The sequence below is a fragment of the Euprymna scolopes genome, chromosome 36, assembly GCF_053919585.1.
Source record: "Euprymna scolopes isolate OS-2025 chromosome 36, ASM5391958v1, whole genome shotgun sequence".
NCBI lineage: Eukaryota > Metazoa > Mollusca > Cephalopoda > Sepiida > Sepiolidae > Euprymna > Euprymna scolopes.
Genome location: NC_136517.1, coordinates 60,903,317 through 61,047,495, shown reverse-complemented (window position 1 = coordinate 61,047,495; position 144,179 = coordinate 60,903,317). Strand labels below are relative to the sequence as shown.

Sequence of the window (144,179 nt, the reverse complement as noted above, 5' to 3'; positions counted from 1 at the left end):
GTGAATGCTCCAACGAACTGCAAGCACTTGTACCCCTCGACGTAAATACCCCCGACAAACCCGACAAGCAGCTAAATCCCACCCCTTCACAGTAGAGATCCCTAGATGTAAGAGAGCTTTCTACTCCAGTAGTTTCTTCGCCAGAACCGCTAGACTTTGGAATTCCCTTCCGGGTTCCTGCTTCCCCAACTGTACTGTCATGCAGAAGTACAAGTGTAACGTGAACCGACATCTTGCTGCCCAACTCCCCACATAGTACCCCTGTAGCTTATGTCCCTGATAGTAGCCCCCTACATCAAAGTGGCAACAATGTGCCTTGTTTGGGGTGAAAATGTAATAAATTTTTTGTTTGTTTGTTTAAATCCGCCAGTTGGAAGCTAACAATCATTTCTTCCCTAGAACTTCCCACAAACTGGAATAAACTGTATCAAGCAATATTTAAGAAGAAAAAAAAACAGAACGACACCTGTATTTTTAAATTATGAGGACAAATATATTTGTTTATCGGTTGTGAACGAATGGTAAAATAGTTTTGATGGATAACGTCTGATAGAATCTAAGGGATATCACTCTGAAGCCAACTAAGGGAGATAACTCAATTGTACTTATTCGATTTACGATTGTCAGACTTCATTAAGAATTAAAAAATAAATTTATAATAAATGTTAATTTATTTTTTGAAAATTCAAATTAAATTTTGCTCATAAAGATTTTCCTGAAAAATTCTCACATTTATTTTATTTTATTTATTTTATAATTATATTTATTTTATAATTATATTTTATAATTATATTTATTTTATAATTATATTTATTTTATAATTATATTTTATAATTATATTTTATAATCATATTTTATAATTATATTTTATAATTATATTTATTTTATAATTATATTTTATAATTATATTTTACAATTATATTTTATAATTATATTTTATAATTATATTTTATAATCATATTTTATAATTATATTTTATAATTATATTTTATAATTATATTTTATAATCATATTTTATAATTATATTTTATAATTATATTTTATAATTATATTTATTTTATAATTATATTTTATAATTATATTTTACAATTATATTTTATAATTATATTTTATAATTATATTTTATAATTATATTTATTTTATAATTATATTTTATAATTATATTTTATAATTATATTTTACAATTATATTTTATAATCATATTTTATAATTATATTTTATAATTATATTTATTTTATAATTATATTTTATAATTATATTTTATAATTATATTTTATAATTATATTTTATAATTATATTTTATAATCATATTTTATAATTATATTTTATAATTATATTTATTTTATAATTATATTTTATAATTATATTTTATAATTATATTTTATAATCATATTTTATAATTATATTTTATAATTATATTTTATAATTATATTTATTTTATAATTATATTTTATAATTATATTTTACAATTATATTTTATAATTATATTTTATAATTATATTTTATAATTATATTTATTTTATAATTATATTTTATAATTATATTTTACAATTATATTTTATAATTATATTTTATAATTATATTTTATAATTATATTTTATAATTATATTTATTTTATAATTAGAACGACTAGTCAGCATTGTTTCAAGATTTTTAAGATGAGGATTGATAATTTACATGATTTCGATTATTCGGACTGCTATTCTCATCTTTAATTTTCACGATGTTTTGGCCAATCTTGAGCCTTCTTCAGCTGCATATTTTCAAACTCGGGAATCTTTAGGAATAAGATATTTTTTACTGAATCATTTTTTTAAATTCGCGGGGGTAAATTGTTTCATTCCATCAACCATGACCACATAGAAATCTGAAGTAAGTATTATTTGTCTTATTCTTAGTTAGTATCGTTTGTAGGGAGAATTGAGCCTTTGGATGAACACATAGCACAACGGATAAAAGTGTTGACTAACAATCAGTTTGAAGTGACATCCTTCTGGCGGTTTATGAATAAAACATGAGAAAGTATGATGCTGTTGAGCACATAAGTTGTTGGCGTTTGTTTTTATTACATAATATGACACAAGTTCATACAAATATTTGTGTATTACCATTGTTGTTTGATTTCATAGTTCATATATAAACTATACATATATTCAAAACATTCTTTAGAACAAAAAAAAACAAGACGATTAAAACATTTCTTACAATTATGTAATACAAGCAACTTGTCTTGCACAAAAGAATAAAAAGAAATTTAATTTTTACTTTATCTTCAAAATACCAAGGAGACCTATATTCTTCATTCTCTGTGAACCTCACAGGAGAGGTCTGACATTGGTTAATTCTTTGTATTCTCTGGTCCCTTTCAGGAACAATCAAGGAAAAACAATAAGTGATACTCAGAACCGATGTGCCACCAGAATCAGTTGCCACAATTGTATATGCTTTTGAAAATTGTCTAAACACGTTTGTTTGCTTTTTTATGGGAAAATGTAACTCGAGAGAAGTACTTTGTTGTAGATCATCCCTTACAGTTATGTAGCTTTAGGAAAGTTGAATGAACACATTTTAATTAGGAAAGTTGAATGAACACATTTTAATTAGGAAAGTTGAATGAACACATTTTAATTAGGAAAGTTGAATGAACACATTTTAATTAGGAAAGTTGAATGAACACATTTTAATTAGGAAAGTTGAATGAACACATTTTAATTAGGAAAGTTGAATGAACACATTTTAATTAGGAAAGTTGAATGAACACATTTTAATTAGGAAAGTTGAATGAACACATTTTAATTAGGAAAGTTGAATGAACACATTTTAATTAGGAAAGTTGAATGAACACATTCTAATTAGGAAAGTTGAATGAACACATTCTAATTAGGAAAGTTGAATGAACACATTCTAATTAGGAAAGTTGAATGAACACATTTTAATTAGGAAAGTTGAATGAACACATTTTAATTAGGAAAGTTGAATGAACACATTTTAATTAGGAAAGTTGAATGAACACATTTTAATTAGGAAAGTTGAATGAACACATTTTAATTAGGAAAGTTGAATGAACACATTCTAATTAGGAAAGTTGAATGAACACATTTTAATTAGGAAAGTTGAATGAACACATTTTAATTAGGAAAGTTGAATGAACACATTTTAATTAGGAAAGTTGAATGAACACATTTTAATTAGGCAGATGAACAAAAAATTATTTTGCCTACAAATAATTTAACATATCTGCTAATCAAGTGTATTTTTATATGAAACATGATGTACACATAGAAATGTAGAAATGTTTTCTTGTATGAATAACATAAGCAGCAGCTAGTGTATTATTGGATGGCGAAGAAATGCCTCCATTTTAATAGTATTCCTAGCCAGAATAGTTAGCATACATGTTTCATAGTATTTCATATAGTAAACGTATATTCCATACATATCCATCATTAAAGTGAAAGGGTAAAATCAACAATATGATTAACATGTTTATTATATTTGTTAATTATGAAAGACAAGCAACATAAATTATACAAAATAATAAGATATTGTGTTCTTATTTTACCTTTAAGATAACTAAGGATACCTAGATTCTCCATCTTATGGGAGCTCCACAAGAGAGATTGGACAACTGTGGTGTTCTTAATCTTTTTTCTTCCTTTTAGGCACAATCAAGGGGAAACAATCAGCAGTGCTCAGAATCGGTGCCCTGTGCGACATTTGTTTTTTACTCGTTGATGTGGATCAACTTTTTTTTCTTTTTTTTTTTGCAGACGAACACAATTAAACTTTACAGTTGCTATTGATTTCACTGCGTCAAATGGCAACCCAACCAACCCAACATCTCTTCATTACTACAACCCTTACCAAATGAATCAGTATGCTGCAGCGATCCATGCAGTTGGAGAAATCATCCAAGATTACGATAGGTAAAAAAAAAATGCTATTTCAAACATAAATATGACAGACCAAAAGAAATATTATTTCAAACATAAATGTGACAGATCAAAAAAAATACCATTTCAAACATAAATGTGACAGACCCCAAAAAATGCCATTTCAAACATAAATGTGACAGACAAAAAAAATGCCATTTCAAACAGTGACAGACCCAAAAAATGCCATTTCAAACATAAATATGACAGACAAAAAAAAATGCCATTTCAAACATCGATGTGACAGACCAAAAAAAAATGCCATTTCAAACATTGATGTGACAGACCAAAAAAAAATGCCATTTCAAACATAAGTATTGGATAAATTATCCGGCATTATAACAATCTTTGATTCCTTCTTGTAAGACATTCTCAGCAAGAACTCGCCTTACTACAACAATGGAAAAATTTTCCGAATGCTTAGTATCCAACAAACTTTCCATAGACAAAGTTTCTTTTCAAGGGTTTCCGACTATGGAATACATTACCTAGGAAATGCTTCCCTGTTGACTACAATTTGATCTTCTTAAAATTTTAAATCAACAAATTCTTGTCATAATGTTAAGAAAATTAATTTAAATTTTCATAATGCTTCAATTATGCAGAAATTACAAAACAAGTGTAAGTTTGTATGATTTACTTCTTAACAATTGTGTATAAAAGTATCAAACATGTCTTATGAATTCAGTTGTGCTTAGAAAGAGAAACAAAAATGATCTCGGCATATAATATATCGAAAATCTATCTTGCCCTCATTCACTCAAACTTTTTTGTTAATAAATTCAATATTTAATACAGTTGAAGAAGTGTCTCCTGATATGGTGAAAGGTCACTTCCTTTTCTATTTTTCTTTTCTCTTTTGAATTTTGATCTTTAACTCTCAGTATCTTCCTCGTTCATCTGGGCTGTTACCACTGATATAAACAGTTTTTTTTTTTTTTTTTGTATTTCGAATGAAGAAGATACACAATGTCTTGCAGCATCATATGAACTTAAGCAAAATCGATTTCACACAAATTTTTAAATTCATTAATTTTTGTTATACTATCTGATATTTGTCTCGCTTTTCTGTTCATATATATTTATATGCATTTATTTATTTATTATATTTATGTATATTTTTTTTATAATATGTTATATCTTGTAGTGATAAAATGTTTCCAACTCTTGGATTTGGTGCACGATTACCAGATGGCAGTGTTTCACATGAATTTGCATTGGTTAGTGACATCATCTTTTTTTCTTTTTAAATATTCTATATATGTATGGATACGTGCATAAACATTGTTGCAGAGGGTCGAAAGGAGGAAAGTACCAATTGCCTGTACAGCTAGTAAAATAGAGCCAAGGCAAAGTGGGATGACAAACAAAAGTGATCGGTTAAAGACGATAGATGTTATGCAAAAGGAAACGGTAAATCATATCGCAATGGAGATAGAGTATCAGGATGGATATTTTTTTTCTTACCTCTTTGAGGTAGGATGATGTGTTTTAGGTTGGTCTAAATCATACAGACAAGACAGGGCATCGATGTAGTACTGGACGTTGACGGGCACTGAAACTGGTAGCTTGACGTCAGTGGGCAGTAGAACTGGTGGCTGGAACTGTAGAAGTGAGTTGGAGCTGCTGAAGTTGTTGGAGTGAGCTGCGGTCGCTAAAGTCGCTGGAAGCTGCTGGAGTCAAAGCAGGTGCCAGAATTAAAGTGCCAGAATTGGAGTGACATGCTGAAGGTGGGGGGGGGGAGGTCCAAGGGACAGGCAATAGTAGAGAATGGAGTGTGCATTGCATTCTCATAGTTTGTGAGTTGTCCTCAATAATTACTTTCAGGTAAAAATGTTTGTGGTGTTTATTACTTGTATATATCTTAATCTTGGTCCACAAATAAAAGTTTATTGTTTTTATCTTGTGTTTATTTTTTCTTTAAAACTTGAAAAAGGTCGTTGCTATTTTAGCATGCATGGTCGTGCTGTATTTCAAGGAGTGTCAGCCTCTACCGACAGTGTATTCGAGTTTGTAAATAAAGTGGGAACAGTAATTAAACACCACAATAATACACACACACACACATACACACACACACACACACACATATATATATATATATATATATAGTTGTGGAAATTTTTTAACCTTGAAAACTATGTAAAAGATAATTTTTTTTTAATTTTAATTTTTTGTCAGTAATCCCAAATCTAATCTCAGCAATTGCTGAATCAACTTGCTTTCTCGAATAAAATGCATTTGGACATGATTAAAAAAATCCGAAAATTTTATTTCCTTTTGGTGGCTTGATTGTTGCTGTTTCTTCTGATTAGTTAAGAGCAAAAGATTCACTACAATAGTTAAGTGATTGATTTTGTATTACGAAACAGATACTGTGAAGAATTGCAAGTGTCAACTGAATTAAAGGAATAAATTGTAAGATGGTCAACATCGTGAAATTTGGAATATAGACTTTTGTAATTCATTCATTATATATATATATATATATATATATACATATATATATATATATATATATATATATATATATATATATATATATATATATATAATTATATATATATATAAATATTAAGACAGCCTATGTGAGTTAACTGGCATTTTAAGTGCATGGTATATATGTTCAGAGATGACCATTAGGATTTTCGCAGTAGAAAGTGCTTGCCTAAATTCATACTGATGGCCAAAAAGAAGTTTAGCATTAACTAGATTATGGACTAATGCTAAATTGATCAATGAAAGATTATTATATTTTGGAAAAGTGTACCAATGTTCTTGTTCTTAGTATAAGCATTGATTCATGCATAAGTATCCTCACATTTTTTATGGGTAGTATTCTAGTTGTATTATAGTTTCTATTATTTGATTTTCAGAATTGTAATGCAGTTAATCCCTACTGTAATGGCATCCAAGGTATTCTGCAGGCCTACTATGACTCACTGCAACGGGTGCAACTGTACGGACCGACAAACTTCTCCCCTGTCATCAACCACGTGGCTAAGTAAACCTTTATTTTCTTATTATCTTCTAAATATGAAGAAACATTTGATCAAATTTTGAGTACATTAGTAAGGGATTACTTAGGACCATTTTTTTTTACTTTAGAGTGTCAAATTATTATATCTTAACTTATTTTAGAATGCTAAAACCCATTTCAGTCAAAATAATACATCTAACAAAGAAAGGAATTAATCAATAAAAAATTGAAATCATCCATATTTTTTATGTAAAAAAAATTAACTTTTAAGAAATAGAAAACCTATAACGATAAGATAAATGTTGCATGAAAAATATTTATCAATTAATGTTAACCATATTTTTATTTTTAATCCTAGACCAAGTGATGAGGTCATAAAACCACTTGTAATTGGCCAAAACAATGAGTGGTTTTACGACCTTGTCACCTAGACTTGGAGTTAGTGTCAAAAGAAATTCGGTTAACATTACAAGATCATAGTGTAGTATTTGTTCTGATGCTACATTTCATCTTTTCTGTTCTCGGTCAGTAAAGGAGAAATCCTTCATGACTGAGACAATTTTTATTTTTCTCCTATCCAGAGTGCCCTTTTGGAGGGGTGCTAGATTTTCTCCACATTAAAAACCGACCTTGTGTCTAACTCTGTCCTCGTGGGGAAGAAAGTGAATCGGAATATTAATTGATTCACATATTTTTCAGTTGAAATAATTATCTCCCTTGAGCTGACAATTTGTCATCCTAAAGTAAAAAATGCCTTACTTAATATTTGTTGGAGTTTTCCCTCTTTCCTTTTTCTCTGTTAACCCTGATGCAATAGAAATTCGAATTCACACTGAGAAATATTGTCTTCATTGATTGTTCGTTAGAATCTGTAATAATGATATTTTTTTGGATCAGAAGTTAAATGGATATCCTGTATTGATGGCTTGGATAAACTTTGGATTTTTCTCTTTCAGATTTGCTTCCAGCGTTCAAGATGGCTCCCACTATTTTGTTTTACTGATTATCACAGATGGTGTCATAACGGACATGAACCAAACGATTCGTTCAATTGTTCAGGTCAGCAGGATTCTTGTTTGCCCAACACATAACTTACAAAAAAGAAGAAACAAAAAAAAAACTATTCATTTTACATTACGTAATCATTTGTAACTTACATACATAAAAACTGTCTATATTATTTTTCTCTTTGTTTGTCTGTCCGTTACACGTTTTCTCAGAAACTACTAGTTCAATTTGGCTGAAATTTTTATGGACCTTTACTAAGGTGCAGCAAACTAAGTATTATGGTATCAGTTCGATACACAGTTAGGGATTAATAAAGATTAGTCATCTTTTACATGGTGACAGTCATTCCAGATGAGAGATTAATTAATGACCAATTTTAGTTTAATATCTGCTAAAACGTAATGTTGGCTTACATTTTCTGTTTTAAATATTCCGGTATTGATAACATGAATCAAATAATTTGACTAAAACGAACTCTTTTTTTGTCTCTTTTTTCTAGGCATCATATTTACCAATGTCAATCATTATTGTCGGAGTTGGTAGTGCAGATTTTGAGGGTAAGTTATTCAAGCAACACTTTTAGTAGTAATTGACAATATTTCTTAACAAGAAAAAATATGTTTATAAAATAAAGATAAAAATTGGATTATAAAAGAAGTATTTTTTTATCAAACTCCGTCACAATATGGCAGGACTGATGTTTCCCAGGAAAATTAAGGAATCCAAACTGTTATTAATTTTAAATCTTTCTAGAAAATATTGAAATTTAAATTGTGCAAATTTATTCTTTTTAACTTTCAAAATAATGTCCCTACTATGCGTTGCTCAGAAGTCATTGATTTAATTTTTTGAAGCTAAATTATTGTTATGAAGACGTCGGCCAATTAGAAAGTAATTTATACCGTTAATTAAACCTTGAAGAAATCAGTTGTTATGGGCGGCTAACTCTGTCCTAATTCTGTTAATATGACCCCAAACAACTTTGTTTGAAAAAAAATCAATTCTCCAAAGTGTGAAAAAATATCAAGTAAAAAGTATGTGTACTGAAATCTGAATCCTTTCTATAAATGTAAAGTATGGAAGCACATACATGTAAAAATAGCAGCAATGGTTTTATGTGTTCATCATGTCTAAAGGTGATGTGTGCCGTGAATTTTAATAAAGTTAAATAATGAAAAAGAAGTAGAAGTAATAAATCATCAGTATTTGCCCTAAATGAAATAATTAGGTGTGAACCTTTTAATTATATGGAAGGACACTCTAGTGATCGTCAGTAGGAAGTGCAATCCTGAATAGACTTTGCATTCACTGAACTTGAACTAATCAGATTTTTATCTGTGGCCTTATCTTATATATCTATAAAGCTCCACACAATTCTATTGGCTGTGAAGAGCAAGCGACCTGCTACAGTTTGAAGTGTTCGATCACTAGTATTCATGCCGCATACTTTGTGATTGCTAATAACAGTTCGTCTGAAATGTCGTTCATTCTTGCTGCAATATATCGTCTCCGCAGCAAGTTTATCTCTCTTGAGATGTCTTTGCTGGTTTGGTCTCATCTTTCATCATCATCTAGATGATTTTATTCATAAAGCCATTGAGTCAGCCTCTCCTCAAGGTTGAGAAAACGGTATAGAGTTTAGCTGAAAACGTGGCTTATAACAGTGACACATGTTACCGAGCTCATCCAACATTCTCGTCTTTATGGGATTTACTACTGGAACCGTGATTTGCTAACTCATGTAGTTGTTGCTGCGATGAACCATCATGCCTGGTCAGTATTCAGGACATGACAAATTCTCTGGATGGAGCCATACCAACTGCCACAATAACAAGTAAAAGTATGTAGGTCTGGTTACTTTTAAGGTGTGTGAGCCTTTTCTAGTCTCGCACACAAAAACACGTTCACATTTCAAGCTATATTACTTGTCGCGTACATACGCGCCCACGTCCACACACGTACATATATTCACACAAGGACAACGTCACTTCCCCTTCCAAAGGAAATCCACACATGCGCAAAAGACCACCGGAAACAAGTATAAAAGGAAGAGACAAGCTGTTTCTAACCCTTTTCGGCCCAGCTTTCGAGCCGGTCGATCTACAGACCGACAGCGCGTACCTCACACCACTTTCTACTATGTGGGGCAAAAAGCTAACAGACCGTATGTACACATTCTCACTCTTTCTCTCTCTATCTACTACTGGTCCCTGAGAACACGTCAATCCTCTATCCTTTTCTTTGTCTACACGATGGACTGCTATTTCTCGTTCTATTACATTACTCACTTCTCTTCCCACACGCAAACAAATGATAGTGACCCGAACTTGAGATGAACACACATTTCCTTTTCTTTCTACAACACCAGTCTCGCAACGAACGATGGTTACATGAACACATGTTATATCTAAAACATTTGTTCTTTCAACAGTAAATAAACGACACGTTTATCTTATCCATCAATTGAGTCTTTGTTTCCATTCAATTCCATTCGTTTCATTATTTTTTCTTGTAGCGAGTTAGGGTATTTTATATCCTGGTCTGCAACAAATGCATCTAAAACCAAGCTCCTATCTTTACATCATCAACGTTCTGATCCCCATCTGGCATCAATTGAAATGGATGGCTCTCGACTAGGGGAAGCTCCATGTTTTGATAAGCTTCTGGGTTTGACCTTTACTCCTGATCTGAAATGGAACACGTACATCAAGTCTGTTGCCAAGGTCGCTGGGAAAACGTAGATTCCATGAACAAAGCTTCTTTCTTAGAAGTTCACGCCTGTGGAACTCTCTTGCATTTGCCTGTTTCCCACCAGACTACAACTTAGATTTCTTCAAGTCCAACATAAACAAATTCCTGTTAACCGCCTCCTTAAGTAAGACACTTTATCAAATCTCCATTACTAACGATTACTACGATATTATCCCATTGATTACTGTACATGCAATAACCCTTATCCCCGAGCCAGGCCTTGATAAGTGGTGACCTCCATGTAAAAACAAAAAGGGTGACGCAAAGATATTATCTGTCAAATCAACCCAAGATGGTTCCTAAACTGATTGACATTCACGATTCAAAGTTGGATAATTCAAGCATAGACTGAAGTTTATAAAAATAATTGCTGAAAGTATTGTGAATTTTGTCAACGATTCTATGGGTGGCATGTCTTTATTGCAGAGGAGGAGGTGTTATCTTATGTTTTATTATTGGGGCTAGAAGAACAGCATATTCTTTTCCTTGTTTTGATTCTCAGGTAGATATCCATTGATATCTTATATGTTTTTATGTAGAGTGATGTGATCCTCGGTTGATTAATTGTGTATAACTGCGTTAAGACAATGAAAAGAATAGTCTGTTATCATAGCATTACTTATTATTATAAACCTGTCCTAGAACAAATATTTTACCTAGTTGTCTTGTATTATATGCTATTGTATATTGGATATTTGTTTTTTATGCTGTTGTATATAAGATATTTGTTTTTTATGCTATTGTATATTAGATATTTGTTTTTTTATGCTATTGTATATTAGTTATTTGTTTTTTTATGCTATTGTATATTAGATATTTGTTATTTTTTGCTATTTTATATTAGATATTTGTTTTCTATGTTATTGTATATTAGATATTTGTTTTAATGCTATTGTCTATTAGATATTTGTTTTTTATGCTATTTTATATTAGATATTTGTTTTGTTTTTGCTATTGCATATTATATATTTGTTTTTTTTTGCTATTGTGTATTATATATTTGTTTTTTTTATGCTATTGTATATTATATATTGGTTTTTTATTTTGCTATTTTATATTGGATATTTGTTTTTTATGCTATTGCATATTAGATATTTTTTTTTTATGCTATTTTATATTGGATATTAGTTTTTTCATGCTATTGTATATTGGATATTTGTTTTTTATGCTATTGTATATTATATATTTGTTTTTATGCTATTGTATATTGGATATTTGTTTTTTATGCTATTGTATATAAGATATTTGCTTTTTATGCTATTGTATATTAGATATTGGGTTTTTTATGCTATTGTATATTAGATATTGGTTTTTTATGCTATTGTATATTAGATATTTGTTTTTTATGCTATTTTATATTAGTTATTTGTTTTTTTATGCTATTTTATATTATATATATTTTTTTATTCTATTGTCTATTAGATATGTGTTTTTAATGCTATTATATATTAGATATTTGTTTTTTATGCTATTTTATATTATATATTTTTTTTATTCTATTGTCTATTGGATATGTGTTTGTAATGCTTTTATATATTAGATATTTGTTTTTCATGCTATTTTATATTAGATATATTTGTTTATGCTATTGTATATTGGATATTTGTTTTTTATGCTATTGTATATTAGATATTTTTTATGCTATTGTATATTAGATATTTGTTTTTATGCTATTGTATATTATATATTTGTTTTTATGCTATTGTATATTATATATTTGCTTTTTATGCTATTGTATATTATATATTTGTTTTTATGCTATTGTATATTATATATTTGTTTTTTATGCTATTGTATATTATATATTTGTTTTTTATGCTATTGTATATTATATATTTGTTTTTTATTCTATTGTATATTATATATTTGTTTTTTATTCTATTGTATATTATATATTTGTTTTTTATTCTATTGTATATTAGATATTTGTTTTTTATGCTATTGTATATTAGATATTTGTTTTTATGCTATTGTATATTACATATTTGTTTTTTATGCTATTGTATATTATATATTTGTTTTTTATGCTATTGTATATTAGATATTTGTTTTTTATGCTATTTTATATTAGATATTTTTTTTATGCTATTGTATATTATATATTTGTTTTTTATGCTATTGTATATTATATATTTGTTTTTATGCTATTGTATATTAGATATTTGTTTTTATATGCTATTGTATATTAGATATTTGTTTTTTCATGCTATTGTATATTAGATATTTGTTTTTTTATGCTATTGTATATTAGATATTTGTTTTTTATTCTTTTTTATATTAGATATTTGTTTTTTATGCTATTGTATATTAGATATTTGTTTTTTATTCTATTGTATATTATATATTTGTTTTTATGTTATTGTATATTAGATATTTGTTTTTTATGCTATTGTGTATTAGATATTTGTTTTTTTATTCTATTGTATATTAGATATTTGTTTTTTATTCTATTGTATATTAGATATTTGTTTTTTTATGCTATTGTATATTAGATATTTGTTTTTTTATGCTATTGTATATTATATATTTGTTTTTTGTGCTATTGTATATTATATATTTGTTTTTATGCTATTGTATATTAGATATTTGTGTTTTTATGCTATTGTATATTATATATTTGTTTTTATGCTATTGTATATTAGATATTTGTTTTTTATGCTATTGTATATTAGATATTTGTTTTTATGCTATTGTATATTATATATTTGTTTTTTATGCTATTGTATATTGGATATTTGTTTTTTATTCTATTGTATATTAGATATTTTTTTTATGCTATTGTATATTAGATATTTGTTTTTATGCTATTGTATATTAGATATGTTTTCTATGCTATTGTATATTAGATATTTGTTTTTTATTCTATTGTATATTAGATATTTGTTTTTTATGCTATTGTATATTAGATATTTGTTTTTATTCTATTGTATATTAGATATTTGTTTTTTATGCTATTGTATATTAGATATGTTTTCTATGCTGTTGTATATTAGATATTTGTTTTTTATGCTATTGTATATTAGATATTTGTTTTTATGCTATTATATATTAGATATGTTTTCTATGCTATTGTATATTAGATATTTTTTTTTAAACAAAATATAAATAATAAACAAAATAATGAGCACATGTTATAAAATATAATTTGAAGCTTTTTACTAATCATCTATTTAATAGCCATGAATATCCTGGATTCAGATGATGGATTACTGCGTTCTGGACAACAAGTTGCCCAGAGAGATATCGTCCAAGTAAGTAAAAAAGTCAAACGATTCCATTGTTTGGTAACGATTAGAAGTATCAATTCACAACTCCAACAAATCATTCATTATAATCTGCACCGACAAGACACTAGCTGACGATGATAGATTTGAAATTTCAGAATTATTTTTATATTTTTTTATAAATGACAAAAAAGACTTATTTTATGTGTTAATTTAGATTAGAGTCTTTCTGTCTCGGTGAACAATAGACACCGTTTGTATTTGCGTCTGCAAAAGGTAGCATTTATAGGAAACCAAACGTTGCACAATCTTAGACTCACATTCTAGAGTATGGATGAAGATGAAGGCAGTATGACAAGGACCTAAAAATTTAGACAAAAATGACCGTCCTTTATTTCTAAAATTTTAACTGAAGAAAAGACTGTTTTGCATCATCATCATCATCATCATCATCATCATCATCATCATCGTCGTCGTCGTCGTCGTCATCATCATCATCATCATCAAAATAATAAGAATAATGATAATTATAATAATAATAACAACAACAATAATAAAATAATAAGAAGAAAACAGTGAGACAGATGACAAAATGAGAAAAGAAAAATGGGAAGAGAAACAACTACACGGAAGATTCATAAGAATGATAAAAGATGAGAATAACGAAAATACTTGAACATGGATGCGAAAAGGACATGTAAACTGAGAAACGGAATCCCTAATAACTGCAGCACAAGATAACTCGATAAGAACCAACCATATCAAAGCAAGGATAGATAAAACACAAGAAAACAGCAAATGCAGACTCTGTAGACAAAGAAACGAAACGATAAACCATATAGTAAGTGAATGCAGCAAACTCGAATAAAAATATATATAAAGGAATACAAAAACAGGCACGACCAAGTTGAAAGGGCAGTACACTGGAAATTATGCAAACAACTGTATTTTGAACGCACAGACAAATGGTACAAGCATAAGACCACAACAGTACTCGAAAACGAGAACCACAAAATCCTATGGGACATAGACATACAAACGGATAAACCTATCCAAACAAAGCAGAGAGCTGAAAGAGATTTGGATGATGAAGAAAATCAAAATAATACCTATAATAGTAGGAGTACTAGGAACGATTCTGAAAAACTTTGAAAAAAGATGGGAGAAATTGGAATCAGAGGAATGACTGCAAAGATACAACGACTAACAATAATGAAAACGGCTGAAATATTAAGGAAAACCCTTGAATGCAGAGACTAATACACATGAACCACATGCATGAGCCAGACAAACTGCTGCAGAAGCAAAGCATGAAGAAGTGGTACAGGAAAGGAAGAACACTGAAGCTGCATATCTACAAGTTCTACATCCCCATCACCCATCCCCTCCCATTGTCCCATCACTCAATGATACTGACATCAATGTCAGCGATGACACATGATAGTCACATTGTAGAGAGAATTCAGTTTTCCTCTTTTAATCACGACCTGGAAATGGCAAGAGAAAACGAACTCCAAAGCTGGGTTGAAAATAAAGTGTACACCCAAGTGCCTGACCAGGGCCAACCCAAAATATCCACAAGATGGGTTTACACAAATAAAAATGTCAATGGCAAAAAGGTCTATAAAGCTAGGCTTGTGGCGAGAGGCTTTCAGGAAAGGGATGCAAGCAACATAAGAAATGATTCTCCAACTTGCTCTAAAGAAAGTTTACGCATAGCTTTGGCTATAATGTCATCTAACCATTGGGTGTGTAAGTCAGTGGACATAAAAACAGCATTTTTACAGAGCAAAGAGTTAGACCGATTGATCTATTTGCATCCTCCCAAAGAAGCCAATATACTTCCAAGATATATTTGGAAACTCTCCAAATGTGTTGATATGGATTGACTGATGCATCAAGGTTCTGGTACCTGACACTCAAAGAAGAATTATTGAAATCAGGAGCAGTGGTTTCAAAATATGATCAAGCCATATTCACATGGAACTTTGGAAACAAGCTGCATGGTATTATGGCTACTCATGTTGATGATTTTTGCTTCACAGGCTCAGAAATTTTTCAGGGCAGAGTTATAGACCGGATTCGTCACTTGTTTAAGATCAAATCTGAGGAAGTTGCTGAGTTCCAGTATATAAGATTAAGTATAAAGAAAAACGGGAATGCTGTTTAACTTGAACAGGACGAATATGTCAAAAAGCTAAAGTGTATCCCACTAGAAGCAGGCAGAAATTTGAAAGATGCAATATCGTCAACAGAGGTTACTGAAACTAGACAATTGATCGGTCAACTTAATTGGTTAGTCATCCAAACCAGACCTGATCTTAGTTATGATGTTAGCGAGTTAAGTTCAATGCTAAAACAAGAAGATGTAGAATGCTTAAAACAGGCTAACAAGGTGGTAAAAAAGGCAAAAAAAGAGAAATGTCATATAGATATTCCAGACTTGGGGAACCTTGAACACCTAAAAATTGTTGCATACAGTGATGCTTCTTTTGGCAATTTAACAGATGGAGGTTCACAAGGAGGCTATATACTTTTTTAGTTGGAAGCAATGATAAGTATATGCCCATTGCCTGGCAGTCTAAACGTATTAGAAAAGTTGTCAAAAGTACTTAAACTGCTGAAACTTTAGCCATGGTTGACATGGCAGAAGCCTGCATTTTTTATCGAAAACTTTTGTTAGAAGGACTACAACTGAAAGATAATACCAACAACATTAAGATCTTCTGTAAAACAGACAATTCCTGCCTCTATGATTCTGTACATTCCTTAATGCAAATTTTGGATAAGAGACTTCGCATAGAGATGGCTATTTTAAGAGAAATGATTGACAGAAAAGAAATTGAAGAGATCTCTTGGATATCAACTTACAAATTGCTGACTCTTTGACAAAGAAAGGAGTTCCATCATTCAAGATTCTTGGGTTCATATCCGAACCAAAGGAATCCTCTGTATAATGTAAATACCCTGACTCCTTTTTTCTTTTGCAGATTAGATGATGCCCAACTGCAAAGAAGAGAAAAGAGGGGAACTCGTATAGCAGCCATTATTATATACATTCGGTAGTTAGTAAGGAGTCGAATAAAATATTCTCTCTGTATCTGTATCATTTATGTTTATATTTTTCTTTATACATATTAATAGTCCTGTATTTATCTACTAAAAATAATAACTAGCGGGACCTGTGAAAATTCGACAGCGGCATCTTTCATATGTAATATATTGCTGCTGGGTGTTCTGTGTGCGTTCAGCATGAATAAAGGCACAATCCCTCCTTATTAAAATAATAATTTTGATATATTGCCTGGGTTGATTATTTCATTATAAACACAGCAATCAATGAACTCACATTTCATCATTTTTCATAATTCTTGGATATCTTACTAATTTCAACAATCATTTTTCATAATTTTAACCCACATTATCGCCTCATCCTTACTAAAATAATAACTTTGATATATTGCCTTGGCTTATTATTTTATTACCAGCACATCAATCAATTCCAGGTATTCTCATAGTATATATGTTCCACCTATCTTATCCAATCCCAGGTGACACCATGTATTCTGCTAGTATATATCTTCCACCTATATCATTCGATCCCAGGCGATGCTGGGTATTCTGCTACTATATGTTTCCAACCTATCTCATTTTATCCTGGGCGACGTTGAGTATTCTGCTAGTATATATTTGCACTTATCTCATCCAATCCTGGGACTGACTTCATGTCCACCTCCCCACTGTTAAAAATATACATGTAATAAAGTAATGTTTAAATCGTAAACTGTTTCAGCCATTTCCGGGGCTGACTTCTTATCCCCTACCCCACTGTGTATATTAATACACATTAAATAAAGTAATGTCTAAAACGTAAATGGTTGCAGCCATTTCCGGGGCTGCCTTCATATCCCTCATACAATGGTTAAAAATATACATGAAATAAAGTAATGTTTAAATCATAAACAGTTTCAGCCATTTCCATCCCGGAAATGGCTGAAACTGTTTATGATTTAAACATTACCCTGGCTTCATATACCCCACCCCACTGTTAAATATATACTTGAAATAAAGTAATGTTTAAATCATAAACTGTTTCAGCAGCTTTTTGAAATTAATACATAAAAACATTAACACGGTTAGAGATTAGGCAACCGTTACTTCAACATGAATTTCTGAGTGTAGTATCAGTCTCAGCATTCCAGTGACATAAATCTCCCAGCTCCTTAAGAAAAGTTTTTGCAATTACTGCCATGAGGACATTAAGGATGAAAATATGAACTCAGAATTACTTGATATATTTACGTGATTTTTGAAATGTTACAAATAAGCCCCTAGCGTGCATTGATCCATTTACCTGATTTTTGGAATTAGCAGTACATCCATATGATTTTTGGAATATGACATCTTATGTCTTAAATATATTATATGCATCTTTTTTAACAGAGGATAATAACGTCATCACCGGAAATAAACACGTCAAACTATCATCCGCCTACTCAAAAAAAAGGAGGAGATTATGCCTGGAATCTCATTAAATACTCACCAAATTCATTAACTCACATTTAGTATAATTTATATATTAATATGATAGCGGGTGTGCTCTTAAATCTGAACCAATGAAATTTGCCAAAAAGCGTGACATATAAAAGAACACATACGCTATCATATTAATATATAATAATAATAATAATAATAATAATAATAATAATAATAATAACCTTAACCCTAAGCATTATATAGCTTTCAAACTTTTCCTTATTATTCCTCTAAGTTTTTTTCCTAATAAGCAGACCTTCCATTGTTTTTCATCAACATAAACAACTTTTTCTGTGCAGTCTATACGAAAATCCTTCGACAATATTGCTAAGACACAAATAAGAAAAACAGATCAATGATGTACTTTCACTCGAACGTTAAAGCTGTCTCTATTCTATTTTTTGTTAATTTAAAAAAAAATATTCTGCATTCATTTAATTTATGATTTTCATTAATTTTATCTTTTAATTTCTCTCCTGTTTTTTTAGTTTGTTCCATTTCGGGAGTTCATTGGTGGCCAGTACAGTAACAACATGCAAGTTAGTCAAGCATATTTGGCTAAGGAGGTTCTTGCAGAAATCCCAGAACAATTCTTGTCTTACATGAAGGCACATCGGATTGAACCAAAACCTCTGACAGAAAATTGAATTGCACGCTTTTTTTTTTTTTTTTTTGCACAGCAACAGAGCAAAATCAAAGAACAAATCATTAGAACATTTTTTTTCTTTATTCATTTTTGTTCATATCATTTTCATGTCAAATTTTATTTGACCTTCTTTCATTTTGATATTTCTTATAATTATTTCTTATGGTACTTATGTCTAGAACCTGACTCAAGTTTTTGTCATCATATTCCAGCAGGTTACAGTAAGCAGTCAGAAGATGCAGACACGATTAGCCAATCAGTTGTCAGCAGACAAGTTTTAATAGAATCAGGAAAGTCATTGCAACAATAAAAAAAAAAATTTTAATCGCAAATGAAGGCGTGCTTCGTGCAGTTAAAAAAAAAAAGCACTCTTCCATAAAGATTTAGCAACGGAAAAAACTCCCCCTAATCCCCAACAAAAAGAACTCAAAAGATTTAGCATCAACAAAAATGTTAAAACACATAACTTTCTTTGGAAAAGAAAAATTCATTGTTTATAATTATTTTCGGTTGTAAAAAGACATTTATTTGTAAGTTTTTTCTCTTAAGTAAAAAAAAAAACAACAAAAAGCAAAATGTTTACTTTTCTTGGAAAATTGTTTTTCATATAATTACATTTACATTTACAATAACTATTTTCTTGTTTTACAATTTTGCTTTGTCGTCTCTGGAAATCATGTAAGCTTTTCCAATTGCTTATATAATCATGCCAAAAGATGCCGACATGAAGTTTTGTTAGGTTCTGGATAAGTACCTTTGACAGAAAATTGAATCGCATGCTATTGCACAGCAACAGAGCAAATCATTAGAAATATTTTTCCCCTGTTCATTTTTGTTCATATCATTTTCATTTCATTTTTAATTTATATTTTTTACATGGCGGCCATTATTTAACTTTCCTCCATTTTGCTATTTCTGCTATCTTGCAGAGGGTAAAAGTAATTAACATCCTGAAGATGTGGACGAAAAATGTTTAAGACGGTTCTCAACAGAAAATTATACTAAAAACTCGAAAGTTTAGATGGGAAAGAAAAATGTAATATCTTAAAATTATTACAAATTATTACGAATTAATACGAATTTAAAAAATAATTTGTTTTTAAACAAAATATTTTACACCTGATCCAAAAAATTCACCAAAATCAGAGAATTATTGTATGTTAATGAAATTTTTAAATATTTATTAATTAATAGATGCTAACATGAAATATTTATTTTATTAAAAAAACTTTTTACAGTCGTTTAATTTAATTTACTCAAAGATAAAAATAAATATCCTGATTAAAAAAACAGCTACAAAAATCAGGGTGTAATCTCTTTGTAAAAGTGGTTACAGAGTTTCAACTATGGACATAATGAAATGTATTTGTCGGTAACTTAATTTATTACAAGAATGCAATCGCAGTATAATGGGTTTTTTTATTATTATTTGTTTCTTACTGGGGTGGAGGTTACCGCTTATCAAGGCCCAGTGAACATTGAAGGATTAAAGTTAATGAGCGTCAGGCAGTCCGCGAGACAGCACCGTGATTATCCGTAATGGTGGAACTTAGGCGGTGTTTGTTTATTAAGAGAACGGCTCAATGGGAACTTGTTTACATTAGACTTGAAAACGGCCATGTTATAGTCAGTTGGAAATAGCCCTGCAGTATTGTGTTCTCAGATGGGCATTTCTAAAAAAGACACTTTGATAATGGAATTTATGTTTAGTTTTAGGCATAGGAAATTGTTAGTTAGATGAGTACCTGCTGTGAATGTTCGAGGGGGGGGCATAGCTAAAAGCTCATTTGAGCAGCTGCCATTAAAATGATGATAGAGCAACGATATATTCGCTATAAGTCTCTTCTGTGAGAAACGGGAAGTAGGTGGAGAAGAGAACTTTGCCGACTAGATTTCAAAGCTGGTTTTGAACCTTTGTCCAGGTAGGAAAGAGAACACTTAGAAGCTTCTCCCCAGATGTGGGAACAGTACTCCATCTTGGAACGTATTTGACTCTTATACAGGTAAGAGATTGCATTGGTAATGAGATATTTTCTGCGGTGTTAAAATGATTCAACCGTCAAGGTGTAGATTTCCAGCCAAACTAATAAGTTTTAACAAAATTTAATTTATTTTCCAGACTATCTTAGTTGAAACGTCTAGGACCCTGATACTCAATGATTTCTCTGAAACATTGGATAAGCCATTTGTTGGAATGAGCTCTGAGAGACTATTTGGATATTGCAGCACATCTCTGTAGGTGCCATTAGGTATCATCTGTGACAACACTATTAACTATTTATGATGTCATCTTCCAACATGTTGTGATGAAGAAAATAAAAATAGTTTAGTTGATAAAACAATGGAAAGCAAACCAGAATTATGGAGTTTTAGTATAGAACCTAGCAGTGTTGCCCAGTGGAAGCATGCCCCCACCCCACACAAAAATGCAAGTACGGCTGCTGCTGTTGTTGTTGTTGTTGTTGTTGTTGTTGTTGCCCAACTCTCAAGCTCCTCATGTTAAGAATGGCTTTCGGAATGGATGCCGCAAACCTCCCTATGTTAAGAATGGCTTTCAGAATAGACACCTCATTTTGTGAGTTTGGGCGAAGTTGTAAAAAAAATTACCTGAAATGTAACCTTAAAAGTCACTGTCAGGATTCCCATGTGCAAATACTCCAACTCAACAAAAGTTTGATGGTTTCAGTGTCGGTCGGCCCATGCGTATTAATCTGGTGGCCAGTTATTAAAAGGGCGTAATACAGGGCATTTTATCTCGGAAAGTATTTGTATCCGCCACGTGAATGTGTGTGTACGTGCGCACGTATGTTTGCGTGCGCATATGTGTATGACAAGAAAAATGGCTTGAGATGTGAACGCATGTTTTTGTGCGAGACTAGAAAGGGCTCGTACAAGGGTATGTTTATTTTTGGTGGGAGTGGGGGAGTAACTGCATGAAGACGGCATTATATGTTGTAAAGTACTTGTATCCACCAAATATAATTAAGATTTTCTGAATCAGCATGGAAGGAAACCATATAAAATTCGTCATTAATAATGAAAGTTTGAAGTTAGAGTTAAGGTACAAAATTATCTTTTCTTCAAAGAAAAAAAAAGTACAACTCATGTAAAAGCAAACATACAAAGGAGGGTTAAAGTTCGTAGAATAAGTAAGTATATAGCATATATGCAGCAAATATGGGGTACAGGGTATGGTCTTTGTTGTTTTTCTAGGGGAGAGATAGACGTAAAATTGTTTGGTGTTACCAAAAAAAACTTATAATTAAAAATGTAACAGCCCGTTATTAAGCAAAGTCGAAAGACAGCATTGTCACTCGGAAATCATAAAAGGTAAACAAAGAACAGTTTGCGTTTCTAGAATAAGTAAGTATATAGCGTGCATGCAGAAAATAAAATTTTGGTTTTATTTTTGGTGGCGGATGTGTAGAACTGTTTAGTGTTATGTAAAAAAACTGTTTAGTGTTATGTAAAAAAACTGTTTAGTGTTATATAAAAAAACTGTTTAGTGTTATATAAAAAAACTGTTTAGTGTTATGTAAAAAACTGTTTAGTGTTATGTAAAAAAAAACTGTTTAGTGTTATGTAAAAAAAACAAAAAAATAAAAATATGTAAAAAAATAAAAATGGAACAGCCTGTAATAAAACACAGTAGAAGGAAAACATTGCAGCTTGGAAAGCGTATACGGTAAACACGGTTAAATGTAAATGCAATGTATTTTGTTTTCGGGGTAATTTTTGTGGGGGTGTGTATGTTTTGAATAGTTAATGTGTGCATATGTAAGCACTAAAATTTCTGATAACGAGAGTTTAATATGGTTGTATTTGAATTAATTTATTTTTTAATGGTTGTATCATGTAGAGGGAGTAGCCATATTAAATATCAAGTGTGTTCGTATATGTAATAAGAGTGTAATCCGGAATAATCATTTTGTAAGGTCCCACCCAATGGGAAATGAAGGAATTATTGAAGGGAGAAATTGTTATTTTTGCTATGGGAAATGGAAAAGTAATAGTATGTATATGAGGTTTTGATCCAATTACGAAGGGTGCAAGGTCAATATAGTAATAATGTGTGTACTTCTTCCTGGTGATGACAGGGTGCAGTGGGAGAACTTAATTAGAGGGAAAAATACAAACTACTTCTTTTAAAGATATTGGCGATCGTGGTGATGTTTCTCCTGGGATGTAATGTAGGATTTTATTATAACAAATAAATGTGTCTAAAACGACATTCTAAAGTTACATAAGATGGTGGATAATAGTTTGGACATAATAAATTTGTAGGTAGCATCTGTTATTGCAAATCTACGGTAATTTGGTCCAGAGGAGAATTTCTGCAATCATTTTACATATATATATATATATATATATATATATATATATATATATATATATAATTCTAAAACTCTGTAGACCTTGCTTGCTTGCATCTTGTCTTTGACTATTGGGTGGTTCCATCTTTTAAAAAAAAAGCTCTCTTCAGTCTTGATATGGGCATCTAAAACGGCCCCTAATTATCAGTTTTGAAACCGACAGTATCGATGACTTATCTCACCTAAACTGTAAATAAAACAAATAATATCCCATTAAGATTTTTCCTAGTGCCAAAAACTTTTGAGATTGTAAGTACGTAATTGAGGAGTGAAAATCTACTACTAGTGTAATCATTTTTTTAGTTTGGCTTTGATAATTTTAGTTTTTCGTGATTTTTACGAAAACTTGCACGACACTACTTTTCAGACATGAAAAAAAAACCTATTTTATTAAGAGCTATGCTCATGTATGTATTCAAAAGAAGTTTGTTTGGCATGGAAGAAGCGATAAAATGGCCTCAGCATCAGAAGGATCGCCATGGATTTGAAGCTGTCAAAATCAACGATTGAATACATACTGAGGACAAACTCCATGCGGAAAAAGAAGAGAGGACTAAAAGATAAATTGGCAAGAGGACTGACAGGAGAATGAAGAGGACTGTGACACGGCTTTTGACATCTGGAGAAAAAGTTGCAGCAAGAAAAGTGAAGGAGAAATGTGAATTGGATGTAAACGTCCGAACATTACAAAGAACAGGATTGGTTTGAAGTATGCAAAAATTACAATGTAAAAGCTAAGAAAAAAATTACACTAACAAAGAAACACAAAGGAGCAAGACTGGAGAGTGCTAAAAGATGGTTAACAAAGCATGTTGACTTTAAGAAGGTTATATTTACTGATGAGAAGCGTTTCAAGTTTGATGGGCCCGATGGATGGTGTACTTGGTCGAGAAGGGGTGAGCCTGTTGTACTGAACAAACGACAAATGGGAGGAAGAGGATTTATGGTTTGAGGTATGATCTTTGCTAATGGAAATATATGGTTGGAGTGACTGAAAGGATGACAGGACAGTGAAAGCTACAAACTGTTGCTGGGTGAGAAAGCCCTACCAAGGATAAGAAGAGAGATGGGGAATGATTTCGTTCTACAGCAAGACAATTGCAGCATCCATGTGTCAAAACTAAAGTGAATATGACTACTTTGGAATGGCCTTCAAAAAACCCAGATCTAAATTTAATGGAAAATGTTTGGGAAATGTTTGCGCAACTTGTCTATGATGGACCTGAAATAACAAAAAAGGTTTAACTATAAGAACGAATACTAGATGCTAAAAAACAACTAATAGAAACAGGAGATGTTATTGAGCATATATTTGATCATTATGAAGAGAGATTGATAAAAGTTATTGAGAAGAAAAGTGATATTACAGACTTTTAACAGTTTTTCAATGATGTCTGAAAAATAATGTTGTGTGTGTTTTGTAAAAAATTATGAAAATTAAATATTTTTCCTTATCTAATCGATTTTGTTCCATTTTTTATTACAGGTATTGTCTTTATATGTTTATGCTATTCTATTGAAGGAATTTTGCCACTCTATGGTACTCGGAAAGTCGAATACTAAAGTGTCCGAAAAATATTGTTGGGCTCCTGTAATAGAGCACTCTGCTGGAATCCTTCATATATATATATTATATATATATATATATATATATATATATATATATATATATATATATATATATATATACATACATACATACATACATATATATATACAAGGTGAAGATATGTATGTTTTGGTTTCAATTCTAGCTGATGACACCCAAGTCATATATATATTTTTAGTTTTGATCTCATTACTATATATTAGGTTTAATATAATAATCGATAGAGAATTGTCTCTATAAATACATAATTTGCATGAATTAAAATATCATATATATGTGATATATATATGATATATATATATATATATATATATATATACATATGATATGATATATATATATGATAAAATATCTATCTATCTATCTATCTATCTCTCTCTCTCTCTCTCTCTCTATATATATATATATATATATATATATATAAAGTACCAGTAAATAAATTATGCACTTACATTTTTTACCTTATTTTCATTATATTCATCTGATTATCAGGGATCCTTGATCCTGGTACTTCATTCATATGAGATATTGAACCACTGAAAGGACGATGAAAACTTGATTAATGATAATTTTGTAGGGAAATCCTCACCATTAAATAAAGACGCGTTACACAAAACCGTTTGAAATTACTTCATAAACACAATCAAAACGTCTAACTGATCAAAAAATGCACATGGATCAAATAAAAACGGCACATAACTGTCACCATCAGAGTTATCTCCCTTTGATCTTTAAGTATGCTCATAAAATATTAGGTAAAAAAAAAAATCTTTCAAAAAATAAATGATAAATAGGATTTTAAATATCCAAAAATAAATATTAGCATCGGCTGAAGAGTGCACGAAAAATATTTTAAAAAGTTTTAAATTCTCTGGATTTATGATTATCAAAAGCAGCAACTCACAAGCTAAAATGATGAGCCGTCATTGGTGAAAAGTATTTTTGGTTCAAGTTAAGATGCATTATTTGGTGCTTGTTCAGATTAGTGATGTTTTAAACGAACGTATTTCAGGTGAAAATATTGTTACGTATTTACGTGTTATGTCGAAATTAGTATTAATTCAAAAAATTAAGAAAAAATAATCCAGTCGCACTTGATGTATTTTTAACAAAAAATCAACCACAATTATGTTCTGACATTTTGTGTTTAAAAATGGCGGACTCTTGATTAAAATCAAGAAAAATAAGTTAGTTTGTCATACAGAAGTAGCCGCACAACTCTTTCTTATGATAAAACTCGATAATTTGATAAATTATATTTTTACTTGTAATTATTTTTCTACTGGAATTTATATTAATTTCAACATGACACATAAATACGTAATAATGTTTTCACCTGAAATGTGTTGATTTAAAACATCACTAATCTGCACAAATACCCAATATTTACTAAATAAAAAATAATTTATACACTTATCAATCAAACTGCTGATCATTTCAATTTGAATTATTTTTGTATTTTACTTTTTTTTTGTTTTGTTTTTATTGTTTTTTTTTTCATCATATTTTGCTACTGTTGACTGTCAAAAACCATCCCATGATTTTTTCTTTCATTTCATTTCTTAAAAATAATTTTGCTCATGTGGGAAGCCATTACTTATTTTTTCATCGTACTGAGAACAAGAAAATTGTTATTATTGGAAATTGATGCAAAAACCATGCAAGAAAGTTTTATTAAAGATAACTTTTAGGAAAAATCCTTTAAAAAATCTTTAAAAAAAAAAACATAAAAATATGATGAATAGGAAATTCTAATTTACTGATTAAAAAAAGAAAAACATCTTTATAATTATGAAATTTAAATATGTAACTATGTAAGTTTTTATGATTTCCAACTAGAATAATCACAAATGGACGAATTAGGAAAATACTGACATGGACGAATTCATTCAGAACCTTTATTTAGTTATGTTCTCTCATAGTATTATTTAGACATCATTGGAAATTATTTAAAAGTTATTTTAACCGTCGTCGTCGTCGTCGCCGTCATCATCATCATCATCATCATCATCATCATCATCATCATCATCATTTTAACACCCTTTTTACATGCTAGCATTTGTTGGATGGCTTTTAGGAATAGATTTCAAAACTAACCTATCTCTGGCCAAGTTTTTATTAATCCCTCTTTCTCTCTATTCTTATTATTTCCTATCATGTTTTCTTTCGACTTCCCCTAACAAATAAACCTTCTACCGCAGCTGCACTACATTTACTAAGAAATCTCTTCCATTCTTTATATTCCCCAAATGTAACAATCCTCTGAGATCATCAAATCGAATCCTGTCGTTAAGACTCACATTGCACATCCATCGTATAACTCCTATGTTCTCAACCCTCACTGGCCAGGTTTCACTTCCATACATGATCACATTGCATACGCACGTCTGACAGATTCTTTCCTTGGTCGACAATGGTAATGCTCTGCTGGTTAGTGATAGTGTAACGTACTGCAGGTGTGCATATGCAAATGCATGCAAAATGATGTCACAAGTAGGAAAAAATAATGACTTTAAAAAGGAGATCACGTTAGAGACAAGGGTATCATTTGAGATCACGTTTGAGACATGAGTAAAGTCACAACTATAAGAATGAAGAAATAAATGTTATTGATATAAAGAAAAAAGCTAATTGAAGTTCTTTTTTTATTCTTAGTCTCCTTTGCGACTGAGATTACAACATGTTGGTTCATGGACAACATTACAATAGCAGAAGTTTCCTGAACTTATTTCATCTATTACTAACTCTTACAATTACACCTACTCCACCCTGTGCTCCAATGGTATCAGCAAAGTAACAAAGCGTCTCAACAACCTCAATAGCTTCGCCATCCAGATATACTTTCTCCACATCTAAGTTCTCATCCATTTCCATTGTCTTATAATTCTTGCACATGATTGATCATCCTCTCTCAGCCTATCACTGCATTTCTTGTGTACCCAATGTATGCAAGTAGCACAAAATAATTAAGTTAAACCCACAAATTTAATAAGGGAACTTTCTTCTTCTATGAAGCTTTCCAACCATTGATCATTATTTTGGTTTTGGTAACATTCACTTTCAAACTTTTACTTTCCATGGCATTCCTTCAAGTCATCAGCAGATGAGAGTAGTAATTCACAGAATACAATTAATCTCAAAAATTCTCAAACAAATTTATATTCATGAGTTTTACGTTTTTAGCAGTTATTACATTCGGGCAAATATAGTTGAAATTGTCTTTAATTTATGTTTGCAATATTTCATTATTTTTAAGAAATTTGGATATAAAAACACTGTACATTTGTTTTTTTTTTAATTAAAATTTTGTTATTTTCAAATACAAAGATTCAAAACAAAACAATATTTTGGGACTGATTAATGTCAAAACACAACCTTAATATCTGTTCTCTCAATCTTCATTATGAGAATTTATCTTATTGAAATATTTTCCTGATTCGTCTTGTGATTTAACTTATTTATCATCATGTTGTTTATTTGTCCCCTCCACCTTTAATCTACTTATGAATTTCTTTGCAATGGTTGCCACGTAGTTGGTGTCAGGCGGCAGCAATGTTTTTTTTGTTTTGTTTTTTTTTTGTATTTTTTAAACTAATTGCTGCAAACTTTCCAATTAAGTGAAAAAAATGATTATTTGATATTTTTATATTCATGCAAAAAAGACTTCATTCTACGAGAGGATGACATTATTATATTTATATTTACTAGCGGGACCCATGGAAATTCCACGGTTGTATTCTTAATCTGTTGTATATTGCTGCCATGCTTAAAAGGAGTTTGTGACATATTTGCATTTATGTACACCCCACGATATTGATGTGGAATTTGTGATCCAACTGAAACATGCTTATCTAAGTATTCTGGTTAATGGAATTTCAGAATATGTTGTTTTTTTTTTGGGGGGGGGGGGGTCTACCTTCAAAACCTATGAGGAGTTTGTGAAATACTTTCACATTTACGAGCACAGACCTCACCATATTATTGTATCATCTTTGGACAGAACAGTTACTAAATTTTGATCATATCCCTCATCTGTTGTACATTGGTGCTGTGCTTAACAACATTTCCATTCTATGAATATCCAGGGCAAACGCAGACCCCACAATATTTATTGCATTACTTTTGTTCAAACTGAAACATCTAAATACTCTCATGAATATAGTTTCAGAACATATCTCCATATATGGGGCTCTGTATCCAAAACCCTTGCAAGATTTTCCAACATATTTCCACTGTATGTCTGTTCAGACTCTACAATATTATTACATCATCTTTAGAAAGAACAGATGTTACACGTTGATTTTAATTCAAAGGCTAAGAAAGTTTTAGTTTAAATTTTATACTCGACATAACAGGTGAAATGTAAAAAATATTTTTTTCCGCTTTTCATCTTCAGTGATTGGACGATCCCATCTTTTAAAAAGGGGGGGTAGGGTGATAACATACATACGAATGTGAAATTGCTTTAACATGTTATTACATAGATCTCTGAGAATTCCAGAAAACCTATTTGAATGGTGTCCTCATTATCTAACGAATACTTTCAAGAACCCATTTTATTCAAGTAATGTGACAACTGATATAATCACAAGAAAATAATCACAGAAAAAAAAAATCTCAATTTTAACTAAGAAAAAATGGTAAATTTATACAAACACCGTGACAGCGAATTAACCCTAACCCTAACCCTAACCCTAAACCCTAACCCTAACCCTAACCCTAACCCTAAACCCTAACCCTAACCCTAACCCTAACCCTAACGCTGTCACGGTGTTTGTATAATAATACCGAAAAAATTACAGTTTTGGTTAAGAGAGAGATTGTTTGCCATAACCAATTAATTTAATAAAACACAATATTCTCAGTAGACAATCAAATAAAAAAAAATATTTAAATCCGGCCGGTTAATACTTTAATTAACCTTCCAAAAAAGTAAAAATTCGACATTGTATTAAAGAAAAATGCAAAACCATTGCTAAGATAGTTTGATTCGCCTTTTTCGTGTTTTTTTCTTATGAGTTTTTTTTTTCCTGTAAAATTTCTATCTGGATTTTTAAATAATGCATTGATTCTAATAAGAAGGTTCTATTAATGAATTATTTGGATGATAGCATAGCGTTCTATACTTACAGGTCATTTCATTTTTGTTGCTGTAACGGATGAATCAAACAAAATAAAGAAGAAATTAAGATTCTGCTAAAAATATGAACTACATCTGTGTTCTCATTTATTCATTTTCTAACACACTTTTTTATTATTTTCAAATAAAGTGAACTTAATTTACTGCAATAGTCTTTGAAAATCAAACATTTATCAATAGATCTACTGTAGTATTTCTCAGCTACACCATGAAATGACCTGTAGTATAAAACGACATTAATGATACCCAATTTATGGACATTTTTAGCGCTTTAATTATAGTTTTTAAGAAATGTAAGAGATATCTTGATTCGATTTTTTAACAATTTTAAGAAGGCTTTATCGTAATAATTGGAAGAAGTTTTTATTAAATTGATGAAATCTTTGTCAACATTTTAAGAAGGCCTTTTTTTAATGATCATTTTTATTTTAATAATTATTAAAATAATATTTTAATGATCATTTTAATGATTATTTTAATGATATTTTAATAAGATTTAATGATTATTTTAATGATATTTTAATGATCATTTTAAATAATATTTTAATGATCATTAAAAATATTTTAATGATTATTATAATGATTGCTTAATAATATTTTTATGATCATTTAATGATTATTTTAATATTTTAATGATCATTATAATGATTATTTAAATGACTGTTAAAATAATATTTTAATGATTATTTAATGATTATTATTTTAATGATAATTTTAATGATTACTGATATAATATTTTGATTATAATTTAATGATTATTTTAATAATATTATTTTAAGGATTACTTTTATGATTTTTTGTGGAAGATTGTTTTATTTTAATAATGACTAATTCGTTTCTGTTACAAGTTTACAAAAAAATATTAGTATAAGAATCTAAATAACACTGTTTAACTGATGCCCTGAATTCTTTGATGTGTCAATTTTTAGAAAGGCTTTATTCACATGATGCACTGATTGTTCATGCATTTTCTTTAAGATAGCTTTGTTCAAATGATGCCCTGAGTCTATCTGAACTTTTCCACCAATCAAAGTCATTACTTATAAAGGACAAAAGCTATGCGAGAATAAGGGTTAATAAGATGGGGGTGTCTGTTGAATGATGAAAAATAATATGAGAGCATTGAAAATGATGACTAAAATGAACAACATTTGTTTATGAGGACGGTTTAACAAATTAATTCAAAGAAGAATGCCACAAAACTAGGAGCATTGGATACGAATAATGTACCCCAGAGCTTTAATAATAAAGTTCAAAATTTAATAATAAAGTTCAAAATTTAATGGTAGTTTCTGAAGAAGGTCAAAAAGCAAAACGGTTGAAATGTAATAAAAACCAACATCGGGAATCAGTCTGAAGATTAAAAAAACCCACAAAAATGACTCATCCCAAAAATACAGGTGTTATTTATCATTTATGTTGTATTAAAATGTTGCTCTGATTGATAAGGTTATAATTTTGATAATGTAGAAATATATTCTTGCATTTTTACCTGATAATTTTATATTCTTATCTGCTTATGGTATATTTTATTCCGTCTTTCTTTATTTCCTTTATTGCCATTTTTACCATCGGTTCCCACTCCATTAACTTTTTTTTCTTCTAAAGGAAAGTTTACATAAAAAATGGCAATATTTTTAAATTATTCACAAACTTCTGAAACGTTTCCTTTATTAGATTCTTTCTGGATTCATTTTACTTCAGTCGAAGTTCTCAGAAATCAAAGACCACATTTCCTGGGACTAACACTTGATCCCTATATGAGACGCATAGATATGAGACGCATAGATATTCGAATATTCCATTTAAAGTTCTCCTTTACCTCTCAAATACTGAGTTAGTAAAAAAGTTGAGCCCATAATCTTTTTCATCTCCCCAAGTTAAATATGTTATCGTATACCTTTCTTGTGGTCTCTTGATTCCAGGACAAGAATTCCTCTTCTCTGGTGGAGTATCCAGCTTTGTGTGGTTAATTAAGGTAAAATCACTAGCAGAAAGTGCACCATTCCTTGTAAAAGCCATTGTGGGTTAGCCATTCCGAGGAGATCTTATTTGGGCCACGAATACTATGTGATTTTGAATATTTAGTCAGGGTTTATTTGTAGCAAAAAGTATACTCATGCCAGGTTGTCCTAACAAACCCCTGTACAGAGAGACATTAGACACTGGAGGAGAGTATCTAGAAAACATTCATGTTCTGTCCGGTAGACAGCCCTGATTGGAAAAGAACATGTCTGCTGATGAGTTAAATGAAAAAAAAATAGAAATATGCAAATATGGGGCAATGAATAAATGAAGTTTATATGCAAGATGTGATTAAAAAAAACGGAATTTCCTTTTTCTTCGAATTTATTTTAATACTTTTTACGTTTCATCACTATTTACTTTATTTCAAATTTAATAATTAATTCAACTTTATTATTATACTGAATGACATTATTATTCTTTCTTTTTAAATCTTAATTCTCCAAATCTATTTTAAAGGTAGTATTGATGTTCCTCGCTGGTCCCAGGACCGAAGACTCAACTTTTTGCTGGGTATTATACATACATACATACATACATACGTACATACATACATACATACATACATACACATATAAAAAAAAAAAATTTAATACTTTCTGTTGATCTGAAAATCTTCACTCATTGTAATTTTTATTTCTTAATTTTACTCCTATAATTTTACTCCTATAATTTTACTCCTATAATTTTACTCCTATGATGTTACTCCTATGTTGTTACTGTCATAATGTTACTTCTTTAATTTTACCTTTATAGTTTTACTCCTGCATTATAACTCTTATTCAGGCTTCAAATCAATTGTCGAGCACTTTGAGAGATATATGAAAATTTCTAATTAAGCAATGCTGCAAAATTTCTCCCCTTTTGTAGCTTCTCTGAGACTTGCTATGTTTGTAAATTGCTATAAAGTTTATTTCTCTCATATTTAAGATGGTAGTCATGGTGGCCGAATGGTTAAGGATGTTGTATTGGAGTTACTCGGGCCAAAGGTTCGTTTGACAGGTAGTACAGCAGTTATGTATAGCCACACTGATGATTGTTAGTGAATATGAAACATATATCTGAGAAGAAAGATATATAATACTTTGAAAAAGAGTTAATAACATATTTAATTTGAAAAGGAAACACTAACTGAGTGGATAGTCCTTAATCTGAGGAGTTTCAAAGAAATACTTTCCTTCTCATCAGAGGGTATGTATCTATATATATATATATATATATATAGATATATATATATATATATATATATATATATATATATATATATATATATATATATATATATATATATATATATATATATATATATACTCTTTCTTCTCAACAACAGTAGTAGCTTGGAATTTTCAAATATATATGAAACGTTTTGGAATTTCTAAATATATAATTATATATATATGTCAGATGCTGATTCAATGCATCGCAAACTGTCAATACAAACATAAAAATTATATATAATATATATAAAATATGTGTACTGTATTGAGGTTTTAATGAATAATATGGTACACCTTTGCAAACAAATGTTTACTTAGTGAGGCGGGGTCGTATTATACACACGGATTTGATTGATTGTTATTCGTTAGCATCAAAAACAAAAGAATATTAAGCCATATCATCCACAAGGAAATATGGTATACATTTTCTTTGCTTGTTTTCAAATGTAAAAATTTTAAATATTAAAACTACTTTCTTATGCATGTTATTTTTCTTGTGCTATTTTAATCGTCATTACTTTTTGTTTAATGGCCATCATTTTGTTGTTTAATGGCCATCATTTTTTATTTAATGGTAATCACTTCTCTATTTAATGGTAATTACTTTTTTTAATGGCCATCACTTTTTTATTTAATGGTCATCATTTTTATTTAATGGTCATCACTTTTCCGTTTAATGACCATCACTTTTTTTTAAATCAAGTATTTGTCATTTCAAAACCTCTTTTGCCTAAAGATCGTTATTTACAGAGAAGGTAACTCTCTCACAAAGTTCAAATGCCAAGATATATTTCATTTACTTCTATTTTTCACATATATATATATATAATCCAAACAAAGTTATTAGACTATATATATATATATATATATATATATATATATATATATATATATATATATATATATATATATATAATCCAAACAAAGGGAATCTATAATTGGTTTCCTTTATAAAACTCTACAATAACAAATGGAAATTATCGAGTCACAATCAAAGTTAGATAATGTCAGCTTAATTGCTATTCGTGTCTAACTTTTTGTATATAATTAAATTATGCAAATCTGTGGTGGTAACATTTCTTGCACTGACAGTGAGATTCAAACACTCTTTCAACTTCATGCAACCGAAATAGTCTACTTTTTTATATATACTAGTTATGCATATTGCATAACTAGTATATATAAAAAAATATATGTGATTAACAAATTTGCATACTGATTTGCAAAAGGACTTTAATTAACTTTTTTTTTTTGATGACTTTTTGGATTCTAATGTGACACATATTTCTGTTTAGTAATAGTTTCATTTTGTGGATAAATACATTGAACATCTGAATATTTGATCAAAAATTAATTTCAGCCCCTTTGTTGTATTGCAGTTGTGATTCAATTTCTTTTAGAAAATTGGAACTATCAGTTGATCCCCACCCGCCATAAAAAAATATATTCATACAATATAATTTGATAATTACATGTTCAAATTTTATTAATTCCTGGTCAAAAGATTCCCTGTCAACAGGCAACACCGGTTAGGGAGACCTAGTATATATATATATATATATATATATATATATATATATATATATGTGTGTGTGTGTGTGTGTGTGTGTGTGTGTGTGTGTGTGGTGTGTGTGTGTGAGAGAGCAAACAGTTAATAAAATATGTTAAAAATGTCCGTAGGTAACATATGTTACGTTTGAAATAATATTCCTTGAAGCAATTAATAAAAAAATACTCTTTTTGAAAATATTCTTTTTTTAAGATGGGACAAAAAAATGTGCCAAAATAATAACAATCGAAATTATTAAATTTACAATTCTGGTATTAGTGGATATTTTCTTTTGTCTTATAATAATCGAATAATATCCCACGACATTCAACATCAGCTTTTGAAAACTCATTAACAAAATTAGAAAATTTCATAAAACGGTTCCTGAATTTTTTTTTTACTGACATCATCATCATCATCATCATCATCATCATCATTTAATCGGTTTGACGTATTTTTTACATGCTGGCATATATTGGATGCTTTTAGAAACTGACTTCCAAATTAACCCATTTCTGATCAATTTTTTATTTACCTCTTCTTTCTATCAAAACCATCCTCATCACTTCTTCACATGTTTTCCTTTGCTAACCTCAAATGTTCTACATCTACCCATTCATGCATATTTTCATCATGAAATTTGGCTTAACATCTGTTTTACATGCTGGCATGTGTTGGATGGCTTTAGAAACTGATTTCCAAACTAAGCTATCTCTGCCCGGGTCTTTATTTCAAATCCATCCTCATCACTTCCTCCCATGTCTTCCTTTGCCTTCCCTTGACAACCGACCCTACTACCTCAACAGTTATGCAATCTATTAACCCAAGCACTCTCACTCATGCCTTCTATGTGACCAAACCAACAAAGTCTCCTGCTCTGCACACCCCCGTTTATATTGTGAAGATGTTATCTTTCTCTGAGATCACCAGATCTGAGCGTTTCTTTAAGACTCATATGACATATTTATCATATTCTCCCCATGCAACGTATATCCTCAACCCTTACTGGCCACGTTGAATCTGCCTGTTCTGTTTTCAAAGTCTAACATATGATGTTTAATTTGAATCCAGTTTTTTTTTAAATTCTTGTTTTCTTTGATGAGATCAAGTTTACCAAAAATTCCAACATTCCAATAAATCTGTAAGCAAATACGCAGATTAATCACGTTCACACACGGGTTCTAGTTAGATCACTGAAGTTATACTGGGAATACTGGGCGCTGTATGTTGGAGGACCTCAGCAATTCCGGTAGCTCCTGCATTCCACCTGGCCTCTAGCTATCTCAACCCTGTCCTGCCACTTGATCAGACTGGTTGAGACAAGAGAGTAAGGCTGGCTCTGTGCAAATCAGTTTCGCTTTAAAAAAACTCTTAGCACATGTCATCCATCATCCGTCGTAGAATGATCAGCCGGTCTTTGTCGTTCTGACGACGAACGAATATTCTAATCGAATGAAACACACGGTAGTAAATTTTGGATTGATATATTCACAGCTTCCAGAATAGTTCTAATAAACACACACACACACACACACACACACACACACACACACACACACACACACACACACACACACACACACACACACACACACACAACATAAATTATTAATGGATGTTTGACGCAAAAGAAGCATGGTATTCTTTCTTCACAAAATCTGTGATTTTTGCTTTTAAGTTTGGAACTGTAACGTGCACCTACCTGGCATAAGTCCTTGAGGTTTTAAATTTTTATTTCTTTACTTATTTTGAAATTTAATGTAGATAACTCCTATAATATTCTTCAATCTAATGAGTTATCTCCCTTGTTGATTTTTATTTTTAGGCGTTTATTAAAAAGGTCTCATATTAGCAATCATAAGTAATTTTTACAAATAATTTGTAACTAATTACAAAGTAAGTGTATTGCTCATAACTCAGTACAATAACAGATAAAAATTAGCTAGTCAGAAGCAAAGTTTGATTTATTAGCTTAAATGCTATTTAGGTCTGACTGCGAAATTCTAACGAGTTAACTTTATATGTTAGATTCGTTCCAAAATATACTATTAAAAAAATTGTTTGATAGAGTGCTGGAACACCTTAATAGAAAAATCGTTATGGTGCTTATGTGTTGTCTAAAACTCGAAAGTTAGGCTGGCATATCAATTCTAATGCATTTAATCCTCACTGGGTGCCTCTAATTACTGGTCTGGTTTGGTTTGGTTAATTTGTTTTACGGCATATCAACACTTTCCTAGTTATTTAATATCAAATTCAGTCATTTTGGTAGAAGCTTTTATGCTTCAAATTCTTTATATCTTTAAATATTTATTTGTAGTGTTTGGTTTGATTTGGTTGTTTCATGGAGAAAAATTATTGTCTTTGTTTTTGACTTTCCAGAATATGACTGAGTTTTGCAAAGGTAAAGGAAAAAAAAAACATTGCATCGATGCTAGGATGTCAATATCTTCAGACCGCCTGATTTGGTAGCACCAGGCACTGGTCTTGTGTCATGTCTTAGATAGCAAATATACCAAAAGTACTGGAAACAATGTTCAAATATTTAAAGACTAGATCCATCAACTAATTAATTATAAGTGCATTGTTCATGAAAAGAAAGAACAGCCAAAGCCTTCAATAGCTAAAGCGTTTAGCATTTACTATTATATAGTTTAGCATTTACTGTTATATAGTTTAGCATTTACTGTTATATAGTTTAGCATTTACTATTATATAGTTTAGCATTTAATATTATATAGTTTAGCATTTACTGTTATATAGTTTAGCATTTACTATTATATAGTTTAGCATTTACTATTATATAGTTTAGCATTTAATATTATATAGCTTAGCAGCTTATACAGAAATAACACTATGTATGCTTAAGCGTTTTGATAGGAATACAACTGGAAAGTTTCATATGAATCCAGAATTAAAGTTACAATTTAAAAAAACACAGAAATATCTTTATGATGTACATATCTGTTTTCAATCGAAAAGCTCATATTCTGAAAATCATGGAAAATTGATCAAATAGTTTGTTTTTATATAGAAAATCATTTTTTACGATTTTTAGTGATTAATATTAAATCGTAGTCATTACAAGGTTGATTTTGATCTTGGTAGTTCGAATTGAATTGTCTCTCTTTATTTATTAAAGACTGAGACACATCATCATCGCTTCCTCAAAAAAATGTATTTTCTTAGTAAAAAAACTACTTGATCAATTTACGTGATTTTCGAAATATCACACTGAATAATGATAAATAGCTCAGAAAATACTGACTAATGCTCAAAATTTATTTATAGCGATGGATCTAATTTATGGCGATCGATCTAATTTTGTTTAATTGCTTATAAACAGAAATTATTTTTTATAAGGAGTTTACTTTTAACATTATCCTATGTTTGTTATGATAATCCAAGTGATATATTACTTGAACCAGCATGCTTTAAATGTGAACAGTTATATTTTTTTATTATTTGAATCCCTTTGCATTCAATATAATCATTAAAATGGCACACCATTTGACCCACCTACATCAAATTATAATGTAATGCAGTTGTGCACCTCATTTGAGCTCCCCTGCATCACACGTGATTATCCATCTTGCATTGCATGAAACATGATTACTTATATGACCCATTATTTGAACCACCCTGCAGTACACATGATTATTCTCCTGATACATCATTTGAACGATTTTACATTAAATGTGATTGTTAAGTTTGTACATCATTAAACACCATGCATTACAAATGATCAATCAAATGATCTTTAAACATGATCATTCAAGTTGCACATCATACACTATATACATATAATCAAGTGATGTATTGTTTGAACCACTCTTTATCAAACATGATCACTCAAGATCTTCATATTTTGAACCATCATGAATTAATTATGTTCAATGCATAAATTACATCACTATGATTGTTTAAGTGTTCTATAATTTGAACAACCCTCTTTTCGATTTGATCATTCAGGTGATGAACAAGCCTCATGACATATGATCAATCAAGTAATATATAATTTGGACCATCCTGTGTTTAATATGATCATCAAAGTGGTATATTTAAAAAAAAAGCTTCACCAAATATGATGGTTCAAATGGTATATTATTTGAATCACCCTGCATTTAATATAATGAATTTGAACCACTGTGAATTACATGTGATCATTTAAGTAGAATATCATTTGAATCATATTGCTTTAAATCTGATGATTTATAGAAATACGAGGTGTCCTTGATTAATAAACAGTCGTCTTACTTAGCTGGCTGGGTGTCACTGTCAATGCCAGAAATGGTGATAAGAGAAACTATCTAACTATACCAGAAGATTAGCAGAAACCATTTCTCCATAACTTTGCCAGGTCTTCATGACAAAGCATGAAAAATTTATTTTTAAAAAATTTATAAAAAAAAAAGAAAAATGTTACCATACATAAACACAGAAAACAAAGATAAACGACATTTTGCCGGTAGAGGTGGCGCACTGAGCTAAAAAAAAAAAAAAAATAAATAAAGGGACCTTTTTCTAATAAAGAAATCTAAAAGAAAAGGGATCTTTTTCTAACAAAATCTTAGAAATCTTTTTCTTCCAAAGATTTCTTATTTCCCCAGAGTTCCAGTTTGAATTTTACATTTAAAATCTCGGTTCTTCTTCATTAATGTAGTGAAATTCAAATATTGAAATATTGAATTTAAAATGAAATCAATATTATTAAACTGAATTGTAATATCGCAGTAATGTTATCCAAAAATTACGAAAACGATAAGGTAGAACATTAATTATTAGTGAATTATTAGTGAAAATTGAGTTTTTTTACAAAAAAAGAAACCAGAAAGTTTTTATGAAAACTTAAAATCTTTGGCCAATTTAGCAAAACTTAATTTTCACTAATTGTCTTCAAAAACTGTTTTCATTAATAAATAATTTTCTACGTTATCGTTTTTCATAATTTTTGGATATTTTCAATACTGTGACATACCAATTCAGTAGATACCATTTGTTTCACTCGAAATTCAATATTTCAATTTTCAAATTTCGCTACAATAATGAAGAAGAACCAAAAAATCTGTTGCCTCCATTTTTTTTTTATGAACTCATCTTTCTCTTTCTGCACAAACGAATTCACATCTTTTTTCTCCACATGTTTTGATGAATTAAAAACGTTTTTTTCTTGATTTTTTTTTGTTTCTTTTACCAAATGATTAAAATGTAAATAAATAATTCCACTAAAGTTTCAATGTATATTTTTTGAGTGTATTTTCTTCCACAAGTCTCGTCTTTCAGATTTACTAAGTGGTGCGATTGGTGTTCAAATGTCGACCATTACATTTTTGCCATGTAAGAAAAAAATTTTAAAAATAAATTTAAGATAAAAAAAAAAACAAGAAAAAACTATTGAAATAAAATTTTATCGTATCTGAAATATTATTTCTCTTCTTTTTCATTTTCAGTTTTCCATTTTTTTTTTTTTTTTGCTAGATTATTTTAATCTTTTTTTATAATTTGAATTAAAAATTAAAAGATTAATAGTAAAGGTGAGAATACTGTTCTATTAATAATGGCTCATCGCTTATCAAGGTTCGAAAGCCACTCAAGAAAAACGAGGTGCCTTAAATAAGTTTCCAGACTTTTTTGTACAGGCATTTAAAATTGTCATAGACACTTGAAAATTTAATATGTTATTTCTGTATATCTTATGAGATGACTGACCAATTCTTATGATTTCAGGGTCAAATGAACAGCTACAGCAAGAATTGGAATACATCCTACCAAAGTCTGATTGTCACAGCTGGTGAATTTCAAAAATGCAATCTGGACTTTAGAAGAACGATATGCAATAAAATTCTGTTTTAAACTTATCAAAAATGCCACAGAAACATATGGAATGCTTCAGACTGCTTTTGGACCATCTTGGTGCATGAATTGAGCATCAGTTTTTGAGTGGCATAAGAGATTCAAGGAAAGCAAGGAATCTGTGAGGGATGATGAGAGGTGTGGGAGGAGTAAGGAAGTCAGAACAGCCAAATAAAGAATTTCATGGATAAAGACCGTCATGTGTATACAGATACAATAAGTGCACAGTGGAAACGGCACACTTCAAACCAACTATAGCTGTTCTGTAGCCATAAAAAAAAGAGTTGTGCATGCTTTGGAAATCTGTTTACAATCGGATAGTCAGTAAGTCAGACTCAAAGATGCCCCTTCAACAATGCGGCAATGCACATTAGATCGTACGTGGTCTATAAGATCGGATACAACATTGGTGGTAGCTGTTACAGTGAAAGCATAGTTCAAAATCTCCAGTAATCTGCAGTGATCTGTCCAGTGATCTGCAGTGATCTATCCATTCATCTGCAGTGATCTGCAGTGATCTGTCCATTCATCTGCAGTCATCTGTCCAGTGATCTGCAGTGATCTGTCCATTCATCTGCAGTGATCTGCAGTGATCTGTCCATTCATCTGCAGTCATCTGTCCAGTGATCTGCAGTGATCTGTCCATTCATTGCTTTGCTTGAACAGTATTTTACTCATGAAAGCAATTTAGTCCCATGTGGAGAAAAATTGTCCTACAGTTGGAACAAGGTCTCCCACATCCAAGACAGATGTAGTAAATAAGGGAATTCCAAACGATCATCAACACAAATAACTCTCCGTCTTTTCCGTATTCAGTATTTTTCAAACATAACTAAGCAAACATCATCTTTTAGGCATAATTTATTGGCGTACTTTGATAATGATTTCAACATTTTTCTAACAGTTTTATGCCATTTTTGTAGATCGATTTGTCTTTGGCCTAAAATATGCATCCGTTTCCGATATTACCTACTAGCAAGTTATCGCTTATTAAGTCCTAAAGACTTTCTATTCTTTTTTTCTTTTTATCTCTATCAGCCCTAATGAGTTTGTTTGGAAAATTAGTAACAATGGTTGGGACAGAGCAGAGTTTGATTATTTCGGAGGATGGCTTAACAAAAATTTTGGACTTAAAAACAACCATATTGTAGTCAACTGAGAAGCAGTCCTATGGTATTTTGTTCCACAGAAGAGCAGTCTTGGAAAGAAACTGTGTTCACGGAAGTTCTGTTTATTTTTAAATACATCGAAATAAAAATAAAAATTATTTACCGTGGTGTAGCTAGATGAGATTTTGCTGTGAATGTTTTATGGGTTTTTGGCTATTGTCAGTTGGTGATAAAAAAAAACTTGTGAGAATTGGAAACGATCGGTGAAAAGATCAGAATTTGATTATCTAAATAGACAACTCAACAAGAATTTGTTAACATTGGACTTGAAAATGGCCATGTTGTAGTGAACTGGGAAGCAACACCATGGTATTATATTCATTGAAACCAAATCTCTTTCCCTGGAGCATTCTTTTGTGGTTCGTATACAACCAGCAATCGCCATGGCCAGATCTGGATAATAGGATGAATGCAAAAACAATGCAAAAACAATGCAAAGCTCAATTCATGTAGTTTTACCATTGTTTCGATCAACTTGTGACATCAGGGTATTATCTTTGTGAAATAGCACTTTTTTCTTCTTCATTTGTGGTCTTTTTTCTTTTTTTTCTTTTATTTTTGCAATTTCTTCAAATGCACTGATAATTATATATTATTTTCTATTAATGGTTCTTCTTTTCTCAAGCTAATTAATTATACCTTTCGCATCCCAAAAATAGGAGGCCAAAACCTTGCTTGCTGATGTTTGCATCTTTGGTTACTTTGGATGACTTTCATCTGCTGCTGTCTACTCAGCTGACTGTCAATTTAACTTCGGACTAAAATGATGCTGTATAACAGTTGTTTCACTTAGGGATGTTAGTAACCTTCACGTGATCCCTCATGATTAGTACTCGATATCTTTCTAGAAAAAACTCTTAATAGAAGGATAGAGGTATAGATTGTATACCTTAGCAGCAGTTTTGAGTCAGCAGAAAGAGACATAAAATGTTCACGAAGATAAGGCCTAGGATGTACTTGATGGACTGTGCATATCATCTGGAAATTCTTCCTCTTTGACAATCTTAGAAGGAACTGTGGAATCTGTCCTGCACTATGACTCGACATTAACAAAACAGCAACAAACATCTCTTGACGAAGCATACACAACTTTTTTTATTTCTATAATTTACAGTTTTCAAGTTATAAATAAATAAAAATTAAAAAGCAAAACGTTGCCTTTACTGATTATGAATGCCCAGCACGAATGCAGACCTTACAATATTGTTTTGAAAAACCTGAATACAAAATTACTGTCACCATTGGATTCCTCCCAAAATTTTACGTAAGAAAATTTCCTTGATCTTGGTACATCAATTGGTGTAAACGTTCGTTGTCTATATTTTCCCCTGCAATCGCAAATACATGTCAACAACGTGAAACAGTCTCCGTATCTGTTTTACAAGTTTATTCCTTGTATACATCTTTGACTAGAGAATCCGTTTACCATATTTTGCTAATTAAGTATTCCCAATTTTTTTTTAAGTTGGCTTTCAGGAGTGGAGGAGACTCAGACGAGCCTTTGAAAAATGTCTGCATGAAACTGCATCTGTCAAACCAAAACCATTATCTGTCATCTGTTTATATTCTGATCCTAACTTTATTCTTTATTACTTTTTGTTTTATTTTACTTCAGTCGAAGTTCTCAGAAATCAAGGGGCCCACAACCTGGGGCTAACACTTGAAGTCTATTTGATATTCGAATGTTCCATTTAAGTTCTTTATCTTTCAAACATTGAGTTAATAAAGAAATTGACAACATAATTTTCCTCTCCCCAATTAACCATTTTCATATGTTGTAGTAAATATTTCTTTTTTGTCTCTTGGTCTTACTGGATTCCAAGACAATAATTTATCTAGTCTGGTGGAGTATCCAGCTTCGTGCTATTACTTGAGGTAATATCACTTGGAGAAGGTACACCATTCCTCGTAAAAGCTAATGCAAGTTAGCGATAGTGAGGAGATCTTATTTGGGCAGCGAATACAAAATGTGATTTTGAATATTTGGTCAGGGTTTACTTCTAGGGAAAAAGTATCCTCCTGCTAAGTTGTTCTGACAAACCCATGTACAGAGAGACCTCTGTATATGAGTGCCTCCCCTGACTGTGCGATATGGCACATACTGACTAATCAGAGGCATAGCGCAGGAATCATCCTTACCCCCTTAAGGAACTATAACTGCTTCCGTCCCGGACAAGAAAAACTCTTCCTTTTCCCAGCGAGACGTCAAGGAGAGCGGACCTGTTTCCTCTCTCTCTCTCTCTCTCTCTCTCTCTCTCTCTCTCTCTCTCTCTTTCTCTCTCTCTCTCTCTCTCTCTCTCTCTGCCTACATTGGTATCGACGGTCCCCACTTGGGAATAACTACCGGACAAAGGCAGACGAGTTCTATCCCAGCTATATCTAAATGGCATCTTTTCCTTGCTAGTTTTACGAAGTCGTTTGTTCGTTTATTCAATAGCTTGTGTTGAAATATTTATTTTATTAGGGAGTGCCCGAAAAGCATTAACTCAACTCCCTAAAGACTGCTAGTGCTACACGTTGCGAAAATAACACTCAAGACGAGAACGATAATCCAAATAATCCAACTAATACATAATATAAATTATTTGAATTAATAAAAATAATCTGCTAATGTAATTTTAACATTAATGACTTTTTTTCTTTTTTCTTTTTCAAACCTAACAATATATGTACGATCTAATTCAATATTGACGTAAGCAACTAAAAATAAAATTCTTTTCGTCACTGAAAGAATTAAACATGATTGTCTTCAAAAATGAAAAAAAAAAATATATTCAGAAGCTTGAAAGATGGGCAAAACATAAAATGACCGCCAAGAATTTTTGTTATTTTGACTCCAAATTGCTTTTCTTTGTTACAATCGTTTAAATTGGCAGCCGCTTTAGCTTTCGTTTTTTCGTTTTTGTTTTGTTTTGTTTTGTTATGTTTCATATAACAATGAAAGGTTTACATCACTTGATACAAATACAATACATACATACATACATATATATATATATATATATATATATATATATATATATATATATATATATATAGAGAGAGAGAGAGAGAGAGAGAGAGAGAGAGAGATGTATAAAAATGTGTACGGTTGGTGCAATGTGCATTGCCTTGTGACTCAAAGTTACAGAAGAAAATAATAATAATAATAATAATAATAATAATAATAATAATAATAATAATAAAGGAAGCAATGATATCAGCTGACGAAGAAAGTTTTTCAGTGAAAGATTGACTTTGTTATTCCTACTTTAAATTTTGACTATTGGTTACTCCATTTTTATAGTTTCACGACGATGCAGTGATGCGCATAATAGACACTTTCTCCACTGGGCGACGCCATCTTAGCAAAGTATTTCTTGGATAACAGGAAAGACGATAATGATAAAAGAAAAAAAAAATGTCGTGATGATGTGAAGGCAACTTCATTTACACAAATAAACATACATTTATTGTCGAACTCAAATGCATGAGGAATATGATACACAAAGGGTTAGTGCTACTAGTGTTAAGAATCTAAATCAGAATTGGAAATTGGAAAAATCAGAATTTGTGGGGTATCAGAATCGATATCAGAAAAATTGTGCCTAATTTCCGATGCCAAAAACGATTCTTTTATTTATTCTTTATTTTTTCTTGTTTCAAACTTAACTTATTAAAGTTGGTACTAATGAAGAAAAAGGATAAAAATTTATTAATTTTAAACTACCAATTAAAATCTATAAATTAATTCCCACAAGGGTTTGCGAAAATATATGCACATAATTACATGGGTTTTTACGGTAATCCAAAAAAAAAAAAAATTTTTTTTAAAAACCAACATAACTAAATATCTGGAAATTTTAAAAGAATCGAAATTGGTAATTGTATCGGAATCGGGAATTTAAAACAGAATTTGTAATTGTATCAGAACCAGGGGAAATACTGGAATCGTCCCATTACTAATAATTACTTAGACAAAAGTCTATGCTAACAGTCTCTAATCACAATCGAGAATAGACATGAATTGTCAGGGCGAACACAGAGAATCTCGTGCAAATAATATACGACTTTATTGTATAGAAAATGTGTTATATTGAAATGGCTGTCTGGAGGTCCCATTTGAATGCTCAGAATCATTTTTCAGCTAAATGATGGAAAATTAAGTGGAACGATGTTTTGCTGACCTTATAGTGTGTAATTATGTAAAAAAAAATGCATCTGGTAAATTTCCAATATCATACAATGTAATTATGAGTCGTTTTAGCACTTCAGAAATCGAAAATTCATTTCTCACTATGGTCAATATAATTCAGAGGTGATAACTTAGAATTGATTCAGGGGATGTAACTCTGAATTTATTGAGCCAACACCATCAACATTAAACTGGTTTAATCAAGCCTCATACATGTAATAACCATTGTCTCTTACTCATTTGTTTAAATTGGGTACCACAAACAGGAAGTTCAGTCACACATAACCTGATAATCTCCTGTGAGGAGGGAAATGATCCCTACAGCCCCTTTCATACAAAAGGGATTTTGCTAGTCTTCCTCTACTCGTATCGTTATTTCCATGGAATGTGCCTTACTGAACTCCAATCTCTGGTTACTCCTGGAAAGACATTTACAGCAAGAACTCGTCTTTCTACACCACTGCAAAAAATTTTTTTTTCTTTTATTTCTCTGTATTCCTAAGACCAAAAGGAATTTATATGAACAGAGTTTATTTGCAAAAACTTCTCATCTCTGGCACATATTACCACATAAGTGCTTACCTGCAGACTTCAAAATGATCATCTTCAAATCCAATGTCAACAAATACTTCTCGTTCCTAAGTAATCAAATTTTATCCACCCATCATTTTCAATCCCCTCATAGTATTGAAAATCTCATTAACCTTTATTTTCGAATGGCTTCTGGCCTTGATAAGTAGTGACTCGTTTTGTATTAAACAAATGTTTGTAATAAAAATATTGTTTTTTTTCTGTTTCTATTTGAGATCCGTTTTTGTTTATTGAATTTTGATCTCTTATATGGTGTGTTTGTCGAGACACTGTCGGAAATCCAATCATTGATTGCCTGAATCGATCCGTAGGTAAATACATATGAAAGATACAAACCAGTCGGCCCAGCATCGATCAATTCAACTCAAGTGACAGCTCGGAGATCCTGAGAAATGGATCACTCAAAACCACTTGGAACTATCGTTTATTTAAACCAAAACGGAAAAGAAAAACCCTTGAAAAGAACGCGGATCAAGTTTTAATGCAATTAGTTTGTGAAACCAATACAATCATGTAGTATATCGATTGGAGATTATGGCAAACAATTGAAGGAAAAACCTACCAATTAATTCAAACATTGTAAATTGATAAAGATCACACATATAAAACAAAAAATAACTTTAAGATATGGGTTAGGGTTAAGGTTAGGGTTATAGTTTAGCTAGGCTAGCTAAATGATTTGTAATGAGATTTGATTTCGATTGTTTAGTTAACTGATCAGTTCTTTTTTACGTTTGGATCATCAGTTATTAAAGCTAAAACCATTCATGGATTAAGGTTAATGAAATGGAATTATGACGAATATTATAAATGATGAATAGAATTAATGAAATTTGATAACTTTATGAGGCCCATACAGAATCAATCCCCTCATAACGTTATCCAAATATGGAAAGTATTGGAAAGAAACTTTGTTCATGGAAATTATGTTTTACATAATAAGGAAATTTATTTGTAGATAGATACTACCTTGCTGTGAATGTTTTACAAGGAAGAACCAGAGGTTAGACATCAGCCAAAGTCATTAATATTAAAGAGTAATATGCAAACAAGATCATCATCATCATCATCGTCATCATCTCTCTCTCTCTCTCTCTCTCTATATATATATATATATATATATATATAGTCATACAGACTGCTTCACTGTATCACAGCTCTTCAGTGTGGTTAGACAAGCAACTGCCTCAAGCTGGGATTGAAAATCGACCACCAAGACCACAGTCAGCATTTCTAACCACTTGGTCATCATTTGGCGGTTTCTGAGAGTCAGCAAGAACTCAAATGATAAACATTGTCAAATACCAAAAGCTTCATTTATTTTTGACAAAAAACATTGTGTTATACACAGTTGGCAATTTCACTCATCAGAAAGCTCAACGCAAGCATGGTTAGGCAAGCAACTGTCCCAAGCCTGGATAACATATTTTAATAATTCATTTCTAGAGTATACACATATTAATATTTAACATCTATGTACAAATGATATACCAGAGTGATTTCGAATAAATATCCATTTCCTGAAAATAAGTTTGTATAAAGAGACTAGCGAGGGGTACCCGGCGTTGCCCGGGTGTTTGTAGGTGTGTGTGTGAAAAAAAACAGGCGCGGGAAAAAAAACAAAGCCTTGACGATGCGCAGTTGGAAAATAGTAAAGTGTGAAAAAAAAAACAGGTGCTCGTTTTTGATTGACGTGACAGCGATAGGTATTCAGCAGTCAGCATTTTGTGCGGGACAGTTTTTAATGAGGTCAATAAATCGGTTTGTTTGTTTTTAAAAACCCACTCCCCCGTCTGATATGACGAAGTCGACAAACATTCACTGGCTCTGGGCTTGTTATTAGAGTCGAGTTTCACTTTTTGTTTATACCGAAAACCGAATGTAACGCATGCCGATGCGGGAAATGTGGAATAATTAACGTTTGAAAGTCAATAAAATTAAATAGACAGGCGAGCTTCATGGTTAAGTGTGAGATATTACAATTTATAGATGATATAAAAAGTTTTAAGAAGTTGTGAACCGAGCGAGCGCTTCTCTGAAAGAAGCCTTTTGTGGACATCGAGGAAAAGCGTACATACATACATACATACATACATACATACATACATTTTCGCTTTTATATATATAGATTAAGATTACAATGTAAGAATAAATTTGTTGAAAAAATTGACGATAAAATAATTTTGAAAATGATGTATTAAAATAACCCTAACCCTAAAGATCTTGATCATTGCTTCACACACCTGCACGAACAAACTTGTAAGCCCTAGAAAGATGAATCAGATGGAGGGCCAGTTGGGTTACAAACCCTGAATTGCTTTGTAACAAATTCATCAGTCATCGCAAATTATGTGGGGATCAGCTACACACCGCTTTGTAACAAAGTCAGTAGCTATCACAAATCATATGGATATCAACTAAGAATATGAATCTGTGTATGAACCTTGTATAAGAATAATATGAATAAGTAAGACTATGAATCTTGAAACTATGAATCTTGAAACTATGAATCTTGACGCACCACTTTGTAATATGATCACAGTCGGTCAAAACATCAGCTGGGGTATCGACTGAGACACAAACATTTAATAGCTTTTAACAAAATCACCAGCTTTTAATAGATCAGATAGAGACACACTTGTTACACCAGCAAGGTTTTAGTTTGGGCTTCATTATTTGGATGAACCTCGGTAAGGCTTTATCAAATGTATGAGCCTCAGCAAAATCTCAGCTTGTGCTTCATCATTTGCATTGCCTTTGATAAGGTCTTAGCTTGGACTTCATTGCTTGCATGCTCCTTAGCAAAGTCTTTACTTGGGCTCTGCCATTTTAGTGGGTCTGGACTTTATCATTTGCATAGGCAAACCAAAGTTATAGCTGAGGATTCATTATTCGTATGGATCTGCAAAGTCTTGATTTGGGGTTCGTCATTTAAAATGGACCTCAGAAAGGTATCAGATTGGGCTTTGTCATTTAACTTGGGTTCTATCGTCTGTGTGGCCATAGAATATTCTTAGCTTGGGGTTTGTCGTTTGCATGAGAATTGGCAAAGTCTTAAATTAGCCTTCATCATTTGTATGAGATTTTACGGAGTCTTCGTTTAGTTTTCTTCGCTTTACCTGTCATAATTAAATACACTTTAGAGAATGCAAGATGTTTTAGTGACAGTTGAATGTTAGAATATGCTGAATGATTTGTTTTGGAAACAGAACCGATTGGATTAAACAAATATGACCAGCAAAATTTAAACATGATGGTGACCATTTTCCCCGTACTCTTAAAGCAGCCATGTGCTACTGTCTGCGTAATCTTATTGAACAAACATCAACACTGTCATTCCTTCTTCTTTCTTTCGCATACTTCAGACATATATATCAATCAAACGCTCTCTCATGAGTTGCCATGATTTCAACTGTTTGCATTGTGTATCATTCATTGTTTTCATAAAATGGTTTTATAAAGTCTATGATGAGTAGAAATATAATTGCCGCATTGAAATCATCATAAAAACTTCTGTGGCCCTAAAAGTGCAGTAAGAATATGACCTCCAACAATTCTTGCTGTTTTAATGAAGTCGACGAAATACATAAATTCAGTGTGGCTGACAAAACATGGCGTTACTGCACTCCTGTCATCATCGCCCTGGGGACTGTTGGAAATGGGGTATCCTTGCTGGTTCTGCAGCGATCTAAAATGAAGACCAACATTCTGGCCAAACAACTGACCATGCTGGCTGCATCCAACTTGCTTGTACTCTACTTCACTTTATTTATCAAGTATTTGCTCTATGTCCAGAACGTATCGATACTGGACAGCCTGGTCACTTGCAAATTGATCCACTGGCTCTCGGAGCCAATTGGACTCTTCAATTCCTGGTTGATGGTTGCCATTACAGCTGAACGTTTCAGAGCCGTCATGAGACCGTTGCACATGAGATCAACCAGCCGGGAGATAAGCGCCAACAAGCAGATCTTTTTTATCGCTGTATTCTTTTTATTTATCAATTTACATGCCATTTATGGCCGTGGTCATGAATACGGGAATAACACCGAAAGAAACACAACCGTCCTTATCTATAAATGCGGTTTTGTCAGCTCAATGTACAAGACATTTTACAGCTATTGGATTATTGTGGAGATTGTCTTGCTCTTCTATTTGCCCATCACGCTTTTATTCACCGGAAATATCGCTATCGTCTTTAAGCTGAAACAACGGTACTCCAACATTGCTGCCATCTTTAAAGATGGCCAGACTTTATCATCGAATCAACTCGGGTTAAGAGCCATCCAGACCTTAGCTCTGATTTTGCTGCTAAATACAGGCTTCATCCTATGCACTGCTCCAATCAGCATCGTATTTTTTGTTTATGAACCTTGGAATACTCAGAACGGTTCCATCCTAACACGTTCATATACGGTCATATATGCCATAACAAATATGATCATGTATGTGAAATATTCTATAGGTTTCTTGTTCTTTACGGTTATTTCTGACTTCAGAAACGAAATTTATCGGCTATTTGGACTAGGAAAACGCATGAAATTATTTAATCCAAGGATGTCTGTTTACAGTGTTGGACAAGTCTCATTCAACTCGAATGATGGTTCTATCAAATTTCAAGGTGAATATTTTCTTTTTTGTTTGGAGATTTTTATTTCCATTTTAGTTTTAGTTTTTTTTTATAACACAAGAATCATTTTGGAGAGCCACTCTCTACTTGTTATCTATATCATATTTCTATTAGTCTGTCTGTTTGCCTGCCTGTCTGTCCATTCCACTTTTTTTCAGAAATTACTGGCCCAATCTGGCCGTATTTTGTATAAGGTGCAGCGAACTAAATATTATGGTATCTATTTGATATACAGTTGGGGATTAATAGAGATTAGTTACTACCATGCTACATTTACTTTACTTTTTCTCAGAAACCACTGGGCCGATTTGATTGAAATTTTGTATGAACCTTTGATATGATAAAGTGTAGCAAACTAAATATTATGGCATTCATTCGATGTACAATTAGAGATTAATAAGGATTAGTCATCATAATACTACATTTACTTTAGAAGTTTTCTCGGAAACTACTGGGCCGACTTGTTGAAATTTTGTATGTATATTTGCTATGATAAGGTGCAGAGAACTAAACATAATGGAATCATTTCTTAATAGAAATCATTAGAGATTAATATTTAATGCAAAAATGAGCACAAATGTAACCGTATACATATTATCAATCGAGTTATACCAGAGACTCAAAATTTGTACTTAATGCTTACCTCAACATTATAAGATGAGATATTTATTTTCAATTTAGCTTAAAATTAAAATCTTATGTATAGAATCCTCATTTTAAATTTAATTTAAAATTAAAATCTTATGTATTGAATCCTTATTTTCAATTTAATTTAAAATTAAAACTTTATGTATAGAATCCTTATTTTCAATTTAGCGTCAAAAACTTATGTATAAAATCATGATTTTCAATTTAATTTCAAATTAAAACTTTATGTATAGAATCCTAATTTTCAATTTGATTTTAAATTAAAACTTTATGTATAGAATCATAATTTTCAATTTAATTTCAAATTAAAATCTTATGTATAGAATCCTTATTTTCAATTTAGCTTCAAATTAATATCCTATGTATAAAATTCTTTATTTTCAATTTAATTTCAAATTGGAACTTTATGTATAGAATCATAATTTTCAATTTAATTTAAAATAAAAACCTTATGTATAGAATTCTTCTTTTCAATTTAGCGTCAAATAAAAAAAACTTATGTATAGAATCCTTATTTTCAATTAAATTTCAAATAAACCTTATGTATTGAATCCTTACTTTCAATTTAATTTCAAATTAAAACCTTATGTATAGAATCCTTTATTTCGATTTAATTTCGATTTAATTTAAAATTAAAACCATATGTATAGAATCCTAATTTTCAATTTAATTTTAAATCAAAATCTTATGTATCGAATTTTTTATTTTCAATTTAATTGAAAATTAACACCTTATGTATAGAATCCTTATTTTAAATTTAGCTTACAATTAAAATCTTATGTATAGAATCCTAATTTTCAATTAAGCTTAAATTATAATCTAACACATAAAATTCTTTATTTTCAATTTAAATTCAATTTAAACCCTTATGTATAGAATCCTTATTTTTAATTAAATTACAAATCCAAACCTTATGTATAGAATCCCAATTTTCAATTAAATTTCAAATGATAACCATATGTATAGAATCCTTATTTTCAATTTAATTTCAAATTAAAACCTTATGTATAGAATCCTTATTTTCAATTTAATTTCAAATGATAACCATATGTATAGAGTCCCTATTTTCAATTTAATTTCAAATTAAAACTTTATGTATAGAATCCTTATTTTCAATTTAAATTCAATTTTAAACTTTATGTATAGAATCCTTATTTTCAATTTAATTTAAAATTAAAATCTTATGTATAGAATCCTTATTTTCAATCTAGCTTTAATTTAAAACCTTATGTATAGAATCCTAATTTACAATTTAATTACAAATTCAAACCGTATGTATAGAATCCTTATTTTCAATGTAATTTGACATGATAACCATATGTATACAATCCTTATTTTCAATTTAAATTCAAATAAAAATCTTATGTATTGAATCCTTATTTTCAATTTAATTTCAAATTAAAACTTTATGTATAGAATGCTTATTCTCAATTTAATTTAAAATTAAATCTTGATGTATAGAATCCTTTTTTCAATTTGATTCAAAATTAAAACCTCATGCATAGAATCCTTACTTTCAATTTAGCTTCAAATAAAAACTTATGTATAAAATCATGATTTTCAATTTAATTTCAAATTAAAATCTTACGCATAAAATTCTTTATTTTCAATTTAATTTCAAATTAAATCTTTATGTATAGAATCCTGATTTTCAATTTGATTTTAAATTGAAACTTTATGTATAGAATCATAATTTTTAATTTAATTTCAAATTAAAATCTTATGTAGTGAATCCTTATTTTCAATTTAACTGCAAATTAAAACCTTATGTATAGAATCCTTATTTTCAATTTAACTTCAAATTAATATCCTATGTACAAAATTCTTTATTTTCAATTTAATATCAAATTAAAACTTTATGTATAGAATGCTTAATTTCAATTTAATTTTAAATACAAACCTTATGTATAGAATTCTTCTTTTCAATTTAGCTTCAAATATAAACCTTATTTATTAAATCCTTATTTTCAATTAAATTTCAAATAAACCTTATGTATTGAATCCTTATTTTCAATTTAATTTCAAATTAAATCCTTATGTATTGAATCCTTATTTTCAATTTAATGTCAAATTAAAACCTTGTGTATAGAATCCTTTATTTCGATTTAATTTCAAATTAAAACCATATGTATAGAATCCTAATTTTTAATTTAGCTTCAAATTAAACTCTTATATATAGAATCCTAATTTTCAATTTAATTTTAAATTAAAATCTTATGTATTGAATTTTTTTATTTTCAATTTAATTTCAAATTAAAACCTTATGTATAGCATCCTAATTTTCAATTTAGCTTCAAATTAAAATCTTATTTATAGAATCCTAATTTTCAATTTAGCTTCAAATTAAAATCTTACGCATAAAATTCTTTATTTTCAATTTAATTTCAATTTAAAACCTTATATATAGAATACTTATTTTCAATTAAAGTGTGAATAAAAACCTTATGTATAGAATCCTTATTTTAAATTTAGCTTAAAATTAAAACCTTATGTATAGAATCCTAATTTTTAATTTAGCTTCAAATTCAAACCTTATGTATAGAATCCTTATTTTCAATATAATTTCAAATGATAACCATATGTATAGAGTCCCTATTTTGCAATTTAAAAACTTATGTATTGATTCCTTATTTTCAATTCAGTTTAAAATTAAAGCTTTATGTATAGAATACTTATTTTCAATTAAAACCATATGTATAGAATCCTTATATGTAATCTAATGTCAAATTAAAACCTTATGTACAGAATTTTTATTTTCAATTTAATTTCAAATGAAACCCTATGTATTGATACCTATTTTCAATTTAATTTCAAATTAAAACCTTATGTATTAAAACCTTATTTTCAATTTAATTTCAAATTAAAACCTTATGTATTGGATCCTTATTTTCAACTAAATTTCAAATTAACACTTTATGTATTGAATCTTTATTTTCAATTTAATTTCAAATTAAAACCTCATGTATTGAATCGGTATTTTCATTTTAATTTCAGATTAAAACCTTATGTATAGAATCATAATTTTCAATTTAATTTCAAATTAGAACTTTATGTATACAATCCTTTTTTTCAATTTAATGGCAAAATAAAACCTTATGTATAGAATGTTTATTTTCAATTAAATTTCAAATAAAAACTTTATGTATAGAATCCTTATTTTCAATTTAACTTAAAATTAATACCGTATGTATAGAATCCTTATTTTCAATTTAATTTCAAATAAAGATTTTATGTATGGAATGGTTATTTTCAATTTGTTTCAAATTAAACCATATGTCTAGAATCCTTGTTCTCAATTTTATTTCAAATTAAAATCTTATGCATAGAATGGTTATTTTCAATTTGTTTCAAATTAAAATCTTATCTATAGAATCCTTATTTTCAATTTAATTTCAAACTAAAACCTTATGTATAGAATCCTTATTTTCCATTTTATTTCAAATAAAAATCTTAGGCATAAAATTCTTTATTTTTAATTTAATTTCAAATTAAAACCTTATGTATAGAATCCTTATTTTCAATTAAATTTCAAATTAAACCATTATGTATAGAATCCTTATTTTCAATTTAACTTTAAATTAAAACCATGTGTAGAGAATCCTTATTTCAATTTAACTTCAAATAAAAACCATATGTATAGAATCCTTATTTTCAATTTAACTTCAAACTAAAATCTCATGTATAGAATCCTTATTTTCAATTTAATTTCAAACTAAAACCTTATGTATAGAATCCTTATTTTAAATTTAACTTCAAACTAAAATCTCATGTATAGAATTCTTATTTTCAATTTAATTTCAAATTAAAATCTTATGTATAGAATCTTTATTTTTAATTTAGCTTCAAAGTAATACCTTCTGTATAGAATCCTTATTTCCATATTAATTTCAAATTAAAACCATATGTAAGGGATCCTTTTATTAAATTTAATTTCAAATTACAACCTTATGTATAGAATCCTTATTTTCAATGTAATTTAAAATTAAAACCTTATGTATTGATACCTTATTTTCAATTTAATTTCAAATTAAAACTTTATATATAAAATCATAATTTTCAATGTAATTTCAAATTAAAACCTTATGTATTGATACCTTATTTTCAATTTAATTTCAAATTAAAACTTTATATATAAAATCATAATTTTCAATTTAATTTCAAATTTTTATGAATTAATGTCTTTTTTACTCTGTTTGCATGAAATATATCCTCATTAGTAATCATTACGACTAGTAGGTGTGTTTGTTCTAAAATCCATAATGATCGATTAATTAGTTTAGGGTGAATTTACAAATATATCGTTATGTAAATGTCATTATGTAAATATCAGATTAGTACAAAAATTTTGTTGATTTAAAATTTCATCTTGAAAAATGAAAAAAACCCTGTGATTTTGAAAATCCTTATTCATAACAATAACGACCTTTGCTCTTTATAACTTGATTCAATGTCAATGGGCTTATAAATATTTTGCTTTAAAATTATGTTCAATCTTCTCTCGTCCTCCTCTAAGGCCATCTAAAATGGTTTTGCAATCCTCAAAATAAGTGATAATCCAAGGGAGCTAGGTCAGGAGAATATACAGAAGAGGGCTAAATTTTTTAACCAAATTCTTCTTTGGTTGTGTTAGGCTGAGCATTATCACGATGGAAGACGAATCCCTTTCTGTTGACTAAAGAAGGTGATTTCCAAGTCAATAGGAGTGAAAATATTGCAGAAAAATATGACTGAAGCTTTAATAATCTGAAAGAAAAAGTTATAAATCATGGGGATTGGGTTAAGTAATAAAAATATGCATAAAATAAAGTACACTGGTTTAAAATGACCCTTCTACAAATTAGCAAAAACTTTTGCACCGACCTGATAGAAATCAGTGGTTGATGGGCTCTAAAAATATTGGTTGTTTTTTACAAGAAAAATTATTTGTTTCTTTCTTCCATTTGTTGGAGGGAGCCTACTAACCTTCACCTTCTTCTTCTTCTTCTTCTTCTTCTTCTTCTTCTTCTTCTTATGATGATGATGATGATGATGATGATGATGATGATGATGATGATGATGATTGGCTCACATGGAGCTTTCACACAAGTCAACAAACGATCTGATTGGAAACATGTGGTGTTCTCTGGAAGCTGAGTGACAACAAGTCTCCCTAGACGTCCAGCTCTCTCCACCTCCTTTGATAGCATTTGCAAATGAATTTGTGTCATCGCAACAGCCTCTTACCATTGATTTCTCGCTGGCAGTGGCCGTTGGTTTATACTGGAATTTGAGTGGCACTAAGCCTCACCAAGGTCCCAGTTCTCTTCGCGCTTGTCCAGCCGAGGTCTGGCCAGCGCTCTCTTGGTGGTCTTTCAATCCTTCTTGACCCTTCTCGGCTCTTTGGTATCACTTTTCTTTTAGGAGGAACGGAGATGAGACAATGGGGGGGAGTGATGCATGATGGGGTTGTAGAACTTGTAGATATATAGCTTCGGTGTTCTTCATTCCTGTAGCGCTTCTTGGTTATATTGTCTTCTTTTATTATTCTCCATATTCAAGGGGTTTCCTTAATATTGCAGCCGTTTTCATTATCGTTAGTCATTGTATTTTTGCAGCTATTCCTCTGATTCCAATTTCTCCCATTCTTTTTTCGAAGTTTTTTGGAATTGTTCCTAGTGGTCCTACTATTATCGGTACTATTTATATTTTCTTCATCATCCAAATCCCATTTAACTCTTTGGCTATCTCTGTGTATTTGCTTCATTTCTCCTTTTCTTTCATACTCACCCTGTGGTCAGCTGGGGCAAGTCTACGATTTGACAGGATTTTTCTTTCTTGTTAATTATTACGACATCTGGTCTTCTTGCTTGGATGGGTTTGTCCGTTTGTATGTCCATGTCCCATAGGATTTTGTGGTTCTCTTTTTCGAGTGCTGTTGCGAGTTTATGCTTGTACCATTTGTCTGTATGCTCAAAATGCAGTCGTTTGCATAATTCCCAGTGCACCGCCTCCCCACTTGGTCATGCTTATTTTTGTATTCCTTTCGGACCAGTTTGCTGCATTCACTTACTATATGGTTTATCGTTTTGTCTCTTTGTCCACAGAGTCTGCATTTGCTGTTTTTTGTGTGTTTTATCGATCCTTGCTTTGATATGGTTGGTTCTTATCGAGTTATCTTGTGCTGCAGTTATTAGGGATTCAGTTTCTCAGTTTACATGTCCTTTTCACATTCATGTCCAGGTGTTTTCGTTATTCTCATCTTTTGTCATTCTTATGAATCTTCCGTGTAGTTGTTTCTCTTCCCATTTTTCTTTTCCCGTTTTGTCATTTGTCTCTCTGTTTTCTTCTTATTATTTTTATTGTTGTTGTTGTTATTATTAGACATTTTGCGATGATGATTTTCATCTTGGACATTTCAGAAGACATGGACAATCATGGATATGCTAACAAATTCATAAAACTGCAAAACTCCCTTGAGTTTTGGAAATTTTTTTTTTACATTTAGAATTGCTGAATCATGGAACAAACTGCCGACATCAGTTGTTGGATGCTGAGAAACTGCATCCTATAAAATCTTCAAGCTTCCTAAAATTCTTTGGTATCTTATGCAGTTCTAGAAAGACCCCTATTCCAGACCATTGCCTTACGTCTTTTGGGTGGAGTAAGTTTATTGCTTATTGCCTGAGGTGCCTCTACCGAGGAATGCAGACGGGGCTGCCCAAGCAATTTTTAATAGGCTAGAGTGTTCCTTTTCTAGGGGCGCTTGCTTAACTCTTCCTTACCTTCTGACCTTGTGTCACATCTTTCTGCGATGGAAAGGAAATAAATAACTCCTATTTTACTCTGAACGCTTTGTTTCCCTGGTTTCGGATTTGCTGAATCTCCGTCATCTAGCAATCAACTTCGTAAATTCTCAAAATTTATTAACCATCTTGCTAACAACAAGCCGGAGCACTTTTTTGATTTTCTTGTGTCTAACACACGTGGACGTGCCTACAAGGTCAGAAAACAGCATGACTTTCGAGACTTTCAGAAATGTTTCTTTCATGCTCAGGATTGACTAAAATTCAACAAAACTACACTTGATGTTTCTTTCCCTCCTTCATATATGTGCACATATGTACGTGAACTTCTGGTGTGCTGTAGAGCACCTGCTGAGCACTGTACACAATGATTGGATTTATTTTTATTTATTCACTAAAAGTTCTTCTCTTTCAATATCTTGTCAACGTAATATGGTACAATCGCGTTGACACACCGGTTCTCACCAGATCACCGAAGTTAAGCAATGTTGAGCCTGGCCAGTACCAGATGGGTGCTGTCTGTACCACGAGGTAAAATACCAGATTGAGAAACTGACGTAGTCTATCCTTCTTTCAAGGGTAGATGGGACTCTCTTAAGCCATGTTAGGCACCCCATCTAATGATGGCGTCATGATAGCCCTGGCGAAGCATCAAGTATTCAGATTTGAATTACATTGCAAACTTGTGTAGTGAGTTCAGTCTCGGCTACAGCCGCGCTGGAACTAAGAGTTTTCACACGCCATCACTAGCGATCACTCTGAAGTCTGAGTAACAAGTCTTCCTAGATCTCCAGTGGTCTCCGCCTTTTTCAATAATCATTGCAAATAACTTTGCATTATTGCAAAAGTTGCTTGCCATTGATTTCTTGCTGGTAACAGTCAGTGGGGCTTGGATGGCAAAAAACCTCTCCAAGTCCCAATCCGCACCGCAATCTTCCACTGGACGTTTTCTTCTTCTTCTTCTTCTTCTTCTTCTTCTTCTTCTTCTTCTTCTTCTTCTTATTATTATTATTATTATTATTATTATTATTATTATTCGAGGGTTGTTCCAAAAGTAATGCCTCTTATTTTTATTCCGCCTAAATGGATCAGAGGGAATTGCAAATTGCATTGTTATGATGATTTTGTCATGACCTGAAAGTTTCAGCTCTCTGTTGCAGTATTGACGGTGTAAGACTCTAAAAAAAGCAACCTTTAGCATGGACGTGTGTCAAAAGCAGAGATACATCATTGAATTCCTGGCAAAAGTACATTAAGTATGGTGGTCGCTGTGCAGAAAAAAAAATTCTAGAACACAAAAGGCTGCACGTTTTAATGGTACCACTCTCGTCATCGTATCTCTTTAACTTTTTAAGTCAAAAGAATAGGAAGCTTTACTCTTGGAACACTCTTTGTATGGCAAAGCACACTTTGGACGCCCATGCACAGCCATTGTTCATTGCTGGCAAAAGTGCATTGAGAATTGTAGTGATTATATAGAAAAAATAAATTCTGGATCACAAAACGTCACTCGTTTTAATGGTATCACTCCCATCTTCGTAATTCTTCAACTTTTTGAGTTAAAAAATAGGAGGCTTGTCTTTTGGAACGACTCTTGTACTAAATGTGAGTTGATCAATGTTTGTTTGTGTAAGGCTTATATACTTTACTTCCAACATATTTTACTAACACAAAATAAACGCTAAAACATAACTTAGGCCCTGTGTCCTCTTTACCGCCACAATTTTTACCGCCACAATTTTTTGTGCAATAAAGTTTTTAATCATGAAATCCATACGTGACAGAAGTTGCAACTGACACACGAACATAAACAAACCTCTCTCTTGTTGATCCATGCATAGACTTATACTTTGAAGACCAGTTGGGCTGACGAGCCATAAGAGTAGGAAATATTGCTTTTTAAAAGGCAACTTGAAAATACAATTTAGCGGTAAAGGGTTAAAACCGTCATGCTTTATCAAAACTACTCCTGATGCCTCCCCTTCACACACACACACACACACACACACACACACACACACACACACACACACACGTGTATATGCATTTTTGAATGAGCACTTGTTGAGCACTATAGACAATGATTGCATTATTTTTAACATTAAATCTTTTAACTTTAGACAAGCATACTGAAATTTTCCGCATGGAAATTACCAATACAAGAAATAAACCACAATGGAACACTGACCCGAAAAGACAAACAATTGTGCTCAGTCTGGAAACACATAATTTGCATAATTGCTTCCTCAACTCGACGGTCTGGCATTCTTATTTGTTCCTGTATTCGCATTATCCCCCCTCTTCCATATATGCAGGACATAAGCGGCCTTCCTAACATTATCTCAGGAAGAGACCAGATTACAGCTGTGGACGAGATGGCTAGAAAATGGCCCCTTGTTCTAGTGACATGGGAATCTCCTCTCCTGAGATTTCCCTCCCGGTTCAGAAGCATCCTGGTTCTGATGAAAAACATTCGATCTGAGTGGATCAAAAAAAAATTTGCAATGACCAGATGGTGCTACAAAACTAACCCTAACCCTAACCCATCAACAAATATTAAGGAGATGCATCACTGCCTTTTCTGCTCTTCGCTGCCCAACTGGTGCAGCTAGAAAGATCTTGCAGAATATAATGCAATAATGCAAAAGACTGCATAAAACATGTGAAACTGTTGTATGACCACAAGCTTCAAAAACAAGCAAATTTGTTGTCGATTTGTTGTGACTCTTCTTTCATGTCTTTCGGCATTTCTATTATGATCCCCATCATTCTTTCAATATCTTACTCCAGTAGAGTTTTGTTTCTGTCACATTTGGTGGTTCTGTTTTCGTTTTTCCTCCGTTCACATATTGGTAGAATTGGCTTTCATTGTTTTCAAATGTTCTGTTTTGTTTGCCCTGTTTAGATATGATTAAATATCGTCTCAGTTCCCCTTCTTTTGTTTCTATTTTTTTTGTTTCAGTTCTTCATGTTTCTTGTTTAGCCTCCCCAGCTAATCACATTTCCAATTTTCCATCTTCTCCACGCCGCTTTCTTCTTGTTTTTATCGTTTTTGGCTTCTTTTTTATGTTTGCTGATTTAGGTTTCTAGCCTTATTTCCCATCCAGGTTTTGTCGGTTCATCTTTCCCCAGCTGTTTTTTTTTTATTTGAACTTCATACTTACTATCGTGGCGTCAGCATAAATTGAATTTGTTTAAATCTGTGAGTGTATCTGTTATGATGTATGGGGGGAGCTTCTTAAACTTATCTGTTTCTCTTTTTAATTTCTTCTGCTTTTGGTTCTTTAAAGATGGAAGCTTTGTTTTTTCCTTGTTCATAAACTGTATTATTTTTCTATTTCGTCTGCTTCCATCCTCTGTTAGCTCTGTTTCATTGTTCTCGATTTCCACGTTTGTAGAGTCCAGTACTCACAGGTCCTCTGTCTGTGGGTTGGGACTTCCACTTGTGGGGTTTCTACAGGATGCTCCATGCTCAATTTCATCATTTTTATTTCACTGTATTTCCATTAGTTCCAGTTTTAAGAGCCAGCCTCTTTTGAGTATCAGTCTTGCTTGGTCTGCAATTCTTTGTTCTGTCGTATGGTAGTCACTGGACAAGTCCCATAGCTCTTTCATTCGTTTCCGATAACCTTCCATATCTATATTTATGGTGGCTTCTATAATAGCATTCCATTACGAGTGTATTCTCTTTCGTTGTCCATTTTTTTCTTGGGGTTTTCTTTTGTGATGGTTATTTTGGCTGTGCTGTGTTTGGTCGGTATCCTTTTGGTCCTTGAAATTAGAGGTTATACTTATCTGTTCAGCGTCCGTGTTATTTGCGCTTCTGAAATTAGAAAGTGGGCCAACATTCACAGGATTACAACCAAGTCCCCCATGCTGGCTACCGAGGGAGAACTTGCTGATCATGACTCCCAGATCTTTCTTCTGGGTCCCACGGTTTGTATTATTTGTATTGAACATTTTTTATATTTTAGTGTTTGTGGCAACACCAGGCCCAGAGTTGTTTTATCTGTGGTTCTGATGCAGGAATCGCATATACCACTCATGTATATGGGAGGTATTGTGCACTATCACACGTACATACAGGATATGAACAGACACAGACAGGACAAAAAAATGTAAGGGGGGCGTATTAATACCTACATAATATAAGTCTGTTGCTCTATTCCCAATTTAAGCGAATATTTGAAGATAGCTTCCTCTCCCATATTTACATGTGAATTTGCAATGTGCAATCAACATGGCACTGTTACAGTTTTAATAATTTCTTTAGAATATTCTAGAAACATTTCAATTTTAAATCCTAACGATAATTAGATTCAAATATAAAAATTATTCTTTTAACAAGAAGATTATTTACTGTTCTTAATCTTATCAAGGGCAGATAATTTGCCGGAAGTTTCACAATTCTGTTTTTTTTTTTTTTTTTTTTTTTTTTTTTTTTTTTTTTTTTTTCGTTTTATTATTATTATTATTCACTACAATTCATAACAGGACCAGACTAATTATACTCAGAAAAGAAATACAGTTCTTTTATTCATTTAGAAAATAAATAAATAAATAAATAAATAAATAGATAAATTAATTTACTTTTTCCTTTTTTGTGTGTGTTTTGTTGGGGGATTGCGAACAACACTTGTTACATAAGTTAATTCAGAGAAAAAACAATTAACGTGTGAAAAAAATTGTAAACTTTTCCTTACTTGACTATGTTGGCTGCCCACACAAAGGAACATCGTCGCCATGTTTGCTCTGACTCATAATAGTTTTAATTCTAACTACTGGCATTTTGCGTTCAGCCATAACGTATTTTAAATGCGTCATTGACGACTCCCTAAGCATTACCATATATGGTATGATGGTGAGAATTCTGCGTATTTTCAGCACAGTCGTGGTTGAACAGGCACACTAGTTTTGGGATTTTAGGAGGGGGTATTATTGAGAGTAAGCGATCTTTTCTAACACAATTTCATTAACAACGATATTAATGACAGGACATTACTAATTATACTCAGAAAAGAAATACAGTTGTTAGAAAATACATTAATAAATAAATTTTCCTTCTCCTTTTTTTTTTTTTTTTGTTGGGGTATTGCAAACAACATTTGTTACGTAGGTTAATGCAGAGAAAGAACAATTAACATGTGTGAAAATTGTACTAATGAGTCAGAGTCATTACTTGTCAAGGTCAAAAACCACTCAAGGATAAGGGCTAATGGAATGGATAGATTGTCAGTTGAATGATGAAGAATATTATGAGAGTGTTGAAAATTATGAATAGAATTAACAAAATCTGATTACTTCTGAGGATTTTTTATGCCTAGTATTTGTTGGCATTGAATTTAAAGATGACCATGCTGTAGTCTGCAGGGAAGTAATGTTATATTAGTGTTCCACACATGAAAATTCTTGGAAAGAAATTGCTCATGGAAATTCAATTTGATGTTAGGCATACGAAAAGAGAAATAAAAGTGGTTTGTAGTTGTGGTAATAAGTTCTTGCTGTGAATGTCTTACAGGTATAGGAGCTGAGTCAACTAACTTCCCTCTTCCAAAAATATATTACTCTATTGGCAAAAATGGAAATAACTTTAAAATAGTGTAAAATAAATACATAAAACACAAAAATGCTCTTGAGATTTATTTATTATATAAATTTTTTTAATTTAATTTAAATTTAATTTAAATTAAATTTTCGTTTAATTTTCACTTTTTATTCCAATCAAATGTTTGCATTAAAACCGTCAATTTTCTCAGCTTGATCAGGGTCACATCTGAATTTTAATCCATTACTTTAAATGTGCGAGATGTCTTTGCCTTGATCACGGCGTTCTTTACTGAAAATCTGTACCTGGAAAGAAAAAACACCAAAGTCAAAATTTTGCTAACAACAAATTCATGTACATGAATATGTAAGGGAGAATATTTTGATCATTGAAAAGCATCTATAAAACCTTCTCCTAACCTAATGTTTTGAAGTACTTTTATGAGAAACGATCGATTCATAAGACGAGTTTGTTTTTGACATGTGGACGTAATTGAAAACATGTCACATGATTTTTTTTATTCCGTTTTTTTCTTCTTGTTTCCAGATGATTTTAATGAAAAAATGCGTGATCATTTTTAAGGATAATTTTGATGTGCAGCTTTTGGGTTAATAAATATAAATTAATATATAAATATTTAATTCTATGCGATTAAATCTTACAATACGTCAAACTATAAAAATAGAGATTACACAACTAAAGTTCAAGAAACTTTCCGATAGTTTCGTCAACATTCTCTCTCTCTCTGTATATATATATATATATATATATATATATATATATATATATATATATATATATATATATATATATATATATATTATATATATATATATATATATTTCTTTTTGTTCATTCTCTCTCTATCTTCCTTTCTTTATCTCTCCCCCATTTATTTCTCGCTCTCTCGCTCATTCTCTCTCTCTCTCTCTCTCTCTCTCTCTCTCTCTCTCTCTCTCTCTCTCTCTCTCTCTCTCTCTCTCTCTCGTATAGATATGTCCGTGCATGAGTGTGTATTAGAATGTCTTTTATCGTTTTGCTTTTCGCTTATGAAGGCCAAATGCCACTCGAGGATAAAGGTTAATTAGATAGAATGATTGTCCGAAGAAATTGGTTTGGAAGATGGACAAGTTGTAATCTGCAGATAAGGAGTCTCGTGGCAATATGTTTCACAGATGGAAATCCCTTGAGAAGAAGATTTGTTTGTGAAAATTTTATCTGATGCTAGACACGCCGAGGTAGAATTGAGACGTATCTTTATATAGGTAGAAGACTGCATCAAGAATTAAGTAGAATAAGTGGTTCTAGCAACAGATTAGATGTAAGCCTTCTATTTTAGGTCAAGAGTGAAAGTAAGTACTAAGTTCCAAGGAAAGAGCGATTTATTTCAACCGGGACAAAACAAGAATCTAGGTATTGGTGATCGAAGGGACAGAAACTTGGTTTTAAAAGTGTTTAAAATAACGAGCCACTCCCCACCCTGACGCATTGCACCATATACTCCAGACACGTGCTCTTCATGTATTGCCATATGCAGTTGTATCATCTGCACAGATGTCAACAGGTGATCTCAGAATGTGACAAGGAAGATCGTTAATAGAGATTAAGAAAATTCTTCATTCGAATTGAAGCATTCATACTATTGACTTCTATCCATTAACAATTACTTTAAAACTATCAGAGGAAGAATTCAGTGGTTGCAAGTACACTGCAAAATATTTTATAGCAAGTAAGTTTGTGAAGCAATCCTTTGTGCCTTTGATATGTCGAGAGCTATTGCTCTAAAAACAAAGCCCGTGGTCAAGAGATTCACTGATTCTATGCGATATTATAGTTAATACATGAGCAGTTGACCTTGCAGGATGAAATCCATATTGCTTGTCACTAAGTAAATTATTTTTACACAGGTGCTTGACAATTTTTTCATTTATTAATGATTCAAAGAAACTTTACTCATAATTAATACAAGACTGGTAGGTCAGTTATGAGATGCTGAGCACTGATCATTAGTATTTTTAAATACTGAACAGATCAACAAGTTTTTCAAAAGTACAATTTTATCAGAATAAAAGCAAGTTCTGGTAGGAGTTTCTTAAACACGACAAGAAATACTGTCAAGACGTGTTGCCTTGCTGGCATCAAAGTTACAGATAAGCTTATCAACCTCTCAGACGTACTTCACTTGTCTTAAAAAGAGGAACCAGATATATGTCTATCACTAAGTTTATTAGCAGAGGAAAATTTTTTTTTTTTTTTAAATTGCAATTTCACCCCAAACAAGGCACATTGCCACTTTGCTGTGGGAGGCTACTATCAGGGACATAAGCTACAGGGGTACTATGTGGGGAGTTGGGCTGAAGGATGTCGGTTCACATTACACTTGAACTTTTGCATGTCAGTACAGTTGGGGAAGCAGGAACTCAGAAGGGAATTCCAAAGTCCAGCGGTTCTGGGAAAGAAACTACTGGAGTAGAAGGCTCTCTTACATCTAGGGATCTCAACTGTGAAGGGGTGGGATTTTGCTGCTTGTCGGGTTTGTCGGGGGTATTTGTGTCGAGGGGATAGAAGTGCTTGCAGTTTGTCGGAGCATTCACCATTGAATTACTTGTAGAACAGGCAGAGGGATGCTACATTTTGTTGATGGGACAGAGGCTGAAGCTTAGATGACAGTTCAGGACCTATTAAGTTGGCGACTCTCTTTTGAACATTGTATAGGAGTGAGAGACTAGTAGCAGATGCACCAGCCCAAATATGACAACAATACTCCATACATGGGCGAATGGTGGCCTTATAGAGGTACAGGATACTTTCGAGCGTTAGTAGCTTTTTCAGTAGAGAGAACCTACCTTTTTCACAGCGTTTCTGGCAATGCTCTCAATGTAATTTTTCCAACTCATGTTTCCTGTGAACGTTAGGCCTAGGAGTTTAAAAGATGTACTTTCAGATAAAGATTCTTTGGCCATTGCTATTGGTGGTAGAGAAGGTTTCTTGTAGTTATTGAAGGAGACAAGTTTAGTCTTAGATTCCGGTAGTTGATGGCCCTGATTACAGAGGATGGAATTTGTAGAAAAATTCTTTGCAAAAAATTTAGCTTTACCAGATGTTGATGAAATTACCTTGCGACTTTATAATGATTGTTGGAGTAAAAGTCTTACATTTGTTCAGTGCTCCATTTGGTATTTTCCAAAAATCACAGAAACTGAGCCTCTGCTCAGCAATTCAGGTCTGAACAAAATGGGCATCAGATTCTTCACCTTCATTCTAACTTATTTGCAGTAGTTTTGAAAGCATTATTCTTGTGGTATCTATTCTATTGATAAAGATTAAAAAAACATGATTTCTATGAGCAATAGTAGCAGCCGATGAGAGAGTGTATGTAGGAACTTGTATGCAAGAGATTTCAGTTAACAATGTGTATATGCTGGAGTTGTATTTAATAATTTGTGAAAGTCTTTTGTCATGTGTAAGCTGCTTGCCAACAGAATCTCAGTTCCAGAGACACTAGGCAGTGAAATGTAACATGAACACACGTGCTGTCTGTAGAAGAAAGCTTTGTGTTTGGGTTTTTATAGTATGCTCGAATTTTCGGCAGTGATTATCCTCGTTTCTCTTACTTGCTGAGAAAAGCTGATGATTGGAAAATTTGTCCAATATGTAAAAACAGCATTCACCATCGCCGCTGCCTCTAAGAAAATATTTTGACAAACTGGCGCATCTAACAAAACAAAACAAAACAAAACCACTTACATTTTATGCGTCTCCCCACTGAAGATGTTAAGAGAGCCAAGTGTCCAATCGCTGCTGAATATGAAACCAAGAATTTTTTTTGTCTTGACGTATGACACCGACACACTTTCCAATTCACCAATGTCTTTGTGTACAAGGAACAAGGAGGCAAAAGGAATGTTATGAGCCAGAAGGCGACTACGTTTTCTGAAAAAAAAAACAAAAAAAACGATGGGAATAAAATAAATAAAATAAAAAGTACTGCTGGCTTAATTGTAAGCATTATGTTTCCATGTTCAATGTTGTTTTTGGTGGAAAGGTGTTTTTAGGCAATAAATATGTAATTCTGATTTAAAATCTATATTACATTTTTCTTAGTCTGTCTCTGTTTGTTTGTCGATCTGTCCGTTTCACTTTTTCTAAGAAATTACTGCGCCGATCTGGCTGAAATTTTGCATGGACCTTTTTTATAATAAGGTGCAACAATATGAATATTATGGTAAACATTAAATACACAGTTGGGGATTAGTATTTAAGTTCTACTTTTTCTCAGAAACTACTAGCCTGATCTGTCTGAAATTTTATATGAACCTTTATTATTATAAGGTGCAGTGAACTAAGTATTATGGTATCGATTCGATGCAAAGATTAATAGGGATTAATATTTAATGCAAAAATGAGCACAAATTTAACCATATTCAACCATTAATTTGGCATAAAGCATTCGTCCTAAGTCAATGGGCTATAACTTTTGCCCGTTAAGAGCTAAAATGTTTTGTAACATTTTTCATAAATCCACAGAAGACAAATTTTTTCTGTGTGAACTGACAATTGGGTGTGCCATGTTCGATTCTTGCCAGGTCCGTAGTAGCGCTTTCATTAGTAATGGCGGCAACTTTTGCGTGGTCACTGTAGTAGACAGCTGATTTATATCAGAAAGCAATAAACCAGCAAAACAAGATCAAAATATGTTGATCCATGGTTGTTGTGTTATTACTTACCCAACGACGTTGGTGACTTGTGTTTCTCCTTTTGTCCCTTTCAATGTCACGAATATCTTACCCATAATGTTGCTGAGGCCAGTGATATTCAGTCGGTAATGATAACCTGTAGTAATAAATTCATTAAGAAGAGGTGACAACCTTATGATAGACTAGTGCAGACACAAACGGAAAAGAAAAAATATGAGATTGACGTTTAAAACAGAATTTGAACATGGAGCACACAACAAAATAACAAATAACGATCAGATGATATAGTTGACGATCATGCATGAAAAGTGTTTAATTATCCTCTCTGACCGTAAGACATACTCTACGTTCACGTCTTGCAAGATTTTATTTGTTAAACAAAAGTTTGTACATGTTATACATATGGAGTCTTTCCTACTTTTGATGATCGCTGCTTTTCCATGAGTGTACCATGATCCGCTTGTGGTTGTTGATTTTCTGTTTAACTTCAGACGAATTTACTCATGCATAAAAACACAACAGAGACTTGAATTTCAAGGTTTTATTTAGAGAAACTCGGAGAAAGACCATCTAAATTAGTTTTTACTTAATTTTCTTAACTTAGTCCTAAAGATGGGAATTGAGAGATGCAAACAGGCAGACATTCAGGTGACATTTACTTAGATTCTCTCTACATTCTTTAATGCATCTCACCTCGCTTCCTGGCTCAGACTGATTAGAAACTCTGTTCTTTCCCCTAAACATGTGATGTCATCTTTTTGTCATTTCATTTGACACCTATATTTCTAGTGCATTTTGTCTAGGGAGCTAACCTTTGACTCCCACTTCAAACATGCCACCTGTAGCTGGGTATATTTCCACTTGCTGCCAGGTTATTCTAACATGTACTAATGTAACCCTTGCCAAAATTCATACTAGTAAACATAATCTCTACTTACTCACGTAGGGTCCCAATATATAACAGTCTATGATCTTTGGTTTAGTTTGAGCGAGCCTACAAATATAATGTCACATGGTACACAAAGAACAGCAAAAACGAAATGATTCAAAGATCAAGGGAGCCGGGTGTATGCGAAAAATAGAAAGGACAAATAAATTTTCGTCGTTAATTTTTTTTCTCTCTGATTAAAGGTTGAGTGAATGTTGAAATTCATGCCTTTTGCTTCTGCTTTCGCTACAAATCAAAAAAGGTATAATTTAAAAATCCAAAAAAACAAATATCAGTTTATTGACGTAATACTGAGAACGAGCATTTAACACAATAACATTATTTAGCACACATTGCGATACTTTAGTTCAAATAAATACCTAAAAATGGCGTATATATATATATATATATATATACAGGCGGCAAAAAGAAAGCCCGCAATTTTTTCAAAAACTGCAAATTTAAGCAACTGTAACTGTTTAAACAAACTATACCTCATTTGATTGGCCTTTTATTCTTCTATAATTTTACTTCTTCATATATATATATATATATATATATATATATATATATATATATTATTATTATTATTATTATTATTATTATTATTATTATTAAATAATTATTATTCATTTATATATATCCCCAAAACCTCTGACCTTTATGGAGGGGAGACTAAAACTTGCTGCTAAGGTTTCAAATGATCTGAAAAAACAACAAGAGGAGACTTGATTCCAAATATTTCTCATATGTTATATTTCCCCTCTTTTGGAAATAGGATACAAATATGAATATCTCCAGCATCAAATAATCTTTATACATTGTGAAATTTACTTTATGTATGAAAACCAAACATATGAGAAATATTATTAGAATCAAGTCTCCCCTTGCTGTTATTTCAGATCATTTGAAACATAGCAGCAAGTTTTAGTCTCCTCTTCATCAAGATCAGAGGTTTTGGAGAAATATCAGATATTTTGTAATTCATATACAAAACTAGGAAAACAAATGATTACGATCGAAATATTGGTAAAGGTGCAGTATTTTTCCACCCTCAAAAAATTCTTTAAAATTATTACTATTAAAAATTTTAGGTTTTTGAAGGTGCTGAAAACGAAAATAACGTTTAAAATTCCTGGAAACGAGTAGCTTCAAAGATATGAAGAAATAAATAATAATTTCAAAATTGATCAAAATAAGCATCAGAATGAACACACTTTTGCCAACGCAAAACAATTTATGCCAGTAAAAATCTTGCGTTCAGATGGTGATAAAGTCAAGTGAAGTTGTCGAGGTGCCTGAAAAAGTTGTAGTCGGTAGGTGAGAGGTCTGGAGAGTATGGCGGATGAACAAAGTTTCATAGCTCAATTCGTTCAATTTCTGCAAGTTCGGTTTAACAACATGTGACCGGGCATTGTCATGGAGGAGAATTGAGCCTTTTCTGTTGAATAATGCTGGGTGTTGTTGTCAAAGTTTCTGATGAATTTCATTCATTTGTTGATAGTACTTCCCCGTCGTAATAGTTTCGCCTGTATTATAAAAAAACTTTAATGATGGGACCAGTTGCAGACCAAAACAGTCAGCATAATCTTCCTTTGGTGCAACCCTGGCTTCGGGAAGTGTTGTGGAGCTTCATCAGTGTCTAACCACTGAGCTGAGCATCACCAGTTGTCATAAAGAACTCACTTTTCATCGCAAGTCACAACCCGGTCGATAAACGGGTCGTTATTGTTACATAAAAGAAGGGAAGATGACACTTCATAAAGGCGTTTCTTTTGGCTGTTGTCCAATTCGTGAGGCACCCATTTATCAAGCTGTTTTTGTCTTTCCAATCTTTCTCAAGTGGTTGGAAATCGTCGTATACATTACGTCTAATTCAGAAGCAAGTTCTTGAACAGTTGTATGTGGATCGGCTTCGACTATGCTCATCATCTTCAAGACTCTTGTAGCCACTACGGTATTTTTTAACCACCATTGTGCTGTGCATTCAGTAGCAGTTCCTGGGCCAAATGCTTCATTGATATCGTGAGCTGTTTCAGCAGCTTTTTGGCTTAGCTTGAATTGAAATAAAAAAATTTGCGAATTAGCTTTTTTCCATCTTGTATTCAACGTTCTGAAAAGAAGACATAATTGTTTTAAAACGAAAGCAATTTAAACGATTTGTTAGAGCGAAAAACGCTCTTTAAAATGATATATAAAGTAAAGGGATTATAACGAAATATATATATATATATATATATATATATATATATATATATATATATATATATATATATATATAGTAAGTTATACAATGTATATGGCGATTAAGCTACACTGAATATTCCGTGTTTCATCCACTCTAGAACTCTTCAGGCTTATGCGTATAAGCCTGAGGAGTCCTAGAGTGGATGAAACACAGAATATTCAGTGTAGCTTAATCGACATATACATTTTATAAATTACTAACTAGCTCTACCTACGTATTGAGCACTTTTGAAGTAAATACTTAAAGTTTACACATAAATTTATACTTTTGTATATTTATTTTATGTGAGTAAATGAAATAGTTTATATATATATATATATATATATATATATATATATATATATATATATATATATACACGTTTTCAAATTTTACCATAATCAGACTGACTGACACATTCTAGTTTGTCCTGTTAAAAGCGACTCCATATTTTTTCCTGACAACATTTTAAGCAAGAAAATTAAAGCGAAATAGGGATCAAATCACTGCTAAAAACTCCCTCAACCATAACTCATTTCTGTCTTAACTTCCTGATCTGGTCCAGTTTACAAAGGGTCAAAATACAACATCCATCTTTGTGTGTGGAGACTTACCGCAATAAGGAGCATCTGCAAACGTCTTGAGCATGTGGACACCACGGCCTGAGGCCTTATCTGAATGGAAACCTAACCTGCCCATATCATGTCGAGCCAAACAGTTGGCCTTTTCTAACTGTGAATAATTCTGACATGGGTAGGTATGGAATGGACAGCCAGAGTTGACAGATTCGATAAAAAACACTTGGGCCCGCCTATGGCTGCAGAGAAACGTATGTTTCATCTCTGAAATACGAAAATAATTTCACCTTTATTGAAAATAGAAATAAAAGCAAAAGAGTTTACTTGGATAAGTATATTTCATTTTGATTGAAGGGAGTACAAGAATAATGTGGGAAGTCTATGTTTACGTTAGACAACTTTATTTTATTGTATATAAAACTTGAAAATTGAGATTGTTCCTCATATCTGTATATATTCTTATTTATACTAATAAGTCACCACATCGATGTCAAAAGCTATTCGAGGGTAAGTGTTAATAAAATTGTCCATTGGATGATGAACAATGGCTATGAGAGAATTGGAAACAATGGATGCAAAGGACAAAATTTGATTACATAAGAAAACAACACAAGTATTTATTGATATTAGAACTGAAGACAACCATATTGTAGTTAGCTGGCAAGCAGTCTGATGGTAATGTGTTTCACAGGTGAGCACTTCTGGAAAAGAAACTTCATGTATGAAAATTCTATTTGGCTATATCTGTTCCAGGAGAAGTGAAGTACATGATTATTGTACTAATAACATAGTCCAACAATTACACATGAAAATTGATTAGTCAGAATCAAAGTTTGATGTGTCAGCCTAAATACTATTCAGGTCCAACTTTCAAAATCTCACAATATAACTTTATATGTTAGATACTTATATTATCACATAACGTAAAATATTATATATATACAATAATACATATATATAATCATGTTGTGGTAGCATCTGTCTTTTTTTTTTACAAAGAGGTCACCACATATCAAGGCCCGGAGGCCACCTGAGGATAAGGGTTAATGTGTGTATTGTAGTCATTGGGACAGTTGCATAATAATCGTTTGTAGAAGTAATTTGGTATTATTAGACCATTTATGAGGACAGCTCCACAAGAACTTGTTTATGTTAGACTTGAAAATAATGATATTGTAATCAGCTGAAAAACAGACCATAGATTGGAGCTCAGTCGAACACTTGCCATGAAAATAGCGATAGAGCTGGGATAGGCTTGCAATGCCTCTTCTGTGGGAAAGCGGTTGCAGAGAAGAGAAAAGGGCATTTTTTCAGCAACCCTGGTTATGCTCCATCTCAGATCGGGAGTGAAGGTCAGATCCAGAAGTTTGTCTAAACATGGGGCGTCCTCAAGGTAAGAGCCGTTCATTTCAATATTAGCCAGATGTGGGTCAGAGCGTTGATGATGGAAAAGTTGGAAGCTTGGTTTTAGATGTAGTAAAATTAACAAGTCACATTTTTCCCCATTGCACCACGTGCTCAAGATCAGAGGAGAGAGAATCAGAGAGATTGTGGCCGTTTCTCATCTTAGAAGTGTTGCCATAGATGGTGGTGTTGTCTGTATAAATGTCTATGAATGATCTAAGAATGTGATTTGGAAGATTATTGATTTTTGGCCCGGAATGGGATGCTGGCATTAATATTGTGAGCTTCTGATTTCTGCGCATCAACCACTACTCTTCAGAAGACAATAAAGTTCTGCATGTCAGATTATCCTGTTGCCGAATTGCAGAGTATGCTGTAACTGTGCAAGCCTATCCTGGATCGAGCGATTCTGTTGCAGATTCTGTTTTAGAATTATGATCATGCCAAACTCTGTATGTGAGCGTGAAGCGACGATTCACTGCAATGCTTCTTCATGAGGTGCTGTCATTTCTACATGATCAGTGAAGAACGTCTCACTTCCGCATTTTGGTCAACTCAAAGACAGGCACAGTTGAAGAGGCTTCTGGTATGGAAGCACATTCCATCCTCCAACTTATTGACGGCATAGAACAACAGCAGAGAGAAGAAAATGCCATAGAATATCACAGAGAGTATGCACCTCTGCTTCACCCTTCTAAATTGGGAAAGAGTCAAAGGGAGAGCTATCGTATTGTATGGTGCTTTGCATATCCTCAGGAAAAGGTGATAATTATTAAGAGTTTGGAGGTGGGGACATCAAATCTTTTGCAGCAGAGTAAAAAGTCCCTTTCTGATACAAGCTCAAAGGCTTTGGTCAGGTCCATGAAGGTAATATACCATGGTTGTCTCTGTTCATGGTATTTTTTCTGGAACTGTCAAAGGAAAAGATTATGCCGACAGTTGATCTTCCTGCTCTAAACCCACATAATAATATGATATACTATAATATAATAATAAACATATATATATAATTGTAATATTTATATAAAATTAGGTATGTGTATATTTGTATGTAGCAAAATAATTAACTGGTCATTTTTCAATTCATTTTGAAACGCAGCTGCTAGGTTTAAGGAATTGTATACTTAATTTATTTTATTTAATATAGGAATTCATTTTTTTCTAAGCACTGTTAATATATGGAATACAAAATTCAAACTTTAGCGGTTTTAAGACTAAAACTAATGCAGACATTATTTTTATATATATATATATATATATATATATATATATATATATATATATATATATATATATATATATATATACAACGATACCAAGACCAACTCAAAATCACCCTGAAAAATATTGGGTTTGATATTCACATCTGGAAACAACACCCTGGGTTCAGCACTCATGGCGCCGATTCATCATATCCTAGCACCAAACAACAAACAATATGAAACAGAAAGGATAAGACTGGTGAAAATTAAGAAATAGGCAAGAAAAAAAAAAAACAGATTAATCTGAAAAGCCATCTGAAAGCTAAACACTAAAAGAAGAGGAAATTGAAATTTTTAGATATGAGAAATCGTCCGACATTAATAATAAGAGGTGTTAACTTTGTGATGTAAATTTATCATATAACGATCAAGCGTTTAATAAACAGTGCAAATACTTTGCAATCCTTGCTTAGAATTAAGTAGATGGTGGCGAAACAGTCACCGAAGGGTTGGAAATCTTTGTCATTTTATCATTAATGATTATTTTTTTTCTTTATTTCAGATATTTTACAGATAATATTTTGGAAATTAACTATGTATAAGTATAGCATTGAACAACGTACGCAAATTGTGAATTGTTTTACCAAAATCAGGGGTCAATTTGATATATCTTCAAAGACGAATATAGAATTACTTCAATTGGGAGATAAAAATATAAACATCAGAAAAAAAATTATTTATGTTACATTTTCATTATAAATACATTGCGGTTCTGTCCTCAACCGCAGTCGCAGCGAAGGGCCCGAGACAACCGGTTCTTCGTATCTAGCTATCAGGAAAAAGGGGAAAATAAACAGACCGGCGTGTTTATACCGTACCATGGCAACACAAGGCTTTGCAACAATTCCTCAACCTTTGACTCCAAATCCACCACCGCTTTCACCTGAAAGTGACAAAACTGATATCGTTTCAAATCGTGAATCAACTGGAACAATTATTCTTCCATACAACGAACACTAGATGACGATATTAACCTGCAACATAAACAATGCGACAAATACGAGGAATTGAAGTATCGAGATGCCAAACTATTCAACGAGCTCAAGGTGAGTGATGCACTTTCTTGGAACTAATTATTGTGGTGCTTTTACCAATGATTTTACTAAGAAACCTTTAAATGCATTCGATTCATGTAGTAAAACGCATGTCTTAGACTATGGTACTGATATACATACTGTAGAAGCAGATTATAAATGTATTGATTGTTTACATAGCATTGACACACCTAGTAGTCTTATACTCGGTAGCATATTCAGAGGTAAAATATTATTAGACAGTATATCTAATACGTACAGTGATCAAATGTTACGATCTGGTAAACGTTTGCGTGAGGCAGACGAACAAATGGAAGTTGATAAATATCTGCATACTGACGCTACAATGATAGAGGAGGGTGAGAGATGAAAAATAGGTGACAGTAATCCAATAGTACATAAATGTTTTAATAGATTATTTGTCTATTATATAGATCATGAGGGAGGAGGACACCATCAACTTACAGTAAAACGTGACGGTAATAATGTATTATTAGACATTAGATTTCGAATGATGGATATACCATACAATTATCTGAATGCTAGCATGACAAACGTAGAACTGGGAACGTATCCTTTTAGAGTAAAGAACTGTGGATTTCAAATTATAAATATTGCTCCTATAACAGACGAACTTGGACAAGTACAAAATACAACTGTTATTAACACAGCATTTAATACTCGTCCGTGGATGTAGACTCCAAATACGGAATATTTCAGCAAAGAGATTTTTACAATGAATTCATTACCTAACAAGAATTTTACAAAAAATATTCCGTCTACTCGAACTGAGGGTGGATTACATAATTGTGTCGCATATAGGAAAATTTCGTATACATGTTGGAAGCATCAAACAGGTGTAGAAATAGCAGACAAACAAACTACATCCGATGTAGACTTACAAAGTATAATGAGCATATATATATATATATATATATATATATATATATATATATAATACAGATGCATGGAAAATGGTAGCAACTGGTGATACATTCGGTTATAATTGGATGAACACAAACATGGTTTAATTTGTGTGCCTGTAACTCATTTTATAACATTTATAATTCTGGTCCGTCTTTACGACCTATGCATCCTATACCGGTAGAAATGAACTCTAAAACAGCTGTAGATACAGATGAAACGCCTTGGATGCCTGAAAAGGGTGGTAAATGGCAAAAAAAAAAAAAAATGCAAATCCTAATGTAACTGGTGATAACTGGAATGTTACGGGTAAAAGTTGTCTAACTCAGATGCCAATAAATCCTTCAAATCCACCCCTTGTATGTACATTAGATCCAATTCTTATATTAGATAACGCAATCCTGCAAAAATAGCATTCTATCTTGTAGGAAATTACTTTTCTGAAGTCGACTTTGAATACATCTCAGGATATCCTCAGATGATCGGTTTCATATATCCAAATACTGATAGAGCTTTCGTGAATGCATGAAAAAAGGCTAATGTCTGTATGTTTCCTTCTGGTTTACGTCATCACACTGGTACACCTAATAGTGACACAGCGACATTCATTCCTGGAACTAAACGTTAACACATGTATATCTGTATTTAATTACGTATTAACCACTTTTTTATTCTCATCAGCAGATTGCCGATGAGAGGATATACATGGCAGTATATCAGTTCATTTCGGATGAGTTTGTATTGCCTAAACGATATCTTCATAAATACGTGCGAACGATTGGAAAGCCAATATGATTGTAAAGATATACACGATGCACACAAACATATGATAGCAGAGGCGGGTTCTAAATTTTTCAATTTTATTAAGTGACGCAAAGGTCATATACCATCCTGCTGAGAGAAAGGAATTATGCAAAGGGAAGCCGTGGAACACGTATAATCATTTTCATGCCATATGGAAGTCAAGTTGTGAACCACGAAAAGATTCATCATGGTACAATGTAATAAAAACGTATCACAAGGCTACATTTTACCGTAGAAGTATTCCGAAAATATTGCACATGAAATTTCCGAGTAGTGATTGTAATTATTATTGTAGGGAACCTCGACAAATCCTTATCATGTCTGATACTCCAATAAGCAGTTGGTGTATGATGAAACGCCTTGAAAAACCAACTATTAATAAACCAGTAGTTACATCGACTAAAAGAGACATTGATAACGAACCAACATTTACAAACGTCAGTGGGGGATCACTAGACCTATTTAATTATCTTAATTGGGTGTGGGCGAGCAAAAGTTATAGGTCTTAGGGAGAGATGAAAGCTGACTGGATAGCCAAAAACACGAACACTAATAACAATTTCATGAGAGCCATATCGCATCCACAGTATGGCACTACTATTAAAAAGGTTATAGACTGTAATAGGATCAAACTAGTCAACCAAACTTTTATGGGTAAATATAACAAAAAGGATTGGGGGTTTATCTAAATAATACTACATATCTGGATGTCTCGTTGCGGTTATTTCGATTAATAATGAACAGACAAAACATTCAGATAGACAAATTTCTAAACGATATATGGTGCATACTCAACCAAAATTACACACAAAAAAAACCTATTCATTATACAAGGTGTTCCCGATAGCGGGGAATCCACCATTACAAGATCAATAGTAGAACTATTTCAACACTCAGCAACTGTCCAGGGTACAACTAGTTTCTCGTTCATGAGTCTTGTAAATGTAGAAATAGGATTAATAGAGGAGACGAATATGACTAGGGAGACGCTACAAGCATTCAAAAAATTAGTGAGGGCGTGGATACGGAGGTGAATATTAAATATGGACCCGACCAAACGATTAAAAAGGACACCAATAATAATTACAAATAATAACGATTTCGACCAACACGCTGAATATACCGAGAAGCAAGCACTCAAATCTCGATATATTAAATATGTTTACTAACCAATCCGATCTTGTAGCTAAGGCAAAGAAACCTCTGAATCCTGCCATATGGAATTCTTTATTTGAGGAATATATCCTTTCAGAGGATACTTCAAGTGACTCTGATAGTGCTCTCTCTTCGTTTTAGATGTATATGAAAAAGATCTTTCATCTAGAACACCAGAGGATCAATCTACTACATCAGCTCAACCATCAACACTTCGAAAACTAATTATTAACATGTTACATGCATCGAATGCATTTAAAGGTTTCTTAGTAAAATCATTGGCAAAAGCACCACAATAATTAGTTCCAAGAAAGTGCATCACTCACCTTGAGCTCGTTGAGTAGTTTGGCATCTCGATACTTCAATTCCTCGTATTCGTCGCATTGTTTATGTTGCGGGTTAATATCGTCATCTAGTGTTCGTTGTATAGAAGATTAATTGTTCCAGTTGATTCACGATTTGAAACGATATCAGTTTTGTTACTTTCAGGTGAAGACGGTGGTGGATTTGGAGTCAAAGGTTGAGGAATTGTTTCACAGCCTTGTGTTGCCATAGTACGGTATAAACACGCCAGTCTGTTTATTTTCCTCTTTTTCTTGATAGCTAGCTACGGTACGGTTGTCTCGGGCCCTCCGCTGCGACTGCCGTTGAGGACAGAACCACAATGTATTTACCATGAAAATGTAACATAAATCATTTTCTTATCTGATGTTAATAATTTTATCTCCCAATTGAAGTAATTCTATATTCGTCTTTGAAGATATATCAAATTGAACCCTGATTTTGACTGATATGAACTCTTCCTTTATGCTTTGCTTTATGCCTCCATCGATAAAAACAATTACCCTGCCTATGTCTTATATCATCATACACGTATACATGTACACAAAGAGCTTATCGACGGCATTTTCATGTAAGAGATAGCCCAAGTCACAACATAATTCGAAACATTGTGCGCCGATTTGAAGACCAAGGAACTGTACTTAATCTTCCGTGAGCTGGCAGACCTCGAGACGTCATCATAAATGAAAATAGGGAAAGAGTGCAAGAGAGCATGGAGAAGCATCCTGAAACATCGAGTCGACGTTCCACACAACTAGGGACATGTCGAAGCTCACTACACAATAAAATTATTTCCTTATAAAGTGCAGCTTGTTTAAAACTTGAGGCCTGAAGATTTTCAAACAAGGGTTCAATATGCAGTTCGAATACAAGAACTTGTCCAAAATGACCCCAATTTTCTGCAAAAGTTGATCATGTCAAATCAAGCCCATTTTCATTTGAATGGATTCGTTAACAAACAAAATTTCCGATGTCTTAGTCAGATCGTCTTCAGATTACAGAAAAATATCATCAAAAATAAAGAATCTGTTTAAGTTCAAAACCCTTCAGTGACTTTTTGGACATCCTGTATAAAAATAGAAAGGAAGAAGTGTATGGTACATGTAAGAATGACAAAACTTCCAAAAAGTTAATTACTACACAAGTGGATGAGGAGGGGCGGCCATATTTTTTAAGTTTCAGATGAGGATGGGTATATTTACAAAGTATATGTGAACGTGGGCAATGGGTGGATATTTATTTCCAAGAAATAGTTGATTTTGCATAATTTTTAGAGCTTTTAGAACTAATTTTTCATTTTTTTTCAAAATTTATGTCGTAATTTTTAAAATGTAAAAAAATGTTATGTAAGGTGAATATTTGGAAGAAATTTTTTGTTTTGATAATTTGGATAAATTTCAAATTTCAATTTTTTTTCAGAATTTAATTTCCAAATTTATTTTCATTATTTTTTCCAAATTTATTTTGAATTTTTTTTAATGTTATGTAGATGACACCATGGGGTAGATAATTTCAAGAAATTTCCGGATTTTATAATTTTCTAAATTTCAAATTTGCAAATTTTTTCAAAATATATTTTCAGAATTTAAAAAACGTTGATACGTTGTATAGGATGTGTATTCCCAAAAATCAAAATCTAGTCACCTTTTCCAAGATGATCCAACAAGTGAGAAATTCCTTTGATAATCGATCCAGGAATCTTCGAAATTGGACAACCTGGTTGATACTGTCCACCATTTGCATAGACGTCAAGATGACCGATTGGTTGTTGGATCCCAATGGCAAAATCCAATAAACCTCCGGTGTCAGTGTGAATGACATCAACAAATAGGGCATCAGCTCGATCCAACCTGACTACCGAGTCAGTCTTTTCAAAATATGGTCCTGCGGGATCCAAACCTGACAGAGACAGACATACAACGTCAAGTTAAAAAAATTAACATATTGTTGAGGACAGGTCGTTATCAAAATGAAAGAATGTTAAGGTCAATCCATACAAAATTAATTTTATTTAACAAATTGTTAAGAAAATGAAAGTTCAAGAATATTCAAAGATTATTCATTTTGTTTGTATCTTTCGGATTATTCTTTTCATTTTAAGTGCCATTTTTTAACAATGTTGTAGTTGATGTATCTTGTTGAACTCGGGAATCATTTTAGGGCTTCTACCTAGTCATGGCTGACAGAACAAGAGCATGCTACCTATGGAGTAAATGAAGAGTTTCATTCAAAATTCAGTGCAGATTCCAGAGATCAACAAGATACACCTGGAGAAGGTCAGAGGTCAAATCGACCGAAATGTTGTCAAAAAAACACGTAAAGTGAGAACAGTAGTTCGCATGATATGAATAATCACTGATGTCACGTTTTCGAGCAGAGAGAAAACTAAGGCGTTCGGTCAGTCTCTCTGTGGAAGCCGTGCGAATAAGACATCACCAATTATATAGAAATTTATAATCTAAGATGGATGTTACTTGTCTGTTTGTGTGCATCATGTATTCCAGTTAAGTTAGAAAGTTAAGAAGTAGATAATGAAATAAGATAACAATACTCTCTCTCTCTCTCTCTCTCTCTCTCTCTCTCTCTCTCTCTCTCTCTCTCTCTCTCTCTCTCTCTCTCTCCTGACACACACATGAAAACGTGTGTTTGTGTGTATTAGGGTGCCTGCTTTCATAGTCAGAGAGCGAATATACTCACATGCATGCATGTACGCATGCACGGAAGTTTGCCTAATAGTGTGTATAAACTGACTGTTTAGTAGTCTGCGAAAGCATCATGTTAATATAGAGGAGAAAGAGACGAAGAGGCTTACTGGAAAAACATTTATTTTAGAAATATGGTTCCATTTCAAATCTGAAACATATTGTAAGAACAATGTTTTGTGTAGTCATTCTTTTCCGAACTGTTATCCTTATCTTATATATATATATATATATATATATATATATATATATATATATATATATATATATATATATATATATATGTATATATATATATATATATATATATAATTTCTATTAAAATTTAATGTGAATTCCTGTTATGGACCATCCCAAAATTAATCAATCATATCATTGATCTATGTAAGTACTCCCATAGTGTTCTATATATTTTAGCTGGCATTCATTCAAGTTTCATTAATCTTAAGTTTTGAGCCTTGGGCTTTGGGTGGCTTTAAGCCTTGATAAACAATGACCTCAAAAATGAAAAAAAAATGTCCTAATTAGACAAACTTTAATATTAACATCCCCACAGTAACTTTTTTATGTTCAAACCGATTATTAAATTATCATCATATGAAAAATCCCTATAGACATCAGGTCATGTTTTGGGAAATAGATAGAGATCGTTTGTACCTGTGATTCTGCCCAACTTGTTCAGCCTTTTTCCTGCATAGCCAGACACATGTGCTCCCAAACTGTGTCCAATCAGGTGCATCTTTTGAGACATAGCACCCATCAGGTCTATCATGAGATTTATTAGAAGAGACACCTCTGCTCCCACTACGCGAGTGTTTGATGCTGCTTTCGGGTAGAGGCTACGGGCCCCTGGACTCCAGTCGACCACAATCACATTATAATCACCCTTAAATAAAAAAGAGAATAAATTGAATAATATTAAAAAATTAGTTCTTTTTTAGTAATTTTTTCTTAAGACGATCTTTCAGTTGTTCATCAGAGAATTAATAGAGTTAGCTAAGAATAATCAGGAGTTGTTTCCCTTGAATGTTATTCAAGTTATTTTTCCTGAATATATACTATCCCATGAAAAGATGAACACTTTGCTTTCAGAAACCAAAAATATATCTTAATTCACTTACGTTCAAATTTACAACCTGATATTCTGCCTCTTTCTGATTCTGGGATTTAAACGAGTCGACTGGCACATGGCTTTCACAAGTAAGGTGCCTTGCTTTTTGTTGCAATTTAATGGGAGTTTTAGACAGCTAGCAATTTTTTCTATTAGTCACAATTATTTCAGGAATTTGGACAAAATTTACTTCACAGGAGGAGCATGTTCTCGTTCCATCAGCCATGACTAGATAAAGATCCTAAGTAATTTGCAGTTGTATTTTTCAGTCGTCCACACTGAGAAATCCTCGCGCTACCCCCATGAAGTAAAGAAAGGGTTTCGTTTGAAATTCTGTCCAAATTCCAGAGTTTGACAGAAACATTCCCAAGTTCGGCAAGTTACACCAGGTCAGAAGTTACATCGACCAAAACGTTGTGAAAGTAACACTCAAAATAAGAACAGTAGTCCGAAGAATCCAAATAATACAAATAACTAATCCTCATTTCAAAAATTCAGAAACGTAAAAAATCTTCTTTTTTACAAAAATCATTTTTTTCATTATAAATATATTTAATGAAATTGATTTAAATAAAAATATTTAATGAAATTGATTTAAATAAATATATTTAATGAAATTGATTTTAATAAATATATTTAATGAAATTGATTTAAATAAAAATATTTAATGAAATTGATTTAAATAAAAATATTTAATGAAATTGATTTAAATAAATATATTTAATGAAAATGATTTAAATAAATACAATTTATGAAATTGATTTAAATAAAAAATATTTTATTATTTCGGAAATATAAGATTTTTTAAACATTTGTTTTTACAAAAATAATTGCTCATTGGTTTAATATTGTGAAAAGTTTTCTTTTTTTAAAATCATTAATGAAATTGTGAATTATACAAATATATTACGCAATTTAATTTATTTCAGAAATATAATGCGTTTTTTATTATAGAATAAAAAATGAAATAATTTCTTTAACAATTATAATACTCGTGTATCACACAATAATTTTGTTTTACTTTTCGGCACCAAAGAAATTCCAGCAAGTAACTATTGAAATTACTTATAAAGTTTGATTATTATATTTCCGAATTAAAATAAATTTCATTAAATATTTTTATTAAAATCATTTTTATTAAATATTTTCGTAATTAAAATAAAAACATTTTAAGAAAATATATTAAAAAACATATATTACAAAACATTTTTTTTTCTGAAATAAAAAAAAAAAACTCATATTTATATGTGCATATTTATTTGTAATAAAAATATTTTACTTTTAACCAAAACCGGAAGTACCAATGAAGTGTTTTATACTATTTTAACCTAACACCGTTTTCTGCTTACTTCGAGTCGAAAATTATTCCATTATGCTTAAAGAAGTTTTGGGGTCAACCAAAAGACTCTCTGGCACCTCCGTGTCCAGGCAGCTAGTTGATACTATTCCTAGAACTAAAAAAAGAAATTAATAACAAAACTGGTGGAGGCATTGTTCGTTGTGTACATCTGGTAATAACCAATTTATTGCGACGTTCAACTTACATGCTTCAGTAGTTCGCTTGTTAACTGCTTTGTCCATGTTTTCTGACCGGAACTTCTGTAGCCATGGATGATGAATTTCGTGTCCTTGGATGCGACAAAATTGCTCTTTTTGAGAAACTCTTTGTCGTTGAACTTTAAAATCTGCGGCTCTAAACGGTTTGATCTGATTTAAAAGAAAATTCAAAAAACGATTTAAAAACAACTCCAAAATGGTAAAAGAAAACAATGCGGCTAATCATTTCCAAAAATTTAATTTGTCGACTTATACAAGATATCCACCATATAGAGAAATGAAACTTCGAGTTAGTATGTCTCTCGAGTAGATAACCAGGACTTATAAACGCCTAAACTCTATTGAAATCCTCAAAGACAATTCAGGACTGATATAGAATATGGTACAATTTTTAAAAAACTAAACAATGAATCTCGCACAATGTCTGCTATTGAAAAATTATCAGGTCGGATAGAATGTATAATCGATGAAATCGATTAGAATTTAATATGTTTTAACAGAGACTGAAAGTTTTTTTTATATTTTAATGAGTAGTCAGGTGAATTACTGATTAAATCTAACTTGAAAAATCCGACTGATTTAATATATTAGATAAAGGATGAATTGATGGATTTATTTCAAAGAAAAATACCACATCAGCTTTGGGCTTGTTATGAACTCTAAATGACTAGTGCTTCGTCACTTTTGAAAGCAAGGCTACAAAGTGGAAGCAAGGTTCAACTCATAATTTATAAGAATTAAGTTTATCTAAGTTACAATTTACATATAATACGAACGTGTCTTTTAAGTACACAAGTAATAACTAATTGGGCATTAAAACGACAAATCTCATAAAGTCCTGGACTTTATTGAAATTATCAAAGACAGTTAAGGATTGGTTTACAAGTAAGACATAATACACTAATATATATATATATATGTGTGTGTGTGTGTGTGTGTGTGTGTGTGTGTGTGTGTGTGTGTGTGTGTGTGTGTGTGTGTGTAATAAGGGAAGTAGTATTTTCACTGGAGAGCCATGAACTTAACAGCTGTCCTGTTTTTACATCTCAGAAACCGCTACATAGTAAACAGTCAATAATCCTCGTTTTCTATTCAATAATTAAAATTTAGGTTTCTTGCTTGTTCTTCACTGTTAGTTGAATTCCTTTTGAAATCGTGAATTTTCTAGCGCTGATTCAAGTGCTAAATCTGTGATATGTTGAACTTAGTTAATATCCATAGGAATTTAAACTGCATGTTAAATTTTATTTTTTATTATCTTTTATATAAAATACTCAAGCTTCTTTAGACATTCTCTCTCTCTCTCTCTCTCTCTCTCTCTCTATATATATATATATATATATATATATATATATATATATATATATATATATATATATATATAATCTTAGATTGAATATATTGGTGCATAAAATAACAAACAACCACTAGCATATAATGCAATATGCGCTTTATGTAAACAAATGGAGCTTAAGGCATTTGATCATTGTAATTTCACCTTCCTACTTAGCAACAGCCAAAATAGCGCAACAGAAGTGTCCGTGTGGTAAAGTTTCAATCCTGGCTTGAGGTAGTTGCTAGTCTAACCGCACTGAAAAGCTGCGATACAGTGAAACAGTCTATCTGTGTATTACTATATATATGTGTAATGCAATGAAGACGCAAGCAATAAAACTGTAGCAGCCGACACCCACTACATCACAGGCAGGAGCTACTTCTCTCGACGAGATTTGAAACCCATTTCCTCCCTGGCTATCATGTGACAGAGTATGTAAAAGGCGAAATCTGAAACCATTAACTCTTTCAACCTGACCCTGCCTGGGAGCAGACTTCGCCTGTAGTTTGCTGGTACTACGAGTTAGCTATGGCTCTCTTCTAACTAGCATTTATTTCTCCGTGCTGCACCTAAACGAACATTCTTTGTCATGCTAAAGAACATACAACTTACATTCATGCACGCCAACACGTCAACACACTGATTTACGGTTCTTTTTTGAAAGTCGCATTCCAGAGAGGTTTAACGACTGGGAAAAGAACGCTACAGGTCTCTCAGCTTATAAGAGAGTGTTTCCGATGGCTTTTCTGAGGCATTGGCTTCAATAACAAAAGGCATTTCACCATCGATAACCTTTACAGAAGATTCAGCAATGTCTTCCTTGGGCTCTTCGAAGGAGTTTACAACCATGAAAGGCATCAGGAATTTATTTTGGATGAGTAATCATGTTTGAAAATTGATTTCAGTGAAATTTTAAAGTTGTGTTCTGTCCCGCCTACAATCTTTTGAGTCAGCTTCAGTAATCTTGATAATACTCGGTCGTTTCTTTTTTTCCTTTCTTTTATCCATCTTGCATAAACTAATTTGCATAAACTAATTTGCATAAAGCTCGTGTTACTCACACGTGATCATCAAACACAAAACGTCGCCATTTTAGTTTTTTGTTTCTCTTTTATTTTTTTCTTAAGCGAATGAACACGACACCTACGCTAGTAAGGTAAGCTACAATTTTTCCTACACTCCCCTCTGATCTCATGATCACAAACAGGGCAGGGAGATAGTGTCCGTCTTTTCCAGGTACTTTCGTCACTTGATAACTGATCGAAGGTCTATAATGTGCTCAGTCACCCTATCAACTTTCACAGACTGCGGGCTGAGCACTTCAGTAACACGACCCCTATTATATTTTGTTGTGCACCAGCTGCACAGATTTTTTTTACCCAAACGATATCTCCTTTTCCATACTTCCTTTCAGTCACTTTTGGGCAGTGGGTTAGCTTCAACACCTTTGATTCGAACATGATATCTATGTAGCATGTCAGCTGGTGCGGTGAAACGTCATTCTTTGAGGTGACGTTGTGCCAGTAGATCGTCTCCAATATTGAGCAATTCTTTCTGCCTGCAATGGTCTTAATGACCCTATGATTTCATTCTACAATCCCGTTTTCTCTTGGTGAGTAGGCACATCGAAACCGCAGATGTACGTCCCCATGTGTTGCAAATTCTCCAAACCCTTTACTGGTGAAAGCAATGCCATTGTCAGTCAGAATTTCCATCGGCAGACCTCGCTCAAGGAAAATATTCTCTAACTGTTGGATAATGGTGGTTGCATTGGCCGCCATATTGCAAATCTAGAGGGGCCACAGTCATTGCGGTGAGTTATGTCCATCGTTAATCTGCCCCAGCTGTTCTTCATGCTGAGTTTTCCTCATCAAACAAGTGCCAGATCGACATGTTTCACAGGCTTTCATAATGGATTTAGCAGTCTCTTTGAACACTTGCGGATCAACTGACCTGGCAAAATATAAAGTTCTTTTCACAGCTGGTTGGTCTTTTTGATGATGGATGTCACCATCTGGTCCTCATCCAGTCGCCCCACTGTTGCGCAACTCCCGAGCACTGGCTCTCTTCCTTCCTTGATTAAATCCATCCACCTGAATGATACTCTGGTGAGAGCATCTGCATCGTTTTGACAGGACATCACGAGTTTTACATCGATGGTCAATCCATATTCGTTCGCCAGCGATTGCAGGGTTCCTAGCCGTCGCCTGATGAGCATCTCACCAGCTGCTCTCATGTTCACACATGCTTTTCTAGAAATCCATCAGTGCACGCATGCCGAATCAGTGACCAAGTGTAACACTGTAACTTCCCATTGAAGGGCCAAATTGACTCCTTTTAGTGCCGTGTCGAGTTCAGCTAGATTGATATGCTGAGCATCGTTAGTTGGACATAGTCAACACACATTCTCAATGACCATTCCATTCGTTTCCTTTGGGTATGCAACTCGCATCCACCTAGACTGCAATTTCTTTGTCATCCATACAAGTCTCCTCCAACAGGTTCCGCTTCTCGTATTTTGCTCAAAGTTTCTGCCACTATTTAAAAGAGACGTGTTTTTGATTCTGTCATCCCAGCTCTTTGTTACTACAATTGCTTGATAAATGCAACTGCCACCTGGAGTCATCTACATATGGGGAAGTGACCAACGAGTTTCCCACAGAGAGAAAATATGTGCTGACGGGTCAATTCATCAGGGATTTCTAGCATTGGACTTCTGCATTTCCATCAAAAAGTGCTATCTTTTTCGCAGCCTTTTTTTTTTTACATGGTAGTCATCACTTATCAATCCCGGAAGCCACTCGTGGATAAGGGTTATTGCGTGTACAGTAATCAATGTGATAATATCGTAGTAATTGTTAGTAATGGAGATTTGATAAAATGTCTTACTTAAGGAGGCAGTTTATCAGGAATTTGTTTATGTTGGACTTGATGACATCCAAGTTGTAGTCAGGTGGGAAACAGGCAAATGGAACAGAGTTCCACAGGCGTGCGCTTCTAAGAAAGAAGCTTTGTTCATGAAATCTACGTTTGGATTTAGGCACAGATAAAGAGTGGGGAAAATTATTGACAGCGGTTTCAGCTAGACGGGTGTTTTTCGTGAAATATTGGCATGAGGGACCAGAGATTGGAGGACGAACACTTGCCATGGAAATAACGATAAAAAAAGACAGGCTCGCAACGTTTCTTTTTCCATGTGGGAGAGAGGCTGCAGGGAACAGAAATGGGTATCCCCTACTAAGCCACGAAGTCTATTTTTTTACTCTGTCAAGGAAGGATAGTCTGTTTTTAGCAGTTCCTGCCCAGATGTGGCAGCAGTACTCCATCCTTGGACGTACTTGGCTTTTATATAGATAGAAAATTGCATCAGCAGTGAGATATCTTCTGGAGCATAGAAGGATCCTACCATTTTTCCAGCAACCTTGGCAACAGACTTGATGTACGTGTTCCATTTCAAATCAGGAGTAGAGGTCACTTCCAGAAGCTTGTCAAAATATGGAGCTTCCCCAAGACGAGAGCCATCCATTTCAATTGATGCCAGATGGGGATCAGAGCGTTGATGATGTAAAGATAGGAGTTTGGTTTTAGATGCATTAAAAGTAATCAGCCACCTCTTCCCCCACTGTACCACGTGCTCAAGATCAGAGGAGAGAGAATCAGAGAGAACTTTGTCATTTATGGCCTTTAATGTGTTGCCATAGATGGTTGTGTCATCAGCATAGATGTCAACGAATGATTTAAGTATGTGTTTTGGGAGATCATTGATGTAGATCAGGAAGAAAGTTGGACCCAGGATGGACCCCTGAGGGACTCCAGCTTTAATACTGTGTTTTGCAAGCCAAGGATTCTGGCTCCATCTCTCAGTCACACTGGGTCCTTGGAAACCAAACCATAGTCTAAAAAATGCTGTTGCACACGTAACACAGGAACTACACTTTCATTAATGAAAATATCAACATATGCTGATGATCGCTTGGTCTTGAGAGACGATAGCATCTATAACAGACTTCATTCTGTAGGGCGTTCGTTGTCAGTCATGACAGTTCTCATTCAGGGTCAACAGTTGTTCCACACTCATCATTTCCATCCTGGATGAAGCACGTAATATATGTCTGACATGTTGCAGTAGCCCAGAAACGAATGCGCATGTTAACCAACATTCAGACAATGGTCCCCCAACCAGCCGGGTCAGGCATCGCAGCTCAACAAAACCTTGTTCACCGTCTCATCAGGGCGAAGTTGTCGAGTGACAAACTGGTCATATGCATTAAATGCATCTATAGTTATATCTGCTTGATCTATTCTGTATCTGCTTTCTGCTCTGTACTAAGTTGCTTGTACATGGCCAGAGTCCCACCTTACAATTGCAATGGCAGAACGTGCTCAACGCTTTTCATAGTGCAAAGCTCACACACAAGTTCCATATTTTCAATCCATTTGATAATGGGCATATCAGCTGCACTAAATTCCGGAATCAACTGGACTTAAAAAAAAATCTTGCCCTCCATTGCTGAAAGGTAATATAAAGCTGAAAAAGCTTCTCGTTTGAAAATTGATTTCAGTGGAATTTTAAAGTTGTGTTCTGTCTTGCCTACAATCTTTTGAGTCAGCTTCAATAATCTTGATAATACACACGTCCATTCACATATATGTACGGCACAATCATGTCGACAGATCACTGAAGTTAAGCAATTTTGAGCCTGGCCAGTACCAGATGGGTGACCATTTGGGAAGGCCCTGTATGTCTCTTCTGGGAAGGTTGGGCGTGAGGCCAGCACCCTCACCCCATAAAAAGAACTCAGTCGCTACAAAATCATATACAAAGTTGTAGATGGCCTATGCCCCTTAGGGGCTCAAAGGCTATGGATGGATGGATGGATTCACATAATATACTATCTCTCAACTCCCTGATTGTTCCTTTTTCCCCCTTCTTTTATGCATCTTGCATAAAATAACTTGCATAAAGTTCGTGTTACTGACATGTCAAATACAAAATAGACGTCGCCATTTTATGTTTTTTTTTTCTTCCTTAAGCGAATGAAGACGACACCTTTTTAACGGAGGGAGAGGCATGAAGAGTTCCATAAAAAATCCAAGTACATTAATAGAACAAAGTTGACTTTTCCCAGTTTATTTTGAGGTTGTATGTAGAGGCAGTCTTTAAGAAACGCTCCAAATTTATGTTGTGTTTATCCTCTTGAGTCCAAATTTATGTCGTGCTCCTCTTGAGTCCAAATTTATGTCGTGCTCCTCTTGAGTCCAAATTTATGTCGTGCTCCTCTTGAGTCCAAATTTATGTCGTGCTCCTCTTGAGTCCAACTGCAAATAAGAAAAGGTTCCAGATAATCTCTTATCAGAAATAAAAGAATTCATGAAACGTTAAAATGCAGAAACCTAATTTGTGACAATCATGGGTATTCATTTAAATTGATATAGACGATTTCCATCTTGAAAGGCTATATAGGGGCGACCTGAGGGGCAAATTTCAATCTGATAGTTATACTGAAGATACAATACTGGGCTATTTGATTTATAAGATCTTCAATTTGTGGCAAGCAAAGTGAAACGATTAATAGTCTAGAAAAATCGACTACCAATCGTTTCTTTTCATCAGATGAAGAAGTTACAATTTGGGCATGCCATGGAAAATAACTTGGTTCAATTATATCATTCTCAAGTAATTTAAAAGTTTCTATTTCAATGAAACGAGCATCCTCAGCATCCTCCTCAGCATCCTTAGCATGGTAATAGCGGGACTTAGTAGCAATGGGTTTACAATTAGTAGACAAGTTTCTGAATAATTTAACGAGAGCACAATTGATTTAATAACAGTACAGATTTTTAGATTATCTTATGGCCCGCCAAAAGAAATAGTAATACTCCGGTGGATTTTTTAAAAGTGTATTCCGAGTATAATATCCGTGCATGAATTAGGGAGTATCATGAAGTCAATGTCTTTATACTCGGACAGATTCATCCCTGGTGTTGTCGCACGTAGTAATGTGGGAAAAATTCTTTAAAGTTATTTTAGGCGTATGATCGCTATAATGCAATGGAAATTGGCAAAAATCTCTTAGAAGCATCTTTAATAAAATTATAAATTTTAAACAATCCGTTTTGTAAACATGTTAAGATGCAAATATTTCATTAAAAAAATCATTCATCATTTTAATTTGAAATACTGGAATAGTGTGCTATCGTTTAAGAGACAATATCAAGATTATTCAAATACTGTCTCCTTATCAGCAGAAAAGGGAGGGAAGGGCTGTAACAACTTTAACGATCAATTAGTTGCAGCAAGAGCATTATGGTTCTACATCGAATCGATGGGTAACTGAAAAAATGATTAGCCATTAATTATTTTTTATTTAGCTTATTAAGTGCATATAAAAATGAATAAATAAATAAATCCTAATAGGACAATAAAATAAATAAAAATAAAAAAATTCATTGTTAAAACCCATTGTTAAAGATTTATATGACCCTAGAAAGGTTTAAGTAGGGGTGTTATAATATCATTGTAAAAGTAAAAATGGACGGATTCTCAAACGCGTATATTATTATCTATATATTAATACGATAGCGTGTGTGTTCTTTTGTGTGTCACGCTTTCCGGCAAATTTCATTGGTTGAGATTTAAGAACACGCATGCTATCGTATTAATATATAGATTATGCTAAATGTGAGTAAATGGATTCGGTGAGTGTTTAATGAGATCCCAGGTATAATCTCCTCCTTCTTTTCGAGTAGGGAGGGGATGATAGTCTGGCGTGTTTACTTCCGGTGATGACATCATTATCTTCTGTTGAAAAAGATGCATATAATATATTTATGATGTACTATATATTTACACAAGATGTCATATTCCAAAAATCACATGGATGTACTGCTGATTCAAAAAATCAGGTAAATGGATCAGTGCACGCTAGGGGCTTATTTGTAACATTCCAAAAATCACGTAAACATATCAAGTGATCCTGAGTTCATATTTTTGTCCTTAATGTCCTCATGGCAGTAATTACAAAAACTCTTCTTAAGGAGGAGGGGAATTAAAGTAACTGGAATGCTCATACTGATACCACACTCAGAAATTCATGTTGAAGTAATGGTTGCCTAATCCCTAACCGTGTTAATGTTTTTATGTATTAATTTCGAAAAGCTGCTGAAACAGTTTATGATTTAAACATTAATTTATTTCATGTATATTTTTAACAGTGGGGTAAGAGATAAGAAGTCAGTCCCGGAAATGGCTAAAACAATTTACGATTTAGACATTACTTTATTTCATGTATACTTTAAACAGTTGGGTGGGGGGTATGAAGTCAGTCCCGGAAATGACTAAAGCAGTTTACGATTTGGACATTACATTATTTCATGTATATTTTCAATAGCGGGTTTGAGATATAAAGTCAGTCCCGAAAATGACTTAAACAGTTTACGATTTAAACATTACTTTATTTCATGTATATATTTAACTTTAATGAAGTCAGTCACAGGATTTTATTAGATAAGTGCAAATATAAACTAACAGAACACCAAGCGTCGCCCAGAATTGAGTGAGATAAGTACAAAACATATAGTAGCAGAATACACAGCGTCGCCTGGGATTGAATGAGATAGGTGAAAGATATATACTAGCAGAATATGTGCGTAACCTGGGTTTGGATAAGATAGGTGGAACATATATACTATGAGAATACCCGGAATTGACTGATGTGTTTGTAATGGAATAATCAGCCCAGGCAATATATCAAAGTTACAATTTTAGTAAGGGGGCAGAAATGTGGGTTAAAATTATGAAAAATGATTGTCGAAATTCGTATCATATCCAAGAATTATGAAAAATAGTGAAATGTGAGTTATTTGATTGGTGTGTTTGTAATGAAATAATCAGCCCAAACAATATATCAAACTTATGATTGTAGTAAGGGGTGTGTGTGATAATGTGGGTACAAATTATGAAAAATGATTGTCGAAATTAGTAACATATCAAAGAATTATGAAAAATAATGAAATGTGAGTTAATTGTTTGGTGTTGTGTAATGAAATAATCAGCCCAGACAATATATCAAATTATTATTTTAGTAAGGGGGGTCGATACAGGTTTAACAAAAGGGCTAGAATAATATGATGGTATCTTCATTCATACTGAATGCCTACAAAATGCTCAGCAGCAATATATTACATGTGAAAGATGTGGTTGTGGAGTTTTCACAGGTCCCACTAGTTATTATTATTATTATTATTATTATTATTATTATCATTATAACGTTATTATTATAACGCTATTATAACGATGTTAACAACCATATTAATGGTTATATGAATACTATTAATAATAAAAGTTACATAGACATTAATCATAATATGAAGATACTGCTGTTAATGTAAAAGATATTAAATATAATTAAAGATGCTAAAATATAAAACTAATAGTAGTAGTAGTAGTAGTAGTAGTAGTAGTAGTAGTAGTAGTAGTAGTAGTGGTATAATATTACAAAACTGAGCATATGGAAGCAAGAAAGTGACAAACGAAAAGGTTGAGTTTAAACTTTTTATTTAAAGTTAAAATTTAAAGTTAAAACGATCGTGAAATGAACTACTTGGTGTGTCAGGGTATTTCACCGTCACTGCTCCTGCTGGTTTCTGGTTTATTCATAGTTATAATGCTAATTAAAATCGAATTATAATGATAATGATTTCTTTAGTAATAAAACATACAGAAAAGTACATTCATAATAACAAAAAGATAATTAAAAGATTAATGCATATCAAAATACATATTTAAAAATATCTTACTGCAAATTCAACTAAACTTATTGTAAGTCTTAATTTGAATAATATAAAGACAATTAAATATATTAACTAAGGCGTATTATTTTCAATATTATGATAAGAAAATTTAAGTTGGATTAGACCATTTTATTTATGAACACCGATCCCATGAGCTGATGGGTAGAACTACCGATTATCAATACGATGGGTGCAACTTTAATTCCCGGCTAGTCTAGCTGCACTGATGAGTTGTCGTACAACGAAACAGTACTGTATGTGGATGACTACTTATTTGGCTATAAAAGTGAGGCTCGCTTTTTGTTTGTTTGTTTGTTTGTAAATAAAGCAGCTCAAGCACTGTAAAAGCGGTGGGCGAGTGTTTATTTAAATAGGCATTTATTGAGGTCATTTGTAAGCATACATATATATATATATATATATATATATATATATATACACAGACACACAGACACACAGACACACACACATATATATATATATATATATATATATATATATATATTTATCTTATCTTATCTCATATATATATATATATATATATATATATATATATATATATATATATATCATTTATCTTCCACTAGACTATCCATTCATGTGTAATCACCTTTTTCTTCACCATATTCCCTCTGCTTCACTGTTTTGGTTATCAAGTAAAATCTTTGACTTACTTGTTGTTTCATCAAATACTTTTGCATGCAATTTTACTAATTCCTACCCTCTGATGAGAAGGAAAGTATTTCTTCAAAACTCCGCGGATTAAGGACTATCCATTTATCTAGTGTTTCCTTTTCAGATTAAATATGTTTTTAACTCTTTTCAAACTGTTTTTTAACATGTTTTATTAACTGTTTGCTCGTATATATATATATATATATATATATATATATATATATATATATATATATATATATATATATATATATATGATACACCAGCCCCTTTAAGAACTCGTTTTTTATAGTTGAGCATTCTAAGTTGAAATGTAAAAAGTCAATAACTTAAGCTCACATGCGCAGATCATGATGTAATAATAATCAGATAACTCTCGTCAGTCTTGACATTTACACTTTATATAAATGTTAATTTCAACTGTACTTCTCAATGTTAACGTTGGCCGTGTGGTTTGTTCCTTGCTAATGGAGTCAAAAATGGCTTCATGGCCGGGTTCGAATCTATCGACCGGCTGTAATCGTAACACTCCCTGCACTGAGATTCGCCCGAAAGAATGAAACACTTGTTTGTGTAGGTATTAAAATAATTATATTAAAATAATTATATTAAAATAATTATTATAATAAAATAATTATAATAAAATAATTATATTAAAATAATTATATTAAAATAATTATATTAAAATAATTATATTAAAATAATTATTATATTAAACAACTTATATTAAAATAAGTATATTAAAATAATTATTATATTAAACAACTTATATTAAAATAATTATATTAAAATAATTATTATAATATAATAATTATATTAAAATAATTACATTAAAATAATTATTATAATAAAAAAATATTTTATAAAAATTATATTTAAATAATTATTATATTAAAATAATTATATAAAAATGAATATAATATTAAAAGATTTAAATGAAATTATTGTGCTAAACATTATTATATTCAAATAATTCTTATATTAAAAAATATATTAATATAATTATATAAAAATAATTATTATATAAAAAAAATTTTATTAAAAGAACTATTATATTAAAAAATAATATTACAAAAATTATATTAACAAACCTAATATATTAAAATAATTATTATATTGAAATAATCATATTAACATAATTATTATATTAAAAAATTATATTAACACAATTAGATTTAAATAATTACATTAAATTAATAATTATATTAAAATATTATATTAAGAGAATTATTATATTAAAATAAACATTATAATTTTTTTTATTATATTAAATTAATTATATTATTTTAATTATATTAAAATATTAATATTAAAACAATTATATTAAAATAATTATTATATCAAATAATTATGTCAAAATGATTATATTAAAATAATTAATATATAAAACTTATTATGTTAAAATGATTATATTAAAATAATTATTATATTAACATAATTATAGTAAAATAATTATATTAAACCAATTAACATATTAAACTTATTATATTAAAATGATTATATAAAAATAATTATTATATTAAAATAATAATTATATGAAAATAATTATTATATTAACAAAAATTATATTAAAATAATTATTATACTAAAATAATTGTATTAAAATAATTGTTATATTAAATAATTATTATATTAAAAAAATAATTATATTGAAGAAATTAGTATATTAAAATAATTACATTAAATAAGTATTAAAAATTATTATTGCATTAAAATAATTGTTAAAAAATAATTATATTATCATAATTATCATATAAAAATAATTATATTAAAATTATTATTATATTAAAATAGTTATTATACTAAAATCATAATTATATTAAAATAATTATATCAAAATGATTATATTGAAATGATTATATTAAAAGTATTATTATATAAAAATAAGTGTGTTAAAATAATTATTATATTTACATAATATAATAATAATTATTATATTAAAATAATTGTATTAAAATAATCATTATATTAACATAATCATTATATTAAAATAGTTTTTATATTAAAATAAGTATTATTATTATTAATTTTATTTTAAAAAATTATATATATATATTTTATTCAAAAATTATATTAAAATAATTATATTAAAATAATTATGTTATAAAAATAATTATATTCAAATAATTATTGTATTAAAATAATTATTATATGAGAATTATTATATTTAAAAAATAATACAAAAATAATTACATTAAAATTATTATTATCAAACAATTAGGTCAAAATTATTATATTAAAAAACTTATTGCACTAAAATAATTATTATATTTAAATAATTATGTTAAAATAATTATCATATTAAAATAATTTTCATAAAAAATAATTTGTATATTAAAATAATTATATTAAAATAATTATATAAAAATAATTATATGATAATATTGTTATCTTAAAATTATTATTATATTAAAATTTTTATAATAAATAATTATATTAAAATAATTATTATATAAAACAATCATTGTATTAAAATAACTATTATATAAAAATAATTATACAGAAACAATTATTTTATTAGAATTATTAACATTATTTACTTTATCATGATTATTATATTAAACAATTATAATAAAATAAATATTTTATTAAAATAATTGTTTTATTGAATAATTATTATATTTAAATAATTATATTAACAAAATTATTATATAAGAAATTATTGTATTTAAATAATTATTATATTTAATAATTATTATATTAAAATAATTTTTATATTAAAATAATTATTATATTGAAATAATTATTTTATTAATATAATTATCATATTACAATAATTATATTAAATTATTATTACGTTATAATTTTTATTTAATTTAAATAATTATTTTATTTAAACAATTATATTAAAATTAATATTATAATCAAATAATTTTTATATTATGATAATTATTATATTAAAATAATTATTATATTGAAATAATTATTTTAACATATTATTATATCAAAATAATTATATTAAAATAATTATTATTTTTAAATAATTATATTAAAATAATTATCATATTAAAGTAATTATTATATAAAAATGATTATATTAAAATAAGTATTATATTAAAATATTATCATTAAAATAATTATTATATTAAAATAATTATATTAAAATAATTATTATATTAAATAATTATTTTAAATTATTTATAATGTTAAAGTAATTATATTAAAATAATTATATTAAAATAATTTATATATTTAAATAATCATGTAAAATAATTATATTAAAATAATTATTATATTAAAATAATTATATTAAAATAAGTATTGTATTAAAATAATTATATATAAATTGAGAAAACATTATTTTTATTAATAAAATTAAGCGATAAAATATTTACATATGCACTAAAAAATATCTTTTAGGATGCTAACACATATACACCTTAGAGTGTTTACATAATTTTATTTATTTTAATACATTTATATATATATATATATATAATATATATATATATGTATATATATATATATATATATATATATATATATATATATATATATATATATATATAATTTTCAGAGCATGAGAGATGATAAAATTATTTACACGGCCAAGCAGTGAAAGTCCAAGATTCCAGTTTCGCTCTCCTTGGTCTCATCAGTTAGACACATCTGAACTCGCATGCGAGGCGAGTACTCTGGCACTTGAGCAAACGCACCACACACAAGATCCAGCAAACCACAGTGAATCTCAACAATGAAATGTACCAACAAGGGGCGTGATCATCCAACCAACAAGAATGCAAGCCGATATTTCGATACTTGATTGCATATCGTTCTTCGTGTTCTCACGTTCAAACACATTTTTAAAATTCACCAGCTTTGACAATCAGGCTTTGGTGGGGTGTATTCCAATTCTGAAAACTGTAGCTTTTCATTTGAATTTGAAATCATAAAAATTGGTCAGTCATCTCATAAGCAATAACAATAAATTGTCAAGAGTCTACCACAATTTTAAATGCATGTACAAAAAAGTTTGGAAACTTATTTAAGGCACCTCGTATGTAAATATAGTTCAAGCAAAAATTATGCTTAAACCAGGCGCAAACTCAAAGAAAACCAACCTGCCTCCTCCCTTGAGGCTTGCATTTACAAATATCCATGGACTTAGAACTAATTTAGATGATGTTGGATCATTTCTACTAGTAAACACCCCGAATATCTTAACACTAAGTGAAACTAACCTACACTCCTCCATTCTCTCTAACCACTTTAACGTGCCTGGTTATCTCCCACTCTGCTGTAAGGACTCAGATAGACATATGCACAGACTTGGAGTCTATATTCGAAACACAAAGAAAAAACAAAACTAGAATCAGACGACCAGGCCTTTATATCCTTCAGACTTAACATGCAACATTATATTAGCTACTTATATTTTCTCTACTCCTCTCTCTCCCTCGACCCAGGACTGTACCCTAATAAACAAAGTTTCTGACAGCATAGATACAGCACTCTTCCTCGATACTAGCACACAAGTACATATATTTGGTTACTTCAATGTCCACCACAGAACTGGCTTGGGTTCTCTACTTACACCGACGCAGCTCGTAGCGCAACACATAGCTTCTCTATATCTCATTCCCTATCACAGACGGTTACATTTCTGACACGTTGCCCAGACCAGCAAGATCAACATGCCTCACTTCTAAATCTATTTTTGACCACAGTTCCCAATGATTGTGCAACAAATGCCCACAACCCACTCAGGAATGCTGATCACACTGTGATAATGGTAGAAATCGCCCTAAATTCTCTACCCAAAACTGAAGAGCCATTGCTCAAACAACCAGGTATTATAAAAAGGCTGACTGGGAAGCCATTAGGGATCTCATCAGAGATGCTTCATAGGGAAATACCGTTTCTCTTCCAGCTGAACAGTGCGCAAATGAGACCACTGAATGGTTCAAAACTGCAATTGATGCACATTTTCCCACATGGAAATTCTATAGCAAGGTCCACTATCTCCAATGGTTTCCTTCTATTTGTGCAGCTGCCATTGCTCAAAGGCAGCATGCATATCACAGATTTAACCAGCATAAGTCCAGTTCAAACAGATAGAAGTTTATTGAAGCTAAAAGTAATTGTAAGAGAGAAATAGCAACAGCTAAGAGTGAATATACTGAAACCACCAGAAAACGCACCAAAGCACAGAAATTAGGAACCCGTGATTTTTGGAAAATCTACAACAGTGTAGTAAATAATGGGCAGTAAACAATTCCTCCACTATCAAACAATCATGAGGTTGTTTGCACGGCGACCGACAAGGCTAACCTGCTTGCCAGTTGGTTTGCCTCTAACTCCATATTGGACCCAGCAAACTACTTCCTCCTTGATTTTCTTTTGCAGACAGACACCACACTAGACGATATGAAAATCACCCCTTCTCAGATGCATGGTATCATAAAAACCTAGACACCTTGAAAGCATGTGGATCCGATCTCATCCCGGCAGTGTTATTAAAAAATGCTCCGCTGAGGTTGCTCCAGTTCTCTCCTAACTTTATAAATGGCTTAACGAATCTTGCTTTTCTGACAGCTGAAAACTTCTTCTGTGGTACCAGTTTTCAAAAATTCTGGCAAAAGAACTGACCCATTAAATTATCGCCCGATTAGCCTCCTCCCGCTTTTCAAAAATTTCAAAATATTTGAGTCCATAATTAATCAAGCTCTAGTTCCTATTTACAATGCCTCCCCATGGGACAGAGTTAGACACCAGGGTCGTTTTTTAATGTGGAGAAAAGAAACAAAAATTAAAATTGTATCAGTCGTGAAGGATTTCTCCTCCACTGACAGAGAACAAGAAATTGAAGTGCAGCATCTGAAGACCAGATACTACACTTTGATCTTGTCCCGAAGGCCAACGTTCATCACCTTACAGCTGCTAAACTTCTGACTGCCCATCAATATGGATTTAGGCAAGCCCGTTCCACAGCAGATATCCTAACGGTAATCTCTGAACATATATACCGTTCACTAGACAAAGCAGAGGAGGGAAGAGCGCTAGCCCTCGATATATCTAAGGTTTTTGACAGGTTATGGCACGGTCGTCTTCTAAAGAAAATCAGATCATATAGTATCACTGAAAGAATACATAATGTAATTAAATCCTTCTTAAGTAAGAGAAGAATCCAGGTTGTCCTCGACAGGCGTACCTCTAAAAATATTACATAAATGCAGGAGTACCTCAGGGGTCTATCCTAGGACCTTTATTATTCCTGATATTCATAAATGACCTCCCTGATAAAATTGTCTGTGAGATGGATATATAAGCTGATGACACCACGCTCTATAACAGGCACGACAGGAAAACAAATGAACATATATCCAAGGAAATGGCAGAAACACTAGAGAAAGATCTCCAAACTGTAGTGGAATGGGGTCAAAAATGGATGGTCACATTCAATGCTGCCAAGACTAAGCTTATTTCCTTCAATAGTTACAAAAAACCTTCTCTCCCACAAATAGCAATGGCCCAAAACACATTACCTGAAAGTATTTCTTTTAAACTCCTGAGCCTAATGTTTTCAGGAAACATGAATTAGAATAGATACATTGAGAGCATTGCCAAGGCTGCTGCAAATAAGGTGGCCCCTCTCTATCGTGCTAGAAAGCTACTTATGCCTAAAAGTATCCTGTACCTCTACAAGGCCACCATTCGCCTATGTATGGAGTACTGTTGTCACATTTGAGCTGGTGCATCTGCTACTTGTCTCTCACTCCTGAACAGAGTTCAAAAGCCACCCTGATAGGTCCTGAACTGTCATCTAAGCTTCAGCCCCTGTCCCATCGACGAAATTTTGCATCCCTCTGCCTTTTCTACAAGTATTTTAATGGTGAATGCTCTGACGAACTACAAGCACTTGTGCCCCCTCGACGTAACTAACCCCGAAAAACCCAACAAGCAGCCAAATTCCATCCCTACACAGTAGAGATCCCTAAATGTAAGAAAGCCTTTTACTCCAATAGTTCCTTCCCCTGAACTGCTAGACTTTGGAACTTCCGGGATTCTGCTTTCCCAACAGTACTGACATGCAGAAGTTCAAGTGTAATGTGAACAGACATCTTACTGCTCCCTTCATAATGTCCCTGCGTGCAACTTACTTCCCTGATGGTAGCCCCCTACTTCAAAGTGGTACTGTGCCTTGTTTGGGGTGAAAATTGGATTTAATATATATATATATATATATATATATATATATATATATATATATATATATATATATATATATATATATATATTAGTCTTACTATACAATTTGTAGTCACTAAAAGAAAAATACAGAAACACATATCTCATCTAATATGGAAACTAAAAATTAATTTTTTTTTTAATGTTTGTGGCTTCCATTTTTATATTTGAGCAGAAAACTGCAAATCTTTGAATAAAATTGACACCAAAAAAGAAAAGAATATTAAATATTTTTCGTTTTTTTTTTTTCAGGATGAATTCTTCATTTCCAGTTGGATCCCCAAAAGAAAATGTCAACAAACTTGAAAAATGGAAAAAGTGGACAAACTATATATCATATTATAATGAAGATTATGTGTCTGTTTGAAACAAAAAAAAAATCTGTCACTACCTGCGTTGTGTTTACTTTAATGTTTTTTAAAACTCTTATTCCTGATTATATTTAAATATTTTAATCGTCTTTATTTATACCATTCACTTATCTACTTATTCGAATCATAAAACTAAAACATATTGTGGTTCACTAAATAAATACCACATCAGGGTTCCATTATTTATTGACTTTGCTCTGTAAGCACCTGCACATCATCATTTCTTGAGGGGACGTTTCGAGCCTGATCTCAGCCTGTCAATCCAACAAAATATCCAATCAAACTTCCAGATGTTTCAAATATATCCACAAAGACTTTATAAATTGGTAGTTGAAGAACTAGTAATGCAAATCAGCTATCAGAAAATTACAAAAATAAACTTTATATAAGAATCCTGCAAATCGCTTGCACGTGCTGTGTAATTGGATAAAGAACTATTTCTTTTTAGTAATTAGCAGTTTTAGAATGAATGAAACCTCACGGTCTAAAGGGGTCTATGATTGTAAAAGTGAACAAATCTCTGGCTTCCTATATGTCTGTGTTAGGAAAAAATCTCTGGCCAGAAAATGGCAAAAATTATTGATAGCTAAAAAAAGAAATTTATATTTTCTGAAAACACAATAATTAGCCTAAATGTTTGCAAAAAATATTTTCCATATATTGTAGGTAGTCAATAAAATAAGGTAAATATTTAATTAGATAAGACAGGGCGGCAACAGAATAAAAGTTTTATATATATAACAGCAAATATATATATAAGAGCAAATAGTTAATAAAACATGTTAAAAAACACTTTGAAAAAGAGTTAAAAACATATTTAATCTGAAAAGGAAACACTTAATAAGTGGGTAGTCCTTAATCCGCGGGGTTTCGAAAAAATACGTTCCTTCTCATTAGAGGGTAGGAATTAGCAAAATGCGGGATCGGATTTTGCATACAAAAGTATTTGATGAAACTGCAAGTAAGTAAAAGATCTTACTTGATAACAAAAAGTGAAGCAGAGGGAAGGTAGTGAAGAAAAAGGTGATTTCACGTGAATGGATAGTCAGGTGAAAGGTAAGGTATCCAATGACGGTAAAACTTTTATTTTATATATATATATATATATATATATATATATATATATATATATATATATATATATATATGCGTGTTTTTAAAATATAATTATCCACTGACACGTGTTTCATCGTCTACGACTATATATATAGTCATCCGCATACAGTACTTTCACAGCTCAACAGTGCGGCTAGACAAACAACTACCTCAAGCCAAAACCCGATCGCCCAAACGACAGTCGGAGCTTCTAACCGGCGTTGCGCTATACGGCTGCTGCTATGCGGGCAGTGAATTAACAATGTTTTGATATTGTCCGAATACCTAAGCTCAATTTGTTTACACAAATATCATATATATATATATATATATATATATATATATATATATATATATATATATATATGACTGTAAAATATGCTTAAATATGATATTTTTATTAATGCATATTTTGTACTTATCATTATAGATCCAATTCTCTATCGATTATTATATTGAACCTAAAATATAGTAGTGATTTCAAAATTAAAGCAAAAAATTACTAATGTGCCATCAGCTAGAATCGAAACCGAAATATATGACTCTTCAGCGCATTACCTACATCCATACGTACACAAACACTGCTAAAAATCATTGTTTAACCGATAGCTTTTAATTAACGCATATATATATATATATATATATATATATATATATATATATATGTATATATATATATATATATATATATGTATATATATATATATATACATATATATATATATATATATATATATATATATATATATACATATATATATATATATATATATATATATATATATATATATATATATATATATATATATATTAAAAAAAAAAGTATAATCGACTTATACTAGGCCAAGGTCAATTAAATCTTTTCCAATTTTGAATCCCTATCATCTATTTTATCGGTTTAAAAAAAAATTCAAGGTTCAAATATCATATATATCATATTTCCGTATACCCTAATATATTCATCTTAAATTCTACATAATGAAGTCGATTTTAATATCAATTTCAAAGCGAGGAAAAACTCAACTTTATAAGTTTATAGATATAATCTGTGGTAGTAAGTTGAGATCTGTGGTGATAAGTCGTGAGATTGTATGTCAAAAAACAAAAATAGGTTTAAGGCTTCCAAAATTTATACTAGAATTGTCTGCAAGGACCCGTAGAGTAAAATTCAGTTGTAAGTGACAATCTTCTGAGGGTTGAAGGTTCAATCCTTAGTGCAGGTGGTGTGAAAAATAGAGACTTAAAACTTCTACCTGGTCATGAGGAACAGACCGAGAGCATACTACCCCCGTGGATTAAATAAAGAGCTCTGTTTGAAATTACATGCAGATTAAAAAGTTCGGCAGAAAGTTTCTCAAGTTCGACAGAATGCACCCGCAGAAGGTCGAGGGATACATTGGCTGAAACGTTGTGTAAATAACACTCAAGATGAGAGCAGTAGCCAGAATAATCATGATCTCAAAAATGAAAAAACATAGAATTAATGTTTACATTAACTTTTTAATGTGGACATTAAAGTTAAACTTTTAATAACGAATGATTAGTTTTCTGTAAATCAAATTTGTACATAAAAAACATGATCAATAAAAGCTATCATTTAAGGAGAAATTAACCTAATCAAATGAAATTAACCTAATCAAATTCGTGTACAGAGAATGCAAAAAATAGAAATTTACAGGTGTGGAGAAGGGAAGATAAACAAGTGATTTTCTATATCATTTTTTTTCTCTTCAATGGTATATCTTACTTGATAAGTAAAAATTTCTACACATCCGTGTAACCGTGTTCCATAATATATTTTGAGGAAAGCCTTCTTTATTAAATGGTGTCTCGAATTCTTAGAAATCCGTGTAAACCTGTAATGTGTGTGTGTGGGGGGGGGTAAATATGAGTTTAAATATTAAATGTGTTACTACTTATATATATATATATATATATATATATATATATATATATATATATATATATATATATAATATCTTTTTTTTTTCTAAATAACCGGTAATTTTGTTGTTGTTTTTTGTACCACGATATGAGTAAATGAAGTGTGTCGTAAATAAAAACAAACATAAAATAAGCGTGTTGTTGCCACAAACACCAAACTATGAATAACATTCATAAATCCAAATCAAAGCTGTGGGGCTCAGCAGAAAGATCTGAGTGTCATGATCTGCAGATGCTCCCCTTGTCCACCAATATGGAGGATCTGCTCGATTTTCTGCAAATGTTAGCTATTTTAAATGCAGGAACAAGATCACAAAACAAAACAGGTACCCTCTCTAATTCTAGGTACAACAATAATACAAACCAAACATAAGAAATCATTTCTCTCCATGCAACACATGCCCTCAATCCTCACTGACCAAGATTCACTTCCATGCATCAGCACACTATGTACACATGTCTGAGAGACTCTTGGTTAACAGTGGTAACGCTTTGCTGGTTAGTAATAGTTCCTTGAGCTTAATTCACCATCGACTCATAACTCCTGCAATTACACTAACACCTGCCTTACTCTGTGCTCCAGTGGTTTCATTAAGTTAACAAAACTTTTGAAACTACCTCAGTAGTTTTGCCATCCAAATACACTTTTTCTTCACATCTAAGTTCTCATCCATTTCAATTGTCTTACACTTCCTGTACACAAACCAGTTATCATTTCACAGAAATGTTTGTGTTTCATTCCCAAAATTAACTCGACCAATCTGGGAATGAAAAGTTTTGAATAAAACCAGAATATCTATGTATTTCTACTTTCAAATATTGATAGCATCATTATTGCTAGTATCACTAAATATTATAATATTATTTCTTTGAGGTCATCTATATATATAAAAGGCAAAATGTGTGTGACCATTTCGTGTATGTCTGGCAAAGGCTTTTCTTGCACACGGTCCCGGGTTCGTTACCATTGCTTACACCTGTTTATATACCCCCTAGTCCAAAGTCCAGATAGAGAAAAAAAAAACGTCTTAAACTGGAAAGTTTAACGAAATAATGTGTCACTAAGACAAGAAATATAATCTACTAGCAAAGATATCCGTGCTTCGCACGGAGCTTTGTTGCGCACTCGGGTACCAAAATCTGTGGGCACCTTTCCAGTAAGTTGATGTTGTAAGAGCAACGATTGCATAAGGTGATTAACATTTTAACTACCTCTTGTAGTGACTGAAATTCAATCAGGAACTTCACAAAACATTTTCATCAAAAAGGAAGGTTACTTGATGTTACATAGTAAATTTTTCATTGAAGTAATTTTCAACTCTTGCTTAAATTTTATCTTGCACATTCAATACTAAAAACTTACCACAATCAGATCATGTCAGTTTTTCCTCATATCCATTTCTCGAACTTTTCACTGAAGAGCCTCAGGGTAAACTACATTTCTGCTGCTTTGATTTGGAGCCAGAATGTAGAGTTTTTCTGAACTTCCTGTCCGGCTGATGGAGACGTAGAACATACCGTGACTGAAGCAGTCTGATGTCAAGTCTACGCCAATGGTGTTAAATGTCTGACCTTGACTTTTGTTTATGCTCATTGCAAAACACACCTTCACAGGAAATTGGAGTCTCCGGAATTTAAATGGAAGTTCTGAGTCCGATGGAACTAAGGGGATCCTTGGCAGTAGAACGGTTTCGCCTTTGTAGGGACCACAGGAAATGGTGGCCTCAAGTACATTGGTGTGCAATCTGGTGATAACACATCTGGTTCCGTTTGTTGTTTTTGGCGGTTCCAAGGATCGAAGAATCATGATTGGCGATCCAATTTTGAGATTTAAAATGTGTGGAGGCATTCCAGATATCTCCACAGAGTTTAAAAACTCCACAGGGTAGTGAACAGCTTCATATTCATTAGTAGCCGAATCAACTGACTTGTATTGCTTTGTGTCTCCTGGAAATTCATCCATTATTGAATTGTTCAAATGATTCACATTGCTGTTTAATGGCGAAATAATAGCCCTCTCAGCAAGCCAATCCGGTGATTTTCAATTGTTTTGCAGGTCTGGGTACACTTTGTCTTTCAGTTGCTTCTGATTACCGACACATTTACCAAGCGCAGTTGGAATCTTAATTGTGTCAGGTGAAGAAGTGATAGGAAACTGACCATTACCGATTTGGAGAAGCAATTTTGAGAAGTCTGCTGCAGCTGTGTTATCAGAGATATAGGCTCTCATATTAGTAGTCAGTCTCTTCACTATAACGTGCCTCCAGAGATAGGATTGTTTCAAACTTGCATTGACAATGTTAGCCCTTGTGCCATTTTTAACCACTGGGAGGATTTGACGGAAATCACCGCAAAATAAGGTTGGAATGCCACCCATGGGATTCTTGTTTCCTGTGATGTCTTGCAGTGTTCGGTCAATTGCTTCATAAGCACTCTTGTGCGTCATTGGGGCTTCGTCTACAATGATTGCAGAGGTGTCTCTAATTACATTTGCCAAGGCTGAGTTACCAGTAATTTTGTAAACTGGCTGATCCATTCGATGAGTATCCAAGGGTACTTTAAAAGTGCTGTGAAGAGTGCGGCCACCTTGTAGTAGAGTAGCAGCAATGCCACTGGATGCTGTTGCAAGCACAATCTTTCTCATGGATCTAATCTTTGCAAGGATCAAATTGATTACAAAAGTCTTGCCCGTACCACCTGGAGCATCAAGAAACATCATGTTTTTGTTCATTTCACCTTGTGCTTCCAACATTGCCATGAATGAATTGTAAACTTCTCTTTGAGAATCGGTCAGTTTTTCTTGCATATTTTCTGCTTGTAGGGAAAGTTCTTCAAGATTATAAGTAACTTCACGTTGATACTCTCTCGCGAGTCTTTCATCTCTCCCTTGCGTTGGTGCAGGTAATCCATAGCTTGCCAATGGTTGACCGCACATAAGGAGAACTTTTTCTTCAATTAGACAAAGAGTTTTATTGTAGATGTCCTCATTAAAATCTGCTTCTGGATTGTTAACTTCTTGCCTGTATCTGTGAAGAATGTCTTCAGATATTACATCACGAAAAGCCATCCAAATCTCAAGAGGATTTCTTGGCTCACAGGCTGTTAAAATTATCACAAATAGGCTTCGCAAATTTGAAGGTGATTGAGTGGCACTTGCCTCTCCTACTGCTTGATGCAAGTGATGGTCATTTTCTAGAAGGCCTTGAGCAAGGCACGCTGCTCTGTATGTTTCAAACACCTGACCATTGTATGCTCGCAAATTTTGAAATGAAGTTGGACCAGCAACCTCATTGAGCAACAGGCGTAAGAAATAACACTCCCCTGCTTTTGGACTAATCGTGTAGATTCTCCCAATGCATGGTGCCTTCCATACATCATCATTTTCAGTACCTTCAACTTGTACCCCACGCATTCTTCTCATCCATTTCTTTGTCGATTTGTTCCAAGTGTAAAACTCAGGGACTTCTACGTATTTGAGACCCCTTGCAAAGTCATCCTCATGGCAGAGTTGAAAAAATGCTGTCAAAGTTGTGGCAGGCGGTGGACCTTGGGCTCGTTCCAGAGCAGTATCAGCTGAGAACATGACATGCTGCCCATTTTCAAGGAACAGAAAGTTGTACAATTGGGGGGAAATGTTCATAGATGGGATGTTCCAATATCCTCCAGGCCGCCTCTGAACTGCCGACATACCTTGCATTCTGGAACTGCTGGATCTCATCCACAATGTGACTTTGTACTTGGCCTTGTTGGTTAGCTGCTCCATCAGTTCTTTGTAGTTCAAACACTGCTTGATCACATCCTTTATTCACGTATTTGAGGACATATTTGATGCTTTGGATCGAGCTGCAAATTTCTACGTTAATGTGAGCGTTGAACTGCTGAAGGAGGACCTTGTTGTACGGAACAATCCACTGGTTTGTTATTTCTTGATTAACATACCGACCATTTCTCTTCATCCTTATTGTACCAGTCTGGCCTCCATCTTCTGGTTTTCTTCGCCTGTACTTGGGGTAAGAGTCTTGGCCTTGCTCGGTACACTGAAGAAATTCTTTTGGGTATTTTTTGGAACATTTGTTGTCAATCATACATGGACAATTTGGATTAAATGGTCCACAAGGTCCATGCACCATATGTGCCATCACTTTAGCATGAAGATCAGGATCTTCCTCTTTGTCAGGGATCTCTGCAGATATGCAGAGATCCATTTTTTCTGGTAGAAGTTTGTCCTCTGGGGCCTGCCAGGTGAGGATGTGTGCATGCGGCAGTCCTCTTTTTTGATATTCAATACTGTACAGGAAAGCCCTCAACCTGCCAAATCCTCCCTTTTTAATAAATTCAAGTAACTTTTTTAGCTTCTGCCTGAAAACCCTGGCAACAATATCTGGACGATCCTGAGGGTCTTGCCCTTGAAGACAATTTTCTGTAATTTCTGTCCACTTTGGATTTGTTGTGAACGTGATGAAGAGGTTGGCTCGGCCCAATCGCCGAACATATGCCATGGCATCACTTTGACGCTCAAACATGTATCGAGGGCCTCCTGTATAAGTTGCCGGAAGTACAACTCGTTGACCAAACTGTTCTGGATTCCCATCCTCCCTAAGAATTGAATCTCTCAAGTTGCTATAATTGTCAGCTCTCAGGGTCTGTTGCTCACGCCTCAGGAACTGTAAACGTTCTGTTTCAATCTTGCAGTACACATCCACCAGCCATTGTTGAAATAGCCTTCGGTACCAGAGAAAATAGTTTCCAGGCCGAGTCATTAAATGGTACGAATAAAATTGCTGTTGGGTAACTTTTCGCCCATTGGATGCCTTCATGTAGATGTTGTAAGATGGAGAACCATAGGGGTACATTAACGGGTACATTAAAGTATCGTAGAGGGGATGTAGTTCGGAGATCCGTTTTAATGTATCATTTCTAAAATGCAAGACAATATCCCGGTTAGCTGTTGGTTCATTCTCCATTAATATTCCAATCTCATACATTGTTGTTGGAGCATTGAATCGCCGTGGATGCTCTTCTTGCGGCCTTCGGTCTTCCCTTATGACAACTTTATGTTCTACCAAGTGTTCTTCTTCAATCCTCTCCTTTGTTGTTTTCAGCTGACAAATGAAGCTGTTGTTCTCATGTAAAAATTCAGTCAGACTTTGGAGAATGTCTCTATTGAGTCTACTGTCACGTCCCCGATTATGTAGTTCCTCTTCCAGACTATCCAAGAAGTAGACTTGAATAAACTTTGCTGTTTCATCTTCAGGTGGTAAAAGACTCCCAATCTGGTGGCAAACCTGGCCTCGAATTCTAAAAGAAGGATTCCACCCATGTACTGCCGCAATTTTGTGACCAAATGATGTCATTGCAAAACAATTGTTATAACTGCGTAGATTTTGCAGAAAATCTTTAGAGATGGGACCATTGCCGGAGAGCAAATCTTGAAGCAACTGAGGCAGTGGTGGAAAGCTATCAAGCACAACTTTGCCAGAAGAACAACAACAACCAGGGGTTTCTCCTTTAAATTTTACAGCTGAGCAATGTTGACATACTTTGTCCATTTTTCCTATATCAGCTGTAGTGAGAGAGTCATTTTTGTTGTAGAGCAATCCTTTTCTATTGCAGTGTTCTATTTCATGGTGTCTCAAAGCAGTCATTCGTTGTCTAGCTGCCTCGTTTTCTGTCAATTGCTGGGGCAAAGTCATACTCTCTCTCCATGCAGCCTCTCGTTGTTGCCCTTGGTATAGGCGAAAGCTTCGTTGGGTTTCCGATTCATTCTGATGTCGTTGAGCCACTCTCAACTGACCTTGTGTACGTCTACTTACCTCATATAATTCATTCGATCGTAATATTGCTTCTCTTTCCAGTGCATATCTTTGCCTTTCTTGAATTTCATCTTGTGATGAATTTAACCGCCTTACAGCATGTCTAGTTCTGTCAGCTTCACGTTGGGTTTCTCTTTCCAAATCTGACAGTCTTGCTCTCCTTTCTCTTTGACGTATCCTGTTAAGTTCTAGACGTCTTTCTCTATCTGAATTGTTTTCATTGGAGCGAATTGCAGCAACTCTTAGTCTAGTAGCTTCCAATCTTTCCATTCTTTCTTCCTCACTTTCGTTTCTACTTCGTTTGGGTGGCATAATTTCGGTTTTAAACGGAATTGTTTAACGATATTAATGATTGTAAATTAATTAAGCGTAAAGGTAATGTATACTAACTGAAATGGACGAACTATAAATAATATTTCTGAATAGTACAATTATAAACAATTATATTGTACCTATTTACTATGCCTCCCCACGGGACAGAGTTAGACACCAGGGTCGTTTTTTAACGTGGAGAAAAGGTACAAAAATAAAAATTGTCTCAGTCGTGAAGGATTTCTCCTCCACCGAAAGAGAACAAGAAAATGAAATGCAGCATCTGAAGAACAGATACTACACTTTGATCTTGACCAAAAGGAATGAATAAAAGCGACCTACGTGTGACTCATTACTTCCGGGTGTAAACGTCACAGTCTAAAAGTAATAATTAAAAAAAAAAAGTAAATGTAAAATAAATGTAATACCAACTTAGGTTAACTAAGTAAACAGTACAATTAAAACAGTTCTATTAAAACAAATAATTACTAAGATCTAGGTAATTGTTAGTCTCATTGTTATGGTTTTAAAGAAAAAAATGTGTAAAAAAAGTTCTGCTTTTGTGAGTACGTGTATTTCTTTTAAATTACATAACCTTTTTATTTTATTATTTATATCTCTTTTAAATTTATATATTTTGTTAGTAAACTGGAAGAAATTCAGTTGAATAAAACCTTGTTCGTGTTCTTTACGTTAAACTCATATTTTTATAAAAGGTTCATCCGGTTTAAAGAAAGCACTAAGTTTAAATAAGACTGGAAATAACTAATTCAATATATAAATAGAAAAATGAAATAAATATAAGCTTTAAGTCTTAAGATAGTAATAATCAAAATGTAATAAATTATTTGTAGTTCAAATCTATGATAAGACAGGCTTTCGAAATAGGCTCGACCAGAAAGATTAAATTGGAACGAAATTATAATCTCCGTGCCATTTTCAAAACAACCCCACAAAAGTAACGATATCCTGCAGTTGGTTAAATGACAATGGTTGTAAGAAAAATGTAAAAGAAAATGCGCTTATCTGTTTATTTTGACCTGTTTTATTTAATTAAAAAAAAATTGGCTATAACTGGAAGAGAGCGTTATGTTTTGGGGGTTGTTTAAAAAATAGAATGGAAATAAAGTTAGTTCCGTTTTAATTGTGTTTAATTGCGGCAAGCGCTAACAAAATCGAAAAATCACTGTTTACATTCGAAATGTTAACTTTTATAGGTTTACAGGTTTGCTGACAAGGTGTTTAATACAATTATTTTACTAAATTGATTTTTTTCATTTAAAAATAAAATTATTTCTTTTTTAATAAAGTTTTATTTTTAAATATTTGTTTTTGTTTATTTATATAAAATTACGATAGTTGAATTGTATTCTTTCAATTATATTGGCAAGTAAAATATAAAAGATTAAAACGGAACGAAATTGAAATTTCCATTACATTTTCAATACAATCCCAAAACATAAAGCTTTCCTCGCCAATGAATTGTTTTGATAATATACGTAAAGTGAAATAAATCGAATATAAAATTAAATGAAAATATATTAAATAATTAAATGTTAAATAGATTTTGTAAATAGTACAGTTGAAATGATTAGAATATTTCCAATATGTAATAAGGTCGAGGTAATTAGTTAAAGAGATTTAATATAATGTGATATGCAAATGAGCATAAGTCATTCGATATGGGGGTGGTTTGTAGACTAGTATAAAAAGAAATTAGGCATAGATTCTTATGTCTCCTATAACAGAAACATCCTAAAATGGGTTCTAATGTTTCTCTACCAGGAGAGATCTACCCTCTTACCTCGTTTATATTTCGTTGATGGTGTAGAGCTGTACACACAGACAGAAACACACGAACCCTATTACTTTATAAAAATATAAAAATATAGATAGATATGGATAGATATATATAAAAGGCAAAATGTGTGTGACCATTTCGTGTATGTCTGGCAAAGGCTTTTCTTGCACACGGTCCCGGGTTCGTTACTATTGCTTAAAACTGTTTATATACCCCCTAGTCCAAAGTCCAGATAGAGAAAAAAAACGTCTTAAACTGGAAAGTTTAACGAAATAATGTGTCACTAAGACAAGAAATATAATCCATATATATAAAAGCCAAAAATCTGTGTGTATGTATGTATGTATGTTTGTTTGTAACGCTAAAACTTTTGACAGACACAACCAGAGTTGACAAATTTGGTATCATATTGAAGCCCAGTCACCCGGATGACAAATATCTAAATTTCACGTCAAACGGACCACTAGAAGTGGGTCAACTGATCAGTTTTCTTCAAGGGGGGACCCCCAAATCCCAAACATTTGTGTGTATGTATTCAAATTTGGGAAAGAGGATTGAACAACTTTTTCTTCTGCCTCTCTCTCACACTCTTTATCTTCTCTCTCTCTCTACCCCTGTTTCTCTTCTCTCTATATTAGCACTTATCAAGGCCAATAGGCAACTCGAGGATCAACTCGACGATGAGAGTTCAAACGTGAACAGTAGTCAAATTTGGGAAAGAGGATGGAACAACTTTCTCTTCTGCCTCTCTCTCACACTCTTTATCTTCTCTCTCTCTCTCTCACCCTGAAAGATTCCTCTCCCCTAAAAATAAAACATATGTTCAATATCTGCTTTTGTTTTTTCATTGTTTATATGGTCCCGGGCAACGCCGGGTAGCCCTGCTAGTCTATATATATAAAAGGCAAAATGTGTGTGACCATTTCGTGTATGTCTTCAAAAGGCTTTTCGAGCACACGCTCCCGGGGTCGTTACTATCGCTTAAAACTGTGTATATCGGTCCTAGATAATAATATGTAGGATTTGGGAACGCATGTAGCTTATAGATTTATTTACGTCGACTTTTACAAAATTATTGCTATTTTGGCTTCTCGCGTGTTGATTGGGCTTTTTAGTATAAATATTTGAAACTAAACTCAAACGACGTCTTCTCGGCATTGCGCTGGGAAAAACGTCCAGAAGCAATCAGCTTTGATCAATCTTGTATATCAGTCTGGACAATTGGGAGCTGCTTTCCCCTCCTCAACATCTGTTGGGGGAAAGAAACAGTCAAATTTGGGTTTGCGTGACTTCTATTTGACCTTCTTAATTAGGTCAAATGGAAGCAGCAGAGTTAACTTTTATTGCGCACGCCTGTTTTTATAGTTCAATAAATAAATTAAAACTTGTGTATGTTGTATGTATGTCGCAGTGGCCTAATGGGTAACGTCGCCCGTTTTTTTTTTCACACATTAATTTCCAACTCAAGGGTACTGGTTCGATTCTCATACTCACCTACCAAAACATTTTTTATTATTATTTAACCCCCCCCCCCGGAGTTTTGATTTACCTCAAGACACCCGGGCATCGCCGGGTACCCCCCCCCGCTAGTCTATATATATAAAAGCGAAAATGTATGTTCGCCTTTTGTGTATGTCCAAGAAAGGCTTTTTTCAGAGAAGCTGTCGGTCGGTTCACAACTTCTTAAAACTTTTATATCACATATAAATCGTAATATCTCAGATTTAACAATGGAGCTCGCCTGTCTATTTAATTTGCTCGAGTTCGGGAAGATAAATATTCAACAGTTTTCGCTCGCCGCATGCAGGTTAGGTCTTTTCCTATAATCTTTTCCCCTACCCCCAACGTCTTGGGGGGAAAAAAAGTATTCCCGCACTAAATGAAATGCTACCCCTCAGTCAAAAGTTAACCTCATTAAGTCATTAAAACGTGCACCTGCCAAATCCAAGTAATTAAATAAATTCAAACGTCTTTCCGTTAGCATCTCGAGGTGGTCCAATGGTTAAAACCGTCGCACTCTTTTTTTTTTCACACTTTAATTTACAACTTTGTCTCAAGGGTTCGGTTCGATCCTCATACTTACCTACCAAAACATCTTTTTTTATTTTACGCCCCCCCCCCCGAGTTTTGATTTACCCAAAACCACACACACCTCCAAACACCCGGGCAACGCCGGGTACCCCTCGCTAGTGTGTTATATAAATCTCACTTGTCTGTTTAAATGTATGTATGTATGTATATATGTCTGCCTAAAACTTTCGACAGACGCAACGGATTTTCACGAGATCGGTATCCTTTTGAAGCTCGACATCTTGGATGACAAATATCAAAAAATTTACCAAAAACATTAATTCCTTCACCCTAAACTGGCCAGTTTTGTACAAGGAGCCATTTTTGCAAGTCATTGTATCGGTTTGATTGACTTTGCCTAATTTTAACATTGTGAACTTCTGGTCGCATCATGGAGCATTTGGTAAGACATAAGATTTTCTTTTCTTTTCAGTCTTTGTGTCATAGGTTCGAGCCTGCCTCACTACTACCATATTGTTTTTCTCTACATGGGCTGCCAACTGGTGTCTTGATTCCCCACCCACCAAGGGTTCCTTACTACACCACCTAAGTACCCTCCCTTCACTACTACCACTTTTTTTTTCAACACCTCTCTCCACCCGGACTTCCTACTATTATTTTACCCCCTCCCCACACACACATACCTTCATACTCGGCTAACGCTAGTACCCCCGCTAGTCTATTATATAAATCTCACCTTCTGTTTAAATGTATGTATGTATGTACGTATGGATGGATGGATGTCTGTCTGCCTAAAACGTTCGACACAGGTGATGGATTTTCATGAGATCAGTATCCTTTTGAAGCTCGACCCTTCGGACGACAAATATCGAAAAATTGGCTAAAAACATTAATTACATCACCTACAAGGAGGGATCGATTTTTCCGCTGACATTTTTGCAAGTCATTCAAACCTAGTGTCAGCAACAGCGTTGCATAAAAGACTGTATTTCGACCGCTTATGACGTCACAATCATGGTGGGTGCATTGATAAAACCATTTATTTTTTTTTAACCTCTTTTTCCTCTTGTGCATTATTGGGTTCGAGCCTACTTACTTTTTTTTTTTCAACTTTGCGTCGGGTTCAAGCCTGCCTGCCTACTATAATTTTTTTTTTTTTTTGCTCAACACACCTAGAAACACCCAGGCAATACCAGGCACACAGGCTAGTCCATCTATAAAACTCACAAACATTCCCTGAACTTGCTTCATCCACATAACTCATATAATCACACTAACACAAAACTGAAGAGTCATTGCTCAAAACAACAAGATATTATAAAAAGGCTGACTGGGAATCCATCAGGGATCTCATCAGAGACGCCCCATGGCGAAATATCTTTTCACTTCCAGCTGCAATTGATGCACATGTTCCCACGCGGAAATTTTATAGCAAGCCCCACTCTCTCCAATGGTTTACTTCCACCTATGCAGCTGCCATTGCACAAAGGAAGCATGCGTACCACAGATTTAACCAGCATAAGTCCAGTTCAAACAGACAGAAGTATATAGAAGTCGGAAGTAAATGTAAGAAAGAAATAATGACAGCTAAGAGAGAATTTACTGAAACCACCAAAAAACGCATTGAAGCACAGAAATTAGGAACCCGTAACTTCTGGAAAATCTATAACAGTGTAGTAAATAATGGGCAATCAACAATTCCTCCACTATCCAACAATCATGAGGTTGTTTGCTCTGCAACTGAGAAGGCTAACATACTTGCCAGTCGATTTGCCTCCAACTCCACATTGGACTCTGCTAATCACCCCCTCCCTGACTTTCCTATGCGGACAGACGTCACACTAGATGATCTAAAAATCACCCTTTCTCAGGTACATGCTATCATAAAAAATCTTGACACTTCAAAAGCATGTGGACCTGATCTCATCCTGGCTGTGCTATTAAAAAAGTGCTCCACCAAAGTAGCTCCAGTTCTCTCCAAACTTTACAACAAATGAATCTTGCTTTCCTGACTGCTGGAAAACTGCTTCTGTGGTACCAGTTTTCAAGAATTCTGGCGAAAGAACTGACCCAGCAAATTATCGCCCCATAAGCCTTCTTCCACTTTTCACCAAAATATTTGAGTCCATAATTAACCAAGCTCTAGTCCATCACCTTACAGATGCTAAACTTCTGACCGACCAACAATATGGATTTAGGCAAGCCCGTTCCACAGCAGACATCCTAACTGTAATCTCTGAGCATATATACCATTCACTAGACAAAGCAGGGGAGGGTAGAGCAGTATCTCTAGATATATCTAAGGCTTTTGGCAGGGTATGGCATGAAGGTCTTCTCAGAAAAATCAGATCATACAGTATCACTGGAAGAATACTTAACATAATTAAATCCTTCTTAGATAAGAGAAAAATCCAGGTTGTCCTCGACAGTTGTACATCTAAACAATATGATATAAATGAAAGAGTACCTCTATTATTCATAATATTCATAAATGACCTCCCAGACAAAATTGCCTCTGAGATGGGTATATATGCTGATGACACCACATTCTATAACAGACACGACAGGAAAACAAATGAACACATATCTAAAGAAATAGCAGAAACACAAGAGGATGACCTCGAATCCGTAGTGGAATGGGGGACAAAAATGGATGGTCACATTCGATACTGCCAAGACTAAACTTGTTTCCTTCAATGATTACAAGAAACCTCCTCTACCACGAATAGCAATGGCCAAAGACTTTATCTAAAAGTACATCTTTTAAACTCTCCAGCCTAACGTTTACAGGAAACATGAGTTGGAACAGATACATTGAGAGCATTGCCAGGACCGCTGCGAAGAAGGTAGGTTCTCTCTACCATGCTAGAAAACTACTAACGCCCAAAAGTATCCTGTACCTCTATAAGGTCACCATTCGCCCATGTATGGAGTATTGCTGTGATATTTGGACTGGTGCATCTGCTACTAGTCTCTCGACGAGGTTCAAAAGAGAGTCGCCAACCTGATAGGTCCTGAACTTTCATCTAAGCTTCAGCCTCTGTCCCATCGATGAAACATTGTATCCCTCTGCCTGTTCTACAAATACTTTAATGGTGAATGCTCTGACGAACTGCAAGCACTTGTGCCCCCTCAATGTAAATACCCCCAACACAGCCGACAAGTAGGTAAATCCCACCCCTTCATGGTAGAGATGCCTAGATGCAAGAGAGCCTTCTACTCCAGTAGTTTCTTCCCCAGAATTGCTAGACTTTGGAATTCCCTTCCGGGTCCCTGCTTCCCCAACTGTATTGACATGCAAAAGTTCAAATGCAACGTGAACCGACATCTTGCTGCCCAACTTCCTTCATATTATCTCTGTAGCTTATGTCCCTGATAGTAGCCCCCCCACACATTTGGGGTGAAAGTGTAATAAAAAAAATAAAAAAAACTCATCCCTGTGCTGCAATAGTATCACCAAAGTAACAAAAATTTTGAACTACCTCAGTAGTTTTGCCATCCACATCTGAGTTCTCATCCATTTTGATTGTCTTACAATTCTTGCATAAAAACTTGTTATTTTCTCTCAGCCTATGAACTAGTAACCCTATTGAATGAATAAAAGTAAAAAAAAACTAGGTTGTCCACAGGAATTGAATCCGCATAGTGCCACGGCAACAGTTTTATGAATACAATAATTTAATTTAATGGAAATAGCTCCAGACAAGGCATGATGTCACTTGATATAAGGAGCTAAAAAGAACAAAAGCTGATTATCACAAAAACAAGAGATGCCTATTAGTTTTAGTCTTGAAAATATCAAGTTTTTAAATAGGAAGAAAAGAGTTCCACAAGTTTGCAGGAAAAAAGCTACTGGAATTGGAAGTTGTTTTACATAGAAGTTATCAAAATAGCATATAAAACTGACGATGATGTCGATGAGGTCAATGACAACGACGACAACAACGATGATGATGATGATGATGATGATGATGATGATGATGATGATGATGATGATGATGATTTCCATGTAAAATTGTCTTATTCACCAAAACCGCATTATAACCCCTGCTTGCCTGGTGTGGCACCCACCTTCGGTAGTTTGAGTCGGTTTCCTCCAAAGAAGAAAGTTTCTAGGGCATATTAAATTCACACACAGTCACCAGTACAAATTTATAACCAAATAAAGTGAGATGATTTTGACGACATTAAATTTTTTTCAGAGAAATTATCAGCACCTGATATTCTAAAATAGTCACCAATTTGGTGCTGGCCAGACTTAACCTCGCTTAACTTCAGTGATTTCATTAGTAACCAATGTACCAATGTGATTATTCCGTTATATTACCATGACAACCGAACGGGTGATGAGGACAAGATATCAGATGATCTATCACATATTGTACATAATACCCTTCTCGAACGTCCATCGTCCAAACTCCTTGGCTTAACATTCACAGACAACATGAACTGAAAGAAATACATAGAAGATACTGCCAAACCTGCTGTAAAGTAGGTGGGCTCCCTCTACCGAGCTAGAAAACTTTTTACACCTGCCAGTATCCTATATCTTTATAAAAGTACTACTCGCCCATTTATGGAGTATTGTTGTCACATCTGGGCTGGTGCACCAACCACAAGCATTACCCTCTTGGACAGATTATCAAAAAAATGTCTCTTACCTAATAGGTTCTACACTCGAAGCTGCAGTCTCTTTAACTCTTATCTATTATATCACGACTATAGTTTTTGTAATATATTAATTTATTTTTGATTATAAAACAGTTTAGATGTAAAAAATATTCAACTTTTTAGTGAACTTTTCTTATTGTATCGCCTGAAAAAAATCTTAGAAATAATTTTCTATTCAATAGTTTACATGCTCCCAAATTCCTTTAAAATAAATTGATATGTGAAAAAAATGATTTTTTTTAAATTTATTTGATAGGCAATTTAAAGCTAATAAATTAATGTCGATTAGCCAATCAAAACACATATGACAACGATGTGTACAAAAATGTCACTTATTTAATAAAATCCAGCTTTTAATGAGTTGCAGGTGGAGGACTTAGTTTGTAAGAGGGTTAACTCTTCCTACCTTTTCTATAATATAGCTTATTAAAAGAAAGTTGTCCGTAGCATAAAATATTAAAATCGATTAGAAATAATTTCTTTCTAAAAACCTGGGTTGATATTTGCCGTAAATATCTGTGAAACAAAATTAAGCACTGGTATAAAAAAAAAAACATGAAACAGAAAAAATTAAATTAATATTTAAATTGAAAACATCCGAATTGATTCTTAGAAAAGATCTGATTTGTGAAAAATATGTATTATGTAAATAAAATGATTCGTTGATTGGATGTGGGAATTATTTTCTATATCGGATATGGCGTTATTTATCTTGTCTCATACAGATGTATTGCTATCTCCGATATATTCAAAACATCTGCTTCTTTCTCTTAATGTTTGCATATATGAAGAAGATAAATAATAATTCTGATTTCGTTTATCAATAATAATAATAATAATAATAATGATAATAATAATAATAATAATAATAATAATAATAATAATAATAATAATAATAATAATAACATATATATATAAATACACACACACACACACACACACATATATATATATATATATATATATATATATATATATATATATATATATATATATATATGCTACGAAAGTTAAAAAAAAACATCCGTTCTGTCGGTTACAAATCCAAAACAAAGGGGACCAATTTCTAGTCGCTTATGTCAAACTCTCTTCAACCTAGGAGGAGAGACAGATAAACAAAGGTTGAAAAGAGTCCGACATAGGCGACCAGATATTGGTCCTCTTTGTTTTGGATTTGAAACCGACGGTACAGATGTTTTTCTGATCTTCTGTAGCACATAAAAATAAATAAATATTACGCTCTTATTTTTGACTTTTTATAATCGAGGACTTTAATGGGGGTTTCTCTCATGAACCTTATGCAGATATAAGCAAACTACCTGTCCCTCCCTCTTATATATATATATATATATATATATATATATATATATATATATATATATATATATATATATATATATATATAAAAGAAAATTAAAACTGTAAGTTGAACTTTATAATCAAAATTTATTGTTCGTCTAAATACTCCAAAAAACAATTTACAAAGTACTTATTCTACAGAGTTTCAAATAATGCTATTCTTACTATTCTTCTCATCAGAGGACAGAAAGAAATCAGCAAATTATATTTGTAGCAATGCAAGAATTTGCTGGTTATAGCATTAAGTGAAACCGCAATTTAATATAATCATCAATTGCTAAAAAAAACAAATGAAAATTTTTTCATATATATATATATATATATATATATATATATATATGGGTGTGTGTGCATGTGTGTGCATGTGTGTGTGTGCGTGTGTGTGTGTGTGTGTGTGTGTGTGTGTATATATATGTAGTATAAACAAACCGCGCATAATACTTCAGCTTGCATGAAAATCCTCTATATTAATTTTTGACAGAGCAATTTTTTAAAATATCATATTTAAATGTATTTTACGACCAGGCCATACCAGGCTCCCTGCTAATACATATATAAAACTGACCTTGCCTGTCTGTGTGAAGAACGGCCTAAGTGCTCTGTCAATTTTTGGTCTACAGATTTGAAACTTGATAAATAGTAAATTCTACCCATGGAACAAATTCGAATTGCTTCTCCAAGCAGTCTAAATTGATAAAACTGGAACTTGGTAATCATAAATCAACTTTAAATGCTTTTCTACGCATGTGCAAAATATGTTATATATTCGTTTATTTTTAGACTGTTGGTATCCATTTTTTGCTCAGATAGTAACGAATAAGACTGGAGAACTGCATGTTTTGGTTTCGATTCTAGTTGATGACACCTAAGTCATTTTTTTTTTTTTTTACTTTTGAAATCACAACTATATATTAGATACAATATAATAATTAATACAAACTTGACTCTCTAATAATAAATATGAAATCTGCAGAAATAAAAATATCATATTTAAGCATATTTTTCGACCAGACACGATATATTAGTGAAGGGATGATTCGATTATTTTTCCCGATTCCAATATAATTACCAATTCCGTACTAAATTCCTGATTTTGATACAATTAATGATTTTGATACAATTAATGATTTTGATACAATTCCTGATTTTGATACAATTAATGATTTTGATACAATTAATGATTTTGATACAATTAATGATTTTGATACAATTAATGATTTTGATACAATTAATGATTTTGATACAATTAATGATTTTGATACAATTCCTGATTTTGATACAATTAATGATTTTGATACAATTAATGATTTTGATACAATTAATGATTTTGATACAATTAATGACTCCACTTTTAATTCTTTATAAATCTCTACAGACTTGTTATTTTCCCCGATCACCATAAAAGAATGTGTTAAATGTGCAGATATATTTTCAGGAATAAAAATACATTTTTAGAGGAGGTGATCTATCGATTTTAGTTTTACTGGTAGTTTAAAATCAATAAATATTTATTATTTTATATTCACTACCAGCATTGGAAGAGTTTACTTTAATCAAACTCAAATAAAAAAGACAATTAAAAGAATCGTTTTTGGCATCTGAGAATAGGCACAATTTTTTTCAATTCTGATACACCCAAACGTTAACATTTTTCTGATTCCCGATTCTGATTAATTGTGTTCCATTATATATATATATATATATATATATATATATATATATATATATATATATATATATATATATATATATATATATATAATGACGATATAGAAATATGTAGTAATATATATAGATTTATTCATTTATTCAAGTAGGGTATGCAGCAATTTGGGTGTAGGGTAAGTGGGAACATAAAAAAATGGATATAAAAAATAAGTGCAAAAATTCAATTGATGCAGATGGGGATAAAGGCGTTGATGATGTAAAGATAGAAGCTTAGTTTTTTGATGCATTGAAGGTAACCAGACACTTCTTTCCCCATTGTACCACGTGCTCAAGATCAGAGGAGAGAGAATCAAAGAGAACTTGGTCGTTTAGGGTCTTTGATATGCTGCCATAGATAGTAGTGTCGTCAGCATACATGTCTACAAATGATCTAAGGAAGTGATTTGAAAGATCATTAATGTAGATCAGGAAGAGAGTTGGGCCCAGGATGGACCCCTGAAGGACTCCAGCATAAATACTGTGAGCTTCTGATTTCTGCCCATCAACCACTACTCTTATGAACCTATCAGAGAGAAATGATTTAATAATTGAGAAGACATTTCCAGCTATACCGTAGCTGTAAATTTTGTGAAGTAGACCTTTATGCCATATCCTATCAAAGGCCTTTGATATCTCAAGAGCAATTGCCCTAGAAAGGAAACCTCCATCGAGAGATTCGCTAATCCTATGAGATATAATCATAAGCATATCTGCTGTAGATCTAACAGAACGGAAACCATATTGCATGTCACTAAGAAGGTTATTTTTGCTGAGATGGTTGATTACTTCTCTATTTAACGCAGATTCCAGCAACTTACTCATGACTCACAGAAGACTTATTGGTCTGTACTGAAAGGGAGATGAGCAATCACCTGAATTCTAAAATACGAAGCATACTGATGAGATTTTCCAAGGTGTTGCGAAGTAATTTTCCTTAAGACAACGCTTAAACAGCTTTGTAAGTATAGGAGCTAATTCGATTTGAAGCTTTTTCAACACTATAATTGGAATACCATCAGGGCCAGTTGCTTTACTGGAATCGAGGTTTTTGATTAGCTTGGCGATATCATACATGGATATATGTCGCATAGTATGTTTTCAGTCACAGGAGGAAATCAGGCAATATCACGTAGAGATATTTGTATGTCACATAGTGTGTTTTTTGATACAGGAGGAAAGTTCTTAGCAAACAGTTTGGCTTTGTCTGATGCTGACGAGATTACCTCAGGTCTATTGATAATAGTTGGGATAGAACACACGCTTCTGTCCATGATCCTGTTTGCTATTTGCCAAAACTGGTGGGAATCAAGCTGCTGCTCAGCTACTTTGAACTTGATGGACTGAGCATACAAGTCTCTCGGGTTCTTTATTACTTTTTTACAGTGGCTGCTGGCAGCCCTGAAAGCAGCTTTACTCTCATTACATTTACTACGTTGGAAGCAATGGAAAAAGTGATTTCTGTGCACAATGGCAGCAGCACATTCTGGAGAGAACTACAGCTGGCTGTTAGGTTTTTGATGGAATTTTGTTGAGGGTATGAAACGGTCTATACCTATAATTAACTATTCCATTAGGTGTGATACTATGGAGGACACATCCTTTTTAAACATGGAATACAGATGTAGATCTGATATAAATATGCGGAAGCTATCCCAGTCAGCCATAGAGTATCAATATACTGTAAGATGGTGAGGTCCGTCTGAGGACTTATTAAATTTTGTTTTTTTCTTAACTGATACAACAGAATGGTCAGAAGATCCTAGTGGAGACAGAACGGAAGATGGACATAGCTCAGGGAAATTGCATGTGCGCATGCGCATGCGCATGTGCATGTGTGTGTGTGTGTGTGTGTGTGTGTGTGTGTGTGTGTGTGTGTGTGTACGATACAAATCACTCTAATACTTGGTTTAAACAAACTAAGCCACAACAACTATTTATTTGAAAATGCATTTTTACCTGTATGCGAGTTGAGAATATTTTCCTTTTTACCAATTTGGTATCCCCAAATGGGGAGCAGCATATATATTGTTTAAAATATAATTATCCACTGACATGTGTTTTGTCATCTACGACTCATCAGAATGGCTGAATTTAATGATGAGTCATAGACGACGAAACATGTGTCAGTGAATAATTATATTTTAAACAATATGTATGCCACTCCCAATTTGTTTACACAAAGAGCATCGCTTCATACGCTGATGATAATTTGTATAATTTACCTTGTGAATAAAAAGAACTGAGTTTGGATTTCTTCGGGTGAATCAGGTAATACATTGATGGGCCGATGTTTGCTGAATGGTCCCTCTTTCGAGAAACATCCGACTTCCTTAAAGCAGATGCTATCATTCAAGAAAGCTACAATAGAAAAGGAGGAAGAGAAAGTTAGTAAAATCAAAAGTAAAAAAATATGTGAAGTTGGATCATTCAAACTTACAAGTAATCAACAAGCTGGGAGAAACGGAAGGGTAAAGTCACGTGGTTACAGGAAACCACAAGATAGTCGGTTGTCTGAAAAATTCAGTGTTTTTGATTGATAAAAATCAAATAGGTGGGATAATAGAAAATTGTGCGTAAATGAATTTTAACTCGCCGGAAGTATGTTATGGTTTCATTTTTGGAAAAGTTATACTAGAGGAAAAGGAAAGGAATTCAAAATTAATGTTTTTATTTTTTTAATATTCTAAGAAGATTGTTAAAATACTTAAGGCATCTTTATTTTATTAAAGAAATTTATCTTTAAGAAAAACACAGTTTTATAAAAATGCATTCCATCTATTTTATATTATTCTAAAGTGAATGTTATCTGTTTTTTGTGCATTATAAAATTAATATTTATATTTAAAATATTTATTTTTAGAATAATAATTTTAGAATATAATATGTTACATTTTATTTGTACATTTTAGATATAATTTTAAATTGTGTTGCTAAATTTTTAACAATTTCAATGAAATTCAATAAATGTTTTGTTAATGTTCTCTGTTTTGACACTTCGTTATTTTATTGAAATTGTTTTGACACTTCGTTATTTTATTGAAATTGTTTTGAAGTATTCTAGCATTGTCCGTGGACCAACACACGTTGTGTGCAATTTCATTCGCAAAGGAGACCAAGACAAAGAATAGGAACTGGTTCTTTTTAGAAACATTTATTTCCTTGTTGTTATAACTGTGATGTCACCCGCGTGATCTCCTTCACGAGCGTCCTTTACGCCTCGCAAAGATAGCAAATGTTATCCACGTCTCTCATGAGATCTTTGTCTTTCTCTTTATATAGTTATAGGGAAAATGGTGGGATCCTTCTACCGCTCCAGAAGATATCTCACTACTGATGCAGTTCTCTATCTGTATAAAAGCCAAGTACATCCAAGGATGGAGTACTGCTGCCACATCTGGGCAGGAGCTGCTAAAAACAGCCTATCCTGCTTGGACAGCTTAGTGGGTGATGCCCTTTTCTCTACCCTGCAGCCTTTCTCCCACAGAAGAGACGCTGCGAGCCTGTCTTTGTTTTATCATTATTTCCATGGCAGGTGCTCGTCTGAGCTCCAATCTCTCGTCCCCCCTCGCCAATCTTTCACAAGAAACACCCGTCTGGCTGAAACTACTGTCAATAATTTTTCCCACTCTTTAACTGTGGCTAAATCCAAACGTAGATTCCATTAGCAGAGCTTCTTTCTCAGAAGTGCACGGCTGTGAAACTCTCTTCTGTTTGCCTGTTTCCCACCTGTCTACAACTTGGATGTCTTCAAGTCCAACATAAACAAATTCCTGACAACCCGCCTTCTTAAGTAAGACACTCTATCAAATCTCCACTACTAATGATTACTACAATACCATCTCATTGATCACTGTACACACAATAACCCTTATCCCTGAGTGGCCTCCGGGCCTTGATAAGTGGTGACCTTCATGTAAAAACAAAACAAAAAAAAACACATAAATTTATGAACAGTATATAGGGCCTGAGCAAAGCCGGACTGAACTGCTAGTCTAAAATAAATTTGTTTGGTATAAAATCGATATGTTAACAGTTAAAACATCCAAATCATTTTCAATAAGGAGAAAATATTTCAAGAAATCTAAAGATGCCGTTGAATTTTTTCTTCGATTCCATTTGAAGTCACTGAGCAATTATTTTTTTGGCTCATGAAATAACTGAAATATTTTAGAACATAAAGAAACGAAATTTTTTAAATAATTTTTCTAAAATAAAATTAAACAAAGAATATCTCTGTGAAAAATGTATTTAAAAATTATTTAAATAATTTTGTTTCTCAATTTTTTAGATGACAGTTGTATTATTCGGATTATTCAGACTACTGTTGTCATTTTGATAAAGTACTTGGTAAAATTCAGTTGTAATTAACACTCTTCTGGGGGTTGAAAGGTCAATCCTGAGGGTGGGCGATACTCCAAATACGGGGTCCAAAGAAGAGCCTACAATCTAATAGGTCCCACGCTGTCAACTAAGCTCCAACCTCTGCCCCATCGCCTCAATGTTGCATCTCTGTGACTGTTTTACAAGTATTTTAATGGAATTTGCACTGATGATCTCGTTGCACATGCACCCCTCGACGTACATATCTCAAAAAATCTGCTTAGCAACAAAATTACACCCCTTCACTGCAGAGGTCCCTAAATACCGGAAAGCATTCAACTTTAATAGTTTCTTCCTTCAGACAACAAGATTTTAGAATTCGCTTCCGTCTACTTGCTTCCTCGATTTAAGTTACGTTTAAACTTTTGCATATCAATACATGATATGCAGAAGTTTAAATGTAATGTAAACCAACATCTTGCTACATCTCCTCTAAACATGATCCCAAATAGTAGCCCTTTACGTCCAAGTGGCGATATACCTTGTTTGGGGTGAAGGTGAGTTAAAGGAAAAAAAAAACTAGCTCACTCCGAACTTCTACGACCAAGGCATCAAAAGAGGCTGACAAAAGTGCATTGTTTTCAATGCTGGTAGTAAAATAAATTCTGGAGCACAAAAGATTACTCGTTTTAAAGATACCACTTCCGTCTTCGTAGCTCTTCAAGAGTTTAGTTTTGAGTTTAAAATAGGAAGCCTTACTTTACTAAAGATTAACAAACATGTGCAGAAAATTTTTCTGAACGATGTCGTTGCCGTCAAAACCGATCGTATATAATTTTTTCCCCAACAAAATTGGTCAAAAACAATTTCAAAATGAATAGTAAGCATCTTAGAGTAGGTGACATATACATCCGCTGTAGACTTAACGATTTGCTTACCTTGGCACAAATGCAACGTAATTCCAATAACGGTAGTCAAGAATAAATAAGCGTTCATTGTAGGCTTGAAATAAAAACATCTCAAGTAGAAGTGGTTATTTATATTTGTAGCAGAGTTTAACTCGGTCACCAACCAAAAGACAAAAAAGACATCAGATAACATTTTATGAAGATCTCTCTCTCTCTCTCTCTCTCTCTCTCTCTCTCTCTCTCTCTCACACACACACACACACACACACACACACACACACACACACACACACACACTAATAAAAAATTGTGACGTCATGGGAAGAACACAGTATGGAGACAACTCGTGTGTGCGGTAGGACATTTTCTTTTCTAAATGTTGATAACGTTAATGGTTTTTCAAGTTATTTGTAAGAATATGAAGAGAAATTTTAAATGTGAAGTCGGTGATATATATATATATATATATATATATATATATATATATATATATATAAATCATCATCATCATCATCATCATCAAATTGAATAATGAACATCTTAGAGTGGGTGTCATATATGCCTGCTATATACGTTATGATTGCTTGCCTTGGCTTAAAGGCAATGTGATTCCAATCACAGTTACACGCTTTAATGGCCATGTTATTTTCTGTAGTGGCGAACGCCTCCATGACGACAGTCTTCAGAGAGTCGACTGTGCTGTGGGTGTGCTTGTTGGTTTTGACTTTGAAGAATAATTCAGATGGTTGAAGTCGGATGAGGAGAGAATTTTCAAATTCAGACCCAAATAGCAATGTATCTTACTAGTTGATATTTGATTCTGCCTTGTCAGTAAAATGCGGAAATTTTCAGTTTATGTTATTTTAATAAATAAATACAAGCAGTTTCATCGATTGCATATTTTGTCCAACCCGATAATTCTTTCATCAATAGAAACTTACAGAGATAACCCGTTTTATACAAATGAAAAATTCAACATAATGAGTATTATAGAATAAGAGACAACGAAATAGAGTTTCATTTTAACATTTAATAAACAACTTCATTTGCTATCTTCGTTAGTAGCATTAGTAGAAGAGAGAAACGAGTTAGTAGGTTGAAGTGTTCTTGTGTAAAGATAGAATTAATATATTGCCGGCTTGTTGAGGAGAGAATAGTTCAGTCCACATGTGTTTATAGCTAGTAGCCGTCGGTATGAAGGAAGCTGGCCGGTTAAATGAGAAAGAATGGGCAACGGTATTCAGTGTGTTGACGTGTTGTTGAGAGAGAGAGAGAGAGAGAGAGAGAGAGAGAGAGAGAGAGAGAGAGAGAGAGAGAGAGAGAGAGAGTGTGTGTGTGTGTGTGTGTGTGTGTGTGTGTGTGTGTGTGTGTGTGTGTGTGTGTGTGTGTGTGTGTGTGTGTGTTGATGAGTGTAGTCCTGTAGACTGATAAAGTTTGTGTGGATACATCACATGGAAATAAATGGGAGTTTGAAGAGAGCCATTGTCAGCTTGTTGTACTCACGTTCAGCCGGGGGCTGAAGCCCCAGGCTAATGACTGCTGCCCGGCAGGGTCAGGATCAAAAAAGGGTTGAGAGTTCCGGATTTCGCCTTTTATATACTCTGTCACGTGATAGAGAGCTGGCTTGTGATTGAACAAGCCAGGGAGAAAATGGATTTCAAATCTCGAGTCGTGAGAAGTACTTCTGCCTGTTTATAGCAAGTATCGGCTGCTACAGTATAGTCACTGGGTACATAATTATTCTTATTTTTTTATTTATCAAGCGTACACGACTTTCCTTATCATAGATATTTATCAGTTCTTTCAAATTAGAAATCCTATTATAAATTTCTGTACTGTCTGTGTGTGTGTGTGTGTGACGCGGTTTAATCAGCCTACAGGCAACCCACCCAGGCAATTTAGGTACCAAAATGAAGCGTATGGCGCACGGATGTTTTAGTGGTATTTATATCCATGTTTGGTGTATGGAAATGCAAAATAAATGCAAAGAAATGCAAAGTAGTAATGGTGATAGGAGTTAAATTGGTGGGAGTAGCATCAGCAGCCGTTAGGCAAAGTGGTAGTGGGAGGCATTAAATCGGTGGGAGTAGCAGCAGTCAACGATTAATATTGGTTGAAAAATACAAGATTTTTTTTGTAATTACTTCCATTTTCTCCGTCTGATTAACAAAACAAAAAAAGGATTTCTCTGATTTGCAACAAAAAAAAAAAAGAAAGTAAGTAAAAATGTTTCGATTAATATTGGTTGAAAAATACAAGATTTTTTTTGTAATTACTTCCATTTTCTCCGTCTGATTAACAAAACAAAAAAAAAGGATTTCTCTGATTTGCAACAAAAAAAAAGAAAGTAAGTAAAAATGTTTCGATTAATATTGGTTGAAAAATACAAGATTTTTTTTGTTTACTTTTTAAAACTAATTACTGGCATTTTCTCCGTCTGTTAAACAACAAAAAAGGGGACTTTCTCTGATTTGACCAGGGTGGTCAGTTTTGACCACCGGTCATTAAATAAAATAATACTTTTACCCATATATATCCTACTTTTTTTTCATTAATATTGGTTGAAAAAAAATACAATATTTTTTTTTTTACTTTTTAAAACTAATTACTGGCATTTTCTCTGTCTGATTAAAAAGAAAAGTGGACTTTCTCTGATTTGACCAGGGTGGTCAGTTTAGACAACCAGTCATTAAATTAAATAAAATAATACTTTTACCCATGTATCTCAGATTTTTTTTTCGTTAATATTGGTTGCAAAAAATACAAGAATTTTTTTTTTCCTTTTTAAAACTAATTACTTCCATTTTCTCCATCTGATTACAAAAAAAATTGGACTTTCTCAAATTCGATCAGAGTGGTCATTAAATAAAATAATACTTTTACCCATGTATCTTATATTTTTTTCGTTAATATTGGTTGCAAAATACAATTTTTTTTTTTTGTTAAAGTAGTTCAAAGAGACATCTCCTACAGGAGAACCGACAAAAAAATAAGTAATTGCTAACTTTAGTTTCGTAAATATTGGTTGTGTAAATACACTGTCCGTACTCGCTTTTCTTTCACAATATGCAGCCATTTGTAAAACAAAAATTTATAACTTAACTGACAAACCATACATAGATCTCTGTTTAACTAGACATTTATTAAACCATTTAAACTGCACAGTCTCACTCAGTTTAAATGGCAATATGACGTATTTCTCCGAATAAACAACAAAGCAAAAAAAGGGATGAAAAAATGAATACACAACAAATAAATGTTACCAAATGAAAGCTAAGCTCCCTTTTACCTACCTTGATCAGTGTTTTTGTGTTTTAACTTTTATTTCCAAATAAAATTTTACTTAAAAATGAAAGTGTATTAAGTTAGAACAAAAAACAAAATGGTGGTTTCATTATAGCCATATTCGAGCATCGATAATTGCTCAAAAACCGAAAATCAGACAAAATACTGGTAGAAACACATTCAATAAATGTCACCAATCGTGCGAAAATGTAATGTTCTATCAGTATTTTTCAGTTTTTGTGCGATTATCGAGTCTTAACCCTCACTCTAACGATTTTGCTTTTCATTCTAACTCGACAGATTTTACGATACGTTTATTTTGTGTAAAAACACTTTAAAATAAGTTAAACAAAAAACTGATCCCAATACGTAGAAGGATAACATAGCTTGCCTTTGGTAACAGTTTTTGTTGTGTTTGTATTTTTTTCAATTTTTTTTTGCTTGTTTGGAAAAATCAATGGGAATGTAAACTTAGGACACAATCCTCTCGATGAAGAGTCGGCTGATGGTTTACTTGTGTTGCGTGTTTGGTATTCTAGACAACCACTTTGTCCAGCATCTTTCACCCTAAAACTGAAACTTTTAAATAAAATGACAGTTCAATCAAAAATTACGATCAAACCAGGCGTAAACTCCAACAAAACCAATTTGCTGCCTCCCTTGAGGCTTGCATTCATAAATATCCGCGGGCTTAGAACTAATTTAGATGATACTGAATCATTTCTCTTAGCAGACTCCCTGGATATATTGGTGCTAAGTGAAACCAACCTACACTCCTCCATCCCTTCTAACTACTTTAATATGACTGGTTATCTCCCACTTTGCCCGTAAGGACTCGGATAGACATATGCACAGACTTAGAGTATATATTGGAAACATCTTGACTCGAGAATCAAAACTAGAATTAGAAGACTAGGCTTTCATGTGCTTTAGACTTAACCTGCAATATACCGCAGATTTATCCAACACAATCCAATACAAACAGACAAAAGTTTATAGAAGCTAGAAATAATTGTAAGAAAGAAATAGCGACAGCATAGAGAGAATAAACCAAAACCACTAGAAAACGCATTGTATCACAGAAAATAGGAACTCGTGATTTCTGGAAAGTCTACAATACAGTGAAGTAAATAATGAGCAATCAACAATTCTCTCCAAAAATCATGAGGTTGTTTGCAAGGCAATTGAGAAGGCTAACATGCTTGCCCGTCGGTTTGCTTCAAACTCTACATTGGACCCAGCAAACCACTCTCTCCCTCCCTGATTTTCCTTTGGGACAGAAACCACACTACATGATCTGATAATCAGTACATGATATAAAAAAGCCTAGACACCTTAAAAGCATGTGTATCTGATCTCCTCATGGCTGTACTATTTTGAAAAAATGCTCTGCTTAAGTTGCTCCAGTTCTCTCCAAACTTTTCAACAATGCCTTAACGAATCTTGCTTTCCTGACTGCTGGAAAACTGCTTCTGTTTACAACAATTTGGGCGAAAGAACTGATCTATTAGCCTCCTCCCTCTTTTTGCCAAAATATTTGAGTCCATAATTAATCACGCTCTAGTCTACCACCTTACAGTTGCTAAACTTCTGTCTGACCAACAATATGGATTTAGGCAAGTCCGTTTTACTGTAGATATCCTAACTGTAATCTCTGAGCTTTACCTCATCACGACGGTGTTTTCTTCTAGAAGGAAAGGCTCATCCATGCACTGGATAAAGCAGGGGAAAGTAGGGCAGCAGCCCTAGATATATCTAAGGTTTTTGGCAGGGTATGATACGATGGTTTTCTCTGGAAAATCAGATCATATGGTATTACTGGACGAAAACTTAACATAATTAAATTCTTCTTAAATAAGAGAAGAACCCAGGTTGTCCTCGATGCTTCTATGGCAAAATAATATGATATAAATGTGGGTGTACCTCAGGGGGTCGATCATTGGACCTTTATTATTCTTGATATTATTAAATGACCTCCCTAACAAAAGATATATTTGCTGACAACACCATGCTTTATAATAGGCACGAGGGGAAAACGAATGAACACATATCTAAGGAAATGGCAGAAACTCTAGAGGAAGACCTCCAGTCTGTAGTGGAACGCATACATAAATGGATGGTAACATCCATGCTCTTAAGACTAAGCTTATTTCCTTTAATAATTACAAGAAACCTTTTCAACCACGAATAGCCATAGCTAATGATACGTTACCTGAAAGTGCTTCGTTCAAACTCGTCGGCTTAACGTTCATAGGGAAGTTGAGTTGGAACAGATACATCGAAGACATTGCCATAGCCGCTGGGAGGAAGATGAGCTCTCTCTACCATGCTAGAAAGTTACTTACGCTTAAAAGTATCCCGTACCTCTATAAGGCCACCATTCGCTCATGTATGGAGTATTGCTGTCACATTAGGGCTGGTTCTAGTCTCTCACTCCTGGACAGGGTTCAAAAGAGAGTCGCCAACTTAACAGGTCCTAAACTGTCGGCTACGCTTCAGCCTCTGTTCCACCGATGAAATGTTGCATCTCTCTGCCTGTTTTACAAGTGTTTTAATGGTATATGCTCTGACAAACTACGAGCCCTTGTACCCCCTCGACGTAAATATCCTTGACAAACCCAACAAGCAGCAAAGTCGCACCCCTACACAGTAAAGATCCTCAGATGCCAGAAAACATTCTAATCTAATAGTTTCTTCCTCAAAACTGCTGGGAATTCCTTTCCAGGTTCCTGCTTCCTCGACTGTACTGACATGCAGAAGTTCAAGTATAATATAAACAGACATCTTGCTGCTCAACTCCCTACATAGTATTCCTGTTATTTATGTCCCAGATTGTAGCCCCCTACATAAAAGTGGCACTGTGCCTTGTCTGGAGTGAAAATGCAATAAAAAAAATATAATTTAACGAATATTTTTCCACTTCATTATTTACGCTATTCCTAACCCTAACCCGTTTTTCTTCCTTTTCTTTTTAACATTAATTACAAAAACACGCCACCCACTTGCTTGTAAAAAAACAAAGCGCTTCAATCGCCTACAGATAATAAGACAAACAAAAACGTTTCATCTAAAAAACGGAAACAATTTTATTATCTTGCAGCAAATATCTGACGTAAACGCTGAATTTTATAGACTAAAAAAAAAAAAGTCGCCCAACAGGATATTTTATTTTAATAGTGCTAGCCGCTTAACGAAAATATGTCAGTAAACACTTAACGATAATAATTATGTGTCGTGATCATAGAGTCTTGGTAAAGGCCAACTTGGGACATCTCCGAATAGAGTCAACAACCACATTAACGTTTAACGTATATATATATATATATATATATATATATATATATATATATATATATATATATATATATATATATATATATATAAGTGAAAGTGTCTGTCTGTCTGTCTGTGTGTCTGTGTACATTTTCCTTCGCGTTAATTCTGTTAATTTTCAGTCTACAGACTCGAAATTTGATATACAGGTTACTGAGATTTGGGAAAATCGATGTGATCGGTTTTCGTCCAGAAATTTGGCTATTAAGGGGGTCAAATTTCAACGATTTGACCTTTGAGAACTCTACCAAACTCCTCCGACAATTTTGGGTCTAAACACTTGACATTTTAGATATAGGTTCCTTGAACATCGATCTAACTTAATAACTTGATTTGAGCCCAAAAAAAATAAATGTTAAGGGATCATAATAGGGGGTCAAATTTTAAAAAGAATTACCTTTCTTTTCTTTTTTTTTTTTTTGCTCAACATACACCTGCAAAAAAACCCGGGCAACGCCGGGCGGAACTGCTAGTCTATATATCTATAAAAGTGAAAGTGTCTGTCTGTCTGTCTGTGTGTGTCTCTGTGTATGTACATTTCCCTACGCAATAACTCTGTCAATTTTTAGTCTACAGACTCGAAATTTGATATACAAGTTACTGAGATTTGGAAAAATCGACGTGATCGGTTTTTGGCCAGAAATGTGTCGATTAAGGGGTCAAATTTCAACGATTTGACTTTTGAGAACTCTACCAAACTCCTCCGACAATTTTGGGTCTACACACTTGAAATTTTAAATATACGTTCTTTGGACATGGATCTAACTGAATAACTTGATTTTAGCCCAAAACAATAAATTTTAAAGGGTCATAATATGGGTCAAAGTTTTAAAAAAATGACCGCTTTTTTTTTTGCTCAACATACACCTCCAAAAACGCCGGGCACCCATGCTAGTATATCTATAAAAGAGAACGTGTCTGTCTGTCTGTCTGTGTCTGTCTGTGTACATTTTCCTATGCAATAACTCTGTCAATTTTTAGTCTACAGACTCGAAATTTGATATACATGGTACTGAGAGTTGGGAAAACTTTTGTAATCAGTTTTCGGCCAGTAATGTGACTGTTAAGGGGTCAAAGTTCAACTATTTGACCTTTGAGAACTCTAGAAAACCCCTCCGCCAATTTAGGGTCTAAACACTTGAAATTTTAGATATATGTTCCTTGGACATGGATCTAACTTAATAACTTGATTTGAGCCCAAAACAATAAATATTAAGAGGTTATAAGAGTGGTCAAAGTTTGAAAAAATTTGACCTCTGCGGTCTCTACCAAATTACTTAGACAATTTCTGGTCTAAATATTTGAAAATTTACATAAAGGGTATTCAGAGATAGGGAAAGCTTTTTAATTGGTTTGGGTCGAAATTTTTTAGTTACCAATACATAAATGTAAAATGCTTGCATGTCTGCCTAAAACTTTTGACGGAGCCGACGGATTTTCTCAAGATCAGTATCGTTTTTAAATTCGACTTTTCAGATGACAAATATCGAAAAATTGGCTAAAAACATTAACTGGGCACTTTTCTACAAGGAGGGGTCGCTTTTTTCGCCGATATTGTCGAAAGTCATCCCCTCTTTTCAACTGTCTAGCCGTAATTTCAACCTAGACCACTTCCAGTTTGGCGGTAGTCGTAACAGCAAAGACGTCACGTTTTTTCCCATTCTTTTCCTCCTTCGGGCAACGCTGGGCTGAAATTCTAGTATATATATATATATATATATATATATATATATATATATATATATATATACAAAAAATATATATATATACAAAAAATATATACATATATATATACATACATATATATGCATACATATATATATATACATCCATTCATAGATATGCATATATATACATTCATTCATATATATACATACATATATATGTATACATTCATTCATATATATATATATATATATATATATATATATATATACATTCATTCATATATATACATACGTATATATATACATTCATTCATATATATATACATACGTATATATACATTCATTCATATATATATATATATATATATATATATATATATATATATATATATATATATATGTATGTATGACTACTTTATTTAATCACATAAATTAATATACGAAAATGTAATTTAATGTGTAAATTTTCAGTATTTACTTCAACACTGCTCAAGACATAGGTAGAGCTAGGTAGTAAGTTATTGCCATATATATTTTTATAACTTACTATATATATATATATCGTCGATTGTGTTAAATGGGATTATTTTGTCATCGGAGAAGAAAGAGATAGAGACAGCAGGAAAAAAAGGGAAGAAAAAAAGAAAAGGAAATGAGTGGCATAAAGCCATCTTTTTTGAAGCCGAACATCGGAGGAAAGTACAGGAGTATATATTCAATCGCTTGATTTTATTTTTGAATCCTATATATATATATATATATATATATATATATATATATATATATATATATATATATATGTGTGTGTGTGTGTGTGTGTGTGTGTGTGTGTGTATAAAAAGAAAGAAGGGAGAAAGAGAAACATATATAAAAAAAGGAGTGAAAAGAAGAAAATAGAATTTCTCCCCTTTTAAAGACACTGTCGCTTTACCAATCATTTTACTCTCAAATATGCGTTCTGTTTGAACTAGTGTGATTTTGCGTCATTCACAATCTTCTCGATCCCATGAAAGGAAATAGATGGAAAAAAAAAAATTTTTTTAAAGAAAGAAAAAGAATTCTCACTGTAAAAAACATTGTTGTTTACTGAGCGTTTTTGTCTTAAATATGTGTTTATGTTTTTCTTTCTTTCTTCAGATAATGATTTTCTCGTGTTCAACTTTTGCAACTGCGACAATTCTCATGCTGGTCGTGTAACATGCATCTCATTTTCAGTCGCTTTTATTCTTCTTTCGGTGTTGAAAACATACCTCTTTTCCTACTAAGAAAAAAGAGGGTTGGCTCTGCATTACAAGAATTCGAACCGTTTGTTTGAAAGTGGGTCCGTAGATCATAAACAGGGTTCAATCACCAGGGGTCACTAAGATACTTGTAATGCAGAACCAACCCTCTTTTTCCTAGTAGGAAAAGAAGCATGTTCTCAACACCCAAAGAAGGTCGCAGGTTGCAACGACCGAAACGTTGTGCTAATAACACTCAAGATGAAAATAATAGTTCGATTAATCAACGTTCATCACAAGCATTCACATCACATCAAAAATTCAGAATTCCTTTTATTTTTGTTATTATGTTCAAGAAAAATAAAAATACCCCCTCCCCCCTCCCAAATATATGAACTATATTTTCCCGCGTTCACGTGTCCTCATTCCATTATCTTTTGTATATCCCCCCATGCATATATCTGTTACATTTTTATTTTGGTTCATATGCTTTACTTTCCGTATTTTGTCTCTTTATTGAACTTAATTTCGAACGTTTTGATATTCGTACGAAATTACCTTTGGAATGACGCCACTGAATCCAACGCAAAAATCTTCCTTTTCGAATCCTGCCGCCAAGGAGAGTGGGCGTGTGCTTCATTGTCTGCCCTGCCGTGGACAAGGATTCCTGAGCCTTTCCTTCTAGAAGTACAACCCGGCAAGAAGAAAGCACTGTCGTGATGAGGTAAACACTTCCTTAAAACTTTTTATATACGCAGCGATGGTACATGAGTATTTTGAAGAAAAGAAATTTGGAGTAATTTCAAAGCCTTTAAACTAACAGTAAAAAAGGCAAATCTTAAAACTTGTAAGTCCTTCCTCAAAAATGTATTGAATTTATTTTGTGTATGTTTTGAAAGCACTCATTCTTAATTTTCATTTTAATGATAGTTGTTCGTTGTAGCGACGTAATGTTTCTGAAAAATTATTATTTTTTAATTGTTACAATCTACGATGCTTTATTTTCATAAAAAATTTAAATTTATGCATATTTTATTTTTTAGTATTTAAAACTATAACTTTAGTAAAGGTGTTTTTTGTTTAATTAGTTTTGTAAAATTTTTAAAATGATAATGGGTTCATTATATTCCGTGATCGTTATTTAATAAATTCTGAAAATTTCATTAAAATTGGTTGATTTCCTGAAAAATATTATTCGTTAAAAAAATATATTGTTGTTCGTTTTGATTAAAAAATATATTTATTTTTTGTTCGTTTTAATTTAAAAAATATTTCTCGTTTATTTTTAAGTTGATTGTTTCAAACTTGTTTATTGCCTAAATTCATATTTCATGAAAAGAAAGAAACTAAGAAGTGGCGGGAAATCTTAGCTTGATTGCTGAACATCATCAGGTTTCTCACCAAACAGAATATGGCATTACGAGGTCACCGGGAAGACATCCATGATGATGAAAGAGGTCATTCCGTGAACATTTGGTGAAAGTTTACTTGGGAAAGAAAATCGCTACTTCTTATGTCACCAGAACTTCCAAATGAATTTGTGAACATTTTGGCAAAGCAGACGAGAAAGAAAATCATCGATCAAGAAAAGCAAGTATTTTTGCATAATCTTTGATAACACTCTTGATGTATCCCACAAGGACAAGATAAGTGAGGTGTTGCGCTACGTAAAAATTGACGAAAATGAAGTGGAGGTGGAGAATTCATTTCTCCGCTTCAGCAAGACAAAAGGTAAAAGCGCGGAGGGCATTTCTAAACTGAATTTGAGGGAACTGTAGAACGATGGGATTCAGATTGGTGACTGTATTGGCCAGGCATTTGACAATGCTGCTGTTATGGCAGGCCACCGATTGGGTGTACAGAAATGCATCTCCGAAATCAACCAATAAGCTCTATTTGTCCCATCCATAGCCTCGAGCCCCTCAAGAGGCATAGGCCATCACCAACTTTGTAGATGCTTTTGTAGTGAGGAATTCTTTTTTCAGGATGAGGGTGCTGGTTCCATGCCCAACCTTCCGAGAAGGTACAAAGTGCCTAGCCTTCCCAAATGGTCACGCATCTGGTACTGCCCAGGCTCAACGTTGCTTAACTTTGGTGATCTAGCGCGGATCAGTGTGTCAACATGATTGTGCTGTACAAAATAGAAAGCTCTATTTGTGCCATGCACAAACCATTCACTAAATCTGGCTTGTGTATGTGAAGCTTCTGTAATGGTTCACCCTGTTACATTTTTTAGCACACTGGATCCATTATTCTCGTTCTTTTCTGTATCTACACACCCCTGAGATGTCTTGATTCAGTTGACCGGTCTAAATATGAGGGGTGTGCAATAAGTAATGCCTCTGACCCACTTCCAGTTGTCTGATCTAGCTGCAATTTTGCATGTGTAATAATTTATATCTCTACGGGTTATGTGGCAAATTACAGCTCAGAACTAATTGTGGTTTCTGTTTTACAGGTGTTTGAACTGAGTCAGGTGTGAAATGGAGCCTGTTGAATGTCGAGCAGTGATCCGGTTTCTGTATTTGAAAGGACGCACACCATAGGAGACTTTTGATGAAATGAAAGAAACTTATGGTGATAATGCCCCATCATATGACTTTGTAAAACGCTGGAATTGTGAATTCAAACATGGCCGGAAGTCTGTGGAAACAGCTCCCAGACCTGGTCGCGCCCCCTTCTGCCATTGATGAGGCATTTGTCCGTCAAGTTGAGGCTGCCATTTTGGAAGATTGGCGAATTTCTATTTGCCAAATAGCCCAAGATGTCAAGATAGTACAGGGTCTGTGGAGACTATCATTCATGACCATTTGCATATGCATAAGGTGTCTGCCAGATGGATTCTCAGGTTGATCACACCATTCCAGAAGTGAGAATGCGTCGAGTGCTCGAGTATGAATTTGGAGATGTGCCAAGAAGATGAGTCAAAGTTTTTCAAAAGACTGATTACACAGGATGAAACCTGGGTCCATCACTATGATTCAGAGACCAAAGCCCAGTCAATGCAGTGGAAGCACTTGGATTCACCACCTCCAAAGAAGGCAAGGGTGCAGCCCTCTGCTGGCAAGGTCATGCTCACAGTCTTATGGGACCAGGACGGAGTAGTGATGACAGATTTCCTGGCAAAGGGTACCACAATTACAGGAGCCTATTATGCTTCACTTTTGAGGAAATTAAAGCAAGCTATCAAAATCAAGAGGCGGGGTAAGATCAGCAAAGGTACCCTCCTCCTGCAGGACAACGCTCCCGTCCATAACTCGCCAGATCAGAAGTACGGGCATGTGGTTATGAAATCTTCCCCATCCTCCCTACTTTCCTGACCTTTCACTCTCTGACTTTCACCTCTTCCCAGCCATGACGTTGTTTTTGAAAGGAAAGCGTTTCCCAGATGATGCAGCCTTGATTTCTGAAGTCACGTCATGGTTGGAGGACCAACCTGAGGTGTTCTACAAAAACGGTCTCCAGAGCTGCATGAAATGATGGGAGAAATGCATAACTCCAGGTGGTTCCTATGTAGAGAAAGACTAAATACTGTGCCAAGTTTCGTTGCTCTACTGCTATGGGAAGTGGGTCAGGGGCATTACTTATTGCACGCCCCTCGTATCAAACGGGCTGTGGAAAGTAAATGTGATAAAAAAATTATTGGAAGTCGTCATTGCTCTGGAACAGCTTACAGAAGAAGGAAGAAAATGCAACCACAAGATCAGATGCATTTTTAATTCTCAACTTGGTACTGTCGTTTCTGTTTCTTTTATTTCTGAACTTTTGGAAAACTATTCTCCCAGAAATCAATGATGTACAGAAGTATCTTCAAACAAAAGGGCTGGATCTGCAACAAAGTTCTCTCAGACTGACGCCATTGAGAAATTGGCTTGTTCGGAATGAATAAAATATGATGGACACTGCAATAGATGAGTCCAAAAAACTCTGCTCTAAAATGCGGATAAGCATGAGGCGTCGTGTCCGCAAAATAGAAACGAATGGATGGAAAAGGATTGACTGATACAGCAGTGGGGTTTGATACTGAGTTGAGTCAGGAAATGCTGTCAAGTTGACTGAAGAACTATCTTGCAAGTAAATACACTTTTCTTACATCATCAAATCTGCTTGATGATAATTATGATTGTCAGCTTGGCGAAGTTGACGAAGATATAGAAAAAGAGCAATTCTTTGCCGAAAAGGAGAGATTACAGTATTTTATGAATGTTTCAGGAAAAGACAAAATCAATGAACTTAAACTTTTGAACTTCATACAGAGATAGCAGCTTGGGGATTCCGTGCTTAATGTTGTGATCTTACTGCACATTTTCCTTACCCAAGTTATTAGCGTTGCCAGCTGTGAGTGCTCTTTCTCGAAACGGAACTTCATAAAAAGCTACTTTCGATCAACAATGAGCTAGACCAGGCTTACAAACTTGGCAATCCTTTTCATAGGGAGGGAACTTGTCGGTAAAGTGAATTTTGGTGAATTTATTGATAACTTTAATGAAAAAAAAGAGCGAAAAGTCTGTAAATTTTCAACCATCTTGATACCTAGCAGCAGTTCTCTCACAAAAATAAATTTATAGCATTATTGGCAATTTATAAATACATTTATTCAAAATTTTTAAAAACTATTTTTTAATGGGTTGAAACATTAACAAAAAAAGTAAATAAAAATGAGTTTATCATTTTATAACATTTTCAGGTTTTCAAATTTTCGCATTTAAATTAAAAAAAAAATTCTAAAATGTGTGACTCTGCATTTTTTAAATTTTGTGCTTAAACCGAGCGACTACACACACTGACTTCAAAAAGACGTTTTTTTCACTTTGGGAGGCTCGACCTCTTAATAACAACATTATGATGAAAAAGAAATTTACATCAGACTATCCTCTCCTTTTTTGGCAAAAATTTAGACTTTACCAACAATAAAAAAAAAATAAATAAAAATAATTTTATCATTTCATAACATTTTTAAGGTTTTCAAATGTTCTCATTTAAATTTATTATTATTATATTTGTTTGTGTAACCAATTAATTTAATTTAACAACTTTTTATAATTTTAATTATTTTGTTTGGAAAAATATTTGGTTTCCTTTGTTTACATATCCAATCTTTACTTGTTTATGTAGCCAGTTAATTTAATTTAACACTGTTTTTTCAATAATTTGAATACGTTTTTGTTTTGAAAAATCTTTAGTTTTCTTTGACGACGACTGCATATGTATAGCAGTACTGTAATAAGATGAAAGTTTAGGAC

At 32.6% G+C, this 144,179-nt stretch overlaps 3 protein-coding genes across 4 annotated transcripts in view; 2 read left to right on the top strand and 1 right to left on the bottom strand.

The window, feature by feature from the left end:
- Positions 1–19,647, top strand: part of LOC145260531 (copine-8-like) — a 390,924-nt gene extending 371,277 nt beyond the window's left edge. For both annotated transcript variants that reach the window (XM_080118735.1, XM_080118734.1), the window contains 7 exons: positions 3,771–3,926; positions 5,080–5,152; positions 6,809–6,936; positions 7,869–7,971; positions 8,420–8,477; positions 13,849–13,922; positions 18,920–19,647. In XM_080118735.1, the coding sequence (XP_079974861.1) occupies positions 3,771–3,926; positions 5,080–5,152; positions 6,809–6,936; positions 7,869–7,971; positions 8,420–8,477; positions 13,849–13,922; positions 18,920–19,078 (751 nt within the window). In that variant the 3' untranslated portion in view covers positions 19,079–19,647. The remainder of the gene's footprint in view (positions 1–3,770; positions 3,927–5,079; positions 5,153–6,808; positions 6,937–7,868; positions 7,972–8,419; positions 8,478–13,848; positions 13,923–18,919) is intronic.
- A 30,670-nt stretch (positions 19,648–50,317) lies between these two features.
- Positions 50,318–56,731, top strand: LOC145260247 (uncharacterized). The gene is made up of 2 exons (XM_080118074.1): positions 50,318–51,222; positions 56,686–56,731. The coding sequence occupies exons 1-2, from the start codon at positions 50,318–50,320 to the stop codon at positions 56,729–56,731; spliced, it is 951 nt and encodes a 316-aa protein (XP_079974200.1).
- Positions 56,732–64,464: 7,733 nt separating this feature from the next.
- On the bottom strand, positions 64,465–129,627 carry LOC145260530 (pancreatic lipase-related protein 2-like). The gene is made up of 9 exons (XM_080118733.1): positions 129,462–129,627; positions 126,426–126,561; positions 85,095–85,257; positions 83,097–83,325; positions 81,382–81,636; positions 72,849–73,076; positions 69,110–69,215; positions 68,130–68,315; positions 64,465–64,687 (listed from the first exon to the last, which is right to left on the bottom strand). The coding sequence occupies exons 1-9, from the start codon at positions 129,622–129,624 to the stop codon at positions 64,618–64,620; spliced, it is 1,536 nt and encodes a 511-aa protein (XP_079974859.1). The 5' UTR covers positions 129,625–129,627; the 3' UTR covers positions 64,465–64,617.
- Between the last annotated feature and the right edge of the window lie 14,552 nt (positions 129,628–144,179).

What these genes read in the sequence shown, in the direction of transcription:
- LOC145260530 (XM_080118733.1), bottom strand. Translation starts at nt 129,624, where the DNA reads ATGTTATCTGATGTCTTTTTTGTCTTTTGGTTGGTGACCGAGTTAAAC. An exon ending in CAAGTTGGGCAGAATCACAG is followed by an intron (nt 81,637 to 83,096) that starts GTACAAACGATC and finishes TGTCTCTGTCAG; the next exon opens with GTTTGGATCCCGCAGGACCA. An exon ending in CAAGTCACCAACGTCGTTGG is followed by an intron (nt 68,316 to 69,109) that starts GTAAGTAATAAC and finishes TTTTTTTTTCAG; the next exon opens with AAAACGTAGTCGCCTTCTGG.
- LOC145260247 (XM_080118074.1), top strand. Translation starts at nt 50,318, where the DNA reads ATGACCTCCAACAATTCTTGCTGTTTTAATGAAGTCGACGAAATACAT. An exon ending in GCCATAACAAATATGATCAT is followed by an intron (nt 51,223 to 56,685) that starts GTATGTGAAATA and finishes TGGTTGTGTTAG; the next exon opens with GCTGAGCATTATCACGATGG.